The 144,179-nt window shown below is 44.1% G+C and overlaps 1 protein-coding gene across 2 annotated transcripts; it reads right to left on the bottom strand.

The window, feature by feature from the left end:
- Positions 1 to 26,370: 26,370 nt before the first annotated feature.
- Positions 26,371 to 140,248, bottom strand: AGPAT4 (1-acylglycerol-3-phosphate O-acyltransferase 4). Of its 2 annotated transcripts, XM_077486659.1 has the most exons (10): positions 140,123 to 140,248; positions 127,198 to 127,276; positions 101,657 to 101,895; positions 83,432 to 83,601; positions 70,231 to 70,392; positions 59,577 to 59,730; positions 41,996 to 42,098; positions 36,955 to 37,030; positions 33,029 to 33,227; positions 26,371 to 26,751 (listed from the first exon to the last, which is right to left on the bottom strand). In XM_077486659.1, the coding sequence occupies exons 3-10, from the start codon at positions 101,832 to 101,834 to the stop codon at positions 26,660 to 26,662; spliced, it is 1,134 nt and encodes a 377-aa protein (XP_077342785.1). In that variant the 5' UTR covers positions 101,835 to 101,895; positions 127,198 to 127,276; positions 140,123 to 140,248; the 3' UTR covers positions 26,371 to 26,659. The 2 variants fall into 2 exon arrangements, with proteins under 2 accessions (XP_077342785.1, XP_077342786.1); XM_077486660.1 differs by lacking the exon at positions 101,657 to 101,895.
- Between the last annotated feature and the right edge of the window lie 3,931 nt (positions 140,249 to 144,179).

Below are 144,179 nucleotides of genomic sequence, written 5' to 3'. Positions count from 1 at the left end.
GGCAAACAAGAGGGTGCAGGAGATACAGAGCACTGACAGCAGCACCGTAATACAGAGCACTGACATCAGCACCGTGACATACAGCGCTGACAGCAGCTCCGTGACATACAGCGCTGACAGCAGCTCCGTGACATACAGCGCTGACAGCAGCTCCGTGACATACAGCGCTGACAGCAGCTCCGTGACATACAGCGCTGACAGCAGCTCCGTGACATACAGCGCTGACAGCAGCACCGTGACATACAGCGCTGACAGCAGCTCCGTGACATACAGCGCTGACAGCAGCTCCGTGACATACAGCGCTGACAGCAGCTCCGTGACATACAGCACTGACAGCAGCTCCGTGACATACAGCGCTGACAGCAGCTCCGTGACATACAGCGCTGACAGCAGCACCGTGACATACAGCGCTGACAGCAGCTCCGTGACATACAGCGCTGACAGCAGCTCCGTGACATACAGCGCTGACAGCAGCTCCGTGACATACAGCACTGACAGCAGCTCCGTGACATACAGCGCTGACAGCAGCTCCGTGACATACAGCGCTGACAGCAGCACCGTGACATACAGCGCTGACAGCAGCTCCGTGACATACAGCGCTGACAGCAGCACCGTGACATACAGCGCTGACAGCAGCTCCGTGACATACAGCGCTGACAGCAGCTCCGTGACATACAGCGCTGACAGCAGCACCGTGACATACAGCGCTGACAGCAGCTCCGTGACATACAGCGCTGACAGCAGCTCCGTGACATACAGCGCTGACAGCAGCTCCGTGACATACAGCGCTGACAGCAGCTCCGTGACATACAGCGCTGACAGCAGCTCCGTGACATACAGCGCTGACAGCAGCACCGTGACATACAGCGCTGACAGCAGCTCCGTGACATACAGCGCTGACAGCAGCTCCGTGACATACAGCGCTGACAGCAGCTCCGTGACATACAGCGCTGACAGCAGCTCCGTGACATACAGCGCTGACAGCAGCTCCGTGACATACAGCGCTGACAGCAGCTCCGTGACATACAGCGCTGACAGCAGCTCCGTGACATACAGCGCTGACAGCAGCACCGTAAGCAGCCCCAGGAGGAAGTCAGCACAGCACAGGGATGGTGTGATCCCCTCATAATAAGAACCCCCAGGAGGAAGTCAGCACAGCACAGGGATGGTGTGATCCCCTCATAATAAGAACCCCCAGGAGGAAGTCAGCACAGCACAGGGATGGTGTGATCCCCTCATAATAAGAACCCCCAGGAGGAAGTCAGCACAGCACAGGGATGGTGGGAGCCCCTCATAATAAGAACACCCAGGAGGAAGTCAGCACAGCACAGGGATGGTGGGAACCCCTCATAATAAGCAGCCCCAGTAGAAATATGACACCGCTCAACCTCTTCAAAGAGGAGGGTAGGGGCATATAGTACGGTGTGCTTTTTTGGGTCAGGGAAGTGAGCCAAATGAATTAAGAAGGTCTGTGTGCTTGATTCCAAAAATTGTTTATAGACATATACATGGTCTACTGATCACATGTGTTGAATTCCTCCGAGATCCATGCCTCATTCATTTTTAGAAATGTGAGGTAGTTAACACTGTGGTGAGCTAGGCGAGTACGCTTATCGGTCACAATCCCCCCTGCTGCGCTGAACGTCCTTTCGGACAGGACACTGGATGAGGGGCAAGCCAACAGTTCGATTGCAAATTGGGCAAGCTCTGGCCAGAGGTCAAGCCTGCCCACCCAGTAGTCTAGGGGTTCATCACTCCTCAGAGCGTCCACATCGGCCGTTAACCCAATGTAGTCGGACACCTGACGGTCTAGGCGTTCCCTGATGCTGGATCCGGATGACACCTGTCGATGGGTCGGCTGAAAGAATGACCTCATATCCGAAGTCACCAACACATCTTCAAACCGGCCTCTTCTTGCAGGCGCTGTTGGATTGGTACCCGCAAATCCTTCTCTGGGAGTGGGAATTGCTCCTCTGCCAGCGCACGCAAAAGCAGAATGCAGCATTTCTCGAAGCAAGGCCTGGAAGTGCTGCATTCTGACAGCCCTCTGCGACGGCGGTAACATTTCCGCCATTTTGTGTTTGTACCGGGGGTCTAAGTACGTTGCCACCCAGTACTGGTCCTTGACCCTCATGCTTTTTATACGGGGGTCCCTATTAAAACACTGGAGCATGAAGGCCCCCATTTGCACTAAAGTGGAAGCGGTGTGGTGGCCTGGCTCCTGCTCATCATCCAGGATAATGTCGTCCTCTTCATTCTCCTCTCCCCATCCTCGCACAACAGGGATCCCAGAAAGGTTTAAAGCATGCTCTTCTTGCTCCTGCTCATCCGCCCCGGCACCATCCTCCTCTGACTCCTCATCAGACTCCTGTTGTTGACTTGTCTCAGATAGAGTAGCCCCCCCTGGGAATTCATCCAGCATTGCGACTTCCTCATCTTCCCGCTCCTGCTCCTCCACAGCCTGATCAATGACACGACGCAATGCACGCTCCAGAAAGAAGGCATAAGGTACCATGTCACTGATGGCGCCATGGCTGCGACTGACCAGTTTGGTGATCTCCTCAAATGGCCGCAGAAGTCTGCATGTGTCGCGCATGAGCAGCCACTGGCGCGGTGAAAAAAAACCCAGCTCCCCAGAACCGTTTCTTTCGCAGAGTTCATACAGGTAGACGTTAACTGCACGTTTCTGCTGGAGCAGCCTATCAAGCATATAGAAGGTTGAGTTCCATCGCGTCGGGCAATCGCAAATAAGACGTCTGACCGGCAGATGGTGTCGCCGCTGAATGTCAGCAAGGCGAGCCATGGCCGTGTAAGATCTTCTGAAATGGGCCGAGATTTTCCTTGCCTGCCGCAAGATGTCCTGGACCCCAGGGTATTTGACAAGGAATCGCTGCACGACCAAGTTTAAGACGTGTGCCATGCACGGCACGTGCGTGATTTTGCCCTGTTTCAATGCGCTAAGCAGATTGGCACCGTTGTCACACACCACTTTACCAACTGTCAAATTGAGCGGTGTTAGCCACTCATCTGCCTGTGAACGCAAAGCTGAAAGGAGTGCCGGGCCAGTGTGGCTCTTTGCTTCCAGGCACAACAGACGCAGCACGGCATGGCAACGTCTCACCTGGCATGTGGAATAGGTTCTGGGGAGCTTGGGCGGTGCAGTGGAAGAGACGCTAGCAGCGGAAAAGGAGGAGGCAGCTGAGGAGGAGAGGGAGGAGGATGGAGTAGGAGGAGGAGAAGAAGAGTCAGGCCTGCATGCAATCCGTGGCGGTAAAACCAAATCTACACGGGTGCCACGGGTTACATGCTTGACGGCCGTCAGAAGGTTCACCCAGTGGGCAGTAAAACTGATATACCTTCCCTGCCCGTGTTTGCTAGACCACGTGTCTGTGGTCAGATGTATCTTGGCACCGACACTGTGTGCCAGAGATACATTCACTTGCCGCTGAACATGGCCATATAGCTCTGGGATGCCCTTCTCTGAGAAATACTTCCTTCCTGGGACCTTCCATTGTGGTGTTCCAATGGCCACAAATTTGCGAAAGGCCTCCGAGTCCACCAGTTTATATGGCAGTAGTTGGCGGGCTATGAGTTCTGACAAGCCAGCCGCCAACCGTTGGGCAAGAGGGTTATCCGGCGTCATCATTTTTTTACGCTCAAACATTAGGCCCACGGAAGCCTGCCTTTTTGCAGAAAAATGTGAGCTTGGCGTGATGGAAGGTGGAGTGGAGGACAATTGTGAGGAGAGAGGAGAAGGAGAAGTAGAAGACGAGGCTGGACGGTGAGAGCCTGCAGTGTGGCTTTGTGTGTTCCGTTGCTCCCACTGGGCTCGGTGATGGCTGCTCATGTGCATTCTTAAGGCGGTCGTCCCTAGGTGAGTATTGGGCTTACCGCGACTAACGCGTTGACTGCAAAGATTGCAGATGGCAACGCTATTGTCAGCAGCGGACACGTTAAAAAAAGCCCACACTGCGGAGCCATGTGCCGGTGTCCTGGGAGCGCCAGATGTGACCGTACATGGTCGATGACTCGCTCCTGATACATTTGCAGTCTGCTTTGTCCCTGCTGTGCAATGTAAGTCATTGCTGCTTCTCCTCCCTATCTGCTGGTCCATATCTCCCTCTGAACTCCCCTCCTCTTCCTCTCTTGTGGGCACCCACGTGACATCACTAGACACGTCATCATCAACGTCACCTTCCCCACCGCTATAAGTAGAGTAGGCAGCAACACCGGGGACCAACCTCCTCCTTGGGCTGATCTGGGTACTGGCGTCAGACTGCTGAGTAGCGCTTGTTGCTACCTCCTCTTCCTGATCCAATACCAAGAGTGGCTGCGCATCAGAAATGTCCTCTTGATATGGATCGGAAAATAATTCCAGTGACTCAAGCGGAAGGTATGTGGTGGTGGTGGTGGTGGTCGTGTTGTTGGTGGTAGTGTCTTTGGGGGTGCACATAGCAGAGAGTGAAGAAGAGGGTGCAGATCGAGAGGATGAGGAGGGTGCAGAAGAATAAGGCTGAGTGAGCCACTCAACCAAGTCTGGTGCGTCCTTTAAAGTAATTGAACGCACCTTCTGCAACTTCCCACTTTGGCTCAAGGCTGTTGCTCCTGCCCTACCCCTACCACCCCTGCGGAAGGGCCTGCCTCTTCCTCTGCCTGTCATTTTTTAAATCACCCTGTGACAAAACTCTTAGTCCCTATACCGCTGAAGGACTGCTGCAGTATAGGGCAGCGGTCAGCAGTAGTGCACGTCAACCCTATGTATTGTGGACCGATAGCGGTCCTTACAGAACAGCAGACTGTACTGCACTCAGGCCTATGTACCGTAGCACCCTATACCAAGTTACCAGTCCTTATAAAAACTTTTGTGGACCAAGCAGGTTGTGTGTTAGTGATTAGCAGACTGTACGTCAGTCCCTATACCAATGAAGGACTGCTGCAGTATAGGGCAGCGGTCAGCAGTAGTGCACGGCAACCCTATGTATTGTGGACCGATAGCGGTCCTTACAGAACAGCAGACTGTACTGCACTCAGGCCTATGTACCGTAGCACCCTATACCAAGTTACCAGTCCTTATAAGAACTTTTGTGGACCAAGCAGGTTGTGTGTTAGTGTTTAGCAGACTGTGCGTCAGTCCCTATACCGCTGAAGGACTGCTGCAGTATAGGGCAGCGGTCAGCAGTAGTGCACGGCAACCCTATGTATTGTGGACCGATAGCGGTCCTTACAGAACAGCAGACTGTACTGCACTCAGGCCTATGTACCGTAGCACCCTATACCAAGTTACCAGTCCTTATAAGAACTTTTGTGGACCAAGCAGGTTGTGTGTTAGTGTTTAGCAGACTGTGCGTCAGTCCCTATACCGCTGAAGGACTGCTGCAGTATAGGGCAGCGGTCAGCAGTAGTGCACGTCAACCCTATGTATTGTGGACCGATAGCGGTCCTTACAGAACAGCAGACTGCACTGCACTCAGGCCTATGTACCGTAGCACCCTATACCAAGTTACCAGTCCTTATAAGAACTTTTGTGGACCAAGCAGGTTGTGTGTTAGTGATTAGCAGACTGTACGTCAGTCCCTATACCAATGAAGGACTGCTGCAGTATAGGGCAGCGGTCAGCAGTAGTGCACGGCAACCCTATGTATTGTGGACCGATAGCGGTCCTTACAGAACAGCAGACTGTACTGCACTCAGGCCTATGTACCGTAGCACCCTATACCAAGTTACCAGTCCTTATAAGAACTTTTGTGGACCAAGCAGGTTGTGTGTTAGTGTTTAGCAGACTGTGCGTCAGTCCCTATACCGCTGAAGGACTGCTGCAGTATAGGGCAGCGGTCAGCAGTAGTGCACGGCAACCCTATGTATTGTGGACCGATAGCGGTCCTTACAGAACAGCAGACTGTACTGCACTCAGGCCTATGTACCGTAGCACCCTATACCAAGTTACCAGTCCTTATAAGAACTTTTGTGGACCAAGCAGGTTGTGTGTTAGTGATTAGCAGACTGTACGTCAGTCCCTATACCAATGAAGGACTGCTGCAGTATAGGGCAGCGGTCAGCAGTAGTGCACGGCAACCCTATGTATTGTGGACCGATAGCGGTCCTTACAGAACAGCAGACTGTAACGCACTCAGGCCTATGTACCGTAGCACCCTATACCAAGTTACCAGTCCTTATAAGAACTTTTGTGGACCAAGCAGGTTGTGTGTTAGTGATTAGCAGACTGTACGTCAGTCCCTATACCAATGAAGGACTGCTGCAGTATAGGGCAGCGGTCAGCAGTAGTGCACGGCAACCCTATGTATTGTGGACCGATAGCGGTCCTTACAGAACAGCAGACTGTAACGCACTCAGGCCTATGTACCGTAGCACCCTATACCAAGTTACCAGTCCTTATAAGAACTTTTGTGGACCAAGCAGGTTGTGTGTTAGTGATTAGCAGACTGTACGTCAGTCCCTATACCAATGAAGGACTGCTGCAGTATAGGGCAGCGGTCAGCAGTAGTGCACGGCAACCCTATGTATTGTGGACCGATAGCGGTCCTTACAGAACAGCAGACTGTACTGCACTCAGGCCTATGTACCGTAGCACCCTATACCAAGTTACCAGTCCTTATAAGAACTTTTGTGGACCAAGCAGGTTGTGTGTTAGTGTTTAGCAGACTGTGCGTCAGTCCCTATACCGCTGAAGGACTGCTGCAGTATAGGGCAGCGGTCAGCAGTAGTGCACGTCAACCCTATGTATTGTGGACCGATAGCGGTCCTTACAGAACAGCAGACTGTACTGCACTCAGGCCTATGTACCGTAGCACCCTATACCAAGTTACCAGTCCTTATAAGAACTTTTGTGGACCAAGCAGGTTGTGTGTTAGTGATTAGCAGACTGTACGTCAGTCCCTATACCAATGAAGGACTGCTGCAGTATAGGGCAGCGGTCAGCAGTAGTGCACGGCAACCCTATGTATTGTGGACCGATAGCGGTCCTTACAGAACAGCAGACTGTAACGCACTCAGGCCTATGTACCGTAGCACCCTATACCAAGTTACCAGTCCTTATAAGAACTTTTGTGGACCAAGCAGGTTGTGTGTTAGTGATTAGCAGACTGTACGTCAGTCCCTATACCAATGAAGGACTGCTGCAGTATAGGGCAGCGGTCAGCAGTAGTGCACGGCAACCCTATGTATTGTGGACCGATAGCGGTCCTTACAGAACAGCAGACTGTACTGCACTCAGGCCTATGTACCGTAGCACCCTATACCAAGTTACCAGTCCTTATAAGAACTTTTGTGGACCAAGCAGGTTGTGTGTTAGTGTTTAGCAGACTGTGCGTCAGTCCCTATACCGCTGAAGGACTGCTGCAGTATAGGGCAGCGGTCAGCAGTAGTGCACGGCAACCCTATGTATTGTGGACCGATAGCGGTCCTTACAGAACAGCAGACTGTACTGCACTCAGGCCTATGTACCGTAGCACCCTATACCAAGTTACCAGTCCTTATAAGAACTTTTGTGGACCAAGCAGGTTGTGTGTTAGTGATTAGCAGACTGTACGTCAGTCCCTATACCAATGAAGGACTGCTGCAGTATAGGGCAGCGGTCAGCAGTAGTGCACGGCAACCCTATGTATTGTGGACCGATAGCGGTCCTTACAGAACAGCAGACTGTACTGCACTCAGGCCTATGTACCGTAGCACCCTATACCAAGTTACCAGTCCTTATAAGAACTTTTGTGGACCAAGCAGGTTGTGTGTTAGTGTTTAGCAGACTGTGCGTCAGTCCCTATACCGCTGAAGGACTGCTGCAGTATAGGGCAGCGGTCAGCAGTAGTGCACGGCAACCCTATGTATTGTGGACCGATAGCGGTCCTTACAGAACAGCAGACTGTACTGCACTCAGGCCTATGTACCGTAGCACCCTATACCAAGTTACCAGTCCTTATAAGAACTTTTGTGGACCAAGCAGGTTGTGTGTTAGTGTTTAGCAGACTGTGCGTCAGTCCCTATACCGCTGAAGGACTGCTGCAGTATAGGGCAGCGGTCAGCAGTAGTGCACGGCAACCCTATGTATTGTGGACCGATAGCGGTCCTTACAGAACAGCAGACTGTACTGCACTCAGGCCTATGTACCGTAGCACCCTATACCAAGTTACCAGTCCTTATAAGAACTTTTGTGGACCAAGCAGGTTGTGTGTTAGTGATTAGCAGACTGTACGTCAGTCCCTATACCAATGAAGGACTGCTGCAGTATAGGGCAGCGGTCAGCAGTAGTGCACGGCAACCCTATGTATTGTGGACCGATAGCGGTCCTTACAGAACAGCAGACTGTAACGCACTCAGGCCTATGTACCGTAGCACCCTATACCAAGTTACCAGTCCTTATAAGAACTTTTGTGGACCAAGCAGGTTGTGTGTTAGTGATTAGCAGACTGTACGTCAGTCCCTATACCAATGAAGGACTGCTGCAGTATAGGGCAGCGGTCAGCAGTAGTGCACGGCAACCCTATGTATTGTGGACCGATAGCGGTCCTTACAGAACAGCAGACTGTAACGCACTCAGGCCTATGTACCGTAGCACCCTATACCAAGTTACCAGTCCTTATAAGAACTTTTGTGGACCAAGCAGGTTGTGTGTTAGTGATTAGCAGACTGTACGTCAGTCCCTATACCAATGAAGGACTGCTGCAGTATAGGGCAGCGGTCAGCAGTAGTGCACGGCAACCCTATGTATTGTGGACCGATAGCGGTCCTTACAGAACAGCAGACTGTACTGCACTCAGGCCTATGTACCGTAGCACCCTATACCAAGTTACCAGTCCTTATAAGAACTTTTGTGGACCAAGCAGGTTGTGTGTTAGTGTTTAGCAGACTGTGCGTCAGTCCCTATACCGCTGAAGGACTGCTGCAGTATAGGGCAGCGGTCAGCAGTAGTGCACGGCAACCCTATGTATTGTGGACCGATAGCGGTCCTTACAGAACAGCAGACTGTACTGCACTCAGGCCTATGTACCGTAGCACCCTATACCAAGTTACCAGTCCTTATAAGAACTTTTGTGGACCAAGCAGGTTGTGTGTTAGTGATTAGCAGACTGTACGTCAGTCCCTATACCAATGAAGGACTGCTGCAGTATAGGGCAGCGGTCAGCAGTAGTGCACGGCAACCCTATGTATTGTGGACCGATAGCGGTCCTTACAGAACAGCAGACTGTAACGCACTCAGGCCTATGTACCGTAGCACCCTATACCAAGTTACCAGTCCTTATAAGAACTTTTGTGGACCAAGCAGGTTGTGTGTTAGTGATTAGCAGACTGTACGTCAGTCCCTATACCAATGAAGGACTGCTGCAGTATAGGGCAGCGGTCAGCAGTAGTGCACGGCAACCCTATGTATTGTGGACCGATAGCGGTCCTTACAGAACAGCAGACTGTACTGCACTCAGGCCTATGTACCGTAGCACCCTATACCAAGTTACCAGTCCTTATAAGAACTTTTGTGGACCAAGCAGGTTGTGTGTTAGTGTTTAGCAGACTGTGCGTCAGTCCCTATACCGCTGAAGGACTGCTGCAGTATAGGGCAGCGGTCAGCAGTAGTGCACGGCAACCCTATGTATTGTGGACCGATAGCGGTCCTTACAGAACAGCAGACTGTACTGCACTCAGGCCTATGTACCGTAGCACCCTATACCAAGTTACCAGTCCTTATAAGAACTTTTGTGGACCAAGCAGGTTGTGTGTTAGTGATTAGCAGACTGTACGTCAGTCCCTATACCAATGAAGGACTGCTGCAGTATAGGGCAGCGGTCAGCAGTAGTGCACGGCAACCCTATGTATTGTGGACCGATAGCGGTCCTTACAGAACAGCAGACTGTACTGCACTCAGGCCTATGTACCGTAGCACCCTATACCAAGTTACCAGTCCTTATAAGAACTTTTGTGGACCAAGCAGGTTGTGTGTTAGTGTTTAGCAGACTGTGCGTCAGTCCCTATACCGCTGAAGGACTGCTGCAGTATAGGGCAGCGGTCAGCAGTAGTGCACGGCAACCCTATGTATTGTGGACCGATAGCGGTCCTTACAGAACAGCAGACTGTACTGCACTCAGGCCTATGTACCGTAGCACCCTATACCAAGTTACCAGTCCTTATAAGAACTTTTGTGGACCAAGCAGGTTGTGTGTTAGTGTTTAGCAGACTGTGCGTCAGTCCCTATACCGCTGAAGGACTGCTGCAGTATAGGGCAGCGGTCAGCAGTAGTGCACGGCAACCCTATGTATTGTGGACCGATAGCGGTCCTTACAGAACAGCAGACTGTACTGCACTCAGGCCTATGTACCGTAGCACCCTATACCAAGTTACCAGTCCTTATAAGAACTTTTGTGGACCAAGCAGGTTGTGTGTTAGTGATTAGCAGACTGTACGTCAGTCCCTATACCAATGAAGGACTGCTGCAGTATAGGGCAGCGGTCAGCAGTAGTGCACGGCAACCCTATGTATTGTGGACCGATAGCGGTCCTTACAGAACAGCAGACTGTAACGCACTCAGGCCTATGTACCGTAGCACCCTATACCAAGTTACCAGTCCTTATAAGAACTTTTGTGGACCAAGCAGGTTGTGTGTTAGTGATTAGCAGACTGTACGTCAGTCCCTATACCAATGAAGGACTGCTGCAGTATAGGGCAGCGGTCAGCAGTAGTGCACGGCAACCCTATGTATTGTGGACCGATAGCGGTCCTTACAGAACAGCAGACTGTAACGCACTCAGGCCTATGTACCGTAGCACCCTATACCAAGTTACCAGTCCTTATAAGAACTTTTGTGGACCAAGCAGGTTGTGTGTTAGTGATTAGCAGACTGTACGTCAGTCCCTATACCAATGAAGGACTGCTGCAGTATAGGGCAGCGGTCAGCAGTAGTGCACGGCAACCCTATGTATTGTGGACCGATAGCGGTCCTTACAGAACAGCAGACTGTACTGCACTCAGGCCTATGTACCGTAGCACCCTATACCAAGTTACCAGTCCTTATAAGAACTTTTGTGGACCAAGCAGGTTGTGTGTTAGTGTTTAGCAGACTGTGCGTCAGTCCCTATACCGCTGAAGGACTGCTGCAGTATAGGGCAGCGGTCAGCAGTAGTGCACGTCAACCCTATGTATTGTGGACCGATAGCGGTCCTTACAGAACAGCAGACTGTACTGCACTCAGGCCTATGTACCGTAGCACCCTATACCAAGTTACCAGTCCTTATAAGAACTTTTGTGGACCAAGCAGGTTGTGTGTTAGTGTTTAGCAGACTGTGCGTCAGTCCCTATACCGCTGAAGGACTGCTGCAGTATAGGGCAGCGGTCAGCAGTAGTGCACGGCAACCCTATGTATTGTGGACCGATAGCGGTCCTTACAGAACAGCAGACTGTACTGCACTCAGGCCTATGTACCGTAGCACCCTATACCAAGTTACCAGTCCTTATAAGAACTTTTGTGGACCAAGCAGGTTGTGTGTTAGTGATTAGCAGACTGTACGTCAGTCCCTATACCAATGAAGGACTGCTGCAGTATAGGGCAGCGGTCAGCAGTAGTGCACGGCAACCCTATGTATTGTGGACCGATAGCGGTCCTTACAGAACAGCAGACTGTACCGCACCCAAGCCTATGTACCGTAGCACCCTAGACAGACCAAGTTACCAGTCCTGATAAAGAGCTTTGTGGAACAAGTGAGTTGTGAATGATTAGCAGACTGCAGCAGAAGGGCAGCAGTCAAGTATAATATTCTTTCTATATTTGGAAGAAAGAATATTATACGTGTACAAGCCTATTACCGTACCACTGATACCAGTCCTGAAAAGAACCTTTGTGGAACTAATAGTAACAGCAAGTCTTTAAAATTATCCTCACTGCCTGACAACACTGCTTCCTGCCTGTCCCTATACAAATTGGCAAAAAAGAGTAGGCTGGAACGATTAGCTGGAACAGCTCTTTTGTGGACCTGATAGTAACAGCTAATGATGATGATGATGATGATGATGAAGAAAGACTAATCTGGCTGAGCTGTCCCTAAAATAGCAGCATACAGCGCTCTGTCCCTTTATCTAAACTGACAAAAGAAACTCAGGCTGCTGACCTAACACCTATACCAGTCCTGAAAAGAACTTTTGTGTACCAAATAGCTAGCGTTTTCTCTGTCCCTACTCCACACAGGATCCTTTCCCTACAGTGACAGAAGAAAGAATGTAAAATGGCCACCGGATCGGGTGTATTTATAGGTTAGGGGGAATGTCCAAGTGTCCATGAGCTGTCATGTCTCAATTGGTTGTCCTGTAACACATGATAAACGTGTCACGAAAGGTTAAAGTTCTTGTATACATTAAACACGTAAGTCCGCCGGGGCGAACGACGGAAAAAGGCGTTCGAACCCGCGGACGGCGAAAGTCGGAAATTCGCCGCGAAACGACCGCCGGGCGAACCGTTCGGCCATCACTACCAGCTATGAAGCCCCTGATGCCGATATCACTGATTAAGTCTTTTTGGGATGTGGAATCTCTGCAGGACTTCGAGGCTGCCTAGTTTTTAGGGTGTTCAATCATTTCATCTGGAAGAATGTTTTTCAGCACCTGTTTGACAGGTGCATATCACTGCATTTTTTTTTACAGCAAGGCCAATTCTTGCTTTCATCAAGATTACCTCTGTAAGGTTATAGTGGGAAGGAGCCATCGACACCCAAAGATCAATTTTTAGACACCCGTTACTTCTATCCATAGTCAAAGTGACACAAGAATGTATACAAAAAATCTCTAATCTTGTTCCCAGTACACTACATTGTGGCCTCATCATAGACACTGTCTCCCCAGCTGTTGCTGAGCAAAATAAAGGCAGCTTTTTTTTTTGGCTTTTTTAAAATGCAGCTATTGCTGCAGCAGGTTCTAATCATGGTACAGATCAGCCACTTTACAGATAGACTAAGGGGACCCCCCCAGGCACTATATTGGAAGGATTTTTTAATTTTTATGCTTTTACTTTAAAAATAAAAAAAAATCACTGCTCATTTAAAAATTAAGTTTTTTACAAACTTTATTTTTATTGCTATATGTCCCCCAGGCCAGGACCCGTCCCTATAACCATTGTATTCCCAATTACTTGCATATAAGCCTTCAAAATGGACACTTTGGATTTTTGACATTTGGGTCCCATAGGTTTAATGGGGTTCGTTATTTGGGTCCGAACTTTTGCGGTGTTCCAAATTTCTGGTGTGAACCGAACAGGGGTCTGTTTGGCCCATCCCTACTGAGGAGGAGGATAAATTGGGATAAGATGGGTATCTTGGATGTATACATATTTCTAGTATTCCCTGTGTCTCAGCAATCACTGACCTTGTGGATTCCATTAAAAATTTAGGAATTTGAAGGTATTTGTTTAGGGTCTGAGATAGGATGAATAACCTCATTAGGTTTTGATACCCTAAACATGTTTGAATAGAAGCCTTTGAACCTGTCCTGTAGAGGTAATGGAACAACTACTTCCTGGGACAAGAAGGTTCAGGGCATACTGCATATCTGACTGTACTTGGGCAGATTTTGAATGGAAATCAGAGCCATTCTGGAGATTTGTGTCATAACCTGTTCATTGACACAAAACAGCAAATCAGAAGGTAATTGCTTTTGCAGTTATCTGTGGTTTTGCAAACCGAAACTGCAGTGATAACTGGTTGCAGAGCTGGACCTGTAAGGATAAAGGGAGCCTTTAAGAGCACCCCAAACTTTGTCAAGAAGTAAGATGTTCGATAGGTACAGTGAGACGTTTAAGACTGAGAGCAGGATCTACTAACAGAATAGACCATTTTTTTCTTTTTACACTGTTCTGAATTTGGCAGTGATTTTTAGATGTCTGAAAATCTTTTCCGGATTGACCCAATCGGCATAAATTACTAATGCTGTTTGTTCATGAACAGGGAAAGCTTTTTAGATTTAGCAGGTCTCCTTGTACTCCTTGTACCCAAAGGGGCATGGCAACATGGAGGAGGTTCAAGTGTGACAATGCAGACATTTCCATTTCGACAGGCATATTGCATGAATCTGTAACATGAGGTGTATAGTGGGTGAAAAATCCTCCACTGTCTCCTCTAACATCCCATTCTGGCCCTCTTCATTCCACATCAAGTGTGTGGATGTGGAGATGGTTCTTTTTTCATTCAACCTGCTGGTTGAACAAAAAATAAATAAAAATGATTAGTGTAAGGGCTGCCCTAGTCGGGTAGGCACATTTTTATGCGACTAAAACAGAGCCAGTATCAGATGACGTGATAGAATGGGGTCCTGCTCCAGTGCCAGTGAAGCATTGTCACAATGTAAATGAGTGTTTTTCTGGCCCTCAGCAGAGTAAATTTTTGGAGAACTAAATTATTTTCAGTTAATTTGCTCAGCATAATCATTATCTGAATCTGCAAGCAGGTTATGAGCTCCGGCAAAGTTTTTCAATTTAATCTACCCTGTTTACAAGTTCATGCATCATCAAATTAAACTGTGTTATCATAGATTACATGTCAATATGGAACATACCCCTCAATTACATAAAAGACTTCTATTAAAATGTTCTTAGAGGCAGTTCAGAAGTGGAAAACTCAGTAAAAGTATTAGTTTGGACCATGGCACTCAGGATTACAGGGATGTCGGTGTGAAAAGTGACTCATCCAGCGAGAGGTGAACATCAATGCCACTCCTCAGACCATGCCCCCTGACATGTTTCGCCATGTCCACTGGGGGGGGGGGAGGGGGGGGGGTGATGGCGTGGAACTGAACCATGTCAGGGGGGCGTGGTCTGAGGAGTGGCATTGGCTGAGGCTTTCACATGCACACATCCTTACTAGGATTAGCTGAGTTGTGTGGCGGTTTCCTGCTTTGAGAATTCGATTGGAGACACAGATGCTCTGTGATGTAATGCTGCTCTAATACCTCTTGGTATTGTGGTATTTGGTATTTAGTGGTGTAGTGGCTAGCACTTTCACCTAGCAGTAAAAATGGTCACTGGTTTGAATTCCAACCATGGCACTACCTTTTGAATTCCAACCATGCTTGGAGTTTGTATGTTCTCCCTGTACCTGCGTGAGTTTCCTCCCACACTCCAAAGACATACTGGTAGGTTAGTTGGCTTCTGTCCAAAAATTGGCCCTAGCATATGAATGGGGACCATGGATTGTGGGCTCCTTAAGGGTAGGGACTGATGTGGATGTGCACTGTACAGGAATAAGGACAATTGTAGGCACTCAGGATGGACTGGTGTCTTTATTCAACCTTACTAACTATTGTTAGTAAGTAGGTCTGTCGTTCTGTGCTCAACTGGAGTAAACAAAAGAGTACCTGCAGGTAGCTAAGTCACCTTTATGTTTCGTGTCCAAATGCCTCAAATTCAGGGCATCTCCTGCTATTAAAACACGAGGACTTGCTTCCTCGATTCAGATTCTCCCACTGCAACTCTTCCGCTGTCATGGGAGCATGTGAAAATGAAGACCCAACAGATGGGTGCTGAATGCCTTTCTGTATTCAGCACCAATCTAAACAAGCCATAAGCCAGTTGCTGAAAAATAGGATTTTTGTACTCACCGTAAAATCCCTTTCTCTGAAGTTTATTGATGGACACAGCTCCAGTAATCTTGACCGTACTGAGGACTAGGCAGAACACGTAATACATGTGAAAAACAACAGAACTTTACAGTTCCGCCCAGGGGGGCGGTCCCTCTGGTAATAACCCCTCAGCCTGCTTCCTGCAGCTCAGTACGTCAACAAGCAGTATAACTTAAACCAATAGGAGGGGAGGGTGCTGTGTCTGTCAATGAACTTCAGAGAAAAGGATTTTACGGTAAGCACAAAAATCCTATTTTCCCTTTCATTCATTGACAGACACAGCTCCAGTAATCTTGACCATAGGGGCGTCCCGAAGCAGTGTCATAATGAGAGGTAGAAACAGCAACATAACTTCACCCACAACCAGAGGTGCTCCCTCAGGGGAGTCACCATCTGAACCAACCGCATCAGAACTTGTGGTCAATGTGTGCATTAACATTTAAAAAAGGTAACTTGTCTTAACAGAAGAAAAAGTGTAAAATTGCAACATTACACAGCCGCCTGCAAAACTTTGCGGCTGAAGCAAGCATCACAAGATGCGCTTACATCCACTTTGTAAAAGTGTGAATGGATGACCAAGTCGCAGCCTTACAGACTTTAGCAACTGACGCTTGATGCCGGAAAGCCAAAGAGGTCCCAATTGCCCTGGTGGAATGGGTCGTGATAGGAAAGGGGGGCGCCTGTCCCTTCAAGGCATAAGCCTGGACCACAATCTGTCTGATCCACCTAGTAATGGTGGACGACGAGACCGTCAATCCTTTTTTCTGACCAGCTACGGAAAGGAACAGAGAGAGTCTGACTTCCGAAGGGAGCCGTGTCAGACAGATATACCCTTAGAGCCAGGACCACGTCCAGGGAATGGAGGGCCACCTCCTTTGGGTGTGTTGGTTTAGGACACAGAGATGGTAATACAATGTCTTCATTGAGGTGAAAAGCCGAAACCACCTTCGGTAGAAAAGAAGGTTGAGGACGCAACACCACCTTATCCCTGTGGATAACATAGGGCGACTTGCAGACAAGGCCTCCAGCTCCGAGACCCTCCTGGCCGATGTAATGGCCACTAGGAAGACCACTTTCTGAGAAAGAGTCAACAAGGGAATTTCCCTGATGTTCTCAAACGGCGGTTGAAGCATTGATAGCACCAGGTTCAGATCCCACAGAGACAAGGGTGAACTCACCGGAGGGACTACATGCTCACTAGAGAGTGAGAGGCCAGGGGTCGTTGGAAAAAGGACAGCCAAGGCTGATATCTGTCCCTTGATGGTGCTTAAGGTCAGTTTCTGGTCTACTCGTCGCTGTAGGAACAGTAGGATCCTGGAAATGGAATAAGTGTGTGGACGCCACCCCATCTCCTCACACAGATGCCACCCCTCTCCTCTTGCTCCCTGTTGGTGGTTTGCATGTGGATTTTGTGATCTCAAGTGGAATTTTGAACTAAAGTGGAGAGTTAATAACCAGGAGTTGTGCTTTTGACTGCTTCTGCTTGCAAGTGTTGTTTTTGGGGGTGTTTCTATCTATTTTTCCCCTCCTTTATTTGCTAGCAGTTTTTAAAAGACCTTTTTTCTGTCACTTTTTAAACAGCATTTTTTTTTTTTTTCTCTCTTTCTTCCTGCTAATTGAGGGGAGGGGTTAATTGTTCACAGGTGTATAAAGGTAGGTATACAAACTCCCCAAAGAGCTTGCTCCCTGTTGGTGGTTTGCATGTGGATTTTGTGATCTCAAGTGGAATTTTGAACTAAAGTGGAGAGTTAATAACCAGGAGTTGTGCTTTTGACTGCTTCTGCTTGCAAGTGTTGTTTTTGGGGGTGTTTCTATCTATTTTTCCCCTCCTTTATTTGCTAGCAGTTTTTAAAAGACCTTTTTTCTGTCACTTTTTAAACAGCATTTTTTTTTTTTTTTCTCTCTTTCTTCCTGCTAATTGAGGGGAGGGGTTAATTGTTCACAGGTGTATAAAGGTAGGTATACAAACTCCCCAAAGAGCTTGCTCCCTGTTGGTGGTTTGCATGTGGATTTTGTGATCTCAAGTGGAATTTTGAACTAAAGTGGAGAGTTAATAACCAGGAGTTGTGCTTTTGACTGCTTCTGCTTGCAAGTGTTGTTTTTGGGGGTGTTTCTATCTATTTTTCCCCTCCTTTATTTGCTAGCAGTTTTTAAAAGACCTTTTTTCTGTCACTTTTTAAACAGCATTTTTTTTTTCTCTCTTTCTTCCTGCTAATTGAGGGGAGGGGTTAATTGTTCACAGGTGTATAAAGGTAGTTATACAAACTCCTCAAGGAGCTTGCTCCCTGATGGTGGTTTTCATGTGGATTTTGTGAACACAAGTGGAATTTTGAACTAAAGTGGAGAGTTAATAACCAGGAGTTAAAAACAGGAGTTTAGACAGGAGTCTCTAACCTGTAAGTAACATCTTAAACTTCATTTAAGTAATTGTATTGTAACTGGGAAATGAGTGCTAGCAGGGTTGAAGGTTTTGCTCAGTGCACAGTGTGCCACATGTATGCAAAACTGGTGCAAGAGCTCCAGGATGCATACCGCTGTGACAGATGTGAGCAGGTTGCCCTTCTAGAAGCTCGCATTAGAGATCTGGAGGAGCAAGTTGCAACACTGGGTGGAAAGGACAACCTTGAAAGGGGTCCTCTGCTCGCTGAGCAGGTGGTCAGTAGGGTTGATGTGGAGGGTGGAGGGGCAAGTCAGGATTATCACGTAGGAAGATGGGTTAATGTAGTTAGAGGGAGTGGAAGGGGCTCGCAGAAAAGGAAGGCCAGTCCTGTGTTTGTGCATCAAAACAAATTTGCCGAGTTGGGTGAAAATGTGGAGGTGACAAACACAGAGGTGGCAGCCCTAGATGTCACTGCTCCCCCTAACAGCCGGGAGAGCAGCCCATCTAGTAGAGGAGGTGAGGGGAGTGCAGAAAGGCCTAGACAGTTGGTGGTTATAGGGGATTCTATAATCAGAAGGACTGATAGAATAATTTGTCGCCAGGATCGCCTCAACCGAATAGTTTGCTGTCTCCCTGGTGCTAGGGTTCGGCATGTGGTGGACCGGGTGGATAAATTACTGGGAGGGGCTGGGTATGACCCAGCAGTCTTGGTCCACGTTGGAACCAATGACCGTATACATGGAAGGTGGAGGCTCCTCAAGAATCAATTTAGAGAACTAGGCTGCAAGTTGAAGGGAAGGACCTCCAAGGTGATATTCTCTGAAATATTGCCTGTGCCATGCGCAACACAGGAAAGGCAGGGGGTGATTAGAGAGCTGAATGCATGGCTAAAGACCTGGTGTAGGGAGGAGGGATTTGTGTTTCTAGAGCACTGGGCTGACTTTTCATTGGGGTACAACCTATATGCTAATGATGGTTTGCACTTGAATGGAAGGGGGTCTGCTGTGCTGGGGAAGAGGTTTATGGGAAGGCTGGAGGAGTATTTAAACTGGGTTTGAGGGGGGAGGGTGAACCAGAAGTACATTGGGCAGACAGGTCAGTTAGGGGTCAGACATTAATGGAGGGTGGAATGGGGATAGATGGGGGGTGGGATATGGCAGGTGTCAAGAAATTTCCCATGTTGCAAACAGCCATTGAAAACTATAGTGCAATTTGTACTACTAAAAATAATATGAAAAACACCAGAGCAAAATGTAATAATGCATTAAAGTGTTTATTCACCAATGCCAGAAGTCTGCCAAGCAAAATAGGTGAGTTGGAAGCTGTGGTGCATCAGGAGAGCTATGATGTAATCGGTATTGCTGAAACTTGGCTTCAATCCTCACATGACTGGGCTATTAATATTCCTGGCTATGCACTCTTTCGGAGAGACAGGGTAAAAAGGAAAGGTGGAGGGGTCTGTCTCTATGTGAGAAGTGATCTCAAAGCAAGTGTGAAAGAGGACCTGGTGGATGGAGAGTGTGATGAGTCCGAAGCATTATGGGTGGAACTGCATTTAGATGGGTGTAGTTCAAAGTTAATCGTTGGAGTTTGTTATAGACCACCCAATGTGAATGAGGAGGTGGAGACTCAGCTCCTTGCACAGATGGAAAGGGCTGCAAGGGCTGGGACAGTGATAATAATGGGGGATTTTAACTACCCAGAAATTGACTGGAGTAATGGCACTGCTGGGACAGTTAAAGGGCAAAAAATGATAAACCTATTACAGGACAATTTTATGGTCCAGTTTATTGAGGCCCCAACTAGGAATGAAGCTCTGTTGGACCTGGTAATCTCAAACCATGCAGAGCTTATTACTAATGTCCAGATAAAGGAACACCTGGGTAGCAGTGATCATAACATGATTTCCTTTGATGTTAGCGCTAAACAAGAAATACATACGGGTAAGATAAAAACACTTAACTTCAAGAGAGCTAATTTTCCAAGGATGAGGGCTACCCTCCAGGACTTAGACTGGGAGAGAATATTCGCTTCAATGGGCACAGAACAGAAATGGGAATTCTTCAAAAAGACTGTTGGGGACCTCACTGCAAAGTATATTCCCATGGGCAATAAGTTTAAAAGGCTAAAAACAAAACCTATGTGGCTCACGGCCAAAGTTAAAAAAGCTATAAACTGTAAGAGAAGAGCTTTTAAAAAATATAAAAATGAAGGATCACTAGTGTCATTTAAATGTTACAAAGAAATTAACAGTATATGTAAAAAGGAAATCAAGGATGCAAAAATTCAAAACGAACGACAGATTGCAAAAGATGGTAGGACAAACCCCAAAAAATTCTTCAAATATATTAATAGTAAAAAGGTCAAGTCTGAGCATGTAGGCCCTTTACAAAACAATCTAGAGTTTGTGACTGGGGACAAAGAGAAGGCTAATTTATTAAACACTTTCTTCAGCTCTGTGTACACAAAAGAGCATGGGGGAGCTCATGTCCATAATGGGGGTGGTAGTGACACAGCCCCAAATGATCCACAATGGCTCAAAAGGGATATGGTCCAGAAATACTTAGACAGAATAAAGGTGGATAAAGCACCTGGACCTGATGGCATCCACCCACGGATCCTAAAAGAATTGAGCTCTGTAATTTCAGAGCCATTGTATCTAATTTTTAGGGACTCATTAATGACGGGAATAGTCCCACTGGATTGGCGCAGGGCGAACGTGGTGCCTATATTTAAAAAGGGATCAAAGTCTTTACCAAGTAACTATAGACCTGTTAGCTTAACTTCTATAGCTGGGAAGATACTGGAGCGTTTAATAAAAGACCACATCGACGAGTTCTTGCTGAACAATAACACTTTAAGCAACAGACAGCATGGATTCATGAAAGACAGAAGTTGTCAGACAAATCTGATTTCTTTTTATGAGGAGGTAAGTAAAACCTTGGACAGAGGGGTGGCGATGGACGTGGTATACTTGGATTTTGCAAAAGCATTCGATACTGTTCCGCACACACGGCTCATGTGTAAGGTAAAGTCTACAGGTTTGGAAATATCAGTTTGTAAATGGATAGAAAATTGGCTAGAAGACAGAATTCAAAGAGTCGTGGTTAATGACTCTTACTCTGAATGGTCTAAGGTTATCAGTGGTGTACCCCAAGGTTCAGTGTTGGGACCCTTACTTTTTAACATCTTTATAAATGATATTGGGTCTGGCATCAAAAGTAATATTTCTGTCTTTGCAGATGACACCAAGATATGCAGTGGAATAACGTCTTTACAGGATGTCTCCAATTTACAAGCCGACCTCAATACACTGTCTAATTGGGCGACTATGTGGCAGATGAGGTTTAATGTTGATAAATGTAAAGTTATGCACTTGGGGCCTAAGAATATGCATGCATCATACATGCTAGGGGGAGTACAACTGGGGGAATCCATAGTGGAGAAGGATCTGGGGGTTTTGGTAGACCATAAGCTCAATAACAACATGCAATGCCAAGCTGCTGTTTGCAAAGCGAGCAAAGTCCTTTCTTGTATTAAGAGAGGTATGGACTCCAGAGAAAGAGATATAATTTTGCCCCTGTTCAAATCATTAGTAAGACCTCACCTGGAATATGCCGTTCAGTTTTGGGCACCAGTTCTCAAAAAGGATATCGGGGAACTGGAGAAAGTGCAGAGAAGGGCAACCAAACTGATAAGAGGCATGGAGGAACTCAGCTATGAGGAGAGATTAGAGGAACTAAATTTATTCACTCTTGAGAAGAGGAGATTAAGGGGGGATATGATTAACATGTTCAAATATATTAGGGGTCCATATAGTGAACTTGGTGTTGAGTTGTTCTCTGTACGGTCAACCCAGAGGACACAGGGGCACTCTTTACGTCTAGAGGAAAAGAGATTTCAGCTTCAAGTACGGAAAGGTTTCTTCACAGTTAGAGCAGTGAAAATGTGGAATAGACTCCCACCAGAGGTGGTTCTGGCCAGTTCAGTAGATTGCTTTAAGAAAGGCTTGGATACTTTCCTGATGGTACATAATATAACTAGGTACTAACATAGGTAAAGTTGATCCAGGGAAAATCCGATCGCCTATTGGGGGATCAGGAAGGAATTTTTTTCCCCTGCTGTAGTAAATTGGAGCATGCTCTGCTGGGTTTTTTTTTCGCCTTCCTCTGGATCAATTGTGGGCATAAAATTGGGTATCTGGATTGTACGATTATTTTTTATTTTATTTATTTGTTTTTAAGGTTGAACTGGATGGACTTGTGTCTTTTTTCAACCTGACTAACTATGTAACTATGTAACATGGAGCTATAAGCCTTCCACGTACGATGGTATATCTTCCAAGAAGAAGATTTTCCTGCCCTCAACATAGTTAAACTCACCGGGTCAGACAGACCTTGGTTCCTTAGCACCTGGCTTTCAACAGCCATGCCATTAAAACCAGCGATGGTAAAGCAGGATGGAGAATCGGACCTTGAGACAGAAGGTCTTCTCGCATCGGTAACTGCCAGGGAGCATCCGCCACCAGGCGTACTAGGTCGGCGTACCAAGGACGCCAAAGCCAATCTGGGGCAATCAGTATCACTGGAATCCCCTCGGCCTCCACTCTGCGGAGCATACGTGGTAACAGTTTTAGCGGAGGAAAGGCATAGATCAGTCGGTACTGTTCCCACGGAGCCACCATCGCATCTGATGCGTCCGCCCAAGGATCTCTTGTACTGGATACAAACCTCTGCACCTTTCGATTGAGCCGAGAGGCCAGGAGATCCACATCTGGTGTGCCCCACCACAGGCAAAGAAGCCTGAATACCTCCAGATGCCACGACCACTCTCCTGGGTCCAGCATCTGGCAACTTAGTCCGCCTGCCAGTTTTGTACTCCCGGGATGTATATGGCCGACAGGGCCGGTACATGTTGCTCTGCCCACCGAAGGATGTGAGCGACCTCCCGTGCTGAAGCCAAGCTTCTTGTTCCTTCTTGATGGTTGACATATGCCACCGCCGTGACGTTGTCTGACTGATCCTGATCGGATGCCCTTGAAGTCTCATCGACCATGTGGAGAGGCATAGCCTGATCTCTCAAAGTTCGAGCACATTGATCGGCAACTTGGATTAGTCCCTTGACCAGAGGCCCTGGGTCAACTGTACTCCCAGCACAGCACTCCACCCCAGACGGTCAGGCTGGCGTCCGTTGTGATCACTGTCCAATGCAGAGTTAGGAATGACTTCCCGGACTGAAGGGCCAGAGATCTCAGCCACCAGAGAGGGGAATACCTGCCTAACTGGCTCACCTGAATATGTCGATCCAGGGATAATGGATATTTGTCCCATTTTGTCAATATCCCCTTCTGCAAGACTCTGGTGTGAAATTGGGCGTACGGTACCGTCTCGAAGGAGGCCACCATGAGGCCCAGGACTTGCATGCAGAAGCGCAGCAACAACCACCTGCGGTTTATCAAAAGCTTCATCGCAGCTCTGAGAGTCTGCAGTTTGTCTAAAGGGAGAAACACTCTCGCTTCCATCGAGTCCAGCAGTAAGCCTAAGTACTCCAGGCGCTGAGTCGGCACAAGAACCGACTTTTTGGTTCAACACCCACCCAAATTCCGGCAGGTTTTGCATGGTGATCGCCACATCCGCCGTTAATTCTGAGGTGGAAGTTGCTCTCAGAAGGAGATTGTCTAGGTAACCCACTATTGCGATCCCGTGTTGTTGTAACAATGCCAAATTGGAGCCAATACCTTGGTAAAGACTCAAGGTGCTGAAGCCAAGCCAAAGGGGAGAGACACAAACCGGTAGTGGTCTTCCCCTACTGTAAATCGCAAAAACCTCTGATGCCTGAGGCATATGGGTATGTGCAAGTACACGCCCTGGATGTCCAAAGAAGCCAGGTAGTCCCCCTGATGGAGTGCAGTGACTACGGAGCGAACTGATTCCATTCTGAACCTCTGTACTTTCACAAAGCAATTGAGGGCTTTCAGGTCCAAGATTGGACGTACCCCTTCCTTTTTGGGGACTACAAACAGATTGGAATAGAACCCCTGAAACCTTTCAGTTTCTGGAACAGGCACTATCACCCTACGGCTTAGCAGGTCCTTTACTGCCTCAGACAAGGCCTCCCGGCAAGCAGGGAATAAGGGTATGCTGGAGGGGAAAAATCGGTTTGGTGGCACTCTATCTTGTAGCCTGATGAAGTCAGTTTGCAGACTCATTGGTCGGACAGCCGAGAGGCCCACCGGGCTGCAAACTCCCGAAGGCGACCCCTCATCTGAGTGAAGGGCGGGGGCAAACCTATTTTGAGTGGAAAACGGAGGACCCTTGCCTGCAGAGTGGCTCCTTACTCTTCCTGGACTGTGGGAGCAAAGTTTTTTTTACCACCTTTGTGCCCGCACACCGCCTCCACCCTGGCAACGAATGTTTCAAAGACCGCTGACAAAGCGTCCAAAGGCACTGCACTGTTTGCAGACGAACCGGTTGCAATTGCAGAGATCTGGAGAAGAAACACCAGTTTCTGATTCCATTCTAACACAGTGTGCCACCCTTGGGAACTTAGGACAAGGTGCTCAATATCACCCTCCTAGCTGCTGCAGACTGAGGGGGCCCCACTGCAGGACTCACCACCCCGACCGAGTGCTGCACCATGCTGTTACAGGTGCCCGTTTTCAGTGTCAGCTCCCAGGTGTCCAGAGCAAAAAACGCGCTGTTCTGAGGTACAGGAACCAGCGTTGAGGAGAAAAAGCATGCTGAGGCTACAAAAAAATGGTCACCAGGCGCCCTGTATAAAGGGACAATCACAGGGAAAATGGCCACGGAACTTCAGGAAAATGGCCGCCGACCATGCTTTCCACAGAGACTCACAGAAAGTAACACAAGTAACTGTACACAGAGAATGAACACAGATAATAGCGGCAGACAGAGCTATGGCAGCAGCACATAAAGAGCCCATAGACAACAGCAGAGAGACCACAGACATCCCAGGGAGACAGACAGCCAGTGCAGCCCCCAATCCAGGATCAGAGCCCCCTGGAGGTCCCCTGGCTCAGGTACACACACCGCTCAGCCTCAGTCATGCAGCATCCCCCACGGGGGGGGGGTAAAGTAGGGACAGAAGAGAGGGACCCACTAATCGACTTCACAGGGAATGCCCAGTTGCTCAATCCCACCAAGGCAGGAAGAGCTTTACTTACCATCTGGACGAGCTGGGGACATCCCATCATAGACCCACACCCGAGCAATACCGGGTGGCTGCTGGCCCCGGCACACTGTGACAAAGACATCGGTAGTCCGGTCATATGTGTGCCCCGGAGCATTGTGCTCACCGGCCGCCCTTGGAGCATGGGGGCATGTCATGGCCAACCCAGCGCATAGCTAGGGTCTGCAAACGCTCGATGCCCAGCTGTTGATAGCAGATCACAGGATTTTAAAATCTTGCGCAAAAGGCAAAAATCCAGAAAAAATCCCCAGGACTGATGGTCCCGGCATGGAGCCTAGGTTCTACTCCTGCACTAGGCAGAAAAAAAACGGACCCAGCGCATAGCTAGGGTCTGAAAACGCTCGATGGCCAGGCTGGGGAGACTACAAGGATCTATATTATCCAGCCTGTCACCCAGCCGGCTGTTGATAGCAGATCACAGGATCTTAAAATCTTGCGCAAAAGGCGAAAATCCAGAAAAAATCCCCAGGACCGATGTTGCCGGTCCTTCGCCTTCACTCGGCAGAAAAAAAAACTGAGCTGCAGAAAGCAGGCTGAGGGGTTATTACCCCCCTGGGAGGAACTGTAAAGTTCTGTTGTTTTTCACATGTATTACATGTTCTGCCTAGCCCTCTCCTGAATGTGGCGTAATAACCCTACGGTCAAGATTACTGGAGCTGTGTCCATCAATGAACGTAAAGAGAAATTTCATTTAGGCTGGGTACACACATGTGCGGTGAAAATTGAAACTCCGTTTTCACAGGTAATTGGCAAAGTAGATGTTCAGCGTTTCATGTCAGTTTTTTATCAGGTCAGGTTTACATCAGGATCAGGTCAGGATTTTATCCTGTTCACAACGGAATGCATCTGCGAATCAGATGCGTTCCCTCAGAAGATAATGCGCTTGCAATTCGCACCGCAATGCCCAGAAAATGCACACGTTTTTTAGGCAATGCGGAGTGCGAATGTACATATGTGAACCAGCCTCATTCAAATGAACATATTTTAAAATGTGGTGCGGTTTAACCAGCATCCAAATCGCATAGATGTGTACCCAGCCTTATACTGATACTACAAGTTTCATTGATCTGGCAAAGCAAGCCTGATTCATACAAATTTTGCCTATGGGATGATAAATCTACAACATATTTTCATAGAAAAACTGCAAAAAGACATGTCAAAAAAAATAAAATTGAAACCAGACATTTTTCCATAGGAGTTTATTTTTATTTTTTTATCTAGGCAAGTGCCAAAGACTTGAGTATTTTTTCCAGTGTCTGAAATTGAAGATCCATCGGACGGAGCTATCACAGTCTGAAGATAAAAATACATTAGGTGGTTTCCCTGATCCTGTTCCACATGTAAAAGCATGATATGTCACCTATGCAGGTGCTAGAAGCACCAGCAAGGCAATGCAGACACTTTCCATTTCTAAAAACTCTGGACCACTGTTCAAAATTGTTCCCTTTATAGTCTAATTGATATTCAATACTGTCAAGTCTTTTTTTGTTTGTTTTCATTGTTGCCGTAAGTGGAACCTCTGTCTATTTCAGTGACTCCAATCATTCGCCGCACTCCGACAGAAACTGAGATTAATGGAGAAAAAACACAATAATAAAAAAACACAATTATAATGTTATAACAACAATGATCACATTCTAAATGGTTCTCGTCATCAGTATAGTCTTTGATTAGATAACCCCCTTGTTACAATATTCGTTTATTTTTTTTAGGCCTCAGTTCACACTAGATGAGGTGCGAATTCAGAGCAAAACTGCTGTGGATTCCGCACTGCATAAAACTTGCACAATGTTCATGCAAACCGATTGCAGAGTGTATGTTAATGACACCACAAAATTGGTTTGCAAAACGCAGTACGATTTTCAGAATCGGATCGAATGGGTGCTGTGCTTCTTGTGGGAATTACATGCAGTGTCCCGCACTGCATCAGTGTGAACCCAGGCTAAAAATCAATCAGCATTTTGAGTGAAACGAGATTAGGCTGAACCCCCAGTTGGGCCTTTCCTGTCTCAGAGGCAAGGGCTCTGACCCAACAGCCATGACATTTGTAGCTGTGAACAACAGAGGTTCCATGTTGTGAATACCCTTGATTAATGTCACAGGAGTGATCCCAACACTGAGGATCCCAAAAACTCAGTGTCAGGATTTCTTACCAGTCTATTAAATCGCTCCCCCACTAGCTGGGCCAGCAGGATGTTGCAGTTTTGCTGCCCCTTACTAGCTAGGAAGATTCAGCAGCCTTCAGAGCCAGTGAGGGAGCAATATTAAGTGGAAGGTTCTCCCATGTGACCCTGCCGCTGGTAATGTGTCAGCAGCCTGTGTGACATCAGCTTTAAAGTCGTTGCAAAGGATACATTTTTTTTTGTGTGTGCTGCTCCTCCTACAGCCCCCCTTATGCCCTGTACACACAGTCGGAAATTCCGACAGAAAAGGTCCAATCGGATTATACTGTCGGAAAATCCGATCGTGCGTGGGCTCTATCGGACTTTTTCCATTGGAATTTCCGACGGAAATTTTTTTAGAGCAGGACCTCAAATTTTCCGACGACAAAATCTGATCTGACTTTTTCCAATCGTTTGTAGAGAATTCCGATCGGACAAAGTGCCATGCATGCTTAGATTAAATTACGAGACCAAAGATATTGGCTACTAGCCGCAACTAAGTCCTATCGCAATGAATGAACGTCATCACGCTCTGAACAATTGGATTTTTGTTTCGGACAAAATCAGTCAGAAAAATCCAACGGATTTTGTTGTTGGAATGTCTCCTCTCGATCCAGCGATGTGCACGAGAGCCTCAACTGTCCTGGGACCCCTCTCCTCATTGTCCAAGACTGAAGCAGTAGCCATTGACTGCCATTCACAGCCAATGAGCCAATGAGGAGAGAGCTGGGGCAGGGTCGGGGCTGAGCCACAGCACTATGCGTCTTATGGATGCATAGAACAGGGCCCGGGAGCGAGCACGCACCAGTGCCCCCATAGCAAGTGGTTTGCTACGGGGGCACTGGTTATGGGGGAGGAGCCAGGAGGGCTGGGGGGGGCCCAGAAGAATATAATCACCTCCGGATTTCACACTGGAGTGAAAGGGGCCCGATTTTTTCAGGCACTATACAGGCGCTATTTTAGCGCTGTAGCGCCTGAAAAACGCCCCAGTGTGAAAGGGGTCTTACTGAAGCCCCCCCCCCATTCCCTTGTGAAGACTGAGGAGAAGAATAAATTCAATACCTTCTCCATCTCCCCATCCTTTCTAATCAGATGTCCTTCCTTATTCTTTATGGGGCCAATATGGTCTGTCCTCCCCTTTATTCTGTTTACATACTTAAAGAGGAAGTAAACCCTTCCAAACAACTTGGACCTATAGGTAAGCCTAGATTAAGGCTTACCTGTAGGTCCAAGCAATATCTCCTAAACCTATATGGTTTAGGAGATATTTGCCCGAAAATGGGCACCGCTGTCTACGGCGCATGCGCCGTAGACAGCGGCGCGCAGGCGCACTAAATGCGGCAAATCCAAGAATGGATTTGCCAAATTTGTCGACTCCTGTGCGCATGCGCGGGAGTGACGTCATCGCGGCTTCGCCGTATGGCAGCGGCGGAGCTGCGAGACGCGACTCCCGTGCGCATGCGCGGGAGTGACGTCATCGCGGTTGCGCCGCTGTGATTCGTCGGAGCTGCGAGACGCCACAAGCAACATGGATGCGGCGGACTACAGGGGACAGCGGCGACTTCGCTGGCTCCTGTGTCAGGTAATGAGCTACTATGCGATGCATAGTAGTCCATTATGCTTTACCTTTGCAGGGAAAAAAAGAGGAAGTAAACCCATCAGGGTTTACTTCCTCTTTAAATGATTTCTTGGGATTTTTTTTGCCCTCCTCCACTATGTGTCTTTCATGTTCTATCTTAGTCATCCTTATTGTACCCTTACATTTACATTTACATTGTTCCATTCATTTTAAAGTCTGAATGCTGATGGTAATCCCTCAACCTTGTATTTTTTGAAGCCCTTCTCCTTTGCTTTTATATGCATTTTTACATTGGAGTTAAGCCATCCAGGACTTTTGTTCACTCTTTTAAATTTATCACCCAATGGAATGCATTGGCTAATGCCCTTATTTAAAGGTAGGATCTCAGAGAAACATTTAGAAGGAGATGAAAATTTTTGTCATGCTGTGTTTCCTGGGCCTCAAGCAGATTTAATATCATTTGGGGACTCTGAACTGTTGCAAAGATACAGCATGCAGGACTTTTGATGCATTTTCAGAAAATGCACCCAAATGTGGGACATTATAGAAGTCTATGGGAAACCGCAGGTAACCTGCAAGAATAGTGCAGGTACACTATGCTGCACCTGCACTGTGGCCAAGTGTTAATGCTTCCTTACAGATTAAAGCGGGAGTCCACCGGGACTCCGCGTTTTTTTTTTTTTTTTTTAAAAGCCAGCAGCTACAAATACTGCAGCTGCTGACTTTTAAATAGTGACACTTACCTGTCCAGCGCGCCCGCGATGTCGGCACCCGAAGCCGATCGCTCGCTCGGCTGCCGGGTCCCGCCGCCATCTTGGGTATGGGAATCAGGAAATGGAGCCTTTCGGCTTCATTTCCCGGTTCCCTACTGCGCATGCGCGAGCCGCGCGGCGCAATCCGGACGGTCCCCGCTGCCTCTGGGAGCTGTGTGTTTCCCAGCAGGCAGCGGGGCACTTGCTGAAGGGGGCGGGGCATTGCGGAACGGGGGCGTAACCTACGCTCGTTCCGCAGACAGCTAGCCCGGAAGTGGGTGCAGTTACCTGGATTATCCAGGTAACTGCACCCCCCTCCCCCCTGAAAGGTGCCGATTGTGGCGCCGGAGGGGGGGAGGGATCAGATGAGCGGAGGTCCATTTTAGGGTGGACCTCCGCTTTAAACACAAGACTGACACAATTTACAATTCTTTGTAGAACTTTCACAATGGCTAATCTCCCTTACTACCTCAAAAGTAGCAGACAGCTGTATTTGTAAAACTGCTAAACACACAACTGATATATCTGTTCCAGACAATTTCTTGGTAGATTTGACAGCAATGGTATGCCTGGGGGATAATCAGACATCCCCAGTTAACTGATTTGGCGAGAAATAACACTACGATATGAGTAAAATCCTTGCCCCCTAGTTTCTGTGTTGTCTCCCAAAATAGAATTCTCAACACCAGGATATTGTTTTGGACAGAAAATGAGGCCTAATGAGGGACAAACCAAACCAACCCCATTGGTAACTTTGGTTGTGGGGGATCTTAACCTTTTTTGAATCTCAAACTTTTTTTTAATGTCTAATGTGTTTGTTAAAAAAAAAAATAAAAAAAAATCCTGCTCCTTTAAAGCATGTTATACAGCACAGTGCTTGTGCTCTGTAATTAGGCCCCCCCGTATCACCTGAAATACCTGGCCGATCTTGTCTGGCTATACCCTCCCTCCCTGTACACTGACCATGGTAGATCATGGCTGCTGAGCTCTGACACCATGGTCAGTTTACATGCCTCTATCATCCACAGCTCTCCTGTCCTCCTCTGTGTTCTCTCCCCGCCCCCTCCCCTCTTTCTGCTAAAATAACTTATTGTCCTCTATAATCCTCTCTGTGTCCTAATGACAAGTGGTCCTGTCTGTGATTTATAAAAAAATGCAGTGCTATTCGGCCGCTAGCAGGGCGGTTTTAACCCCAGCTAGCGGCCGAAAAGGCCAATATGCCGGTGGTTTAGCGGCACTGCCCCATTGTTTTCAATGGGAAGGGGCGCTTTAGAATACACCGCTCCTACAGCACTGCGAAGATGCAGCTTGCAGGGCTTTTTTGATCATCCTGCAAGCGCACCGCTCCAGTGTGAGACACAGGAGAGGCTCTTTACAGGCACTATTTTTAGCGCTGTAGCACTTGTAAAGTGCCTCAGTGTGAAAGTAGCTTCTGGGAATAGTGTCTGGGGGGAATGTAGGTTGCAAATGAACCCTTCCCTACGTTACCTAATAAAAAGCTTTGCTTTAGGGCATGCTAGATTATATCAGCCCTCAAAAAAACAGAAAAAGCTGCTGCAGGTGAGTGAGTCTCTGGTTAATACACACACACACACACACACACACACACACACACACACACACACACACACACACAAACTAGTCAGGTGCTAGCCCAGCTCGCATGCTGTGTAACATAAGGAAATTATTCCGGAGGGCTGCACTTCCAAAAATCCTTTTATTGAAGCTTCATATGACAAGTGGTTGACAGATGGAGCAGGGGACAAAGAAGCATCTTGCGCAAATGTTTGCACGTGGTCATTATGTCATAATGACTCAGCGCTAACATTTGGGCGACATGCATGGGTGCCATGGATGAACAAACCTGCATGACTGTTGAGCTGGTATCTTTTGGCATATTCTGTACATCTACTAAAAAAAAATGCACTGACAGATGCAAGTCCACTTGATCTCATCATGGCAACAGGAACTGATTTTAAGATGCAAATTTTTAGTCACAAACCACAGAAAAATTTATCAGAGTTTGCTTAGTCCAAATGTGTGTTCTTACACATAAGCATTAATGTGGCTCTAAAGCCAAAAAAGTTTTTTTACAAGCATAAGGCCGGGTTCACACTGGTAGGACATGACAGTTGTACTACTTTGGATCTGACTTTGCCCTGCGACTTGAAGTCCAACATGCATCCGACTTCAACAAACAGGGATCCGACTTTGATCCAGGGTTGTCAGGAAGAAGCCCTTGTCCTCAACAACATGTGGACAAGGTGCTTTGGGGTGGGAGGCGCAGGCCCCAAATCACCCGTACCCCCCCCACGTTGAGGGCATACGGCCTGGTACGGTTCAGGAGGGAGGGGGCCGATAGCTTGACCCCATCTTCTTTCCTGACCTGCCGGGCTGTGTGCATGCATAAGGGTCTGGTATGGATTTTGGGGGGAATCACATTTCCCTAAAATTCCATACCAGACCAAAGAACCTGGTATGCTCTTTGAGGGGGAACCAATGCTTTTTTTTTTTTTTTTTTTTTACATTTGGCGTGAAGTTCCCCTTCAAGATCATCAGGGCACAAGTCGCATGCCAAAGTTGGATCAGTGAAGACGGTAATCTGACTTTGATCTGACTTTAGTGATAGTCAATGGGCTGAAGAAGGATCAAAGTCGGACCAAAGTAGTGCAGGGAGCATTTTCAAAGTCAGACCGACTTGTGTTGGACCAGTTAAGACGATTCCCATAGGGATTCCCATACCATTCACACGTCATGCAATATGACCTCCCAATGTTTGTCGTACCAGTGTGAACCCAGCCTTAAGGTAAGAAAACCTTTCACTAACTGTTCCACTCACTCCCCTCCCTAAATACCAAGTCAAGTCCTGTATTAATCAAGTGCTCTGTCCATCTGCAGCAGTGCTGGTCTCACTCCCTGCTTTCACAAACAGAGGCAGCAGAGGGCAGGGCTGAGCAGTGCTGTGTGTGTCTTGGGAGCGCATCCACACGTGCAGCCCCAAAGCAAGTCGCTTGCTATGGGGGCACACGGAAAGAACAGCAGAGAGCCCCGGTAGGGGACTGCTCTGTGCAAGAACCTTGAATACAGCAGGCGAGTAACATTTTTTTTTATTTTAGAAAAAAAAAAAAAAAAAAGGAGAATTTAGTATCAATTTAAGAAAATTATCCTACAAGCTTCACTGGGCTGAAAAACAATGAGTCGTTGTCTTCACTGAACAGTGCAGGGGAACATGGTGCTACTACATTAAGAGGTTTATTTATACATGTTTCCTGTGCGAAAACATTTATAAAGAGAGCCCTAAGATAAAAAATAAATAAATAATTCGATTTCAGTTTTTTTTTAACCTTACCTACTACCATAAGTAGTGCAAACATAGCCAGTGTGGTGTATGATCTGCTGCTGATCATGTTAGCAAGCACTTTGCATAGAGGGTAGGACAGCAGAGATGCCCAGAACAGCCAGTTCACAAGAGTCCATGGTCTGCGTTTATGCACAATAGCAGTGCCAGGATATATTCCCGTCTTGTAGTAACCTTCCTGAAAGGCATCCTAAGAAAATGAAAAGATCAAAATCTCTTCATTGTCAGATAACTAATTTTTACCATTGTTAGAAATAATGAGTAAACATTAACATACGCAATCAACATGTCGTTTTTTTTTGTTTTGTTTTTTAGACAATGTCAGTTATATTGAATTCTACATATTGACAAGTTAGTAAATATATATACATACACACATATATATATATATATATATATTAGTGTGTGTATGTATATATATTTACTTACACAGTCAAGTTGAAAAAAGACACAAGTCCATCTAGTTCAACCAAAAAAAAAAAAAAAAATACAATACCATATACACAATCCTTCACCCACAGTTGATCCATAGGAACGCAAAAAACCCCAGCAGAGCATGCTCCAATTTGCTGATCCCCTGAGAGGCAATTGGATTTTCCCTGGATAAACTTTACCTATAAATATTAGTATCATCAAAGCAATCTAATGAGCTGGCCAGAACCACCTCTGGAGGGAGTATATTCCACATTTTCACAGCTCTTAGGCCGCGTACACACGGGCGGACTGTTCGCCCAACCTTGTCCGCTGAACAGTGTTTGGGCGGACAGTCCGCTCGTGTGTGGGCTTTCAGCGGACAGTTTCAGCGGACAGTTGGACGGACAAAGTCTTTCGGAAATTCCGAAAAACTGTCCGCTGAAACTGTGTTTGAGCGAACAGTCCGCCCGTGTGTGGGCTTGTCCGCTGTACTTTCGAAATGAGCGGACTGTTCCCGCTCGGAAAGTCCGCCCATTTCGAGCGCGTGTACAGGTAGGCGGGGCCCGCGAAGGAGACGTCGCGGGCTCCGCCGCCTGGAATGGGCTTAAAGGGGAACCCCAACGTCGAAAAAAATCGGCGTGGGGGTTCCCCCAAAGTCCACACCAGACCCTTGTCCGAGCACGCTACCCGGCCGGCCAGGAAAGGGGGGCGAGCGAGCGCGCCCCCCCTCCTGAGCCGTACCAGGCCGCGTGCCCTCAACATGGGGGGGTGCCTTGGGGAAGGGGGGGCCGCGCGGCCTCCCCACCCCAAAGCACCTTGTCCCCATGTTGATGAGGACAAGGGCCTCTTCCCGACAACCCTGGCCGTTGGTTGTCGGGGTCTGCGGGCGGGGGGCTTATCGGAATCCGGGAGCCCCCTTTAAGAAGGGGGCCCCCGGATACCGGCCCCCCACCCTATGTGAATGAGTATGGGGTACAATGTACCCCTACCCATTCACCTGTGAAATAAAGTACAAAAAAAAACACAACACAGGGAAAAAATATTTTATTGCACAGCTCCGGGGGTCTTCTCGCCGGACTCCTCCGCTATCTGTGTGTAGCTCTTTTACTAGCGGAGGAGTCCGGCTTTCTTCCTCCCCGCCGCCGGCCTCTTCTCCCGACTTCGGGGGTCTTGTCCCCCTCTTCGGTTCTTCTGCCGGGCCACCGCGCCTTCTTGTAGCTCTTTTACAGGCGGTGGCCCGGTCTTCTGTCGCCGCTGTCGTCGTCGCCGCCGCCGCCGCCGCCGCCTTCCGTTCTTGTTCTTCTTCTTGTTCTTCTTCTTCTTCTCCTGGAGATGTTGACTCGACGATCTCTCCGGCCGGAATGCCAGAGCCGCGCTGTGCAGTCACTTATATAGTGACAATGGGGCGGTGTCACATGGTATATGTCACATGGGTTGGTCACATGGTGACCCCGCCCCCTTACGATGTCATAGTCCCCATGTGACATCAACCCATGTGACCAACCCATGTGACATATACCATGTGACACCGCCCCATTGTCACTATATAAGTGACCGCACAGCGCGGCTCTGGCATTCCGGCCGGAGAGATCGTCGAGTCAACATCTCCAGGAGAAGAAGAAGAAGAACAAGAAGAAGAACAAGAACGGAAGGCGGCGGCGGCGGCGGCGGCGACGACAGCGGCGACAGAAGACCGGGCCACCGCCTGTAAAAGAGCTACAAGAAGGCGCGGTGGCCCGGCAGAAGAACCGAAGAGGGGGACAAGACCCCCGAAGTCGGGAGAAGAGGCCGGCGGCGGGGAGGAAGAAAGCCGGACTCCTCCGCTAGTAAAAGAGCTACACACAGATAGCGGAGGAGTCCGGCGAGAAGACCCCCGAAGACGGAAGACCCCCGGAGCTGTGCAATAAAATATTTTTTCCCTGTGTTGTGTTTTTTTTTGTACTTTATTTCACAGGTGAATGGGTAGGGGTACATTGTACCCCATACTCATTCACATAGGGTGGGGGGCCGGTATCCGGGGGCCCCCTTCTTAAAGGGGGCTCCCGGATTCCGATAAGCCCCCCGCCCGCAGACCCCGACAACCAACGGCCAGGGTTGTCGGGAAGAGGCCCTTGTCCTCATCAACATGGGGACAAGGTGCTTTGGGGTGGGGGGGCCGCGCGGCCCCCCCCTCCCCAAGGCACCCCCCCATGTTGAGGGCACGCGGCCTGGTACGGCTCAGGAGGGGGGGCGCGCTCGCTCGCCCCCTTTCCTGGCCGGCCGGGTAGCGTGCTCGGACAAGGGTCTGGTGTGGACTTTGGGGGAACCCCCACGCCGATTTTTTTCGGCGTTGGGGTTCCCCTTTAAGCCCATTCCAGGCGGCGGAGCCCGCGACGTCTCCTTCGCGGGCCCCGCCTACCTGTACACGCGCTCGAAATGGGCGGATTTGCCTCCTCCTTACGTGGGCGAGTCCGTTCATTTCAAAAGTTGAGCGAACTGTTTGCCCAACCTTGTTCGTCAAACAGTCCGCTCGTGTGTGGGCAAGTCCGCTCATGCAAATTTTGAGCGGACTGTTTGCCGAAACTGTTTGACGAACAAGGTTGGGCAAACAGTCCGCGCGTGTGTACGCGGCCTCACTGTGAAGAAACCCACACACTTCTTTTCTCTTAAAGTGATTTAAGGTTTTTTTTTTCCTTTAAATAACAAACATAGTTACATATAGTTACATAGTTAGTCAGGTTGAAAAAAGACACATGTCCATCAAGTTCAACCACAAAAAAAAAAAAAAAAATTATAATAATATCATACAATCCCATATACCCAATTCTATACCCACAGTTGATCCAGAGGAAGGCAAAAAACCCCAGCAGAGCATGCTCCAATTTGCTAAAGCAGGGGAAAAAATTCCTTCCTGATCCCCGAGAGGCAATCAGATTTTCCCCGGATCAACTTTACCTATAAATGTTAGTACCCAGTTATATTATGTACACTTAGGAAATAATCCAGGCCCTTCTTCGACTCATCAGCCGTGATGAGTAACTAACATATCATACTTATCTCCACCGTGTAGCTCATTTTGCACAGAGTGGCCCCGAACCTGCTCTTCTGGGGTCTCCCGGCGGTTCCTCCCCACATCAGATAACCCTCTAGGAAAGGCGCTCTCCCTGGGGGGTTACCTTGCGGGCGCACTCCCAAGTCCAGCATTCAGCGTCCACAGCCGCCGAATGTATGACTCAGCCCTACTCCCACGTCATTGGATTTCATTGACAGCAGCAGGAGCTAATGGCTGCACTGCTATCAATCTATCCAACCAAGAGCCCAAAACCCCGGGCAGAGAGACAGAGTGTCCCAACGGGTCAAGTTCCAGGGCTCGGGTAAGTAAAACGGGGGAGCCGGTCACTGCCAGGTGTTTTTTCACCTTAATGCATAGGATGCAATTAAGGTGAAAAAACACGAAGGTTTACAACCCCTTTAAGCAATGCTCAGATGATAGTGATGCAACTTTGGTCATACAAGGGACATACTTTTTCCTGGTATAGCTTGTGAAGCCAACTGGCACATTCCTGTTCATCTTCAGGGATTTCTTCTAAAGGAATCCGTCTGGGGGGATTAGAAAATGGAAATACAACATTTAACAAGAACAATAAAAAATCTGAAATATTTCATAACAGACTGCTAGGTGAACCTTATTTTTAGGTCATATTGGCAAATTTAAATAGAAAATGACTAAACAGAATAACCACTGTAGAAATAAAGTAAATCTCATGTGATTGGGGGTTAGAGGGTAGAATCCACCAAACTATCGCCATTTGCAGCTTGCTTGGTTCCCAATGACGTGCAAAAAGTATAAGATTCAAACACCAATAAAGTCAGTGTTAAGCCCTGTACACACGGCAGAATGGCGGGAGACGTTTGCTGGTTAAAAAAAGGCCAATATTCTACCTGTTTGTATGTTGGTCTGCCGGACGTGCATGCTGGAAAACCAGCAGCCAACCGACTCCTGATCAGCGCTCTCAGCCAATGGTAGAGAGTGATGATCGGAGTGTTCTGATAGGGGGGCCGTCCTCCTGTCAGAACACAACAGCTCAGTGAGGGAGATCGCTGTACTAACCCTGCATGGTTAGTACAGTGTCTCCGAAAGCAGCTCTCAGTTTTTTTTTTGTGCAAAAATGATGAGTCTGTAACCGGCTTAAATGATTCTCCACAGGAAAGAGGGACCTGGATGACCATCTTGCTAGAAAAAGGAACCGTAAGGCAGAACTAAACTCTCTAAATCAAAATTGACAATTTTTAATCCATCTGCTGCTAGCATTAGTAAATAGACAAGAAGGAATTTCTTTAGCTGCTTCATGGTTTATGGCCTAGGCCAAAATAATGTCATACATTCCAGAAGTCCTCATTGTCATTTTTTTCTTTCATCTGATGCAGGGGAGTGGAGCTAAGCACACACACATGCCTGAGCTGAGGGCAGATGGATTCTGGGAAGTAAATGCTACATGAATCATCTACACCTGCTCCAGATTGAAAAACACCCCTTAGCTGTGTCCAAGTGAGCTTTTACAATAGCAGGGAGACATAGATGAATGGGTGAGTTTGCTTTGAATATTAAAAATTAATTAAATAACAATTTCAGTTTATGGTGCTTAACCACTTGCTGACCGGCGCACATCGATATACATCGTCACAATGGCAGCGGTGGGAAAATGGGTGTACCTGTACGTCCCCTTTAAGAGCCAGGGATAGCAGGCTCATACAGCGTGACCGTGCCCACGGGACCGGCGGATTCGATGTCCGCCGGTCTCCCAGCAATCGTGTCACGGAGCCTCAGAGCGGGGAAGTGCCTATGTAAACAAGGCATTTCCCTGTTCTGGCATGTGTTATGCCAGAGATCACTGCTCCCTGTCATCGGGAGTGGTGATCGCTGTCATGTGACTTGAAGCCCACTCCCCTCAGTTAGAATCACTTCCTAGGACACACTTAACCCATTCATCGCCCCCTAGTGGTTAACCCCTTCACTGCCAGTGTCATTAACACGGTAAACAGTGCATTTTTTTAAAGCACAGATCGCTGTATAAATGACAACGGTCCCAAAAGAAAGCTCTATTTGTGTGAAAAAAAAGGATGTAAATTTTGTATGGGTGCAACGTCGCACAACTGTCAGTTAAAGCGACACAGTGCCGAATCAGAAAAAGTGCTCTAGTCAGGAAGGGGGTAAAATCTTCTGGGGCTGAATCGGTTAAATACAGTTAAGTTCAGAGTCAGAGTGGAATACTACCAAAGAATGGTGTATACTAATCCTCTAGTGGGTTCCTTACGGGAATAAAGCGGAGAATACTCTCCAGAGACAGGATTTGTCCCCAAAGACATTCTAACACAGCAAATTCTGCATTGTCTTTTATATCCTACATGTCTGGTGCTGCGCTGCCATCCTCTGATGTCTTTTCTGATGACCACAGGGAACCTGGACATGTGAACCAACGCTCCTTGCGGGCTTAGTGGATGCAACCCTACCTATTCATGTGAAGTATCAATGGGATAATTATGTCCAGCTTCAATGATTTGGTAGATACCTAGAGATTCTCTAGCCTTTTTATCCATTGATTATACAATTGTAGCCTGAATTGCCCTCAGTCCTTTATATCAAGTGGATGGATAGTATATTAACTGCTAGTGGGCCTACACAAGTTAGGAATCTGTTGCGGTTTATTCCCCTCTGTGCTCCAGCTCCTGCTCAGGGAACCATTGTGCTGGTGCTATTCTGTGCTGAGAGGAGTGCTGTGTGGTTTTCATGAACCCCGATGAAGCAATAGTTGTCAAAATGTGTCGGTACCTGAAGACCTTTCTGTATCAGCATTCATAGCTGATGCACATCTAACACAGTGAATTGCATCAGCACCATTACTGTTTTAATATATTGAGACATACATGTTTGTATGAACTCTTTATCTTTGTTATTAATAAATTGTATGATTTTATAAAAAATGTTGCCCCTTGTTTTAGCCTGTACAGTCCGATATTTCTCTGCCCATTCTCTATGTCTTTACTGATTTCTTGCAGCCAGCCCACTGTACTGGAGATTTCCCAGAACATGCACAGTGTGCTGGAGATTACCCAGAAGCCTCCTGGGACACCTTACTCAAGTATCTCAGGAAGCTTTCGGGAAGGGGGAGAGGGATAATCATCACTATGCATAATTAAGCTCACAACTTTTATGACAAACAATAAAAAGAAAGAAAACAAAAACACACAAAGGTGGAACTTCTTTTTAATACTTTCATAATGGCCAGACCTGCCTTTTAGGATGCCAGATTTTTATTCATTTATCTTTATAAAGCCAGCAGGTAAAAAAAAAAAAAAAAAAAAACAGCCAACAACAGCACTGCCAGTATATTTCTATACTTAGTATAAAGGATAGCATGGTCTGTAAAATGTTGTAAGGATAATGGTATATGTGGAGCGCTCGGTGCAGAGCTGTGGATCTTGATTGTAAAAAAGTGGAGTGCTGGGGAGAGAGAGGGTAAGAGGGGGTAAGTCCACAAAGTTCACCAATATTCCTGGGGAGAGGTAGTTTCCATATGCCGCTTTAGCCAGACCTAGTGATATATCTGGATAAGCATCATAAGGCAGCCAGCTGTCAGAGCAGAATATTGTTCTGTGTGCAGTGAGAGAGGGAGTAGCGACGCCACTGTGAGTGTAGCATAGAGTTAAAATCTGAACGTCTTTATTAAAATAAGTTCAACTCACATTTGAGTAGGTAAAAGCAGGCACATGAGGGGGTTGAGGTCATGGCAATCCCTTCTTCACAGATGGGCATGAGGCGGTCATCACTCCTGGTAGCTCCGGTGGTGTCCAATGCTCAGAGATAAGAGGAATCCGCTGGGGGCTCAGTCGGCACATCAGCCGTGATGAGCAAGGGGCGTGTCTTATCAGATTGTCACCTTCTAGTTGTAAGTATACCCTAATCGATCAGTCTTTGTCCAATATTGTATATATATATATATATATATATATCTCTTCTTTTTTTGTTCCACTTACTGGTATATATTTTTTACCAATATTGTTTACATGCCTTCCTCTAGCTAGAGTCTAGCTTTTTTTTGGCCTAATATTGTTTTTAAATCAAGGGTAATCTTCAGTGGTTCTCCTGATTCCTATTGTCCCGTGGACCGCCCCCTTCCCCTTCTCTATATAACCCTCACTAAAGATGGCCACGCTCCATGCCTGAAGAAGGAGCACGCATGCTCCGAATTTGAGCGCTGATACACGCCCCCTTGCTCATCACGGCTGATGCACCTACTGTGAGACTAAGCGCCCAGTGGATTCCTCTTATCTCGGAGCATCGGATGCCACCGAAGCTTCCGGGACTGATGACCGCCTCATGTCCAGCTGAGCAGAAGGGACTGCTGTGACCTCAACTCCCCCTATGTGCTTGCTTTTACCTACTCAAATGTGAATGGAACTTATTTTAATTAAGACGTTCAGATTTTAACTCAGTGCTACACTCACAGTGGTGCCGCTACTCATCCCTCTCGGTCTGTAAAATGTATAGATTGGACAAGCTGCCCATGTATTTCAAAAAGAAAGAAAAAAAAGATTTTTAAGTCAAACTTGACAATGAATAATGAATATGAAGCACTCCAAGAGTAAACCAGATTCCAGGTTACATTTACTACTAATCATTTTTTACCCCTTTTTTTTAAACTACCAGAAAAAAATTATAGCAATTGAGCTGTACGTTAAAGTATATGGGCAACTTAAAAGCCTTGCTCCATATTTTGTGGTACAGAATCCAGAGAAAAGCGACAAAACTAATAGGAGGGCTGGAGAATCTCAGTTATGAGGAACAATTACAAACATTAGGCTTGTTCTCCCTGGAGAAGAGATGCCCAAGAGGGGATATGATAGCGATAAACAAATATCTTAATGGTGATTCCAGCATTGGGAGGAAACTATTCAGTCTCTGGTCACTCAAGAAGACATCTTGACACTCAATGAAGTTGGACGAGAAGCAGTTTAACCTTAAACTGCGTATGGGTTTTTTTACTGTTAGAGCAGTAATCAAGTGGAACTTTCTTCCACAATTGGTGATTCAAGCAGGAAATATCACTAAATAAAAAAAAAGAAAAAAAAAAAAGAAGAAAAACTTTTATAGGGGCATCCTATTGAACACAATATACAGCAGGGGTAGGCAACCCAGGGCCCTTGTTGCAGAACTACAAGTCCCATCATGCCTCTGGGAGTAATTGTAACTACCAGCCTTGCAATGCCTCATGGGAAATGTAGTTCCACAATAGCTGGAGGACCCCAAGTTGCCTACCCCTGATATACAGGGATATGGGAAGTGGTAGCGACATAATACATACACACAGGTTGAACTGGATGGACTGTTGTCTTTATTCAACCTTATTAACTATGTAACTATAAGATTGTGCATTGCTAATGCATTGAAACTAGAACAAAAATCCCAAATTGTCATCTAAACAGAAATCACTACTTTTAGCAGTACAAACAGTATATCACCTTCCCTTTCTACACCCAAACTATTCTAGCTTGCAAAATTCTTACCTTACATAAAGGTCTGCATGATACTTCTTCCCATTTAAAATGCCAAGTAGGGTAGGATTTTCGCTATTTCTGAAGTTCAGTGTGGAATCATATACGGCAGAGGCTGTTTAAAAATACCATAGTTTTTCAGTGCTACAAACAGGCACATTTATTAAGGATAATGCAATAATGATGTGTTAAACCCAGAGCAGCAGTAAAGTATTTCTAATTGCTATGGGTTTTTGGTCTTTAAATTATAATGCATATATCTTATGGCTGCTGACAACCTACATTTCCCATACTGCAGTACAATTCAATGTTTTTATAGCTCATTAAACACCCTCAATTTATCCCCAACAAATAGCCCTGCAAAACCTGATCTGGTATTTTCTTTTTGGAGACTGGCACACTAATTAGATGTTGTTTGCATTATAAAATGTGGGATGGGGGGATTCTTTGCCTTGGCAGGTTAGCTTTAATTTTAGGGTAAAAAAAAAATATTAAGAAAGACATTTTGTAAATATAGGAAGAATATATGCTATAGGAATATATGCTAAGAAATTAAGCTTATTTTAAAAGCTCTAATAATGTAGCTGTATACAATCCTTACCAGGGATCTGTAATATACAAAGACAGCTTCTGAGGTTGTTGGCTCTAGTCTGCCACTCCCATCTCCTTTACCTTGATTGTTATGGTTGTCCTCACTAACCAATATTGAGACCCTAGGAAGGCAGTCAAGTTGGCGAGCCCAGGAACTAACCTCAATTTGCAAATCAAAGTGCCCGGTATTCAGGACACCTTATAAAGGATAAGTAGCAATGTGACAGTACCTGTGGATCTGCATTACTAAGGGGCAATTTAATATATTTTTTGGACCCACCATCATTTAAGTGATAAACAGATTCTGTAAATGCTAGTGGTTAGCCTTTATTCCAGACAGGGCAACAGACAGAATGCTAGCCAAACATTTGTTCTCAGAACATGCCATTGATGCGATTTGGCATGCAATTTGACATGTCAAATCGGCAGCAATTGCCGGCAATAGCAGCGTCTGAATAGTTTCTGTACTACTTTCGGCAATTACGTGGTGCGATTTCCATTGACATCTGTGCAGAAACCCGCACAGATGTCTCTGGAACCGCCCCCCAAAGTCTGGACTGACATGCGGGAATGAAGTTGTGCGCATTCAGCTGAACTCGCACAATTTTATTCCCGCAGTCAGTTTGAATCTATTGTATTGGTTTTGTGTGGAGGAACAGGGACTGGGATCACAACTGCAAGTGGTTCCTTGCTCCAAGGCCCAATTTGCAGCACCCATTAATGCTTTACTGTCCTACATTACTAGTACAACTTACTGGCCTTCAGGAGGTTAGAAGGAGAGGGGTCCAAGGTTCCTCCACAGCAGACAGGAGCTTTTAATAACTGCACACTTTTTGTAGCCACATTTTCTTTACACATACAGTACAATTGTATTAACATTACTAAGCTGTTAAGCACTTTTGGTAAGGAGCCAATTACAAGTACACAATATGGAGTGCTTTTCTTAAGAAAAGAAAAAAACACAACACACACAATGTCCTTCTTTCAAACCACTGGGATCACAGAGAAGACTTGAGGCAAATCTTCAGCCTGCACATAAACCTCTGAGTAGATATAAACTCAGACTTTACTCACAATCTGATGTTAGTACAGCGATCTCATGCCCCTTCATGCAGTACACGCGGGCCAAACATCAGCCAGTTTCTATTGAACCGGCTGATGTCGCCTGAAATTCGGAAAGTGTGTACTAGGCTTAACTCTAGGCTGTGGAGCTGTGCTCATTTACATAGAGGGGGATCTTCTTGGTGTCCAAGATTGTGTATGTTGTGAATAGGAATTTGTATTTTGAAGATAAAACAATAATGGACAGACCATCACTAAATACAACGCTCAGACATAACATTAGGACTATTGAAAGGTAAAGTGAATAACATTTCTGGTTACAATGGTAACTGAAAGTGGGAGGGATATATTAGGCAGCAAGTGAACATGTTGTCCCTGAAGTTGATGTGTTGAAAGATGGCCAAGTGTAAGAATTTTGCCAACTTTCACAAGAGTCAAACTGTAATAGCTAGACAACTGGGTCACAACAACTCCAAAACTGATGCTCTTGTGGGATGTTTCCTGTCTGCAGTAGTCAGGATGTACCAAAAGTGATCCAAGGAAGGAAAATGAGGAATCTGGCGACATCATGGGTACCTAAGGCTCACTGATGCACACAAGAAGCGAAGGCTGACCCGTGTCGTCTGATCCAATAAAAGATATACATGGAAGTATCTGTGCTCTAAAAAATAATCACAATCTAAAGCAGCCAGCATTAATTTGTTGATTACAAATAAAATTAACATAAAAGTCCATATGCAACGCTAAAAAGAAGTAAATATGCAGTCTATAATGTATGACAAAAGGAAGAGCTTCAATGTGCGATTACAGCTCACCACAGTGTTACTGCTAATCTCCTTAACAGAAGAAAAGTAAAACAGGCATATGACAAGGATCTATGTTACATCTCCAGCATCCAGCAATGGATGGACGGCTCCACAACGTGATACAACCAGTAGATTAGCTCGCATTAATTCAGAGATCAGTAAACAGGACTCCAAATAAGTTCACCCAGCAATCGCGCTCCACTTTGCTTGCTCCCCCCAATCACAAGGAATATTCCAATGTGATAAACAAAGAGGTGTGTTTAAAACAGTAAAGAGCTTTATCTAGGCTATACTTACAAACGTAGATAAAAAACGAGCATCAATATATAACATTCAAAAGGTGCCACGGCTCATAGCGTGCTTGTGTCCCCAAGGATCCATCTAACACATTTTGTCCAAAAGGGCATCGTCAGAGGCGCCATTCCACTGTGAAGCCATCCATCCATTGCTGAAAGCTAGAGATGTAACATAGATCCTTGTCATATGCCTGCTTTACTTTTAGCCCTTGTACATACTGTCGGAGATTCCGACAACCAAATCCGTCGGATTTTGTCCGAAACTGTTGCATACACAGTCGGACAAAGTTGTCGGAAAATCCGATTGTTCGGAACGTGATGACGTAATTTCGTTACGATGGGACAACGTTCAGGCTAGTAGCCAATAGCTTTGATGTAGGAATTTGATCTGAGCATGCGTGGCACTTTGTCCGATCGGAATTCTCTACACATGATCGGAGTATGTCCGATCGGAGCATTTTGTCGGAAAATATTTCCGGCAAGTTGGAAAATTTGGTCAGACGGATATTCCGACGGAAACAGTCCGATGCAGACCACACACAGTCGGAATATCCGACAAAACGCTCCGATCGGACACATTCCGTCGGAATCTCCGATCGTGTGTACAAGGGCTAACACTGTGGTGTGGTGAGCTGTAATCGCACACTGAAGCTGGTGCAGGGGTCTCATCTCTTCCTTTCATCATACGTTATGGACTGCATATATACTTGTTTTGAGCACTACATATGGACTTTTATGTTTATTTTTTGATCCAATAGATAAGCTACTGTAGCTTAAATTGCTGAAAAAGTTATGTTGGTTACGACAGCAAGGTGTCAGAACATACAATGCATCAGATTTTTTTGCGTATGGGACTGTGTAACTGCAGACTGGTCAGGGTGCCCATGCTAACCCATGTCCACAGCTAAAAGCACCTACAATGGGCACATGAGGATCAGAACTGGACCGCAGAGCAAAGGAAGAAGGCAGCCTAATCTGAGGAGTTCAGGAATGGTTTGAAAAACAGAATAAATTCAAGATGTTGACTTGGCCTCTAAATTCTCCAGATTCCAATCCAATCAGGCATCTTTGGGATATGCTGGAAAAACGAGTCCAATCCATGGAGGCCTCACCCAGCAAATTACAGGACTTAAAGGATCTGCTGTTGATGGTTTGGTACCAGATACCACAAACACCTTCAGAGGTCTAGTGGAGTCCATGCCTCGACGAGTTATAGTGGTTGTAGTCATAATATTATGGCTGATCGGTGTATACTTCGTATCAAAAGGCATTTGTCATTTTGCAGCCTGTCTTGAATTCATTAAAATATTTTCCAATATTGTTATGATCAGTCAATTTTTTTTTTTTTTTATTGCAATGATTATACATTTTTGTTTTTTTAACAGTATATTCTTATAGTGAAAGGAGTTCAATAAACCTACAATCTTATTTATTTGCTACTTACCATAAGCAGCTTATCACACTCTAAAATACATGAGCCCCTCAACACACTAACTGCAGGAAAATTAGTCCATTAGAATTAATGAAACACCCTTGTACCGTGATAATGAAATTAAAGACTATGTCATATTATTTGTGGCTGTACTGTGCATTACCAATAACACAGATTATCATCATTACCCATAAATGAGTAATAGTGAAACAGAAAAATTATATGTAAGCCTTGCATCTACCACCTCCATTATTTTCATTTTGCAAAGCACCAATGTGCAGCTGGAGTGATATGTAGGAGCTATGTGTACCTATATTAGTTCTCCATATCTTAGAGTGTTTTTTAACCCCTCAAAAACATACAGATCCTGGTCCCTTAAAGCAGCTTACACAGCACAGTGCTTGTGCTGTGTAATCTGCCCCCTCTAAACTGTAAAAAAAAAAAAAAAAAAAAAAAAAGTGAATCTGCCACTTCCTGTATGTTCTCTCTAGAGGGATCATGAAAATCAGGGCTGCTGAGCCCTGATTACCGTGGTCAAAGTACTTCCCTCCCTCATATGCTGCCCTGCTCTGCTCTCCTCCCCCCCTGCTCACCCCCTCCTTCCTGTCTGTCAGCTGTGTCACTGTTTCCACCCGCCACTACTATTAAAATAAAAGCCTACAATTTTCACCGCCAGCCCCCAGCGGTTGGCATAGCACACTATGTACTTAGTTTTAAAAAACGAGCATTCTAAATACCAAATTTCAAGTGTCTTCAGGCTGGTGGTCACATGACTCATGGCTGCTTTACAGTTATGAGACAGAGCTTCTGCGGAGGAGACGAGGGACAACAAGATCTCCCCGGATGGCGTCAGCCCCGGATATCACGGCTGCTCCCATAGACGATATCCATCGGAGCTGTAAAGCGGCTGCGAGTCATGTGACCAGCCTGAAGACAGCTGAAATTCGGGATGTAGACTGCTCGTTCTTTAAAACTAAGTACATAGTGTGCTATGCCAGCCTTTAAGAGGGGCTGGCAAAAACCCTTTAAAACACTATGGGGGTTATTTACTAAAGGAAAATCCACTTTGCACTACAAGTGCACTGCAAGTGCAAAAGTGCAGTCACTGTAGATCCAATGGGGGCATGCAAGGAAAATAAAAAACAGCATTTTAGCTTGTCAACTAGTTGCTGGGGTAATGCTAAGCAGTAGGGTGTTTTATGCACTTTTTTCTGGACTGTATTCTCCCTCCAGGACATCGCTGCAAAACATGCTGAATGAACTCTATAAGTAAGCTACTTAATAACAATATATACTTGAGTGTGGTCCTGTTTAGCTCTGTTAGGAGCTTTATTTATTACATGCTATGTGTGCCGACTTGAAATTACTCTTGGAACATAAGAGGTTTGAATGATAAAGTTAAAAGATCATTGTTAAATTTTTGCATTCTCATAAACCATTTATACTACTCTTACAACAGACCCACTTGCTGGGCAGCAAAATCCTAGCCCTCAAAAGAGCATGGGTCAAACAGGGCTTTCATGCCATTTAATCTTCATATGCTAGGGGGATAGCCATTTTATTAAACAAAGCACTTCCTTATTCAGTTGAACAGGATATTTCCAACCCTGGGGGGTAGATATATCATCTTTGTGATTGTGTATGCTCAGCGGTGGGTGCAGGTCAATGTGTACATCCCCCCCCCCCCCTTTGATTCCACCATACTGTATACTATTCTTACCAAACTTGCCCCTTTTCAACTCCACCACATTGTTCTGGGTGGGGACTTTAATGCCATTCTGGATAACACCCCGGACACGTCCAATTTGAGCTAGATACTTTTGGACTTCAAGAAATATGGTGGTGGAATTATCCGGGAGACAGGATGTACTCACATGTCTCAGCTACCCATAGGTCAGGCTCACGCACTGACCTGATGTGTGGAACTGCATCAGTTCTTTCCCACGTGGTTTGCTACCTCCCGGAAAGTCTCTCAGACCTTTCCCCTCTTGAGCTGTATGTGATCCTGGGCACCGCCCGTGAGCCAGGATGTTGGAGATAGATGCATTGGATAGACAACCCCAAGTTTCAAGAGATGGTGTCTCCTAAGTTGACTGAATATTGGGTGATCAATGAGGACTCTACCTCCCCTGACGTGGTATGTGAGGCATGTAAAGCCCGTACCTGGGAGGAATATGTCTCCTCTATTAAGGTGCTGCAGACTGAGTTTGCTTCATTAACCACCCAACTGGAACAGAGCGAGGATGAGGCAGCGGAGGCTTTTGCTGCAAGGCCAAGTCCTGAAACCTACTCTAATTTAGCCCAAGCCAGGAGGGTGTTGAAACTTCACTACACCTCTCTAGGCATCTAAATTATTTGAGGTAGGGGACAAGAATGGAAATCTATTAATCAATCTGTTTGTGGAACCTTCCTATCAAACTGTTATCCCCAAAATACAGTTCTCTACAGGGAGTCTCGTCACAGACCCAGAGGGTATTCTGAGAGAATGCTACCGGTTCTATAGCTCTTTATATGAGGATTCCCCCTCTGGTCCAGACTAGTCCCTGCTGGATGAGCTTGGGGGAATCTGTCTGCCCCTCCTCTCTGATGATGACAGGGAAGATATTGAAAAACCCTTGACATTCTTGAAGATAGAGGCTGCAATATACTCCTTTCCCATTCACAAGTGTCCGGGACTGGGTGGTCTACCGCGGGAATGGTATAAGAACTATGCTGCTCTGTTGGTTCCAAAATTACAACAGCTGTTTACCCATTGTTTAGAGACTGGGAGGTTTCCTGATAGTATGTATCAAGCAAATATTGTGCTGCCGCCTAAGCCAGGTAGGGATTTGACCTGTTGCTCATCCTATAGACCCACATCTTTATTGAATTACGATCTTAAAGGGGTTGTAAAGGTAAATGTTTTTTCACCTTAATGCATTCTATGCATTAAGGTGAAAAAACATCTGACAGTGCCTGCGCCCCCAGCCCCCCCGTTTTATTTACCTCACCCCTCGAAAGTCCCGCGCTCGTCCCCGACTTCCTCTTCACCACTCAGCCTGGCCGCTGATTTGCTGGAGTGGATGGATGGAAAGCAGCGCAGCCATTGGTTCGCGCTGCTGTCAATCACATCCACTGACACGGAGCGCCGGGGGGGCGGGGCCGTGTGATACAGCGAGTGGCTATAGCCGCCGGCTGTATCACGGGAGCGCGCCCGCAGATGCTTCCCACCATGCGACGGAGCTCCCATGAACGTGAGAAGCACCTGCGGGAGGAAGCCGAGACAGCCGCTGATGGACCCCAGAAGATCAGGTTCGGGGCCACTCTGTGCAAAATGAGCTGCACAGTGGAGGTAAGTATAACATGTTTGTTATTTTAAGAAAAAAATTATTTTAACTTTACAATCCCTTTAAGATCCTTACAAAGGTACTTGTAAACAGAATTATGAAGGTTTTGCTATCATTCATTAATGTTGATCAAAAGGGTTTCTTGCTTGTAAAATCCACAGATATTAATATTAGAAGGGTTTTCACACATCTCCAGCTTCCACCTGATGAGACGATGCCTCGAGAGTCCTTGACATAGAGAAGGCTTTCGATACAGTCCAGTGGAACTATATGATGAAGGTTCTGGAACTCTTTGGTTTTGGTCCTGTATTCAGGAAGTGGATTTATTTATTATACAGGACTCCTATGGCACATATCAAGCTAAATGGTAAACTCTCATCCCCCTTCCTGGTAAGGAGAGGAACGAGGCAGGGGTGTCCTCTTTCCCCTGTATTGTTCGCTCTGGTCATGGAACCACTGGCCCGAGGCATTGTGGAGGTCACCAGATGTAGTTGGAATCTGAGTGGGTTCAATAGTTGAAAAATTAGCACTCTATGCTGATGACCCAATTATTTTCCTCCGGGACCAAGGCTCCTCACTTTCAGAGGCGCTGCGGATCCTGGACCGTTTAACGGATATCTTGGGCCTGCATACTAACCGGAGTAAATCCCTTATCTTACCGTTTGATCCAGGGGCAAATGCATTGGGGAATCCTAATCCGCTGTTGCAATAGGCACACAATATTAGGTACCTGGGTGTTAATATTTCCTCTAATGTCCAAGATTACCACAAACTTAATTTGACACCAGTGTTACAGAGGTGTAAGATAAAGTTGAGGGCATGGTCTCACCTCCCGCTATTACTTATAGGGAAAATAAATCTAATTAAAATGAAAATGCTCCCAGTCTTGTTATATAGTCTAAGGCACTCCCCAGTTTGGATTCCAAAATCCTTCTTTAAACAGTTAGACTCATTTATCATTCCTGTGGTAATCAGGCCCAGCCAGATTTAGTAAAAGGATTTTACGCAGACCATGGACACAAGGAGGACTAGCCTGCCCAGACATCTATACATATTATTTGTCAGCTATGCTTGTTTATGCCCACAATTGGCTTATCTCTGATGATACCAATGCTTCTGCAGTTCTAGAAGCAGCCTGCTTGGGATCTTTTAAGACTCTTCATATTGCCTTAAATAGAGGGTAGTAGGTCTTGCACTTCCCATTTTTAACTCCAGCCATGAAAATGGTTATCAAACCCTGGTATATTACTGTAATTAAACCCAATCTCATGAAAGCCAGTCACTCCGCTATTGTTTAATCCAAATTTGCCAGAATTTCAATCACTACCAGGATACCGGTTTATGGGCAGCTAAAGGAATCAAATCAAATATTTTACTGATGTTCGTGACGGCAGTGCATTGTTCACATTTGATAGGCTTAAAAACAAATTTCAACTACCCAACTCCTTCAGGTTCCTGCAACTCTGGCATGCCCACGAATCGCAATTCAAGTCTCTTATGATTCGATTAGAACAAGATGATATGGAGGCTCTTATGTGAGATGCGGATCTTAGTAAACCCTTATCCACAATATATGAGACATTATTGCCTTCTATTCAGGTGGAAATGGAGGGATTGCGCGAAGAGTGGCAATTCAGAGGAACAGAAGCTGGATGGTGAAAACTGGGAGGATATGTGGGATTTTCCTTTCCAATTGTTGATTGCAACCAGAGACAAATTGTTTAAAATAGTACACAGAATTTACTATACACCACAATGGCTACACCGTATATACCCCAACTCAGTGGCGTGCTGTTGGAGATGTTCTTAAGACTTTGCGGGCTTTGCCCATATTTTTGGGGAGTGCCTGGGGATCCAAGATTGTCAGGAAGTGATTTAGTCTATTTCTGACTTGGCTACCAACACTGTACCTTTAACAGTTGGCATTTGCCTTCTTGGACTGGTTAACCAACTGGCTTTTGCTAGAGAAAACACATACTTTACTAGGTAACCTTCTGTTTTATGCTAGGCAGGCAATGGTACTCAAACAGAAATCAGACAGGCCTCCTACTCTATCCTTTTGGAAGAAACTTCTAAATTCAATAGTGCCCCTTTACAAGGCTACTTACCTATCTTGGGGTTGCCCTAAGAAATACAAGAAGGTTTGGCACCTTTGGAGAGACTCAGACTCCACAGTGGATGAATATGACTCTATAGGTTAAATAATTCAAATTCCAAGAGAAATGTACCTCCTCCCATGCCTAGTGGAAATTTGCCTTTGGAGTGATGTGCAGCATCATGGATAATGGTCCTATTTAGGCAGTGGCTGCAAATTAGTGTCCTTGGGATGACAGGTCCTGGTGTATAGAAAGGGAGTGGATGCTTCTTTAGACACATTATTACTTACATTACTCCTGAGGGATATTAAATTGGGCAATGTGAGTTTACTGTTAGACTAAGTATGCATGTTAGGCATATTTCATGTTAGGTACATGGTACACGTCAGCTGAGGTATGCCCCAAGGCTATGTTTTTGTATTATCTACATACATTTTCCAATAAAGAGAATTTATTTGAAAAAAAAAAGAGGTTTCTTTTTCATACATCACAGGACACAGACTAGGCTTAATAAACATGACTACTTGGGTATTGCGCCAACTATAGGTGACTGGACACTGTCAAACAAAGACCGGAAGTCCTATATATCCCACCTCCCAAAGAGAGCATCAGTTTTGCCAGCGTCAGAAGGCAAGACTAGGAAATTCCATCCCCACAGGTGTTATAGGTCGAATTTTGTCTTTCATCCAGTCTGGAAAGAAAAGCTGGCCCTGAGTATTATTAAGGGGCAGATTTCTGCCTTCGAAATATTGTTCCAGAGGCCAATTGCTTCCTATTCTCTGGTACGAGCATTTTTACAAGTAACCACGCATATGGTTCCTCCAATTAGGCCTCCTTTAGCCTCTGTGTGATATCAGTTTGATATTGTCAATGTTACGGAGACCACCATTTGAGCCAACATGTCTGTGTTGCCAGGGAACAGGGCCCTTCACACAGTAAATGTGGTGCAGGCTATAAAAGTGTATTTTAAATTAACTGCTGCAGTTAGGCAGTCGGACTTGCTATTTGTCCTTCCAGAAGGACCAATGAAAGGTTAGCCGGCTACTAAACCTACCATTTCATGTTTGATTTGGCAGCTAACTTCTCAAGCCTGTGGTTTAAAGGGAAGGAATCCACAGTTTTATGTAACAGCTTACTATACCAAGAGTGTGGGGGGCCTTTTGGGCTAGCTGTCAGGTCTCAGTGGAACAGGTATGTAAGGCTGCAACCTGGTCTTCAATTATAGCCAGGGCTGCAAATTGTAAATGAACTATCGCATGTCCCTAGGTTGGGAAGGTGCCCCTAGATAGTAATATAAATGGTAACCTTATTAGGTATTATCTTGACAAGCATACCAAAGGGGTCAACAAGAGCCAACTCCAGGTAGTTTAGTTCTATTAGGTAAGAATTCAATCTGTGCTCGACTAGTTTTGCACTGAATTTCGCTTCTTCTGGAGCTAGACACATAAGCAACAGGTAACAATTTTTTGTCAGTGACAATAGAGCACCACAACCACATGTCGGCACCAGTGAGTAAGGTAGGCCAGGGGTGGCAGATATGGGGGTGCACTCAAACAAGGGCAGGCACCAGGATCTCAAGTTGTAGAGGGAGACAAAATTGTCATCCTCTGATCACTGGAGTTCTCCAGGCAGTGGTATCACTGGAGATAGACACTCATTTTAACCAAGCTGAAGGGACAGCCAGTCATAATAAACACGCAGTATACTTCAAATCAATCTAAGTAATCAGATCCAAAAGATGTACTGTAGATTACCAATAGTAGAGCAGGCTTTAACAGGGCAAGTTGCTAAGCTCAAGGATATAAGGTGTGGTGTGTGGGGATAATACCAGCCTCCTGTTGACCAAATGTCAGTTTAAACCCCCTTATTCTATCTATATGTATTTTACATTTGTCTTTGTTACTATTTTTTGTATTAACAAAATTGTTTTTAATCATGCCTATAAAGTCCATTCATTCTTCCTCTCAATACTAGTGATTCACTAAGTAAATAGGAAGTGGCATCTTGTACCTCCTCGCTGTCCACAATTCCACCCTGTGGGGACAGTCTATTAGTATCTATCTAGGAAAGAGAAAGTCCTCATGCGGATCGCTGTAATCCTTGTCTGTCTGGGAGAGAGAGAGAGAGAGAGATAAAGAGAGACATCCTGCAGCTGTCAAAGTCCCTGGTGACATGGATTGGCAAGAAGATGATCGAGTTTCGGAGCATGCACAGCTCCTTCATTGGACGAAGGCAATATGCATGCTCACCATCTTCTCCTGATGTCACATTGGCTGCGTGCGTTCCAGAACCTGAGCCGCCTCATCACATCTTCACCTTCTCGCCAATCCACGTCACCAGGGAACTCTGACAGCTGCAGGACAGCTCTCTCTCTCCGCCAGACAGACCAGGATTACAGCGATCCATGAGGACAAAATTATATGCCTATGACCTCTTACCATCTTATAAGTGTTTTTAATCCCATTGTACCGGTAATAAATCTTTTAACCACTGCACTTAGAGGCGCCTTTCTCTTTCCTTTATGACCCTCCATAGCTGCTTCTTCTATACAAAGTGCTGCCTTCAGTGCCATCTCTCCACTGCTACTAAGGACAGGATACCCTGCCTCACAAGAGTGCCCTCATCTCTCCCTCCTTTACTAGTATCTATCTGGCCTTCAATTCACACCTTTTTTTGTAGGTGGATGTAACTGCCACTGAAGATGCAGCATTTGGTTGCAGCGTCTTGCGGTCTGCTGTATAGCTCTTTGGGCCTGGCAGTGGTGACTGTGTCTCCCTCCTCTCCTGAACAGTGCTTTGGGATATCCCAAGTAGTCATGTTTATTAAGCCTGCTCTGTGTCCCGTGATGTTTGAAAAGGAAAACTGGATTTTTGTACTTGTCTGTAAAATCCATTTCTTGGAGTACATGACAGGATACGGAGGTCCCTTCCCCATTTTATTGGGGTATTTTGCTTGCTACAAACTGATGCTCTCCTTGGGAGGCTGGGTTACAAAGGGAAGGACTTGCTTTATTTTTTGCCAGTGTCCATTCACATATAGGTGGTGCATATCACAGATAGTTATGTGCATTAAGCCTGCTTTGTGTTCCATGATGTACCACAGGACATTGATTTTACCTAGTTTTTGTACATTGTTATTTATTGGTCTTTTGCTTTGTAATAAGGTGTGGTAACTTACCTTGATAAAGATACCAAGTAGAAGCAGCAAAAGAACTGTATAGGCTGGGCGGGAAGTGGTTAAGCATTCAGACGGCTGGGAAGTGGTTCAGTTATCCTAACTGGATAACTGCAGCAGGATAAGCCATGATCGCGCACCCTAGGATCACGCTGACACACCGCAACACCGATCTCGGTAAAGAGCCTCTGACGGAGGCTCCAATCATGGTTGATCATAATGTAAACAGGAAGAGCCATTTACCGACTTTTCCTCACTCATGCCTGACAGATGTGAGTAGAGGAGAGACGATCTGTGCTCTATTTGCTTATCAGCGCAGCCCCCTTACGGACGCCTACCCAGGACCTCCAGGGATGCTGCCAGGACCATCAGGGATCCCACAAAGGACGACCACCAGGTATGCCACCCTGGACCACCAGGGATATGCCAATCATTGCCCAGACAGATGCCAATTAGTGTCCATGCAGATGCCAATCAGTGCCCATCAGCAATGGCTGCTAGTGCCATAAGTGATGCCTATCAGTGCCACCCATCAGTGCTGCCTGTCAATGGCACTCATAAGTACCCATCAGTGCAGCTTTTCAGTGCCCATCAGTGCCACCTATGAGTGCCCATCAGTCCCGCCTATCAAGGCCCATCAATTCTGCATATCAGTGCCCCCTCATCGGTGCCACCTTATCAGTGCAGCCTCATCAGTGCCCATGAGTGAAGGAGAAAACGTATTTATAAAATTTTATAACAAAGAAAAACTTTTTTTTTTTTTTTTTTTGGTCATTTTTTGTTTACCAAAAAATAAAAAAAACACAGGAGGTGATCAAATACCACCAAAGAAAGCTCAATTTGTGGGAACAAAATGATAACAATTTTGTTTGGGTACAGTGTAGTATGACCACGCAATTCTCATTTAAAAAGTGACAGTGCTGAAAGATGAAAATTGGCTTGGGCAGGAAGGGGGGAAAGTTCCCAGTATTGAAGTGGTTAAAGTGTATTTTCAACTTTGCAGTCCTGTTTTAAAAATGCCACTGATAGATCTTTGGCATGTTTTCCAATTCTCAAATACCCAAAATGAAATCTTAGAGATATATTGCATGTCTTTTCTGCTCTGCCAGTAAAACGCAATTTACTAGCATTTTGTGTATACTACCTGTTTATTTTAGGTGCTCACAATGTCTCAGGTGAGGCACCTGGACACAATCTTGCAAAGGGTGTAGCCTCAAGAGATCTCACAGCACTTGCTGCTATAATCTTATCTAGAACCCAGTGTTTGTCATGCCAGAAGGCTTAGTACTTCACACATTAGAAGATAAATAATGTATGGCCGTCCTTTTTTTCTACAATCTAACTCACACTTTCTCAAAGCATTCCTAAATTGAAACGCAGGCTTATTTTTCAAAATCCCAAAGCAACAATATCTGTTTCAGCATATTGTTTTAAAGAATTCAAAATAACTTGTCTTTATTTTCATATTATTTCTATATTTTATATTTAATTGTACCCCATGCCTACAGCTACGAATGCTGTTACATTGTTGATACATTCTGAAATCAGCATTTGTAAAAAAAAAATTCTGCAAGACAGGAGGGTCTTGTTTTTTGAACCCGTGTGTTTTAACTCCTCCAGCGGGTCTTCCCTCACCTTCTGCTTTAAATTCACCTGAAAGTCAAAGCTAAACAAAACAGAGTGAAAAGTTCTAACCGCAAGCGATTCGTACTCTCCATCTCTAGACCATTCTTGCAATAGGGTGTAGCCTCAAAAAGATCTTTCTGTTCTCCTGCTATCACCTTATCTAGATGATAAGGTTCAGTTCACACTGGTACAATGCTGGAAACCCGCATCGCAACTGAATCCACTGACATCTGCGAACCGCTACGGGTGTCAATGTAAAGTTAATGACACCCGCAAATCGGTTCACAGATGCAATGCGAACGGTGAAATGGTACAGAAATCAGATCACACTCATGCAGTTCGATTCCAGAGCGGACCAAAAAAAGAAAAGGGTCCTGCACCATTTTGGAGCGAATGTGATTTCAGCTATACAGTTTGTATGGCTGTATTTGCATTGAACAGACATTGCATGTGATGTGCACAGCAATGCGGTGAAAATCAAATGCGATGCCTGGTATCACTTTAGTGTGAACCCAGCCTAAAGTCACATTCCAATGCTTAATAATTCACACGATAGGAGATAAATTACATAAAGCACTCAATGGCTTCCTTTCTTCTCTTTATTGCAATCCAAATGACAAGGCTGCATGATAATAATCTGGCCAGCGACCATTTTTCAAGGGATCCAAATGCTTTCTTGAGGCATGACAATAAACTACCATATTTATCGATGTATAACACGCACCCCAAGTTGAAGAGGGAATTTTAAGGGAAAAAACTTTTAGCAGGGAAGGGGAAAAAAAGCTTACATTTAAATGCCCATTGTCCTGTGTATCTCAGCTCCGCATTGTCCTGTGTATCTCAGCTCTGCTTGCAGTCCCGCCGAGCCCCACCCCTTGGCCATTGGACATAACAGAGGTCCAATGGCGGGACTGCGAGCGGAGCAGAGTACACAGTACACTCAGCTATGTTGTATCTTGGCGGCGCTCGCTCCTCTCACCCTCAGTCAGCGGGGATCAGCGTATAACACGCACCCACGATTTCCCCCTGATTTTAAGGGGAAAAAAGTGTGTATTATACGCTGATAAATACGGTACATCAATTTAAATGAAATTAGAAAAAAAAAAAAAAAGTGTGTGCATGCATCTTTATACCTAAACACATATGAATTACACATGCTCTGAGGCCAATTTAACGCAGAGAAGGCACCGAGTTTAATTACCTTCTTAATCAGCCACAGAGGATGTGTAATTAATATGTATCCCGTTTTAAAGGGGTGAGGTGGCACCCCTACTCTACATTGATGTACAATAAAACAGAGCTAGCAGTGGATGGCCTAGTTGTGGAAATCTAACACATCATTGCACATGGAATGTGACTCCCGTATTAAATTTAAACCTGGCAACAGACAGTCAAATAATTGGCAATTGTTTGGATTGCGCAACAACTGACAGCTTGTTGGGAAGTTCCAATTTGGCCAATTTGCCATTGTCTCCATGAACAATTGGGTGATGGAGTTGCAAGTCACTCTATTGCTGGGTACACACTGTCCAAAAATTGTCCGATTCCTGCTGAAAATTTCAGTCAGTGTGTACAGCAACCTGGTCTAAACACCGGCTTTTGTTGAAGGGATTTGCTGGAAATTCAGTATCTGATCATCACCAATGGCTTCGAACACTGATCAGTGTATTCTGGTAGTGGAGAATCCCCCTGTCAGAATACAATATTACAGTGGGGCAGATCGCCACACCAACATCGCTTGTGTTGGGACGGCAACCTGTCAGGTTTTGCTGGTTTCACCCAGCGGGGCTATAGACAGTTGGCCTTGTTATATCCAAATGCCCAGTTTTATTGGGCATTTAACTGATAAATACGGTATGCAACATCCCCTTTGGTTAAGGATTTAGGGTCTGATCCAGCCAGACATCGATCTACCACTAATTCTCCCATCTCTGTTCAGCACTGGATTAGACTGTGTGGCTACTTTGTGATTTGGCACAGTCAGCCTCGCATAATCCCAGCATGCTTCATCTCGTCTTCTAATAGGATTGTCCAGGATTTTATCATCAACTATTCCTTTATTCAATTATTTTCATTATCTAAATGATTACATTCAACTGCTAATTCAATGTATTCGATTAAAGGCCAATCCATCTGAGTGTTAATTATCCAAAACATGTGATCTTTGCAGCTGGTCGTGCTGCTATTTGGAAACACATTAATACTGCTAAACTCATTTCCAAATAAACAGTTTATAAAACATTCAGACACATGAATTCCAACCTGCAAATAGGTCATACAGCAGATTCATGTTATGCAATATAAATACACTATAAAGTATATTGGCGGCTTTATTTAAATTGCACAAATACAGTGATTATGAAATATACGCTTTTCAACTCCAGAACACTAGGGATGAGCTCAGGTGTATTTGAATCCTTGTCCGAACCTGCCTGAGCTATCCTGCCAGAAAGTGGTCACTGTGCTCTACTAATCAAATATGGCCAATGCATTCCTCGCCCTGCAGCCACACAATGACAAGGGAAATAGAATTGTGCTGCTGTGGGGTAGCGAATGTCTCAGCGCCTTTTGATTGGCAGTGCACAGCGACAGCTTTTTGGAGGGATATCACAGGAAAGTTTAGATACGGTTCTGAACACACCTGAATTAATCACTATTAAACACAAATTTTGCTAGTTTGAGTCTGTTCACCACTTTGAAATAAAAAGAAACGAGTCAGTCTGTAAGAATCTGAAACTTCACTCTAAGCGTGTTACAAAAGTCCAGCCTTTCCTTTCAGCAATAGTTGGATGTGCTATTATTTATCTGTACCCCCACCCACAGAGGCTGGTCTATACCCTGCCTGAGCTCAAGGCAGTGCCTTTGTCACTTTCTGTGAAAATATTCAGCATCTAAAATTTATAGTAGTGGGGAAGTCATGAAAGAGCCAAACCGTTTTTTTGTTGTTACAGATCATGGAACAAAATAATTTCAGTATTAAACACATTTAAAGTACATACCAAGTACAAAATGCATTAGCCCTGAGCAACCAATTAGAATTAGTTTTACTGTAGTCGGACCAGAACAATGGGCTGTGCTTAGTTACTATGGGTACTGCATCATCAATCATGAATCCATCTTCCACTTATAATAAAACTAGGCAGCATTCATTTTACAGATACAAATAATTTGTTACTTTCCTTACCTACATTTCTTAAACTTTGCACAGTGACAGCAAATCCTTTTGTTCTGGGTAGAAGGTGATATTTCAACTTAGGAAGGCCTTTGGCTTCTGCGACTTGCATGCTGATTTCATGTTTCTTCTCTGTGAAGCGTGTGCCCTCACAGTGAATTAGAAACTAGAATGAAATGACACAATTAGTACGGTTTTGTACTGCTAACACTAGACCCCTATCGCCTGCTTGTCCCTGACAAAATTTCCGATTACGATAATATGTGAAACGCCTTTACCAACAGCAATCCTGGAACTGTTGAGCCATGCTTATGTTAATACCAAAAATAAAAGTTTATTACCTTCGTTAAATAAAAATTCTTCTTGTTAAAAAAATAATAATGTTTATTAACACAGAATCATTCTACTTGCTGTCAACAGTACAGGCTGCCACAGGGTGGTGTTGGTGGGAGGGACAAACATTGCAGCTGTGCAGGGCATCCACTCTCTTGTGGAGCCCCAGTATACCACAAGTCTTAGACCCCTTTCACATTGCCGCGCCCATAGCATTGGCTAAAAATAGCGGCGTTTTACCGTCGGATTTGCAGCGCATTTTGGCCGCTAGCGGGACGCTTTTACCCCGCTAGCGGCCCTCAGGCTTTCACACTGGAATGAATGGAGCAGCAGGTTGAGGGCGGATTGCAGGCGCTATTTCTAATGCTATAGCGCCTGCAAAACGCTCTCGGTGTGAAAGGGGTCTTAAGCAGCACAGCATAGCGTGTTTGTGTGTGTACCCAAAAACAATTCATTTTTCATTTTTTTTTCACCTGGTCATCACGTCAATAAAATTTCCTGTCCTATGGTAACAACGCTCACTGACTACTATATGTATGGAGGAACAGCATTGTTATCTTAGGACAGGGAATGTGTTAATACTACACACCACCCCCTTTGTTCTCATCTCCATAAGATAGAGGGATATATTTGTAGCTCACAGAAGTAGTTCAGATAAAGATTAAATGAGACCAAATATTGGGAAATGTGTATGTAATGGAGAAATGTAACGCATACACTTTATACATGCACACATACAGTGCTCAGCACAAATGACTACACCTCTTTTGAAAAGTAAGATTTTAATCAATATCTCAATGAACACAAGAACAGTTTCCAAAATGTTGACAAAACTGAGTTTCCTAAAAATTTTGTTTAGCTCGTTACATTAAAGTAAGGTTAATAATATAACTAAGATAAATGCAAATGAGAAACTGCAGAAAAGCATGTAGTGCATTTTTACTGTGTTTTTGCCGTGATTTGCGTTTTTAAATCTGCCCAACAACAAATCCCCCTCCCCCCCAAAAAAGCATAAAAAAAAAAAAAATACTAATTGTGGCAAAATTGCAGTTAAAAAACCCCACAGAAAACACAGCAAAAAGCACTGCAGAAACTCTCAAAAGCGACATGCATAGATGTGAATCTACCGTATGTCACCGTCAAGAACACGGTGACCTACAACGAGCCAAAAAAAATGAAGTTCAATAGTCAGTGCAAATGCGGCTGTTCTGCTTGATTCCGAGGATGTGTGGCACTTTGTGCATCGGAATTGTGTACACACGATCAGAATTTCAAACGGATTTTGTTGTTGGAAAATTTGAGAATTTTGTGCGACGGAAATTCCGATGAAGCCTACACAGAGTCGGAATTTCTGACAAAAACCTCCCATCGAACATTTTCCATAAAAAAATTTGACTGTGTGTGTACGGGGCATTAGGCTGCATTCACACTTCAGCATTTTGAATCGTGGGTAGATTTGCCACAATTCTGCCCACGATTTGAAAGTGCTGATGTGTGAATGACAAATCGCGGGACTCGCATTTGAGATGCCATTCATTTGAAAGACACCTCAAATCGCGGTGCGGGTCTGCTGCTATAAATCGTGCTGCAATCATGGCAATCTGCATCGCAGGAAACATGTCACCCCCAAAAAGTTCGGGAGCTACTTTTGGGCATCATGCTTCGCGCAATGCGGCTAACCACAGCAGACACGCACTGCGATTTGAGGAGTCATTCAAATGAATGGCATCTCAAATGCGAGTCCCGTGATCTGTCATTCACACATCTGCACTTTCAAATCGCGGGAAGAATCGCAGCAAATCTGCCCGTGATTCAAAACACTGAAGTGTGAAAGCAGCCTTATAGTGCGGTATGGTGTGCTGAGCATATTATTGGTTCATGGTGTGGGCTGCAGAGGGAAAACAAACGCATGCTGCAGGATGCTGAATGTAACAGGGTGTGTGATGTACCGAGTGCATATTTTAGCATACCGAGTGCATTTAAGACAGGGGTGCCCAATCTTTTGAAGAGTGAGGGCCACTCTAACAATGAGCGGAGCGGGCGGATGACAGATCTGTGTCCACTCTGCATATGCAGAGCAGACACGGACACAGCTCGCTCTACTCTATGGACCCTTCAATCCTATCCACCAAGACAGAGGGGGACGAATCCCCTTCTGTTTTTTTAAGCAGATCGGATTGGAGATACAAGTCCGTTTACATCTGCTGCTCTATAGAGGTGAATGGAGAGTCCATTTGGGTCTGCATGAAAAACAGACAGATGGACCCGATCGGACCAATCATGTGAAAGGGGCCTAAGGCTGTATTCACACTGATGCACTGCGGTACATGCACCTCAACTGACCTCAATCTTCACTTCTTCCTCTGGATTCCTGCAGGTATCGCTGGTACCCAGGCAGGTATGGTTGGTGGCTGCTGCTACCTGTCCTCCAGCACTGGTAGTGTTGGCGGGTACTGCTGGAGAGTACTCAGTGGCAGCAGGGGAAGTTTTAGCATGGGGTAGCGGCAGACCCCACCCTTACTTTTTAACCCCTCCCACTTATGAGCCCATCCCTTAAAAAAATCCACTCCCCTAGATGGGATGCTGGATTAACAGGCAATCTGATGTTGTGATTATTATTGTACTATGCATCCTCCTGTGCTCTTTATTGGAAATGCTTTGTTCTCTTTTTTATTCTTTTTCCCCATCTTTTTGTTGATCCCCTCTTGTTTCTGTTCCCCTCTCGTTTTTCTTTTTTGCAATTAATAAAATTGTCAGTTTTCAAAAAAAATAAAAAATCCACTCACTCTGTCCCCTGTAATCCACTAGCTTCCACCCATAGTGTCAGAAGTATTCAGCTCAGCATCACAGGAAGGAGAATACAGCCTCAGAATCGCGGAACAGGAGTATACAGCCCTCTAATCACAGATCAGGAGTCTACAGCCCCAGAATCGCAGAACAGGAGTATACAGCTCCAGTATCACAGGACAGGAGTATACAGCCCCAGCATCACAGAACAGAAGTATAAAGCCCCAGAACCGCAGAAAAGGAGTATACAGCCCCAGAATTGCAGGACAGAGTATACTGCTCAGCATCACAGGGCATAGTATACTGCTCAGCATCACAGGGCATAGTATACAGCCCCAGAATCACAGGACAGAGTATACAGCCCCAGAATCACAGGACAGAGTATACAGCCCCAGAATCGCAGCACTGGAGTATACAGCCCCAGAATCGCAGAACTGGAGTATACAGCCCCAGAATCGCAGAACTGGAGTATACAGCCCCAGAATCGCAGAACAGGAGTATACAGCCCCAGAATCACAGAACAGGAGTATACAGCCCCAGAATCACAGAACAGGGGTAAACAGCCCCAGAATTGCAGGACAGAGTATACAGCCCCAGAATCACAGGACAGAGTATACAGCCCCAGAATCACAGGACAGAGTATACAGCTCCAGAATCACAGGACAGAGTATACAGCTCCAGAATTGAAGATCACTGTATACGGCTGACAGATCAGTGTAAGCTGGACATACATTGAATGAAGCAGGGACTGGCAGAATTTCAATCAATTGCTCCTTACATGGGAGAAGGAGAAGTCCAAGATAAATACACAGTGCGCTCTCCGAGTCCTCCACTAATAACGTCTAATATGTGGCCAGCACCAGGGGGCATGGTGGGGTGTGCTCAGTCTATCACATGCTAAGGCAAATAAAGTCCATGTTTTATGAACACTGTTTTCGCTCAATAGAGTATTCTATATCCATTATATCACTGCTGATTAGGAAGGTTTCATACTGTCTCTTGGGGTAGGTTGTTATTCTGCTTTCATGGAAATGTTAAAAGGTTTAAAAGGTTAAAAGGTTTATCACTATTTTATTGCACTCCTTAAATACGCAATCCTCAACTGACACTGAATATATGCAAGTTTGACCTCACTTTTTAAAATAGCTTTGGGCCCTTCATTCTGTTGAGTCATCTCTGCCATCTAAAACAGACTTCAGCATATGGGACACCACTTTATGTTCCATATTATCTAAAATCGACCCTGAACTGTTGTAGATACAAACAGAGGAACCTGTGAATAATGTGGTAATATACAATTAATTCTTCCATAAAACAGGCAAAAGATCTGATAACCCTTAATCAATTATGCTCAACTAGAATTCACCATAATCTCTCTCCATAGCCCAGCTATTATGATGTTTATTATTATTATTCTGTGTGTGGTGATGTCAGTCCATTTTACCAACATGCAAAAATATCTCTACATGCAGCAAGAAATTTTGCAGTTAGTTTTTGGAAGGGTTTCATACTGTACTGTAGTTAAAGGCCAAGAATATGTAACATGTTCCAAAGACGAACTTATGCCGTGTACACATTGCCGGACTTTGACAAACTAGGTCCGACGGTCTTCCCGACGGACTTTCAGCAAACTTTCCGAACGAACGGACTTGGCCAGACACAATCACATCAAAGTCCTACGGATTCGACCGTGATGACGTAGAAACCGGACTAGAATAAGGCAGTTCATAGCCAGTAGCCAATAGCTGCCCTAGCGTCGGATTTCGTCCACCAGACTAGTATACAGACGAATGGATTTTTCAACTGGACTCGAGTCTGTCGGAAAGATTTGAAACATGTTCTAAATCTAAAGTCCGTCTGATTTTCCGACAGCAAAAGGTCTGATGAACCGCACATGCAGTCGAATTGTCCGACGGATTCATTCCGTCGCCTTTTAAAGTGTAAGGGGGTGCATGATGCCACCATCTGGCAGAGAACGACTGACCGCCAATTAGGTCTGTCAGGGAGACCAGTGCTGACATACCAGCATTTCTAAGAAGCCAGCATTTGTTTCAAATTGCCAGAAACCAAGCAAATTTATCAAATATTTTTGGGGTAACGTTTATTTAATTTAGCTAATTTTAGCTTTTTAATTTTTTTATTTTGCATTGTACATGAAAAAATAACAGTGGGGAAAATAATTTGATCCCCTGCAAATTTTGTAAGTTTGCCCACTTACACAGAAATTAAGGGTCTATCATTTTTTATCATAGATTTATTTTAAATGATAGAGAGAATATCAATCAAACATCCAGAAAAAACACATAATACAAATTGAGTTGCAGTTCAGTGAGTAAAATAAGTATTTAATCCCCGCCTAACCAACAAGAAATTCTGGCTCCCACAGACCGGCTACAGTTTGTGCTCATGTGGTACACAGATTAGTCCTGACAATTTAAGAAGGTGTTCCTAATGACAACTCGTTATGTGAATAAGACACGTGTTCACAAAATCTATTTCTTCAATTAAAACCCACCATTGTGGGCAAGGCCAAAGAGCTGTCAAAAGAAAACAGGGACAAGATTGTAGGCCTGCACAAGGCTGGAATTGGCTACATGATCATCAGCAAGAAGCTTGGTGAGAAGGAGACAACTGTTGGGGCGAACAAACGCAAATGGAAGAAATGCAAAACAACCATCAATCGCCCTAAGCCTGAAGTTCCATGCAAGGTTTTGCCACATGAGGTAAGGATGATCATGAGAAAAGTGAGGGATCAGGCCAGAACTACACAGGAGCTTGTGAATGATCTCAAGGCAGTTGGGACCACAGTCACCAAACAAATAATTGGTAACACAATACACTGCCATGGATTGAAATCCTGCTGCGCCCCCGCAATGTCCACCTCCTCAAAAGGGCACATGTACAGGCCAGTCTGAAGTCTGCAATGAACATCTAAATGATTCAGAGAAGGGTTGGGAGAAAGTGCCGTGGTCAGATGAGACCAAAACTGAACTCTTGGGCATTAACTTGACTAGCTGCGTTTGGAGGAAGAAAAATGCTGACTATGACCCAAAGAATAAAATCTCTACAGTCAAGCAGGGAGGTGGAAACATCATGCTTTGGAGCTGTTTCTCTGCTAAAGGTACAGGCCTACTTTGCCACATTGAGAGGCAAATGGACATGGTCGTGTATTGTAAAATCTTGGTTGAGAACCTTCTTCCCTCAGCCAGAACACTTAAGATGGGTCGTGGAGGAGTCTTCCAGCATGACAATGACCCAAAATATACTGCCATGGCAACAGATGAGTGGTTTAAGAAGATGCACATTAAGGTCATGGAGTGGCCTAGCCAGTCTCCAGACCTTAATCCTATAGAAAATTTATGGAGGGAGCTGAGACATGGAGTTGCCAAGCGACAGTCAAGAAACCATAAAGCAGAGCTCCACTCATTTTTGTGTTTATTAAAAGTCAGCGGCTACAAAAAGTGTAGCTGCTGACTTTTAATAAACACACACTCACTTGTCCCACAATCCAGCTATGAGGCCAGCCATAGCCTTGCTTCTCTTCCTCGCCTCTCTGTGGCTTCACAGTCGGGTAGCATGTCGCGCAGCATGTCCCTATTGGTCGGGCAAGCTTCTGGGACCTGTGATGTGTCCTAGAAGATTGCAAGGAGGGAGGGGGAGAGGAGAACTTTTGCTTGAGCCGCCTAGAAGTAGGAGCAGGTACCTGTCAAAATTAGGTTCCCCCCTCCCAATAATGACACGCCAAAAGTGGCATATTAGGGGGGAAGTGCTTAAAGTGGAACTTCCCCTTTAAGTATTTAGAGACAATCTGTAAAGAAAAGTAGACCAAAATCCCTCCTGAGATGTGTGCAAACCTGGTAACTAACTACAAGAAACGTTGTACCTCTGTGCTTGCCAACAAGGGTATCTCCAAGTACTAAGTCATGTTTTGCTTGGGGATAAAAATACTTATTTCACTCACTGAACTGCAACTCAATTTAGATCTGTATTTTTTCTGGATTTTTGGTCGATTCTGTCTCTATCATTTAAAGTACATCTATGATAACAATTATAGACTATTCATTACTTTGAAAGTTGGTAAACTTACAAAATCTGCAGGGGGTCAAATTGTGATTTTTTTCCACACTATAAAATGGCAGACATGTGCCCAAACTCCTTACACATGAAAACTTTACATTCATGGTTGTAGTTAAGGATTTAATATTCTGCATTCTGTAGAAGTCATTAAACGCACATCACATAGATCGCATGTACCGATGTATGGATGTTGGCGTCATTCATGATTATCTTCCGTGATGGATGATCACCTGCTAGGGCACGCCAGAATATTAGGACAGTTTTGGTGTGAGGTGACATTTTTTCATAATGTGTTAAGGCAGCGGTCCCCAACCTTTTTGGCACCAGGGACCGGTTTCATGGCATCCAATGTTCCCAGGGACCATGGTTGGCGGATAGATTGGGAGAATCAGGTATTCATGGAGTCGGTCCTCAGCCCCCTTCATATAACAGCACAGTCCCCAGTTTATATCAGTGCCCACAGTACCTTTTACATCACAGTTCCCAATTTAAAGTAGTCCCACAGTGTCTTCAGTTCCCCTTCAAAATCACAGGTCCCCTTTTACATTACAGTGCCCCTTTACACTAATATAATGGGGACTGCTCTGTAAAGGGGGCACTGTAATGTAAATGGGGGCTGGGGCTGTGATTACATTACAGTAGCCTTATCAATATCAGCCTCCTTATCAGTGCCCCTGCAATCTGCCCACCCCCTTTCCTCTCTAACATGACACTTCCCCATTTCAATCTCTGCCTTTCCTGCTCAGGCAGGGCAGTGACTGTCCTCTGCCGGCTTCTCGCCCAACAATGTCATCCTATCAGCAGGGCAGGGGGTGGGAAGAGCTTTCCAGTCCAATCTGCAGCTGCTGATAGGATGACATTGTTGGCCGGGCAAGCCTGGAGAGTACACACAGGCATGGCCACACATCAGGGTGTGAACGGCGACTGTGGTCTGATGGCCCTGTGTGGGGGGCGGTTGCCGCTCACATTCATCTGTGCGGTCTGGTCATCAACAGGCCATGGACCGGGGGTTGGGGACCCCTGTGTTAGAGGGATAGGCATTGAGAGAATGGGGAAGGGGAAGGCTGTTTTTACAAGTAGTCAGGGTGAGGGTGGATGGGAAGGCTGGGTGGTTGAAAAGTAAATAGAGAAAAAAAAGGGGGAAGTGGGTGTCAAAGACAAAATCATGCATTGGACTTTTAGGGTTCTAAAACAGCAGGTTTTTACCATCTCTGGGTACCTCCTAACAATAGGGGACAAACAGATGTTGCATATTTTATGTTGTATTGGCAGTGGACGAAGGAGTTAACATAGTGTTATATAATGTAGAGCATGTAAAGTCTGTCCATGGAAGCCACGTATCATGGAGCTGCTCTTCTCTGAATCTTCCAATCTTTTGATTTAATTGATTTTAGTTTGACTAAATACCGCAAAGCAATTTCTAAATTCTTACACTACATCAAATTACCAGTATTTGGTGTATAACCCTAAGTAACATAAGTAAAACAACTCAAATCATTCTTTTCCAAGCTCTAGCAATAGTCAGCTGAAATCATTCCATCAGTATCTGACAGTTTTAATTAGGGAAGGTTATTGTACAATTTGCATTGAACACAGTGCTTCCAAATAGTTTAAAGTTTAGCTTCAGGCAGATATAAAAACATAATTTAATGCAGTCATTCATTCTTCCAAAAAAATAACTAAAATGTATCTGCAGGCACAACTTGAGATTGGATGAAACAGCACAAGGAGTTCTTTACTTTTGCAGCAGTGAAAATATGGAATTCCCTTCCTAAGTCAGTGGTACAGTGTATAGGTTGAAAGTGTAGAAAAGTTCAAAAACTGTCATTTTCCTTCGTGAACACAATATACAGGGGAATGGGAATTCTAAGCAACTCCCACAGGTTGAGCTATATACAGTATGTATTTTATATACAACTAGTATAGGTACCTCAACCTGTTTATCAACCTCTGTAAAGCTGGCTACACACTGTTAATATAGCCCTTCAGCCACACAAATAAGGTAGATGGTAATATCCCCCTTTCTCCCCTGCCAGGACATTTTATTCTGACAGTGGCACCTATCACTGTCAGAATACACTGATCAGCAACTAAAGATTGGAGAAAAATTTCAAGGACAACACTTCAAACAACTTCTGTTAAGCGGGAGCAGCCACACACTGATCGAAAATGTATCTGGTCCCTAAACCGGCTGATGTTTGATCAGTGCATGGCCAGCTTTAGACTGTTAGAGGGAGGAGCATCACTAGCTAGTTAGCTGTATACAAAACGTGTGTACTGTAAGACAAAGAATGGTGGCTAAATCAAGGACATCAGCTTTATTCTCCAGTCCGGTAAGATTCTAATTCAGTGTTTCTCAACCTTTTTATCCTGGAAAAAGTTTGAGATATCGGGGAACCCCTATAAAAAAAAAATTCAGATCTACAGCTTGTGGAACGTTGGATCTGATCAGCAAGCTGTAGACATAACAACAATTATTGTAGCAATAGCATTAAATAACAGAATAAATATTAGAACTCACTCAGCACCAACATTGTGATGTAAACAGGGCACATAAAAAACAATTGTTTGCTTTAAGTCCTTGCAAACACCTACGTTAGAACAAGCCCAAAATATTCTATGCCGGTCAAATCTGCACATCAGTTTTTTTGCACATATGCTTTGAATGAGGCTGGCTGAACTTGACCAAATATTGTGATTCATAAATAAAGCAGCAAAACAGTTGGGTCTTGTTCACAACATATATGCATAAGAATTGATGGAAAATGGTGCAGATTGGATAAATACTTTGGTCTTGTTCACATCATGCGCAGACATGCATTTTCCCAACGTAGGTCTCTGCAAGGACATAGTCTGAATTTAGAGCTCCCTCTCTCTGCATTCCTCCCGGTCCTCTGAGCCGGAACTACAGAGAAGGCATTGGGTATCAATGCATGCTGATAGTACTCACTGTCAGCATGCATTGGAAACAACATTGGGTGGATATACATCTGCCACAATGTTGAATCGCAGCGGAAAACATGGGGACTTCTCATGGAACCCCCGATTGAGAAACAATGCTCTAGCTGAAATGTATTTAAACACAAAGTGGAGAAAAGTCATGCGATTGTAATAATATGTGCTGCTCACATACAAAGTACTGTATATAAAAAACCTAATAACAAAAATATAATATATTACAGTTAGCAATTTTTTTCTGGTTTCTGATGAATTGGCTGAAATTTGCTTAGCTGGTGGCCCTGCCGCCATTCTCCTGCCTGACATTCTTCAATTAAAAAAATCAAAGCAGCTGGAGGTAAAATTGTCAAACTGAAGGCAGCTAGTGCCAACTGTCAAAATACAACAGCAGAGGACCCGTCCATCCACGCTGTATAGCCGTTAGATTGTTTTGTTCAGCCCGCAGGCTAACACAGCCTTGGAGGTAGTTGCTGAAACGTGCTACTTTTTTTATTTTTCATGCTTTGCTTACCCAAAAATGTTCAGGGTAGTCTTTAAGGTTCGTTAATCCTTGCATAACTGTTTTCCGATCTTCTTCCCATTTTCGCTTACAGAACACTATTTCTAAGAAGTACCACATCCAGCCGATTACTGGCACATAGGACAGCTCTTTCTTGGCTAGCACTTTTGAGCTCTACCAAACAGTAAAAGGAAAAGCAGTTAGGAGAAATGTACATTTCTATTCACGGTTTACACAACAAAAAAAAACAATAACTTATGCTGGTCCAGGCACAACTTCAATGACTGAATCCCATCAGCACACTTGACCATGTGTAATGTGGCACTACCTCAAAGTAGAAAAATATCATATTCCCTCAATAAGTACACCAGTATAAAATATACCTATTAATGTGGAACCATGGACAAAATAAAAACAGATACCGTATTTATCGGCGTATAACACGCGCCGGCGTATAACACGCCCCCCAAGTTTAGGAGGGAATTTTAAGGAAAAAAAACTTTTAGGAGGGAAGTTTAAGGGAAAAAAAACAAAAACTTACATTTATATGCCCATCAGTGTCATCTGCAGCCTTGTCCACCATTGCAGCCTTATGCAGCCTTGTCCACCATTGAAGCCTTGTCCCCCATTGCAGCCTTATCCACCAGTGCAGTCTTGTCCCCCATTGTAGTCTTATGCAGTCTTGTCCCCCATTGCAGTCTTGTCCCCCATTGCAGCCGTGTCTATTTTATTTTTTAAAAATGCTGCTGCCGAGATACAGAGCCGGATGTGTATCTCGGCGGCGTGCGGTAGTTCTCGGCGGGCCTCCGGCCGCCTTCGGCTCTTCTCGGGCAGCTTTCAGCCGCCTTCGGCCGTTCTCGGAAGCTTTCGGCCGCCGAGAAGAGCCGAAGGCGGCCGAAAGCTTCCGAGAACGGCCGAAGGTGGCCAAAAGCTTCCGAGAACGGCCGAAGGCAGCCGAAAGCTGCCAAGAAGAGCCGAAGGCGGCCGAAAGTCGCCTTGAAGAGCCGAAGGCGGCTGAAAGCCGCCCAGAGGCTCAGAATTTCTGGGGATCGGTGTATAACACGCACCCACGATTTTCCCCTGCTTTTAAGGGGAAAAAAGTGCGTGTTATACGCCGATAAATACGGTATATATCCCACAGTATGTCATTGGTAATAACACAGCCTTTTTGTGAGACCCCATAACATACTATAGTTTTATTATTGGTTTATTATGCCAGTAGATGTGTTATTTTTCTGTAACAGCTTTATAACACACTTCATACTGCAGTGAAATTACTGCAGGATTGTAAACATTATACAGTCACGTAGTTTTAGATGGCCTAGTAAGCAAAAAACAAATTAGGGGGAGCATCGATGCTTGTAAGTCAGTAGAGTTGCCGTTAGTGTTCAGAAATGGTAAATTTGCCCTGGTGACCAAAAAAGACTTGGTTCTGAAAAGCTACAAAACGAACATTTGATGTTCAAACAAACTTAATTCAGATGAGGTCATTAACCAAATTTGGTCAATGCCGCCACCTACAATTCCCAGTGATATTTTCAGAGAAATCCCTGGGTTACCTTTTATGGTCAATTATGTCAAGTGACGGTGCAAATTTATTTAAAAATAACATGGAGGTGCCCCTTAAAGTATTAGTAAACGCAAAACTTAGTTTTGGACAGTGGATTTGGACTAGAATACCTGTAAGTTTTTATTGCAGTCTGTGCTCCCGTTAAGGAGAGTCACCTTCTATATTTGTTCTGATGACCTTTATCATTGAAAAGGGAAAGTAAAGGAAAATCACACATTTTGGGATGTCCCCAGAAAAGTAATTGGAGGGGAAATTTGCCAGTGGGGACACTAGTTCTGGTGACCTGGGATCCCTCTGAGGGATTCTCTTAATTTACAGGGATTTCCTCTCACTTCCTGTTTGTCTATGGGACAGGAAGTGAAGGTAAATCTCTACAATGGCACACAGATGGGCAAAAAAAAAAAAAAAATCTGACAAGAGGTTGTAATCCTCCCTTACTCTATCCAAAAAGAAAAAAAAAAGTTTTGCCCATAGTTCTGCTTTAACCAACCCTTATTGAGGCATGCAGCCTGTGTGGGCAGATAAGGAAGGACAGCCACCCCTTCCTGTACCATGCTAAGCCACAAGCCTTTCAAAGATATGGGACAAGGGGGGACTGTACCTTGCAAGGAAAGGTGTCAAAATTTATTTCCACCACTTACAAAGCACTCTTGTCCCAATATTGAGAGTCATAGATAAAGATGGCCTCTTACAAAAAGCAGATCGGAGTAATATAGTGGAGTCTTGAAGCTTGCTTAATAAGAGGGTGACTCCTTTATAATAAGAGGGATACCCCCCCCCCCCCCCGCTTCTCAGGGGAATGCAAACAGGGTTATATTTATTTATATTAGTACATGTTACCTATTGCTACAAAGGGTTATAAAAAAAAAAAAAACACCATGAAAAAGTTCTTTAATAAAGTAAAAAACACAAAACACACTTACCATCTTTAAAAAAAAAGAATTTTCGTCGTACAGTACATGGCACAATAGCTGCATATAATCCATAACCCGGACCAGTGTTTCTCAACCCTTAAGTCAAGGCACCCTTTAGAATTCTGCACAATTTTGGGGCATACCAGGGGATGCGTCAGAACATGCGCTTTTTTGTGTGTTCCCACACGTTGTATTTTTTAATGGGCTTTTTTTTTTTTGAATTGCACCGCACCAAAATGCATTGGTACATGTGCTAGGTCTGTGGGGTAGCATTATGAACTCATGGCACCCACGCACATCTACAAAAGACAGGGCATTTTGTGTGGCGTTGGATATGCATGGTTTCACACATGTTCCTGCATCACACAAGCCCTAAAATGTAGTTTGTGATGCAGAGTTCAGCGGACAGTAGGTTGTAACACAGAATTGCCTTGTACTTATAGAAATCAGGGAGCAGTAGGTACTGGCAGGATAGGGTATTATGCAGAGGTAGGGCAGTCAGTGAGCAGTTTGGTAGCAGTAGTCAAAGAGCAGAAGCATGGAATTCCTGCTGGATAAGCTACTTACCACACCACTGGAGATAAAAGACTTGTAGGGCTGCCATATCTGCTCCTCTATCTTCAGCTGCTATAGCAGCCATAGCAGCCAACTGTGAGAGGAGGGAAGGAGATGGCTATCAGCTGCAGAGGCTACCCTATCAACTGCGGAGGCAGGTGAACCCTGCGCAGGCTGCTGATGTGCTTCTTAGCAACCGATGACCTTATTGGTTGGTAGGATGCAGGCAAGTGGCTTGCTCAAAGAGTCTCAGAGGAGGTTTCATGCAAGTTTAAACACACAAAAAAAAAAAAACACAACATAAGCCTACCTTAGTTGTGGCAGTTTTCTTTTTGCTGCAGCCCCCCTGAGAACTGGTCTAAACTCTGATTCTTTCAGGTGACTGAACTCTTGTAAACAGAACTGCAAGGACAGCCCCAAAATAATTCATCCCACTCCCAGCGAGGCTACGTTTTCCTAGTATATTTAGGGGAAGCATACCAGTTTTTTACCTATTTATTTCTTCCCCCCATCATGAGACTTCTAGCAAGAATCTAGCTAAAACATAGAGTGATGGTTAAAAAAAAAAAGACAAAGTGGTCCATTGAATCTGCCCCATTTCCACTTATATCATTTTTGTTTGTTAACCTTCTCCATTTTTGTTGACCGTATCTGGACTCGTACTATCTTATCAATATCTTTTGTAAGTGAGGTCTCAAGAACTGCACACAGTATTCTAAAGCTTGTAATAAATGGATTGAAATTTGGCTGGTTCAGCAGGGAACGGCTGAATTTCGATCCATGCATGAGCACCCTGGTTGTACAGGAGTCGATCTATCAATAAAACTTCTGTACAACCACCCAGTCAGATAAATGCCACTCAATTAGCAGCACTGATCCGTGTATTCTGACAACAGGGAAATCTCGCCGCCGTCAGAACACAATGGCTCAGTCTGAGTTATTCTCCCATCCACTCTAAATTTGTGAATAGGGGAAGTCAGGTCCGTTTTTTTTCTGTTCAACCCACTGGTTGATTGAAAATATGTACCCATCTATGGCCAGCTGAAATGAGGTCTCACTAATGATCTATATAGGGGAATCAGGAATGACACTTCCACCCATAGCTCTCAAAGGAACATTTAAGAGTGGAATTCCAGCTTGCTAACTAGCCAAACAACTGTCCCCTCCCCCTCCTAACTAGCCTGTGTATGAAAGATGTATATACTTACCTATTTTTAGGCCGTTCCAGTCTGGTCACGTGAGCTGGCTCCTGTGCAAGCATAGCTGCATGGCTAATCTGTAGAAATTTGCCATCCTAGATCATCCATTTGTTAAGAGGTTGCTATGTTTCCCCAACTTATAAGCCTTTGCTTTCCTCACTACACTGCATATTCCAAGAGACTTCATTTGTGTTTGGGTGCTGGTTCTGTTGGATAGTGGGTCTTTTGCTTAACCCTCTTCACGCCACCTACACGCAAATATGCCGCCCTACTGGACTGGGCTTTTTTCCATGGGGCTGCATATTTGCATATCTCCCTTTGTGATGGGAGCACGCTGCACATTGCACTCCCAGCACAGAGACCGGGGTCTCACGGAGAGCCCCGGGCCCCGTACTAAACAATCGGGACCCGGAATTCCCAATTATGAGTCACATGATTGCTGGGATAGTGTAGCCCGCCTTTTTCCCCCCTCTGTGAATGTAGGAGAGCCTTGCAGAAAAAAAAGCATGTAAAAAAAAAAATCAAATAAATAGTAATAATAAAAAAATACCTAGGTCAGTGCCAGGGTTAGTGTTTGGGCCAGTGTTTTTTTTTTTTTTTAGTACCAGTGTCAGTGTGTTTTAGGTAGGATAAAATGAAAAAAAGAAAAGAAAACGAGCACGAGTACAAACAACCAACCTACACATATGTGGTATCGCTGCGATTGTCAGGAGCAGGAGAATCTTAATTTAGGTTGTTCTTTGGTGGAAAGGTACAGTAGTAGAAAGAAATATATATTTAAAAAAATAAATAAATAAATAACTATTGTAGGCAAGTTTCCTTTGATATTAAAAATAAATAAATAAATCAGGAGATCCATTACCATTTATCACCAAAAGACAACCCAATTTGTCCTGAAAAAAAACAAGGTATAATTCACTTGGATGCACAAAGTAGTTGTGAATGATATGTACACTTTTACTAACATGTCAAAGTTTCTAAATTGTGCTCGGGCATTTAGATTTGTTTTACCCTTAGGCATGAAGGGGTTAAGGTGCATCTGCTGTCTGTGTGGATATAAATGCTGAGGTATTTTCCTGACACTCATTAAAACTGAAGTGGCTTGGATTAGCTACAAACTATCTTCAGCAGTTCATAACAAATCCAACTGAATGTGACAAAATATTACAACATATACCATACCCTGGATTAGGGATGAGCTTCGAGTTCGAGTCGAACATGAGTTGCCTGTTCGCCTTTTCAGCAAACAGTGAACAATTTGGGCTGTTCGCAGCAAATTCGAAAAGCCGGAACACCCTATACAAGTCTATGGGAGAAATCTAAAGTGCTCATTTTAAAGGGTAATATGCAGGTTACTGTCCTAAAAAGTGTTTGGGGACAAAATTTCGTAGCTGGGGGGTATCTATAGTATGCCTGTGAAGGGGCGCATGTTTCTGGTGCTTAGAACTGTCCCTGCACAAAGTGTCATTTGTGCAGGAAAAAAAGTCTTTTAAAATCACTTGCGGCTAAATTGTCGGCTCCCGGTAATACAGAGAACACTCAATGAGTGTTCTCTGTATTAGTCGATAATTCATTCATTCACTGATTAAAAAAAAAAAAAAAAAAAAAAGCGTGGGGGTTCCCCTAAATTCAATTACCAGACCCTTCAGGTCTGACATGGATATTAAGGGGAACCCCGTGTCAAATAAAAAAAAATGACGTGGGGGTCCCCCTAAATATCCATACCAGACCCTTCAGGTCTGATATGGATATTAAGGGGAACCCCGCATCAAATTTAAAAAAAATTGACGTGGGGGTCCCCCTAAAAATCCATACCAGACCCTTTATCCAAGCACGCAACCTGGCAGGCCGCAGGAAAAGAGGGGGGGACAAGAGAGCGGCCCCCTCCCTCCTGAACCGTACCAGGCCACATACCCTCAACATTGGGAGGATGCTTTGGGGGTCTGTGACCCCTCAAAGCACCTTGTCCCCATGTTGATGAGGACAAGGGCCTCATCCTCACAACCCTGGCCGGTGGTTGTGAGGGTCTGCGGGCGGGGGGCTTATCAGAATCTGGAAGCCCCCTTTAACAAGGGGACCCCCAGATCCCAGCCCCCCTGTTTGAAATGGTAAGGGGGTACAAAAGCGGAGATCCCCCATCGCTGGATATGATCATCCATCGCTGGACCCTGGAGATCCGTCGCTGGATAGCAAGAGTGGATTAGCACCGCTGGAATCTTTTTTTTATTTTTTTTATTTTTAATAAAGGAATTTTTCAAAAGTGTGTTTGTCTTATTTAACCATTTTGACACTTTCTTTGTGAAATGGTAGGGGTACTTTTGTACCCCCTTACCATTTCAAACAGGGGGGGGCCGGGATCTGGGGGTCCCCTTGTTAAAGGGGGCTTCCAGATTCTGATAAGCCCCCCGCCCGCAGACCCTCACAACCACCAGCCAGGGTTGTGAGGATGAGGCCCTTGTCCTCATCAACATGGGGACAAGGTGCTTTGAGGGGTCACAGACCCCCAAAGCATCCTCCCAATGTTGAGGGTATGTGGCCTGGTACGGTTCAGGAGGGGGGGCGCTCTCTCGTCCCCCCCTCTTTTCCTGCGGCCTGCCAGGTTGCGTGCTCGGATAAAGGGTCTGGTATGGATTTTTAGGGGGACCCCCACGTCAATTTTTTTTTAAATTTAATGCGGGGTTCCCCTTAATATCCATATCAGACCTGAAGGGTCTGGTATGGATATTTAGGGGGACCCCCACGTCAATTTTTTTTTAAATTTGACACGGGGTTCCCCTTAATATCCATGTCAGACCTGAAGGGCCTGGTAATTGAATTTAGGGGAACCCCCACGCTTTTTTTTTTTATCAATGAATGAATGAATTGTCGGCTAATACAGAGAACACTCATTGAGTGTTCTCTGTATTACGGGAGCCGACAATTTAGCCGCAAGTGATTTTAAAATACTTTTTTTCCTGCACAAATGACACTTTGTGCAGGGACAGTTCTAAGCACCAGAAACATGCGGCCCTTCACAGGCATACTATAGATACCCCCCAGCTACGAAATTTAAAGGAACATTACACTTTTATTGTTTCACTTTAATCATTATTAAAATCACTGCTCCTGAAAAAAACTGCAGTTTTTAAAACTTTTTTTTGCATTGATCCATGTCCCCTGGGGCAGGACCCAGGTCCCCAAACACTTTTTAGGACAGTAACTTGCATATTACCCTTTAAAATGAGCACTTTAGATTGTGAACGTTCGAGTCCCATAGACTTTAATAGGGTTCTAAAGTTCACACGAAGTTTAGGTCTGTACGCAGGTTCTGGTGCGAACCGAACAGGGGGGTGTTCGGCTCATCCCTACCCTGGATAAATGTGAACCTTCACAGACAATCCAGCCTTTACATTTGTATTATATAAGGAAAATTGCTAGGTATTCATTTTATTAACGTGTAGCTTTTGTTTTGGGTTGCAAGTGGAAGGATTGGACCCTCTGTCAAGTTTGTAATGCTGTCCGTCCCCATTAATTAGAGATTCATCTCTGTTTGTCCTGAAGACCGAGACAAAGTGAGGGAAATCAGAAATTTTAGAGCTTTCCCCAGAACAAAAAGGTACGGTGAAATCTCCCAAAGGGGACACCATTTTGGGGCTGACAACTGTCTAAAATAGGAAATCACCTCAAGGAAATTTCCTCTAATTTCCTGTTGTGTCTCTGGTACAGGAAATGTAATTTCCCCAATGGTACAGGGGAGAAGGGGTGGGCTCAAGTGCACAGAGCCAAACTGTGAGGTTTAATAACAATGCTACCTGATAAACGGAAGCAAAGTGCAAAGACCGTACTAGATTTCTAGAAGGATGAATTAGTATTTCATGTACTTCTCAAACAGATATACTGTAACAAAATTCTTTGGAATGTATATTTAACAGACCAAAAGAGAACAAATAAATGAAATTCATTGTTAGAGTTTACATACTAGATTAAAGAGTAAATGCTACAAAAGCAAATGTGCTGTAAAGACTAAAAGAAATGCATTAGACAAAAACCTCATGGACGCATTTCAATATTATAACATTAAGAGGGACATTAGTTCATTAGTTTGATGCCAATAAATGAAAACGTATACTTCTTGTAGTATCTACACATGAACTTTTGTAAAATGTGTGCTTGGCATTCACCCATGGAAGATAATGTAGTTTAATCGTTCAGGACGGAAATTACTTTCCAAAACATTAATGCACCAATTTCCAAATACATATCTAATTTTTTTTGAGAAAATGTCACAATAAAAACAACAGTACTGAACACATTCAAAGTGGTTGTAAAGTCAGGAGTTTTTTTCCTAATTAAAGCTTGCACCTTGTAGAGTATAGGATTTCATGTCATCTGTGTTCAGTCTTGCCAACAAGAGTTAATCCAGCTCTGAGCAGTCCTCTCATCTTTTTTCAGTGAGATAAAAATTGATACACAGAGAAATAGAAGTCAGTTCTTCCCCCTTGCTGTGACAGGTGATTTACATATCTTATGCATGAGCCTGAGAGAGGCATGCTGCGTACTTCAGATCCCCTTCTTATTTCCTCTCCAGCTCTCCCAGGATTGGCTGCTCCACACCTCAGCATGATTGGGCATGCTGAAGTCATGTGTTGACCTTTCTGGGTTTTGCCTGGATGTTGGTGATCATAGCAGAAGTTCAGTGTAAGAAATACACTGGAGAAAATGCATCTTGACAAGGGGAGAGGGGAGCGGGGAGTCTGACATAACAACTCCACCCACAAAGCATTTTACAGGTAAGAATACATGCAGGAGGCATGTATAGCCTTATAGATAACCCCTATGGCAGTAGTTTGGAAAGGATGAGAGTGGGTTTACATTCTCTTTAACACATTCTATGCATTAAGATAAAAAAAACCTTCAGTGTGCAGCAGCCCCTGTCTGAATGCACACACACAGCTGCGACTTGGTTCCGGTGCCCCCATAGCAAGCTGCTTTGTGCGGGGGCATTACGTGTAACAGCACGCACGTCACATATATCAATAAATGCCCGTGCCATTTACAGTATTGTAGGCAGAACCTCCAGGCCTTTCCGTGTGAGGATCGGGGAACATATAAATAATATAAGGAAAGGCTTCCCTAAACACAACCTCTCTAGACATTTTAACCAGTAGAGATCCGCGCTGTAGCCATCATTTGGTCGTCCTTTGCCGTGACTACGTCTATTGACGTCGTCCCGTGCACGAGCGGCCTGCGCGCCCCCTGAGGGGTGCGCGCGGCGCGCTCTGTGTTCGGCGAGTCTATGAGACTCGCCTGATCACGGATCCGAGCAAGGGGTCGATCCCGACCCCTTACCATGTGATCAGCTGTCAGCCAATGACAGCTGATCATGTGATACAACGGAGCCGGTAATCGGCTATTATTCCTCCTCGCGCTGACAGCGCGAGGAGATAAAAAAGAGCCGATCACCGGCGGCCATGATCGGGACATCAGTCCCGATCACGGCCAGCCCTGCCAGTGCCCACCTGCCCCCTGCCAGTGCCACCTCATTAATAAATAAGTGCCCCCGTCAGTGCCACCCACCAGTGCCCATAGTGCCACCCAGCAGTGCCCACAGTGCCACCCATCAGTGCCCACAGTGCCACCCATCAGTGCCCACAATCTGCCTCAACGGTGCTGCACCCCAGTGCCACATATCCGTGCCCATCAGTGTCATCTACCAGTGCCCATCAGTGCCCAGCAGTGCCACCTATCAGTGCCCATCAGTCCCATCTATCAGTGGTACCCATCAGTGCCCCTTAGTGCCACCCATCCGTGCCATCTTATCTGTGCCCATCTTTGCCCATCAGTGCCGCCTTATCTGTGCACATCAGTACCGCCTTATCTGTGCCTATCGGTGCCACCTTATCTGTGCCTATTAGTGCCGCCTTAATTATACCTATCAGTGCCCACCAGTGCAGCCTATCAGTGCCCACCAATGCAGCCTATCAGTGCCCACCAGTGCAGCCTATCAGTGCCGCCTCATCAGCGAACTTCAATGAAGGAGAAAAATGACCTGTTTGCAAAATTTTATAACAAACTATTAAACATGATTTTTTATTTTATTTTTATTTTGCATCTTTTTTTGTTTGTTTAGCAAAAAATAAAACTCCAAGCTGTAATTAAATACCACCAAAAGAAAGCTCTATTTGTCGGAAAAAAATTATAAAAATTTCATTTGGGTACAGTGTTGTATGCCCGCGCAATTGTCATTCAAAGTGCATCAGCGCTGAAAGCTGAAAATTGGTCTGGGCACGAGGTGGGTTTAAGTGCCCAGTAAGCAAGTGGTTACAGAGGTACACCAGAAAGACCCCATAGGACTTTTATTTTATTGGATAGATCAGATCAAACATCATTGGAGAGGTGACAATAAAAAGGTGTCACAAAATAAGACACAATGGATTTATAGGCTGGCGTCCTTATATCCTGGAGGCCTTGATCTTGACCTCAACCGTTTCACATAAATTTTTAATTGTGATCATGTTTAGGGGCCTTGATCTTTTGTTCTCTTTTGTTTATGAAGTTTCTGTCACTTTTTGTTATCTTACACCCTTTATAGGATCTACTTGTTAAGTCTATACCATCAAATATTTATGATTAGGTCCTCACCACCATACAAGAATATTATATATATATAAAAATATATAAAATCATAAATATGTCATGGTATATTAAATACTTTTTTTTACAGTTTATGATTACTTACATTGTTTTTCTTTTTAGTCATTCTTATTGTTGTTATCTACATGGAACGGCCATTCATAATATGTAATCAATTCCCTTGTATCTACAAATTTAATGTGTGTTTAAGTTTTGCAAGATATCTGAATTGAGATATAGTAGGCAAATGCTCCTGCAAATTCTCCAATTTGACCACCAGGGGCGCAGACGCTCATAAATCCCTTTATTTCTCTGTGGATTATATGATCTGAGCTGAATAATTGGCTGAGAAATAGTGATGCCCTTTCATGTAAGAATTCAAGTTGCACCTACAACAATTTTTTTTTACCCAATCCGGGTTATCCTTGATCATAATTTTAATCAGAGGGGGGCTGGCTCGGCAATCCCGCATACTATTTAAGACATGAGGTGTACCAAGATGGCACAGCTTCTAACGACGTCTGAAGACGAAACATGTTACTTACAGTTTCTATAACTCGATCTGTGGAACGCACGCTGTCCCAGACCTACGGATTTTATTTGTAATTGTTCCTGGCACAATTGAGTGCCTATTTTAACCCAATAAAATCCCCTTTTTTGGGGGGGGGGGGCATTAACCTCTTTAATTAGTCAAAGTCAGAGGTTGACTGGATACTTAAAGTAGCTTACTTACTAAACAATTATTTCCCTACTACCCCTTTTAGGTGCCAGAGGCTTCAGAAACTCCTCAAATAACACAGGCTATGCACACTCCTCTTCCCCCTTGTATTACAACACATGGGTCTGGCTACAGCCTGCTCAAGTACCGAACAATATGTTTTGAGAGGTACAAGAAAATGCCATATTTCCCCCACATACACGGAAGTGCTGGCAGATGTAGGCGAAAACATAATGTTAAAAATGTATTTTCTTATTTTTGAAAAATAGCCAAATGGCTCCACAAGACTCAAATGTTTGATAAATATGTGTTCATGTCATGTACAGCCCTGTAGTATCACCTACCTTTTTGTAAAGACTGTCCAGTAAAAGCACTTCAAAGACAATGGCAGCGAAAAAATTTACCTCCCAAGACAAGTAGTATGTAAATTACATTTCGACTCCAAGAACCCCATTCTCAAGTAAAATATACAACTTACCAGTATTTAACAAGACTGTAATAATCCCATGTACATAGGTTCATACATTTGTATCAAGCAACATTCAAAATGGCCACCCTGTATTGTTTTTTTGCACCTATATTAGATACCCCTCTGACATGTTTCTGCATGAACACATGCAATCATTTAGATTACAAAGCTGATTATTTTGAGTTTAATTCTCATATGCAAAGTGTGAATGTTAGAGGTGAAGGTTCATGCACAATGGCAAACCAAGCACTTGCTGCATGCATCGCAGTGTGCCTAAAATATTTACACTCACCAAGGACTTGAACATCAGAGGCTCAAATGATAATGCAACTAAGCATCCACTTAGCAGAAGGAGATACAAAGAACAGCACAACTTGAAACTTGATAAAATAAATGTACACACAATATACTCTGTCCCACACCACTCCATTTCAATCTTGGGTAGCATTTCAGATATTAAAATGTTATGTGTGGAAATGATAAATGTGGAAACAGTCTAAAAGCATTTCATGAGCCTTTTAAATCCACACAGAACCACAAAAAAATATTAAAGCCATCAGGACAGATTTGATGACAGAATTGGCATGCTGTGGGAGATTGACAATTTTAAAGTCGAGCCTTTTAATCATAATTTTAGGTTTTATGGCTAGTTTACACTTACTTGAATAAAGTCCTCTGAAAACTAGTCAAAGCTCCTGCCACTAAAGTTAACTTACAGTCATGTTTACACCTGCTTTTGCTTGGTGCTTCAATGAGGCTTCGGTGGAACTTCAATGAGGCTTCGGAGAGGCTTTGTGGGGCTTCAAACAAGCTTTGCCATAGACTTCTAGGGAGGCTTTGAAGCACCACTGAAGCCACATGATGTATAGTTTTTGAAGCAAAGCAAAAGCAGTACTATAAGCTAACCATTTTATTTAGTGACAGGAGTTTTGACTAGCACTCAGAGAGCCTGTCCGGAGTCTTGTTGAAGCCGAAGCAAGTGTAAATGAGCCCTTACTAGTAGATTTTTTTGTCTTCTGACGTTTTCTTTGAAAGAAGAAAGAATATGGGTTGTATATTTAAGGGAATATAAGTTTGGATGGAAACTGAAAATATATACACTGTGATGTTGACGTTCACACTGTGCAGGTACATTTAAATAAAAAAAAAAGACTTCATTCGTTAGTAGATACTCACCCCTAGAACACCGAATCTTTCACAAAAATTCCAGCCACATAAAAAGTCAATTTCAAAGTTGTGATTAAGAACTACTATTGCATTTTCTTTGCCATATTTGGGGTAGTTTTCCATGTCGGTATACAGAGTGCAATCAGTGGCTGACCACCACTCCAATAACATCACTAATTCTAAAAACAAAAAAGCAGAACATATTGAAAATAATCTGCCATTGTATAGCTTTTTGCTAGAATATATATTTAAAACAGCAAATATACACGTTTATTGCCCTTTTTGCCAACTGTGCATAACACATCTACACATTTGCACATATTGTGCATGTCCAAATGACATATCTATAAAACAGTTAAAGCTGAACTCACGGCAGATAAGACACAAATAAATACAGATCTACATTTATGAACATTTTTTAAATGTAAACAGTGATGTCCCTGAGTTTACAGTCCCTGTTCAGAAGAGCTCAGACTGGGGGGGGGGGGGGGGGGGGGTGCAGCAATGCAGCTCACACTGCAGTTACAGCAACAATTTTTCCTTTTGGGATAAAGATTTTACATAAAAGCCAACAATTGGCAAATGGTTTGTCTCAAACCCGCTAACTGCTACATAGCTTGTTCTTTTGAATTTTGCAATACAACAGACATACTAGCTAGATCCCCAGATGATGTGAAGTCTAAAAAGGAAAACTAACACAGCCACTACATCGAAGAATTGGTAAGCTGCAATATAATAAAGTTTCCTTTGGGGTTTAATTGAGCCTAATCCCAGTATAAATGGCCTGGGCAATAGAATGTGATATCCATTCAGACTGCAGATCTATTCAGCTTCTACCACTTATGTGTCATTAAATGTTGCAATTGTGAAAGGTTACCCTCTAAACAGTATGCTTCTCATAGTTTTAGTTTCAGAATTTTACACATACTGTATGTGAAACTGGATGCAAGACAAGGAGGCAAAATATTTAACTTTCTTGAACATTTAGATTCGTAAATTACAGCATTTACTTTTTTCCCCTTAAAATCAGGGGAAAATCGTGTGTGCATGTTATACGCCGATGCCCGCTGATTGTGAAGAAAGGAGCGAGCGGAGCCAAGATACAGAAAGTCGAGTGAACTTTGGCTAGACTCTGCTCCTCTCACAGTCCTGCCCCTGACTGTGAGCAGAGCTGAGTCTAGCTGAAGTACACTCGGCTTTCTGTATGTTGTTGGAGCTCGCTCCTCTCACAATCAGTGGAGGTGGGCGGGACTGCGAGAGGAGCCGAGTCTAGCTGAAGTACACTCAGCTTTCTGTATCTCGGCTCTGCTTGCTCCTCTCCGCTCAGTAGGCGCCAATTTTAAATCAGGGCAATGCTGCAACTAGACTAGCAATTTTGCAAAGGCACTGGGCAAGGCTGCAGATGGACACTGGACAAGGCTGCAATGATGGACAAGGCTGCAGATGGACACTGATAAGGCTGCATTGATGGGCATTTAAATGTAAATTTTTTTTTCCTTAAACTTCCCTCCTAAAAGTTTTTTTCCTTAATATTCCCTCCTAAACTTGGGGTGTGTGTTATACGCCGATAAATATGGTACATGAGACTGTCAGTACAAAAAACAATTAGTTGGAGGCGTGATAGGCTTCCCTGAAGAGATGAGTTTTCAGCCGGGGGCAGAGTTCTGAATGGCTTTGTATGATGTTGTTAGTATTTTGAATTTAATTTGCTGGGCGATCAGAAGCCAGTGTAGGGATTGGTGGAGGGGGGTGGCAGACACTGAGTGGTTAGTAAGGTAGACGAGTCTGGCAGAAAAATTCATGATAGACTGAGGAGGGGATAGCCTGTGGAGAGGTAGGCCAATGAGAAGGGAGTTGCAATAGTCAAGGCGAGAGATATCAAGGGAGTGAATGAGGAGCTTGGTGGTTTTATTAGTTAAAAAGTGGCAAATTTTAGAGATGTTATGTAGGTGAAGTGTAAACGTTTTTGACAAAGATTGGAAAACCATGTGTTATGGGTTCAATACCCAACCAATCTTGCTTGGCAATGCTCCAGCACTCCAAAGTGCTGAAGCTTGCCAGCCCATTCTTACCTTTGCACATTCATATTGCTAGTGTGTGAGAAAGCTCATCACTAAGAAATGTGTGGAGACCAGAAGTAGCGACAAGTTCCAAGATTAACCAAAGTGTTAGCGCTTTGCCTGTCAAAATGACCCAGGATCTGGTGGCAACGACACTTTGCTACAGTAGACAGAAAAATGATAATGTGTTTATATGAACTACTCGCAGGACATATGCAAGAACCTTAAAAAGGATTTTCAAACATTATGTGCCAGTATTGTTATCAAAGTATGAAATCCCTCCTACATATATGAATCAAAAGGGTTATGCCAAAACCGTAATGCAGCCCAGAACAGGCATACTTTAATGATTCCTCAGGAACACATGCACTTCTTTCCTGGGAGCCTTCTGTAAGCTTGCAATTACTCTAGTCTCCCTCATTTGATCCCCAGTATTACATTTAAATAATTGGCCAGGGAACATGTAGATATTACATGAATAAAGCTGGGGAGTGGAGGAAAAATGCATATATTACATTTAGAGTCCAGTCACACTTGTGGGACTTACAAATCGTCCATTGCGACTCTACTGTGCAACTTGATGAGACTTTGGCTTTGACTAATGTAATTGTGTAATTATGTAATAAATTTGTTTGTGCACCACAAAGTCGCTAGACATGTGCAGAATGGAAAAAAAAATATTTTTTCCTAATGAATTCCTAATTTTCATTTTCGAATTGGTTGAAAATGTATCGATTGTGTGTAAAGAATACCTAGTTCTTAAGGAGCAGGCCAGGAAGCCAGCCACCGCATCCTTAACAACCATCGACGAATCGGCTGTCAGTGGGTTTCCCCACTGACAGCTGAATGTAGTAAAAAAAAAAAAAAAAAAAGAAGGAATGTCGGCAATGAATTTTTTTAAATGGGGTCCCTCCCCAGTTCATACCAGGTCCAGCTCAGCCAAGCAGCCAGCTTCTGCTGGACAGATCGACATACACATGAGCAGAATGTCAGCACAAATTTTTTGTACCGGCAAATGTCTCCTGACTTTCTGCCCATGTGTACGGGGCATAAGAGTCTGTGCCAGCTGTTGTCAGGCAATCTGAGTGAATCCCAACATTGTTGGGATCCTTCCAGAGCCTGGAATGGGCTCTGTGATGTCAGCCTGCAGTGGCTTTAGCCCTAGTTGGCTAATTCTGGGTCACAAGAGTGTAAAAGTAAATGGCCACCCTTAAAGTGGTTGTAAACCCTTACAAACCACTTTGACCTACAGGTAAGCCTAGATTAAGGCTTACCTGTAGGTCCAAGAAATATCTCCTAAACCTACGAGATATAAGAGATATTTGCCAAAACACAGGCACCGCTGTCTACGGCGCATGCGCCGTAGACAGCAGCGTGCAGGCGCACTGAGCGCGGCGCTGTCAACAGCGATATGCCGCGAGTGGCGTCATCGTGGCTTCGTCGAATGACAGCGGCGGAGCAGCGAGACCCACCGAGAAGATGGCTGCTCCCGACTACAGGGGACAGCGGTGACTTCGCTGGCTCCTGTGTCAGGTAAGTGACACATAATGGACTACTATGCAATGCATAGTAGTCCATTATGCTTTACCTTTACAGGGAATCAAAGAGGCAGTAAACTCATCAGGGTTTACTTCCTCTTTAACGTGTGGGATACACCTGCAATTTTTGACTCGCAAAAGTGTGAATTCAATGTTAATTTTGCACTCTACATTCAAGCAGGAAAATAGTTTTTCCCTAGCAATTCAAAAAGGTACAGAAGAGATTTCTGAGCATTTTCTATGAAATGCTTAGCACACTTGAACATGTAATTATATGCTCCACATGTCCCCAGTGAGATGACAACTAGTTACAACAGCTCATTTTCCCCACGGGCCATATAAACCTTTGGTTCTTAAGCAGCCAACAGGGAAGGTCAGACAATATTCCTGTCAGTAAGAACAAATGCTGCACAGAAAAGGTGCACTAATATAATATACAAAATTCTCACACTAGCTGCCTTAAAATTAAGTAGTGGCAACTTATGAGCTAGCTAGTCCATCTCAATCTTGGGGTTAAAACGACCTAGGCAGACACGACATGATTATTGCCCATTATGTTGGATTCAGTTTTTATTTGTTCACAAAATGGAAACATTGGGAAAACAATGATATCGCGTAAGACACTGAAGAAGTCCCTGACTGGACGTAACAGGTAAGGGCAGTATCCATTTCAGACATTATCATGCCTGCTTTATGGGCTGACAACTGTTCTTTGGAGTAGAGCGAGATCCTCTCTCATTATTGGGCTTCACAGTGATACTATACTATCTCTTCTGAGTATGAGCTTATATTTAATAAATTACAGTACACAGAACACAGAGTGTTCCCCTCTTTTCTCTTTAAGTTTTGGCTATCTATAAGGATGACGTTTATGTAACCCCTGCAATGCCATCATGGTAGAAGCACAGACCCAGTGGAGAAAACTGTTAACTATTAAGCTTTGACCGCCTGTATTTAGGGGGTCCTGGCAGTATTGCATGCCCTTTGTGGTGAAGGTTTTATACAGTTTTCAGTATCGTAAAGAGTACGTGTTTGCACAGTTACAGGATTGGCATTTAAAGGATCAGGTTTACATCTATGTGGCCATGCGGGCTGCAGTTCGCACTGGAACAACAGCCAATTCATTTGAATGGGATGACATGCCCCCTAAAATGCAGGAAGGTCACCCCTGCACTACTTTGGAAATTGCAGCCCACATGGGAACCACGAGTATAGCGCGGTTCTCAATGCAGGTGCGATTTCCAGTGCAGACAGCGCGCCATTAGGATTAATGGCACCAGCCCACATTTTAATGTGGGGGTGGTTGCAGCTGCACCAACCGCACAGACGTGAACCTAGCCTGAGTGATTTTCAGAGGTCTGTAGAGTGTTTATGTAAGTTCAGAGTGAGCACCATGATGCATTTATCCCTCTTCTGAGCTACTCTGGATATACAAGATAAAGTAGATATAAAAAGTCTACACAAAAATGTCAGGTTTCTGTGATGTACAATTTGTTAAAAACATTTTTTACAAAAATTGTACAACTCTGAACTGAACTGAAATATTTTAGGTGGAGGGAAGTAAAAATGAAAAATATGGTTGCATAAGTGTGCACACCCTTAACCACTTGCTTACTGGGCACTTAAACCCCCAATCCTGCCCAGACCAATTTTCAGCTTTCAGCGCTGATGCACTTTGAATGACAATTGCGCGGCCATTGAAATTTTAATCATTTTCAATGAAATTTTTATCATTTTTTTCCACAAATAGAGCTTTCTTTTGGTGGTATTTAATTACAGCTGGGAGTTTTATTTTTTGCTAAACAAACAAAAAAAGATGCAAAATAAAAAATAAATAAAAAAATCATGTTTCATAGTTTGTTATAAAATTTTGCAAACAGGTCATTTTTCTTCTTCATTGAAATGCGCTGATGAGGCGGCACTCATAGGCACAGTTAAGGCAGCACTAATAGGCACAGATAAGGTGGCACCGATAGGCACAGATAAGGCAGTACTGATGGGCACAGATAAGGCAGTACTGATGGGCATAGATAAGGCGGCACTGATGGGTGGCACTAAGGGGCACTGATAGATGGGACTGATGGTCACTGATAGGTGGCACTGCTGGGCACGGATATGTGGCACTGGGGTGCAGCACTGTTGAGGCAGATTGTGGGCACTGATGGGTGGCACTGATGGGGGGCACTTTTTTAATACTTAGGTGGCACTGGCAGGTGGGCACTGATGAGCTGGCCGTGATCGAGACTGAAGTCCCTCTCACGGCCGCCGGTGATCCGCTTTTTTTTTCTCCTCGTGCTGTCAGCGCGAGGAGGAAAAATAGCTGATTACCGGATCTGTTGTGTCACATGATCAGCTGTCATTAGCTGACAGCGGATCACGTGGTAAGGGGTCGGGATCGACCCCTTGCTCCGATCCGTGATCAGGCGAGTCTCATAGACCGCAGGCCGCTCGTGCACGGGACGACGTCAACAGACGTCGTCCCGGCAAAGCATAGCGCGGATCTCTAGTGGTTAAACGAATACTTTGTTGAAGCACCTTTTTATTTTATTACAGTACTCTGGGTATGAGTATCAAAATGGCACATATTTGCCCACACTTCTTCGCAAAAACACTCAAATTCTGACAGATAGCGAGGGCATCTCCTGTGCACAGCCCTCTTCAAATCATCCCACACCTTCTGGTGAAGCCATTCCTTTGCTGATTTGGATGTATGCTTTGGGTCATTGTCATGCTGAAAGATGAAGTTCCTGTGCATGTTCAGCTTTCTAGCAGAAGCCTAAAGGTTTTGTGCCAATATTGACTGGTATTCAGAACTGTTCATAAAATCTACCTTGACTAAGGCCCCTTTTCCAGCTGAAGAAAAACAGCCTCAAACCATAATTCTGCCATAACCATGCTTCACAGTGGGTATGGTGTACTTTTGGTGATGTGCAGTGTTTTTGCAAGAAATTCCACCTTGGTTTCATGAAGCCATAACACATTTTTCCACATGCTTTTAGGAGACTTCAGATGCGTTTTTGCAAAATTTAGCCAGGCTTGGGTGTTTTTCTTCATAAAAAAAGGCGTCTCGCCAGTCTACCCCATAGCCCAGACGAATGAAAAATATGGGAGATTGTTCTCACAGCCAGTTCTTGCCAGATATTCATGCAGCTCGTTTGATGTTGCTGTAGGCCTCTTGGCAGCCTCCCTCACAAGTTTTCTTCTCGCCTTTTTATCAATTTGTAGGGTTGTCCAGTTCTTGTTCACTGTTGTGCCATATTTTCTCCATTTAATGATGACTGTCTTCAGGGTGTTCCATGATATATATAATGCCTTGGAAAAAAAAAATTTAACATTCCCCTGACTGATACCTTGTAACAATGCGATCCTTCTGATGCCCTGGAAGCTCTCTGCTGACCATGACTTTTGCTGTAGGATGCAACTAAGAAAATGTCAGGAAAGACCTACTAGAACAGCTGAACTTCATTTGGGGTTAATCAGAGGCACTTTAAATTATGTCAGGTGTGTACCGACTCCTATTTAACATGAGTTTGAATGTGATAGCTTAATTCTGAACACAGCTACATCCACCGTTATAAGAGGGTGTACCTACTTATTTGTTTGTTTTTCAATGGAGTTGTACAGTTTATAGGTCATTAAAGGTGGCAAAAGTTCTAAAATGATTTAGCTTTGTCTCATTTTTGTACATCACAGCGGTGTGTAGACTTTTTATATCCACTATTATACACACACACATGCACACACACACACACAGTGTATATGTATAAACTGTAATTACATTTATGACATTTGTATTGTGTACTTTCGAGATTTTTGGTTGACATTCTGTCTCTACAATTTAAAATACACTATGATAAAAAAAAAAAAAAAAAAATGATAGACCCTCCATTTCTTTATAAGTGGGCATGCTTACAAAATCTGCAGGGTCTCGCATAATGAATTTCCCCACTGTATATTTATATATATATATATATATATATATATATATATATATATATATATATATATATATACACACACACACACACACACACACACACACACACACACACACACACACACACACACACACACACACACAGCACGCCCTGACCCTTGCTTCCACAACTTCATGGCAATTAAGTAATCTATTTTTCATAGAATCATTCCCTGTGTTTCTATACCTCCTTGTAATGTTGCCTGATCTCCCCAACCTCTCCTTTTACCACTCACCTCCATTTGCTTAAAATGATAAGTCCATGTTAGTTACGGTAAGGTGCACTGCTGTAAGCGCACTACAAATCCCATACTCCCATCTTGGCAGCGAACAAGAGGGTGGGTACATTCCTACAAATAGTGGGACTATGGAGAACAAACCTAACCACCTTACAAACAAGAAGTTGGATCACAGCAGCTACAAAAAAACAAATAAGATTTGAAAAAAGCTGAGAGCAATAGAATGTACTTTTTTGGGTTAAGAATACATACTTAAATAGAATTTTTATTTATTTTTTTAAACCAGAGTTTAACCACTTAACCGCTTCAGCCCCGGAAGATTTCACCTCCTTCCTGACCAGAGCACTTTTTGCAATTCGGCACTGCGTCGCTTTAACGGACAATTGTGTGGTCGTGCGACGTGGCTCCCAAACAAAATTGAAGTCCTTTTTTTTCCCACAAATAGAGTTTTCTTTTGGTGGTATTTGATCAACCCTGCGTTTTTAATTTTTTGCGCTATAAACAAAAAAAAGCGACAATTTTGAAAAAAAAAAAAAAAGATTATTTTTTACATTTTGCTATAATAAATATCCCCCAAAAATCTATAAAAAAAAATTATGTCCTCAGTTTAGGCCAATACGTATTCTTATACATATTTTTGGTAAAAAAAAAAAAAAAAGTCGCAATAAGCATTTATTGATTGGTTTGCGCAAAAAAAAAAGCGTTTACAAAATAGGGGATAGTTTTATGGCATTTTTATTAATATATTTTTTTAAATTAGTAATGGTGGCGTTCTGCGATTTTTATTTTGACTGCGACATTATGGCGGACACTTTGGACATTTTTGACACATTTTTGGGACCATTATCATTTATACAGCAATCGGTGCTATAGAAATACACTGATTCCTGTGTAAATGACACTGCCAGGGAAGGGGTTAACCACTAGGGGGCAGGGTAAGGGTTAAGTGTGTCCTGGGGCAGGGTTCTTACTGTGTGGGGGGGGCGTGGCTACATGTGACATGTCATGTCTCTGCTCCCAATCACAGGGAGCAGAGATCAGCGACAATGTCACTAGGCAGAACGGGGAGATGCTCGTTTACATTAGCATCTCCCCGTTCTTCCTCCCCGTAAGACGATCACGGGTATCCCCGCATCGATCGAGTCGGCGGGACCCATGACCCGACTCACGGAGGTCCCAGACGATGTGTGCCGCCATGCACACAATGGCACGGCGGCAAATTTAAAGGGATGTACCTGTACGCCCATTTGCCTGTCCATGCCATTCTGCCAACGTACATCAGCGTGCAAGCCTCTTTTTGAGATGTATTTACAAGTTAAAAACATTAATACATTTTTTTTCTAACACCTTAGAGAATAAAATGGCGGTCGTTGTAATAATTTCTGTCACACCGTATTTGCGCAACGGTCTTACAAGCACACTTTTTTTTGGAAAAAATACACTTTTTTGAATTAAAAAAAATAAGACAACAACAAGTTAGCCCAATTTTTTTTAGATTGTGAAAGATAATGTTACGCTGAGTAAATTGATACCCAACATGTCATGCTTCAAAATTGCGCCCACTCGTGGAATGTCGACAAACTTTTACCCTTAAAATTCTCCATAGGCGATGGTTAAAGAAATTCTACCGGTTGCATGTTTTAGGTTACAGAGGAGTTCTAGGGCTAGAATTATTGCTCTCGCTCTCAAAGCATCTTGGAAGAGACTGTCTTTTTTTTACATAGATAGTGCATCACAAATGATAAGTGAACAAATATGAGACCAAAAATGAATGGATTGCATTTAAAAGCAAAAGTAAAAGACTGTGGCAATGACCAAAATAAAAAGTCAACGAGCTAAACTAATGATGGTAAGTAAATGACAGTCTCTTCCAAGATGCTTCCTGAAGGGGAGTGAATGTTGAGGACACCCAGTCTTCTATAATCAAAAGGGATGTGAATCCACCACTAAATAAATTGAAGGCTTACCAGCTGGACAAGCTGTCAAAGCTTGTGGCTCATACCCAGCCAGGGCCTTTAAACCTCCAGACACCTCCAGTGGCTGACGGGCCAAGCGCCAAGCGAGTTGTAGTTGATATCAGCAGTCGCCACGAACGACCATCAACATGTCTGATTAAAATTGAGTGTTGACTTCCAAGACCAACTGCTGTCACGTTTTCACAACTGTTTTGTCCTTCAAATGAAGTGGCGGACTGCAGGTCATCTAGGAGGAGGAAGACACACCGTCCCCGCCGATCTCTCTCTTGACTCGCTCTGTCTTCTCTCCAGCAGGAAAGGAGAAGAGAATGAGGCAGGGCTGATGTGAATGGATGCAAAACAGCTCCTCCTAAGCCTGCTGTGTGTGAGAATGGTCTCTCCTTCCCATTTTAATGCACCATGTTATTCACATTGCATTGGTAGTTTCTCATTTTTCAATTAAGCTGGTCACGCCATCAGATTGGATCCAACTTTGTTCCTTAGATTTCATTCTTGGTTTATTTTTTGGTGACCATTTTTATGCTTGTTTAATTCATTTGCCACTTGTCTATAGATCACATTCACTAACTTATTAGTGTTAGCGTAGCTTCTTTTGTGTTGTTTTTCTGTATGGTGTGTATTTCACTCAGTTGCAGCTTGGTATATTTTTTGTCATTCATTATTCACCAGCGCAGTTTTTCTTTGAACATCTTATTTAGTTTACCTTTTATTTTTACACTTTAAAAAAAAAAAAAAGTTGTGTCACTTTTATTCCTATTACAGGGAATATAAACATCCCTTGTAATAGAAAAAAAAAGCATGACAGAACCTCTTAAATATGAGCTCTGGGGTCAAAAAGACTAAATTGCATAAAAAAAAAAAAAATCGTCATTTGGAAGTGATGTTTTGACATCGCTTCCACCCTGCATTGTTATGTAGATGGCTGGGGGCCATCTTCCCCTCAATCATCTCCATGCCCAGCCCAGCCTGGGTGAAGATCCGATTACCAGATCTGTTGGCAGCTGTGAAGGCAAGCGGTGGAGGGCACCAGAGTGTGGCGGGAGTGAGCGCCCCTCTCATAAAAATGATCTTGTGGTAAAACCTCCTCAGAGACCACTCTTATCAGAAATCGGACCACCGGCCGAACACGAGGATACCGGCATTATGGCAGCTAGCTGCTGCCATAACGAAGATATCCCCCCATCAGTTAAGATGTATATCAGCGTACGGCAGTCGGGAAGTGGTTAAGGCAACAAAGCCAGACAACTAGAATTTTCAGAAAGAGGCCAGCAACAGCAATACCTTTCTAATGACATTTGTACTAAGTGCCAATGCTTTAATTGTTAAAATGATCCTAATCATTTAATGTAGGAGCAGCATTTTTTTTTTTACTTCTATTCTTCATTTGACCATACGATATTCCTGTGTATGTAGTACAACTAAAACATTTCGTACTTAAAAACTGGACAGTGAATTTATATGTCTTTGGGTTCCATAATTTTCCTGAAGCCCACCATGGTGTTGTGAATGAAAAGAAATGCATCTCCCTTATGAAGGTCATATTTAGCTTCCTGCAGAGCAACAAGACTGATCTCTAGAAAATCAAAGCAGTGCAGTAGTATGAATCTCACACCCACATGGGCAGCTCATCAGCCAGCTCTCTGAATTACCCAAAAAAACACACAAGACACACTAGAAAATATAACTGGAGTATATCTTAACAGGGTTGAATTGATAACCATTTTCTTTCTCAAATTTATTTCCATTAGAAAGTAGCAAGGCTGCAAAATATGTTTAATGCGTTTTTTTTCTAGGTGGCAAGTCCCCTAGCAGTAAGATGTTCTAAGTAAGGTGAAGGGAGCCGCTTGCAATGATCCAAGGGAAACTATGCAGGGTCCCTTGTGATTAGCTGCAGGTAGGAAGTCCCACTGAAAGCAAAAAAGGGAGCCCAACAGTCCTGCAGCTATTCGTGTCAATATGCATGTAATCGCTCATGCAGACAGTCTTGAGTTTAGGGCCGACCATCTGCAGGTAATCGCTACAAAGAAGTTTTCAATCGTTTAGACAAGCAAACCAGTAAAGGCTTTAAACTCTCTTTACGGGGCTATTAGGCAGGCTAAAGGCGTTTTAGTTCAACCAGCAAGTTGAATGAAACAATATTTCCCCAACAGAGGGGAGCTATTCCCCTCTGTAAGAATACAATGATTAGTGTTGCTAGCTATAGATAGTACTGATTGGCCAAAAAAAAAAAAAAAAAACCCACACAGGCTGGTTGCACAGAAGTTCATTGAGAGATCAACTTCTGTCCAGATGGATCGAATTCAGCTGATCCCTACTGAACTGGCCGAATTTCAATCCACCCATAGTCAGCTTTACAAGACTAATTAAATAAAGTGGCTTTAGTGCAGATCTGAGGTTTTCAGCACTTGAAAACCATGGATCTCCACATGGGCACACAGAAAGCAAATTGTTTTCTATGTGCCCTCTTCACATTTGAATGCAGCCCTCAGGTGAGCTGCAGTGCGGTATGGAAAGCGATATTTCTCTCTGCATTTCTACGAGCAGCAGCTAGGCCATGCAAGATCTAGTCATTGCACAACAGAGTAATTTGTATTTTTATTGTTCATGGATGCTCTTGAAATAAAACAAGGTGTGAATGCAGTATTCCGTTGCCTTTTAAAAAGCATAATGCTTTAAATGCTGCTCAAGTAACACTAATATGCTAAACACTGTAAGCTAATTAGCAGTTTATATACTGAATATTGCAGGATTAAAAAAACAAAAAGAAAAAAAAACAACAGTTGGATTTTGCAAAAAGCAGGTCAGAGATGTTGAGTAGGAATCCAAGAGTAATGCCACGTACACACGACTGGACTTTCCGGCAGGAAAGGTCAGATGGACTTCCAGACTGACTTTCGATGGACTTCCAAACTAATGGACTTGCCCACACACAAATGGACTAAAGTCCATTCGAAAGTCTGTTCGTTTTGAACGTGATGACGTATGACGGGACTAGAAAAGGAAGTTCAGTAGCCAACAGCTGCCCTTGTGTCGTATTTGGTCCATCGGACCAGCATTCAGACGAATGGTTTTCCCGATAGGAATTGAGTCCGTTGGACAGATTTGAAACATGTTCTATTTCTAGGTCCGTTGGAATTTTTAAAAGAAAAATGATCGGATTATCCCACACACGATTGGACTATCCTATTCCTATATCCTATTCTGCCGGAAAGTCCAATCGTGTGTACGCAGCATTAGAAATACTGCTGCATACTGTATGTTAAAGAGGAGGTCCAGCCCCCCAAGAAAAATTTAATCAGCAGCTACAAATACTGAAGTTGCTGATTTTTAATATATGGATAATTACCTATTCCAGGGTGCCCGCGATGTCGGCACCCCAGCTGATCCTCGGATCGGCTTTCAGGTGCAGCCGCTGCCATTCCTGGAAGGAGAACCAGCAGTCAAGCCTTTTGGCCTTTTGACTTCACAGCCGATTCCCTAAAAGCTTATGGGTTGATCCGCGCAGTGGAACTGCTACGATATGAGAACTGGTAAACCAAATCAACCAGAAACTGCCGCCCCTACTTGCCCCCACCCTAAGGTGGGGTGCATAGTAAGACAAAAGTATGGTAAGTAGGTTTTGGTGCTGTTCCTTAGGTTGATAAACAATGTATGTATATATTATATTCCTTATGAATGACAGTTTTTGCAAGGAGAAAAAAAAACGTCATAAACAATGACTTATCCCAAGGTGCCCCATACCCTTATCTTACTTCAAATAAAAAGGAAGAAAAAAAAAAAAGGGGGGGAACATTTTTTTTTTGTATGTGTGTTAGAACCTGCGCTTTCTAATTGATCAGGAGGGAGAGGAAGGAGGGATCGTAGCCACGTCTCCCGGCGGTGGGAACGGTACCTGTCAAAAACAGATACCCATTCCCCCAAATGTGGCATGGGGGGGGGGGGTTGGATCTGGGGCGACGGAGAAAAAGAAGTTCCACATGCTAAAAAAACAGCATTCAATCAGTGCTTGCAGCCATTAGCTGTTGTCAAAAAGAGCAGCAGGGGAGATAGCAGCACCAACAACGCTTGTGTTGGTACAGCAAACGTTTTTTTTTTTTCTATTCAACTCGCTGGTTGAACAAAAACAAAAAGGGGAAAAAAAACTGTCAGTATGTACCCAGCTTAAGGCTGTTTGATGTAAGCTATATGTTGCAGCAAATGTGAGTGTGGCAGGTTGTGCAGATATAGGTGGCAGATAGCAAAGCAAGTGTGAATATAACAAATTAAGAAATTTTCACAAAAAATCACAAGTAGTATGAGGAGTTAACAATTCACCTGCACTTGATCTAAATATACACACTGTGTGGATAGGCAGGTAAAGATAAAAATCACTGCTTGCTTCCTTCTGAAAATGCTAGATTGGCTGGTAAACCAACTACTGGCTTTAAAATGTTTACAGATCCAGAACTAGTGTGAAACAGACAGATAATGTCCTAATCCACATAGCTCTTTCAGATCAGTGACTCAAAAATATTTAAGCAAGGGAGTTAGCATGACAGACGAGTAATTGATATTTTGACAGCTCAGCACATTTTTTTTTTTTTTAATGCAAGGTAGGGATTTGAAGATCGCTGTTGATCAGGGCAATCAAACAGGGTGGAACTCTGGAACGAAAATTAGGTGACACAACCAATCATAAGGTCTTTGCAGTGTTTATGAATCATGGTGAGGCGGTTTCTAACACAGCAAAACTAGAAGAGGCAATTCCTTAGAAGAAAGCCAGGCACAAAAGGGCTGCATCCAGTTGCAGATCATAGTGACAATCAGTTAACAGTGGTTAGAAAACCCAAAGTACAATCCATATAACCTAAAAGGGGGTCTAGGAAAACAAATTTGCGCCCATTTAATATGTCCCCTCATGAGATATTTCACATTAACACCTGGGCGGCACAGTGGTGTAGTGGATAGCACTCTCACCTAGCAGTAAAAAAGGTTGCTGGTTTGAATCCCAACCACGACACTACCTGCCTGAAGTTTGCATGTTCTCCCTGTGCCTGTGTGGGTTTCCTCCAGGTACTCTGGTTTCCTCCCACACTCCAAAGACATGCAGGTAGGTTAATTGGCTTCTGTCCAAAATTGGCCCTAGTATATGCATGGGGACCTTGGATTGTGGGCTCCTTGAGGGTAGGGACCGATGTGAGTGTGCGATGTACAGGAATGGGGACAATTGTAGACACTCACTCAGGTTGAACTGGATGGACCGGTGTCTTTATTCAACCTTACTATGCAACTACAGCTCTAAGCTGGGAGCGGCCTGCAAATCCTAAAAAAGGTCAGCTGTTTACAATTGTCTGTCAGTGAGGAATCCCCCGTTGACAACAGGGATGAGTCATGATTGTTAGTAAGCTGGCGGGTGCAAACTCCTGACAACCACTGCAAAAACAGATGGAGAAAAAATGGACCTGAACAGACACAGATCTGTTTTCCGGTAGAAATGCTCTCTGATGTTCATCAGATGGATGATAAATGGACAGGCAGAATACCCGTGTGAACGGGGTCTAAGTTTTTATTTTTCTGCATGCAATTAAAAATTCATTATCTCAGATCCAGATGCAGGTACTCTCACGGCAGTTTCTTTCCCCTGGCTAGTCCCCTTTTTCCTTACTACCTGGTCGTATTTTGCCAGTTGGTTGTCTGTTTTTGACAGCAGCTGCATAACTTTTTTTTGTTTTCTTTAGTGATTTTTAGCTTAGTTCTCTTTTTCCTCTGCTTCTGCTGTGCGCCGCCTATTAAAGGATTGTGGTTGCTATACTATTACAGATACGAGTATGCGTTTTCTGTACTTTCTCCGTGGGTATATTTGAGCTTTTCATTGTTTTCCATACCTGTATTTTTTTTTTACCTAGAATTTAGCTGGATGATATTGCAATGCTCTACAGGATTCAATGATATGGAATGTTACTTGATTTATTGTACAATTCTGAATCTCTTTTCCTAAATAAACAGTTATTTGACCAAAAATCCATTATTTCTAGCGGGGTAAAAAGAAAAAGTATTAAATGTATATACCTAATATATACTGTAGGTGTACTTCACCGGAATGTCTTTGAAGAGCACACATACTAAATCCAAAGCCTTTTAGGCATCAAGAGAAACAATATTAGTAATAAAAGTCCAGTTTTTAAAGTTGAAAATTCATAATGATGGTTAAAAACATACAGTACCTGCCTGAATTATGTATATAGTTCATTCGTTTGACATCTGTTTTTAGCATAAGTTAAGGCCCGTACACACGATCCGACTTTTGCCAACAAACATGCAAATTAGCTGTTTTGGGGCAACATCCGACCGTGTGTACGCTCCATCAAACAAACTTTTTTGGTTTTCATCGAACTTTTGTTGGCTGTGCGAACGGGCAAACTTTTTGACAACATAAGTCTGATGGAGCAAAGTCCGATCGTGTGTACCCAAAACCATCAGACTTTTGTACAAAGTACACACGCATGCTCAAAACCAATGCAAAATATCAGACAACAATACAGAAGTTGACCAAAGGTGGTGCTGGAGTAATTGAACGTCTTCTTTTGAAGTGTCGTCAGTACGCTGAAACGTCACTACGTTCGTGTTTGTTGCCTAAAAAGTCTGATCGTGTGTATGCAATACAAACTTACGGCCAACGCCCTTTGTACAAAAGTCCACAGGAAAGTTTGTACAAAGTCCGATCGTGTGTATGGGGCTTATGGCACAACTTTGTCCATGGCTGAAGTTGAACCTTATATACTGTAGAAGTGGAGGGCTACATTTAGGAAGTATAAAATGTGCAGAGATCAGATCTTACTACAGCATCAATAGCAAAAATGTTATGAAAAGCACATACCGTATATACTCGAGTATAAGCCGAGATTTTCAGCCTCTTTTTTGAGGCTGAAAGTGCCCCCCTCGGCTTATACTCGAGTCATCGCTGTCTGCCTGCTCGATCAGCGTGTCGAGCAGACAGACAGCGGACATTCTACCCTTCAAACGCCGCGCCTCCGCCTTCGCCTGTGATAGGCGGAACACTGAATTTCCCAGCAGCCTGTGTTCCGCCTATCACGGACATCGTCTCATCCTCGTACTACGGACGAGGATGAGACGATGTCCGTGATAGGCGGAACACAGGCTGCTGGGAAATTCAGTGTTCCGCCTATCACAGGCGAAGGCGGAGGCGCGGCTTTTGAATTTTAGAATGGCCGCCGAGGCGCCGACGAAGAGCGGCGATCCTGGCAAGGCACGGAGGCAAGGCAAGGCACGGCACGGGACGGGACGGAGGCAAGGCACGACACGGGACGGAGGCAAGGCACGGCACGGGACGGAGGCAAGGAGGCAAGGCACGGCACGGGACGGAGGCAAGGCACGGGACGGAGGCTCGGGACACAGGCTCGGGACACAGGTAGGCTGGACACACACACACACACACACACACACACACACACACACATGGACACACACACACAGGGATGGATGGATGGAGACACACACACACAGGGATGGATGGATACACACACACACAGGGATGGATGGATGGATGGAGACACACACACACAGGGATGGATGGATGGAGACACACACACACAGGGATGGATGGATGGATGGAGACACACACACACAGGGATGGATGGATGGATGGACACACACACACACAGGGATGGATGGATGGATGGACACACACACACACACAGGGATGGATGGATGGATGGACACACACACACACAGGGATGGATGGACGGACACACAGGGATGGACGGACACACAGGGATGGACGGACACACAGGGATGGACGGACACACACACAGGGATGGACAGGCATGTCTCACCCTCGGCTTATACACGAGTCAATAAGTTTGCCAGTTTTTTTGGGGGTAAATTGGGGGCCTCGGCTTATATTCGGGTCGGCCTATACTCGAGTATATACGGTACTTGGAATTTCCTATTTAAAAGTTACAGCATGTGTATCATCTTAAGTCAGAAATAACTTCTATATTTTTCAATTACCTGTAATGCGCTCTAGAGAATACCAGATCAGGGGCAAGTCAAGCAATTAATTGTCAGAGGTAACCTCTAGAATTTATTTTTACAAACAGTGTTTGGTGCTGGTGTAGAAAACCTAGCTGTTGCAGATAACTGCAAGAAAAAGTCACATGTGCTGAAATTAGGAGCCCGTGGTTTTCTATTAACCACTTTGGCTCTCTGGGCATACTACATACCATCCAGGGAGCGAAGGCCGTAACTCTTTCGCTGTCAGACATTTTTTGCACACATTTAAAATCATGCCAAATGGTCCAATGGACTTGAACAAACTTGAAGATGGTCTGCTTACTCTCTCCCATCCCCTAGGCAGGATGCATCCATGTTTGGCATCTGAAATGTAACCCTTTCAAATAGAAATACATATATTTCATCATCACTACAAATAAAAAAGAAACTTACGGCTTGATATGCAATATGCCAATCTGCAGTTAATTTTCCGGTACAGTTGTTTGTTAAAAGGCCATAAAGGAAGAGTAAAAAGTTGAATGCAATTAATTATAAGTCCAGTTCCAATAAACACATAGCTGATGAAAAGATGACAAAGGAACTGAGATTTTAGAAAGCCAGCGATGTTCATTTTTCACCCGGAGCCGATGACCAATATTTTACCAAGACCATTCATACAGTTAGCAAAAGACCTATGGAAAATATAAAAAGAGATGTAATGACCACAAAGTTTATATGATGTCAAAATGTAACAAATAGAATTAGTTAAACATCAGTGAACATTCAGGGTAAACTACAGCGATGAGATTTACTCACCCAAGCATTTGGACTGAAGTAGTGTGCAATAAATTGTACATCAACTTATATAGCCACCCTTACCAGTTGCAATTAACTGGAAAATTGCCATTATAGTCCTTGTTTTTTAGTGAGCAATCACAAGTTGTGGCAAAATGCAATTGCTAGTGATAAATATAGATGGCAAGGAGATTTGTATGATGGATTGTGGCAAGCCAGAATCACAACATACAATTTTCCACTATGTCTAAATCATAAAATCATATGTGTAGTTTGATCAGTCCATGTGAAACTGATATTTTGGATGCAGCTTTTTTTTTGTATTGCGCACCGGATTCCTATGTCCCTTTAAAATGTAAAGATTAGATTCTCTTGAATACTCTTTCGAGGCCTACCAGATCTTCTATCCACCACTGAATCGTACTGTTCCAAAATAATTCTTCATAATGTAAAACAAATATGAAAAATCAAGCAGGGAAACATGGTCGTCATCTGTTGACATTCTCCTTAACCCCAGCAGCACTAAGCTACCACTTCTTTTTCTTCTATTACATGTAAATTAGAGGCCAGGAAGAAACCTACTTTTGCTACATGACCAAAGCTTTGCAGAACATTTGTTCTGGAGTATGAAGTTCACTTTTAGTACTTTTTCCAAATGAAAATGCTCAGCTCTACAGTACAAATGGATCCATTGTCTCGTCCAAAGGAATTATAACAAGCCTCACTGCACAAGATTTTCATAGCCTGAAATAATGTGAATTTATGGTTGAACAAGCCTGATCTGTAATAGCATTGTGTCCTTGTGTTTCTGATATATTCTGTATTTGAAAGTAGCTTACATATAAAGACAAATTGAGCCATTTGACCTCTAATATCTGATGCTAAAACTTTAGAGCAGCATTTTTAGAAAAGCAAGTTTTTGGGGGGTTTTTTTCACATAGATAGCTGTAATTTAATTTCTGCAAAGTAAAGTAAATGCCAGTCTAATCTTTGCTGATGTGTTTATAGATTTTTAAATACTAACTGAATTTTATCATAACCCTGAGATAGAGATAGAGAGAGAGAGAGAGAGAGAGAGAGAGAGAGAGAGAGAGAGATCGGCTGCCATGTGACAGTGGCACTAGTTTGCAACACTGATAGTTGGTACTGATTAGGCGTAGACTGTAATTTTTTTATTCTTTACCATTTTTTATTTTATTTTTCAATGCTTTCTTTTTTTTTTGGGGGGGGGGGGGGGAGTGGATGGTGTCAGTGTTTTTTTTTTATTATTATTTTTAAAATTTTACTTTTAATTATTTATTACAATTTTTCCACTTTTTTTTATCAACACTGTTTGGGGGGTTTTGGTGTGATATCAGGGGGTTTAAACAGACTCCTGACCTCTCCTCTGAGTCAGGAAACGGGGCCAAGGACACAGATTCCCCAGTCCCTTTTGCAGCAGCCTCAGCTGCACTGAAGATGAATGGACAGGAGACAGATGCTACAGAATATAAACAGAAGCAGAGGAAACATAGTTTACGATGCTCAGTTATGAATGGACAGAGTCAGGGATCACAGACTCTGTGCATTCGGAAAAGGAAGGAGCTGGTAAATGACATATATCCTATCCTGACAGATCCAGGACGAGAAGGAATGGGCAGGACACAGGGAACAATCAGGGAGGATCGCTGCAGCAGTGGGGGCAGTTACAAGCACCCCTGATGAAGTCACATGACGATACGCGTGGGAAGGAAGTGCTTGTGGATACAGGAAGCCACGTCTGAGAGACGAAAAGGAACATTTTAAACTGCTATCTAGCGTTTTTAAACTGATTTGTTTGTGAGTACCTTTCCATTTGTTTGAGTTTTGTAATAAAAGTGTTTACATACTTCACCATTTGGAGCCCTCCTGTTTCCTTCTCTGTGAGATCCTGCCTTAATGTGGGGAGAAGTCCTCCTATCTTGGAACTAAGGGTACACCGCTGTCACCATCTGAGACCTTGGTCTCTTTATGCTGTTTGCCTTACAGCAGTAAGGTAAGGGGCCACCCTATATGCCACCCTATATGTTAACTGCGGGACACTGAAGAGACACCAGAGTGTGCACAGTTTACGTTGTATTGCACCTGCTACTACGAGAAGCACTTTACGGATTTTTTTGCCACTTTTTTATTTTTGTTTGCAGTTTGAGAGACTTCTATATTTGTTTGCACTGAATGTTTCACTATTTAATTTTGCTTTATACACACTTTGTGTGATACTTTATTTGCATTTATCACTTTATGGGTATATGCGATTTCTTTTCTATTTATGCGATTTTATGTGTTTCTATTTACACCGAGTAAGAAAATCTATTTATTGGTATTCATCACTATCACTGTGTGATTTTATGCGATTTTTACTTTGGTCTATGCCAGGGCTTGACAAATTTGCTTGGAATCTAGGAGCCAGCTAAAAAAGTTAGGAGCCAGGTCGGTAACGGCAATCCAGACCTGTCCCTGGCCTGACATGGAGACGAGTGAGGGGAGGATAGCGCGGCCCCCCCACCTGTCTCCATGTCATTGCCCATAGCTCTTAGAGGGACATTTTTTTTTTTATTTTTTTTTTTTCAAATGACAATTTTTTTTTTTTTTATTGCATTTTAGTGTAAATTTGAGATCTGAGGTCTCTCTGACCCCAGATCTCATATATTTAAGAGGACCTGTCCTGTTTTTTTCAATTACAAGGGATTTTTACATTCCTTGTAATAGGAATAAAAGTGACAATTTTTTTTTTTTTAAAAGCACCGTGAAAAAATAAAAAGTTAAAATAAGAAAAAAAAAATGTTTTAAATGCGCCCTGTCCTGCCAAGCTTGCGTGCAGAAGCGAACGCATACGTGAGTAGCGCCCGCATAGGAAAGCGGTGTTCAAACCACACATGAGGTATCGCTGCGTTCGGTAGAGCGAGAGCAATAATTCTAGCACTAGACCTCCTCTGTAACCCAAAACGTGCAACCTGTAGAATTTTTTAAACGTCGCCTATGGAGATTTTAAAGGCTAAAAGTTTGTCGCCATTCCATGAGCGGACGCAATTTTGAAGCGTGACATGTTGGGTATCAATTTATTCGGTGTAACATTATTTTTCACAATATAAAAAAATTGGGCCAACTTTACTGTTATATTTAATTAAAAAAATAAGACTTTTTCCCCGAAAATGCGCTTGTAAGTCCGCTGCACAAATACGGTGTGACAGACAGTATTGCAACGACCACCATTTTATTCTCTAGGTTGTTAGAACTCCTAAACACACATATATATATATATATATATATATATATATATATATATATATACACACACACACACACACATTTTTTTTTTTTTATTATTCTAAGTAAAGGTGAGATGGGTGGGCAGTGAAAGCTTCATTAGCATCGCTGGCTGTCATACCAACAGCCACCACTAGATGGCGCCAGATTACAGAACTAAACATAGGACCACAGAAGGCCTCAAAGCCGCGGCCTCAATTACCGGCCGGCGGCGGCGCGGCCCGACACGATCACGCCAGGGGGGGGGTGGAAGGAGACAGGATACCCCCGCTGTGCTGCCCCAGGCGCCAGATCACAAATTCTAGTCGCCAATGCGATCTGGCGCCCGGGGTTTGTCGAGCCCTGGTCTATGCGATTTTATATATGTGGTTTCTATTTCTTTACATATATATATATATATATATATTCGTTTGGAATGCTTTGTTGCACTAGTCACTTTGATCACTGATCACGATTTATCACGGGAATCAGAATTTATGCACAGATAATTTATGTTTTTTGGTTAGCATTTTATGGATTAATACCGTATTTTTTAGTTTAAGGGAGTGCAACACCATTTATTTGATTTGTTGCTATATGTTTCAGTGGTAGGGCTTATACCTCTGTCGGTGTTTGGCTGCAACCCTAATTGAGGCTTAATAGATTTTTGATAGCGCAGGGATACTTTTGTCTATTACAGTTACAAGCACCGATCTCCCTGACAGCCGTAGGAGGGAGAGGAGGAGAAGCGTCTGTCAGAAATGCTATACAAAGATCAAGGTTTGCAACTGCCCCCACCACTGCACCTTTGAGGCTGCCCAGGCCCCCCACTTCTACACAAGGACGCCCGATGTACTGGCCTCCTCCCAGGTATCAGGTCAAGCATCGGAGCATTTGCACGTGTACTTGTGCAAATGCTCAGGAGGGGCTCCGACATCGATACTAGTATCGGTATTGGTGCAACGCTAATATATACAGTATCTCACAAAAGTGAGTATACCCCCTCAAATTTTTGTAAATATTTTATTATATCTTTTCATGCGACAAAACTGAACAAATTACACTTTGCTACAATGTAAAGAAGTGAGTGTACAGCTTGTAAAACAGTGCAAATTTTCTGTCCCCTCAAAATAACTCAACACACAGCCATTAACGTATAAACCGCTGGCAACAAAAGTGAGTACACCCCTAAATGAAAAGTCCAAATTGGGCCCAATTAGCCATTTTCCCTCCCCGGTGTCATGTGACTCGTTAATGTTACAAGGTCTCAGGTGTGAATGGGGGAGGAGCAGGTGTGTTAAATTTGGTGTTACCGCTCTCACTTTCAAGAACTCTAAAGGATCTGAAAAAAAGAATTGTTGCTCTACATAAGGATGGCCTAGGCTAAAATATTTCCAAGACCCTGAAACTGAGCTGCAGCATGGTGGCCAAGACCATACAGCAGTTTAACAGGACAGGTTCCACTCAGATCAGGCCTCGCCACGGTCGACCAAAGAAGTTGCGTGCACATGCTCAGCGTCATATCCAGAGGTTGTCTTCGAGAAATAGACGTATGAGTGCTGCCAGCAATGCTGCAGGTTGAAAGGGTGGGGGGGTCAGCCTGTCAGTGCTCAGACCATTCGTCACACACTGCATCAAATTGGTCTGCATGGCTGTCATCCCAGAAGGAAGCCTCTTCTAAAGATGAAGACAAGTGGACTAAGGACATGGATTACTGGAACCATGTCATGTGGTCTGATGAGACCACGAAACTTATCTAAACTATCTTTGAACTATTCCATGGTGGTCAGGTAGCTCTCCACCTCTCAAAAGGTTTTAAACCCTTATAATCCACTTTTTACTACAGGTAAGCCTATAATAAGGCTTACCTGTAGCTACCCTGGATATCTCCTAAAACTGCATGGTTTAGGAGGTATCCCTTGTATCAGCAGGTGCCAACATCATTGGCACATGTGCACTGAAGCAGTGGCTCGTTCGTGCCGTTGCTTCAGCTGATGTGACGTTACCGGCGGCTCCCACGCACATGTACAATGTCATCGCAGCTCCGGCCAATCACAGTGCCGGAGCCCCCGATACCCAGAAATAACTCTGCATACTAACAATCTAATAATAACTATGCATACTAGCTAATTTATGGCTTTGTTTTGCAGGTTTTTAATTTTTTACTTGCCGACTGCCTGCTGCAGTTGTACTGCGTCAAGGTGGCACGTCTGCGCAAATCAACGTACCTGGTTTTGTACACTAGCTCATGTGGGAGCCAATCAGTGGGTCCGTCTTACGCAATGTCCTCCAGCCACCCATGTTTGTTCCCCACAGGGCAAAACAGGGATCTGCCCATGTAAACAAGGCAGATCACCGTTCTGAGTGGAGGACACAGAGATCTGGTCTTCCTGCTAGGCAGGAAGACCAATCTGTGTGCTGTCCCAGTCAGTCCATCCCCTACACAGTCAGAAAACCCTTCCAGGGAACACACTTAACCCTTTGATCACCCCCTGGTGTTAACCCCTTCCCTGCCAGTGCCATTAGTACAGTAACAGTGCATATTTTTAGCACTGATCACTGTAATAATGTCACGGGTCCCCAAAAAAGTGCCAAAAGATTTGTTTGCAGAAATGTTGCAGTCCCAAAAAAAAAAAAAAAAAAAATTCCATAAAAATAGCCCATAGTTTGTAGACACTATAACTTTTGCGCAAACCAATCAATATCGGGATTGAGTTGTTATTACCAAAAATATGTAGCAGACTATATATTGGCCTAAACTGATGAAGAAATTTGATCTTTTACATTTTTATTGGAAATGTTTTATAGCAGAAAGTTAAAAATATTGTTATTTTTTTTTCCAAATCTTCGTTCCGATTTTGTTTATAGCGCAAAAACTAAAAACCGCAAAGATGATCAAATACCAACAAAAGAAAGCTCTATTTGTGGGGAAAAAAAGGACATAAATTTTATTTTATTTTAAGGACAGTGTCGCAAGACCCTGCAATTGTTAAGGTAACAAAAAATGGCTTAGTCAGCAAGGGGGGTAAACCCTTCCGGTCCTTAAGTGGTTAAAGATGTAATTGAGCAATATATCAGTATGGTTCAGAATAACAAAGTAATACGTTTAAATTCTGTCATAATATCCACAGAATGCACCGCTCTGTGGCTGCCTGAGACAAAGGCTGATCATTCAGGCACACTTTATCCTCAGTCTGCATATAAAGTCTGAATTGATGAATTCTGGCCAACATAATTTATTAAAGCCAAGAACAAAAGATAAAGAAACCCATCAAAGAAGAATTGGTATTAATGAAGTAGAGAATAGTTGCTTGTGACAGAACTAAGGGACGCATGTTCTTAACAATTGTTCCACGCACAGCACAGAGGAGACGCATGCTACTAGGTTACCTGGCTCCGGAAAGCAATTAAAGCCAAATATGCCCTCTAAAGATACCTGCGTTTAGAACATCCGCATACAAATGAAAGTGTCAAGTAAAGCATCCCCTTTATTATTCAGATAGTTGCAGAAGATAAACTACAAAATCTATTGTGCAGCTACAGCTGTTTACACCAAACTAATAAAACCCAAAATCAAATTGACTTTCTTAGGCACAAGAAAGAATACGTATTTATCGTCGTATAACACGCACCCCATGTTTAGGAAGGAATTTTAAGGAAAAAAACTTTTAGGAGGGAAATTTAAGGAAAAAAAAAAACTTACATTTAAATGCCCATCAATGCAGCCTTATCAGTGTCCATCTGAAGCCTTGTCAGTGTCATTTGCAGCCTTGTCATGCAGCCTGTCCGTCATTGCAGCCTGTTCTTCATTGCAGCCTTGTGCATGGTTGTCCCCTCATTGATGTCAGCTTTTATTTTTAAAAACGGCGCCGCCGAGATGTCCTGTGTATCTCGGCGGCGCCTGGAAGTTCTCGGCGGCTTTCAGCCATACTCGTCGGCTTTCGGCCGTACTCGGCGGCTGAAAGCCACTCAGAGCCCAGAAATTGCGGAGGATCGGCGTATGACACGCACCCGCGATTTTCCTCTGATTTTAAAGGGGGAAAAAGTGCGTGTTATACGCCGATAAATACGGTAAAAAAATAAATAAAAATATCACACAAATATAATGGTACAAAAAAGCAATGAATATGCATTTCAGAAGGATATGAGGTGGATCTGAGTAGCAGTTTCTATGGGGTTGTGGCACCTAAATAAAATAGTAGCAATCTTCCATACCAATTGCCATCATAACTACTAAAATTATCCAGTGATATCAGTGCATCTCCACTTTTTGACAAATAGACCAACCCTGAGTCATGCCTACTGAATGTTTTGCCAGTGTCACGTGATTGCGCCACGTTACCAATCTGAGCCCTTTGCAGCAATTTCTCCTTCTAGGTGGCATCTTTATAAAGAGGAAGCAAGACTGAAAGATCAGGTAACCTGATTTTAGAAGATACATTTTTTTATCTTTCAATCTTTGAATTTATTTTTAGAAGTGTAGGTTTTGAATGCATATACTGGTTTCTCTACTGCATGTCTTTATTCTTAATCTCTTAACAGATTCTCCGTAATCCTATTCTCAACCTAGTATATACTGTAAAATGGAAGCACAAGAAATCCTTGCTGAAAATCTGAATATAACAAAAATGATTTGCTGGAAGATAGAATAAAAGTAAATCAATTAAATTGAGTGCAACACTAAAATATATCCTACAAATAATGGTGCATTCAGCCATGTGCATCATCAAGGGGCATAAACGTATTTTTCTTTATTTACTTTATTTTAGGTTAAAATGTTGATTATGACCACAGACATCATTCAGGATAGCTATAAGCCAACCAACAAATTATGTTTCGACCGGTCAACATTGACATCATTAGTCCATCTGTCCAAGGCAGAGTTCACACTGCTCCGATGTGGAAATCAAAAAAAAAAAAAAACACTGCGTGGGCCCCCCTCCCCCCCAAATCAATCCCAGGCCCTTATTCGAGCATGCAGCCTGGTAGGTCAGGAACGGGCCTCTTCCCAACAACCCTGGGCGGTGGCTGCGGTGGTCTGACGGCGGGGGGCTGATCGGAACCTGGAAGACTCCCAGATGCCGCCCCCCCCATGTAAATGAGTACAGGGTACCCCTACTCATTCACCCCCCAAAAAAGTGTCAAAAATAAATACAATACACAGGTTTTTGACAAATGTTGAGGGCATGTGGTTTGGCATGGTCCGGGAGGACGCTCGTCCCCCCCTTTCCTCACCTGCCGGGCTACATGCTTGCATAAGGGTCTGCTATGGTCTCAGGAGGGGATCCCACGCTGTTTCTATTTTTTGTTTACTTTTGGCGTGGGGTTCCCCTACAAGATACTCAGAGCACAAGTTGTATGCACAAGTCAGATAAGTTAAGATAATGATCCGACTTCAATGATATTGAATAGGCTGAAAACGGACCAAAGTAATGCAGGAACCTTTTTCAGTGTCAGACCAGGAAAGACAGCTCTCACAGGGAACCATTGATTTATGCATGTAATGTGACATGTGCTCCCGAATTCTGAGCGTATGTCGCACCAGTGTGAACCGGGCCTAAATCTTTTCACCAGCTGGGAATAAATAACACTTTTAGGATATTTATACCTGCTACAATTTGAAGAATCATAACATTCACACACCCCTAAATCACACTCCAACATGACAAATACGTCACTTAGGAATGAATGCGAAAGAAAGCTAAAAACAGCTTATCTAAAGTAGCTCCACCCTTTTTTCCCCCTCCAAGTATAAATGTCTTATCTGGCTCTCTGACATTTGTGTTACTCCAGTTTGCAGGTGTAGTCATAACAAGAAAGAAGAAGAAAAAAAAATGAAAAAGAATATTTGCGCAGCATGCAAATTTACAGAACAGAAGTAATATGAATGCACAGCTACGGTAAAGTATAAATAAATCCAACGTTAATTTTTGGATACAACAGAGGTACTTCTAATTTTGGAGTCACATTTAAGAAACCCCACTAAAAAGGTTTGTGGGCCCCTATCACACAGCATGGCAAAAAAACAAACAAAAAAACGTATAATATAAAACATAAATATATTTTTTCCCCCATCTTTTAGAGGTTTCTCAGGGAAAGGTGTCTGACTGCAAAGTTTTTAGAACAGTGTTAAGCCAGGCAAACACGGGGCGAATGTGTAAACAGCCTATGTGTATGTCGGTCTGCTGGACGTGCATGCTGGAAAACCAGCAGCCAACCAACTCCCAATCAGTGCTTTCAGCCAATGGTAGATCGCTGATCGGCGTGTTCTGGTGGGGGGGGGGGTTATATTTCAATTCACTTTCCTTCCCAGAGACAGAAGGGAAGGGGTGGGAAAGCTCTCCAGAAAAAAGAGAAAAAAATAAATCTGCTTTTTCCATATAAAAAACAAAAGTTATGGCTGGAGGTGAGTTTTGGTAAATAAGGTGCTGTATTTGTGAAAAAGCAGCAGCTTACTGCTTTGCCCAAATGCGTACAGTATGTGTAATGGCAACAAGTTAAAAAAGGATTGTCTATTCAGATAGAGCGACATCTCTATTGCGGAGATTTGCTGCTATTAGGATCACACACAAATCCCCTCACTTCCTGGTTCCACTGGGTAACTTGCTCCATTTTTTCTCCCGCTCATTCCACCTGTACAGGTCTCTTATTGGCACTGCCCATACATTTTAAAAGGATAATCTACCTGCAGCAGCAGGGAAAAACAAACTGACAGAGGAACTTCCTGAAAAGTATTTAGTACTTCATAAAAGTATGTAGTAACTATACCTTCACAGACTAACTGCCCTATTCACCCACAACCCGGAATCAGCAGGGGTGTCCAACCTGTTGCCCCAGATGGCTATGAATGCAGCCCAACACAAATTGTAAACTTAATGTTGATTTTTGGGGATTTTTTTATATAAATGTGTTAACACTTAACGAACGATTTGACAGTGTCTCTTTACTGGACTTTTGTAAGTTTTATCTTCCAAAAAAAAAAAAATCTTTCAGTCTTCACAATCACACCTTATTCGTGTCATCAGTTTTTGGTATCACTTATGTTTGTCAGCAACCATTTTCAAGGATGAAGCACAGGAAGTGCAGGAAGCGCAAAATTAGAACCAAAAGATCTGATGAGCACCTTGAAAATTCATTGACAATTGCTACTATGTCCATCAAACCAGATACTGATGCTTTAATTTATCAAAACCATTGTCAAATATCACACTAGTTTTATGTTGCCCTCTAACAATAAAAACATTCAAAAAAAGATTGAAGTTGTAATACTTAAATAGGTACATTATCTATATCAGAGATCATTAACTTGTGACCGATCATGTGAAAGGGGCTAAGGCTGCTTTCACATTGATGCACAGCAGTTTACCCGCTCCTCAACTGACCTCAATCTTCACTTCTTCCTCAGGATTCCTGCAGCTGGCTGGTACTGCTGGCTGGTACTGCTAGTGGGTACTGGTACTGCTGGCTGGTACTGGTGGGTGGTACGGATGGTGGGTACTGGTACTGCTGGAGAGTACCTTTGGCTGGTACTGCTGGTTTATACTGCTGGCACGTACTGATGGTGGGTACTTGTACTACTGGCGGGTACTGATACTGATGACTGGTACTGCTGGCTGGTACTGTTGGTTGGTACTGATACTGGTAGCTGCTGTCCAAGATCAAAGGTTCCTGTGTCCCGACCCGCCATCCCCAAGCATAACTGTGACAGAAGCAAGCAGCTACAGTAGAGAGCAGAGCCAATGCTTCCTGTTGATACCAAATGTACTCCGTCTGTGAAGGAGTCGGCGCTATACAGGAAGCATCAGCTCTGCTTCCTCTAGTGGTGGCTCCGTTCTTCGCACTAATGCTCGGAGATGGCGGGTCGGGAACCCGTGATCTGGGCTTGCCAACCCCCCATCTCAGAGCAAGACACGGCGGGCCACATCGGAGAGAGCCGCGGGCTATATGTGGCCCAGCGGTTGGGCACCCCTACACAAAGGCAAGAGAATTCTTGTTGGGCAGTGCATTTCACATGTTCACTTCATCAAATCTGGCCCTCTTTAAAAAAAAGTTTGGACACCCCTGCTCTAAAGTCTACCTCTAAATTGATGTCTTCCTAGAAATATGTTCTTTACACTGCCTTTTAAATACGGTTAGTACGGTTTCTATGTCAGGCATCCTGAAAATCTGTGTTTGAACATGTGCCTTTTGATTTGCAAATGCATTGAGATCATGCATACTTTTACCTTGCATAGTTACATAGTAGGTGAGGTTGAAAAAAAGACACAAGTCCATCAAGTCTAACCTATGTGTGTGATTTTATGTCAGTATTACATTGGATAGCCCTGTATGTTTTGGTCATTCAGGTGCTTATTCTAATAGTTTTTTAAACTATCGATGCTCCCCGCTGAAGCCACCACATGTGGAAGGGAATTCCACATCCTTGCCGCTCTTACAGGAAAGAACCCTCTACGTGGTTTAAGATTAAACCTCTTTTCTTCTAATTTTAATGAGTAGCCACATGTCTTGTTAAACTCCCTTCCACGAAAAAGTTTTGTTCCTATTATGGGGTCACCAGTATGGTATTTGTAAATTGAAATCATATCCCCTCTCAATCGTCTCTTCGCCAGAGAGAATAAGTTCAGTGCTCGTGACCTTTCCTCATAACTAATGTCCTCCAATCCCTTTATTAGTTTTACTGGCCTTCTTTGTACTCGCTTCTTTTCCAGCACATCCTTCCTAAGGACTGGTGCCCAGAAGTGGCCGACATACTCCAGTCTTGTAGAGCAGGAGAATTGTCGCTTTATCTCTTAAATCAATCCCCTTTTTAATGCATGCCAAAATTATGTTTGCTTTGTTAGCAGAAGCTTGGCATTGCATGCCATTGCTGAGCCTACTAGGACCCCCAGGTCCTTTTCCATCTTAGATTCCCCCAGAGGTTCTCCCCCCAGTGAGTAGATTGCATTCATATTTTTGCCACCCAAATGCATTATTTTACATGTTCCCACATTAAACTTCATTTGGCATGTAGTTGCCCACCCCATTAATTTGTTCAGAACTACTTGTAAGGTTTCCACATCCTGCGGAGAAGTTATTGCCCTGCTTAGTTTAGTATCGTCCTCATCCTCTAGGTCGTTTATGAACAAATTAAATAGGATTGGTCCCAGGACAGAACCCTGGGGGACCCCCACTTTCCACCCCTGACTATTCAGAGTATTCCCCATTTATGACTACTGTCTTAACTCGCCCGTATAGCCATTTTCAATCCATGTACTCACCCTACAGTCCATGCCAATAGACCTTATTTTGTACACTACTCATTTATGGGGACGGTGTCAAATGCTTTTGCATAATCCAGATAGAGCACAGGCCTGTCTTTATCTAGATGGCAGCTCATCTCCTCATAGAAGGTTAATAGATTTATTTGGCAAGATCGATTCTTTATGAATCCATGCTGATTACTGCTAATGATACAGTTTTCATTACTAAAATTATATAATCCCTTATCATCCCCTCTAAGAGCTTGCATACTATTGATGTTATGCCGTGTACACGCGTAGCAGACTATCCGCCGGACTTAGTCTGGCGGACTTTCCGAATGAGCTACCTGCCCACACACGGTACTTTTGCGGCGGACTACTTATGCCGTACTTTTGAAATGAACGGACTCGCCCACACACGGAGGAAAGTCCGCTCATTTTGAGCGCGGCTCCAGGTAGCCGGGGCCAGCGAAGGAGGCGTCGCTGGCCCCGTCACCTGGTATGGACTTAAAGGGGAATCCCTACACTGAAAAATCGGCGTGGGGGTCCCCCCCCCCAGGTCCATATCAGACCCTTATCCGAGCACGCTACCCGGCCGGCCAGGAAAGGGGGTGGGGACGAGCGAGCGTCCCCACCTCCTGAGCCGTACCAAGCCCCCCACCCAAAAGCACCTTGTCCCCATGTTGACAAGGACAAGGGCCTCTTCCCGACAACCCTGGTCATTGGTTGTCGGGGTCTGCGGGCGGGGAGCTTATCGGAATCCGTGAGCATCCTCTGGGATTGTGACATCATGATGGGTGGGGACATCATCCGGTGATGTCCCTATATAAGTCGTTGCATGACGCGTGTCCTGTCATAGTGACTGGAGACAGCGACGAGGCAACATCTCCAGAAGAGAAGAAGAGGGTGACGGCGGCAGAAGACTGGGCCACCGCTTGTAAAAGAGCTAGAAGAAGTCGCGGTGGCCCGGCAAGAAGAACCGAAGAGGCGGACAAGACCCCCGAAGTCGGAAGAAGAGGGCGGCGGGGTAGCAGAACGCTAGTAAAAGAGCTAGCAAAAGAGCAGAAGATAGCGGAGGAGTGCAGCGAGAAGACCCCCGAAGACGGAAGAAGACCCCCGGAGCTGTGCAATAAACTATTTTAACCCTTGTGTGTTGTGTTTTTTTTTTACATTTTTATTCACAGGTGAATGGGTAGTGGTACATTGTACCCCATACTCATTCACATAGGGTGGGGGACCGCCTCGGCTCCTTCTGTTTCACTCACAGCGGGAGCTGGGCTGGAGATACAAGAGAGGCCGACCTTGTCATTTCAGTCTCCCTTCAGGTACGTGACAGTACCAGTCAGCCAGTGATGGAGTCTGAAAGGGAGGTCTCTCTGCTGCCAACCATCTGTCGAACTGTTACCGCACTCTCCCATGTAGTGCAAAGGTTGGTGCATGGAGGTCACTTGTACATTATTCTTGATACACAGGCATACCCCTCCCCCTTTTTACCCTCTTTATCCCTGCGATAAAGGGAATACCCTTGAATGGTTTCCAGACAATCAGGAGAGATGTTAAGCCAAGTCTCTGAAATTCCCACAAAATCGAAATCCTCCACGTACAAAAGCCTTAAGCTTGTCCTTTTGAACCAATTGAAAATAAAGATAAATAGAATAAAGTATACTGTAAAGCAGAACCGTGGCAAGGCTATGCCCAGATATTTATTCAGAATAGGCAAAAAAAAATAGTTTTTAACAACTTCAGCCCCGGAAGATTTTCCCCCCTTAATGACCAGGCCATTTTTTGCGACATGGTACTGCATCACTTTAACTGACAATTGCGTTGTTATGCAACGCTGTACCCAAACCAAATTGACGTCCTTTTTCCCCCACAAATAGAGCTTTATTTTGATGGTAGTAAATTACTTCTGTGTTTATTTTTTATGCTATAAACAAATAAAGACAGACAATTTTGAGAAAAAAAATAAAAATAAAAATGTAAAAAAAAAAAAAAACGCATTTCTTCATCAATTTAGGACAATATGTATGCTTCTACATATTTTTGGCAAAAAAATAAAAATAAAATCAAAATAAGCATATATTGATTGGTTTGTGCAAAAGTTAGAGTCTACAAAATAGGGGATATATTTATGGCATTTTTATTATATATATATATTTTTTTTTTAAATAGTAATGGGGGTGATCAACCATTTTTAGCGGGACTGCGACATTGCGGCAGACTAGTCGGACACTTTTTTGTGACCAATGACGTTTATACAGTGATCAGTGCTAAAAAAATTAACACTGGCAGGGAAGAGGTTACCACTAGGGGGCGATCAAGGGATTAAGTGTATTCCCCGGGAGGTGTTTCTAACTGTGGGGGGATGGGACTGACTGGGGTGTACAGAGATCGCTGCTCCCAATCACTAGGAACAGACATTCACTCTATACTTCCCTGTCAAAATGGGGATCTGTTTGTTTACATTGACTGTTCTGGCTTTCTGTGGAGCGATCACAGGAGGTCGGCGGACATCACAGCCACCGGCCACGTGCATCAGCTTCCACGCCGTGCATCGGGCGCGAGCCAACTATAGCTCTTAAACGAGCCAACCTGCCGCACTATAATGATGGTGGCTGGTCAGCAAGCGGTTAATGCAACATTCTAGGATAAGCCTAACTAATCTTAAAAATGCTCCCTCCCCCCTACTACTACCTTTTTTGACTAACCTGTGTAAGAAAGATGTATATACTTACTAAGTTTCAGGTCACTCCAGTTCAGCTACGTGATATCCCTTGTGCCAGAAGTTCCCGCTGCAGGGGAGAGGAGAGTGCACGTCACACATAGGCTTCCTATGGTTCATCTGTTGTGGCACTCTTCCTGTACCCTGTAAATGCCGCTATCTGACAGAACCAGAGCACTCTGAAAATAGGCACATATATACATCTTTCTTACACAAGTTAGCCAGCATCGGTGTTATGATAGGGGTGAGAGTAAGCTTTAGCCTTGAATTCTACTTTAGGCTGGGTTCCCACTATTGTGAATGGGATGCAGGTTCACCACATCCAATTCGCCAAAGCAAGAGATTTTGATCGGCTCTCTATGGAGCCAGCACACATATCTCCACTGCAAATTTGTACAAGAGCCCTGTGTGTCTTTTGATCCATTTCAGGTCCAAATTCAGCCAAAAAGTTGGGCTGAAATTAAACCTGTGAGCCGCATGCGAAGATAATGTGAACCCAGCCTTAAAGCTTAACATCAGGCAATAAGCTAAATAAAACACAGGGGGAGGCGCCCCTGCCAGAAGAACACTGTGATTCTTGCCGTTGGTAATCGCATACTAGAAAATCAACATGCAGGTTGTACAAGGTAATCGATTGATTGACTTGGGTACAATCAGCCTGCCTATACATTGATTGAATCCCCACTGAGCCAGCCGAGATATGAACCATCTATGGCCAGCTTAGTTACCCACTATTTTGTTAATATAAGATCAAACTACTCAATGAGGTCTCATCTGCTCAAAAGAAGCAAAGACAGGCTCACCTTTGTATACTTTAAGCCTATTTACAGATATTCCCCAGTGTCAGGAAGAATCTCAGAGGAACCTGTTAAGCTTTCTTCACAGAACAGCCTTTAACAGAAAGTATACTATGCAATCAGAACTAATTCACAGACATAATCAAATCCTGATCAGTTTAGCGGGCAAAAATTGTGAGGTCCAAGTGCTTCAAAACTATACTTGGGAAGAAGGAGAAGTAGGGGAAAGAAGGGGAAAGAAGGGGAAAGATGGTGAAATATCAAAGATGTATAGGAGTGTTTGAACTGTAGGGTAGAGCAAAGGAATACCCGTAAGGAACTGCCCAAGGTAATGCTAGTTTCCAAAAGAATTGTGTCTTATGCCGTACACACGACCGGACTTAGGTCCGACAGACTTTCGACGGAGTTCTGACAGAGTTTCGACCAGACTTTTCAACATCAAAAGTCAGACGGAATGATTCCGGCAGACCATTCGATCCTGTGGGGGCTGCAGCGGACTTTTGATTTGCAAAAGTCTGACAGACTTTAGAAATGGAACATGTTTCAAATTTTTCCGACAGAACTCCGCTGGACCCAGTTCCTATTGAGAAATCCGCTCGTGTGTGTGCTAGTCCGACGGACAAAAACCAACGCGAGGGCAGCTATTGGCTACTGGCTATGAACTTCCTTATTCTAGTCCAGTCGTACGTCATCACGTTTGAATCCGTCGGACTTTGGTGTGATTGTGTGTGGCCAAGTCCGTTCATTCGGAAAGTCCGTCAGAACTCTGTCGAAAGTCTGTCAGACCTAAGCCTGGTCGTGTGTACGCGGCATTAGATGCAGGTGGAAGTCATAGGCACACTGTCCAGAACTGTTGCTGGCAGCCTTTGGAGGTATGAGAGGGCTGACAGCTGCTGTGGTTTGACGATGCACAAAGCGGTAATAACTTTTAGAGCGAACAGGGACAAATGTCAGAAATGTAGATTGCTTACACACTGGACATGTGTCCCTGTGGATATACTGCCCTAAACATTAGTCCAGCCGCAGATGTCAGCCGCTCAAACTTTTAAAAGGCAGGCAGTCTGGAAGTGTGCCTGTGCCTTCCACCTACACACCAGAGTCCCATGTACTGGGGCTAAAACGACAAGTGTGCACAAGGCCTTAAATTAGAACATATCAGAAGCTAATGCAACTTGTAAAAGCTGTATCTTTTTCTGTGAAAATGCCCTTGATTTAAACTGAGCTGTGTTCTTTATCAGCATAACAGGTATAGAAATGGCCATGTCAGCCTCACCTGTATGGAAATGCTTCAAGGGTTCCCCCTACGAGCAGAGGTCACGCTGTGTTCTATTGAGATCCTTTGCACGGCACTCTGCAAAACGGATATACACATCCCAACTCAGATGAGGCTCATGAAGCCTCTTAAGAGTTTGTTTATATCCACCCTGATGCTAAGGAATGGGTGAGGGCAATGACACATAATGAGGATTACTATAAAATCTGAAAAAAAAAATAATAATAACAACAACACACAAACACACACCTTGCACCGTATATATGTCCAAAACCTTTAATTTTGGACAAATGCTAAGTGTTCAAATAAAACCCCTGGAAGTGTTGTGGGCCGTTTCCCGTTGAGAAGATTCCCTTTAAACCCTTTGCTGCCAGGCCCTGCGCTCCACTCAGGTGGCCAGACCATTTTTGAAAAATTTTTGCTTTGCTTTTTTACATTTTTCACTTATAGCTTTCAGAATCTGTGAGAGACCCCCAAAAACATATTTTCTGAAAGCATATGACTTCTAGAATAAAAAGAAAGTGCTACAAATTTTTTTTTAGACCTGACTGTATTTGCGCAAATGTTTATTAACCAATATATTCACAAAAAATACACTAAAACCCTTATTAGCAGATAAAAACACACCTAATTTTACAAAATTCCTCCTAAATCCCTACTAAATATAAAAGCTTAATTTGTATGGAATTAATAAAATAACAAAATGTTAACATTTTTACAAAATTGTGAAAATCAAACGTATGCAAAAATGTAAATGTACAAATTTCTCAAAAAATCTGAAGGTTTTTATTTTTCCCTTAGCTTTCAGTTTGTGAAAGACCCCCAAAAAACATATTTTTCGGAAAGCATGTGACCTCTAGACTAAAAAGGAGGCACTACTGATTTTTTAGACCAACAGTATTTGTGCAAATGTTTATTAAACCAATATATTTTGCAAAAAATACACTAAAAGCATTATTAGCAGATAAAAACACAGCTAATTTAAAAACAAACCTGCTAAATCCCTACTAAATATAAAAGCTGAACCTGTATGGAGGTAATAAATAACAAATATTTATAATTTTAAATTGCGCCTTTTTGCAAAATGGTGAAGATCAAACATACCCAAAAACTTCTTTAAAAAATCTGGAGGTTTTCAATTTTCACTTACAGCTTTCAGAATTTGAAAAGACCCCTCAAACTAGACATTTTCTAAAAGCACATGACCAGTAGAAGAAAAAAAAATTTCTACAGATTTTTTGGGCCATGCAATAATTGCGCAAATCATCATATTGCTATTTTCACAAAAAATACACTAAAATCATTAATATTGCAGATAAATACAACGTAACTTACAAAACTCCTGCTAAATTAGTACTAAAGCCTTGTTCACATGTGGCATACTAAAGTGTATGCCCATGGGGGACCATGTTTACCCGCACAAGGATGCACAGGTTTTCCGTGCATCCCCATACAGGCAGTTCCATTTATGGAATGCAACGGCTGCACAGGCATAGCTGCTGTTCCCAATCTGACATCCGTGTGAGTATGGGTACATGACCTGAACGCATGCAGTGTGAGCTCAGGGACATGCATGCGGAGCTACATGGATGTAAAATTGGGAGCAACGGCACTGTTTGTGCAGGTACTACATCCCAAATGACATCAATGGGACTGCCTGCACAGAGATATATGGAACACCCATGCATCCCTGTAAAGGTATGCTGTGTATGCCCTGTGTGAGCAAGGCCTTAGGCCCCTTTCACACAAGCACACCGATCAGATCTGCCTGTCCATTTTTCACGTGGGTCCAATCAGACCACCCATTGTTCTCTATGGAGAGACTGATGTAAATGGACATGTGTCTGTTTACACTCGCCTGCATCCAATCCAGTCTGCTAAAAAGAGATGGATGGGGATTCCACTCCCCATCCATCTAGCAGATTGGATTGGATGGTATCCGATGGAACTGAACAGGCAGTCTGTTTCCATCTGACCATCCTATAGAGAATAACGAGCTGTGTCTGTATCCGCTCTGCATCAGTGGAGCGGACACGGACCTGTCATCCGCCTGCTCAGCAGACAGTTCCCCCGATGAGCAGGCAGGTCTGCTTGACAGAGACCGCTCCATGTGAAAGGGTTCTTACCAGGAGGGGCCGGTTCATTAGGGGCGCTGGATTTATAAATTTGTATGAGTTTTATTTCAAGCCACACGATTAGAGCCTGAGGCTCTAATTGGCTTGAAAAGGGTTGGGCTCGGGGCACAGAGCATTGCACCCTGAAACCACCCACTTGTGACAATAGCAAATTAATGTTCGATATCATCTCCTGCCCAATCAGGATGGATCGGGTTGGCTGGGAGGAGACGGTAAGGTAGGGCACCATCACTGTGGAGGGGCGAGTGCGGGGGGGGGGGGGGCTTTGGGGAACCGTCAGAGTGTAAGGGTAATTAGTGCTGGAGTCTGAACAATTATGATATAAGCTCATGGTCATTGAAGTGACCATACGCTTATAGGAGAGGAAGAAAGGAGGTCTGTACACCGTACTGACTTGGCCACATGCAGGCACTGCTGTAGGTCCATACGGACTTGGCAGTGAAAGGGTTAATCCTACTTTATACCCATTGTAAAATTTCCACATTTTGTCATGTTACATTTCATGATACAAGTGTGGCGTACCTTTGTGTTCAGGTCCCTGGGTCAATACTTTTTAGAACCACCTTTTGCTGCAATTACAGCTGCAAATCTTTTTTGGATATGTCTCTACCAGCTTTGCACTTCTAGAGAGTGAAATGTTTGTCCATTCTTCTGTGCAAAATAACTCCAGCTTTGTCAGATTGGATGGAGAGCATCAGAACAGCAATTTTCAAGTCTTGCCACAGATTCTCAATTGGATTTAGGTCTGAACTTTGACTGGGCTATTCTAACAAACGAATATGCTTTGAGCTAAACCATTCCATTGTGGCTCTGGCTGTATGTTTAGGGTTGCTGCCTTGCTTGAAGGTGAACCTCCACCCCAGCCTCAAGTCTTTTGCAGACTCAAACAGGTTTTCTTCTAAGATTGCTCTGTATTTGGCTCCATCCAGCTTCCCTTCAACTCTGACCAGCATCTCTGTCCCTGCTGAAGAAAAGCATCCCCACAACATGATGCTGCCACCACTATCTTTGATGGTGGGGATGGTGTGTTCATGGTGATTTGCAGTGTTGGTTTTCCGCCACACATAGCAAATTAAGTTAAGTTAAATTTCTCATCTGTCCCATCTGACCAAAGCACCTTTTTGCACATGTTTGCTGTGTCCCCCACATTGCTTCTCGCAAACTGGACTTCTTATGGCCTTCTTCAACAATGACTTTCTTCTGGTCACTCTTCCATAAAAGGTCAAATTTGTGGAGTGCACAACTAATAGTTGTCCTGTGAACAGATTCTCCCACCTGAGCTGTGGATCCCCACAGCTCCTCCAGAGTTACCATGGGCCTATTAGCTGCTTCTCTGAGTAATGCTCTCCTTGCCCAGCCTGTCATTTTAGGTGGACAACCATGTTTGGTATGTTTGCAGTTGTGCCATACTCTTTCCATTTTTGGATGATGGATTGAACAGTGCTCTGTGAGATTTCCAAATCATGGGATTTTTTTTTAAGCTAACCTACTTTAAACTTCTCCACAACTTTATCACCGACTTGTCTGGTGTGTTCCTTGTCCTTCATGATGCGGTTTGTTAACCAAGGTTTTCTAACAAATCTCTGAGGGCTTCACAGAACAGCTGTGTTTATACTGAGATTAAATTACACACCAGGTAGGCTATTTACTAATTAAGTGACTTATGAAGGCAACTGGTTCCACTAGATTTTACTTAGGAGTATCAGAGTAAAGGGGGATGAATTCAAATGCACGCCAAACTTTTTATTTTATAAATTTATTTGTAAAAAATGTTGAAAACCATTTATCATTTTCCTTCCACTTCACAATTATGTTGTGTTGGTCTATCACATAAAATCCCAATAAAATACATTTATCTTTTGGTTATAACATGATCAAATTTGAAAAATTTCAAGGAATATGAATTAAATAATGAATTTAAAAGGTGCAGTATTATGGCAAAAAAAAAAGGAAATCAACAAAGGAGCAAGTGTGTTGATTGATTTACCCTCTCCTTATGTTCCAGTAAAATTTTGGATTTCTATTCACTTTCTGTCTTAGTGACAATGGGCACCAGAACATACACAAATTTGAGTACACCCCTCACATTTTTGGAAAATATTTTATTATATCTTTTCATGTGACAACACTAAAGAAATTACACTTTACTACAAAGTAGTGAGTGTACAGCTTGTATAACAATGTAAATGTGCTGTCCCCTCAAAATAACTCAACACACAGCCATTAAAAACAAAAGTGAGTATACCCCCAAGTGAAAATTTCCAAATTGGGCCCAATTAGCCATTTTCCCTCCCTGATGTCACATGACTCGTTAGTGTTACAAGGTCTCAGGTGTGGTAAATTTGGTGTTATTGCTCTCACGCTCTCATACTGGTCATTGGAAGTTGAACATGACACATCATGGCAAAGTACTCTCTGAAGATCTGAAAAAAAAAAATATTGGTCTACAGAAAGATGGCATAGGCCCGGGGTGCCCAACCAGTGGCCCGGGTGCCACATGTGGCCTGCGGAGCCTTCTGATGTGGCCCTCGACCTCCTGCTCTCTGATGGCGGGTTGGCAAGCCCAGATTGTGGGTTGCTGACCCGCCATCCCAGAGCATCAGTATTGTTAATGAAGCCGGCAGTAGAGAAAGCAAGTGGCTACAGAGCTGCATAAACCGATGCTTCCTGTATAGCACCGCCTCCTGTTACAGGCGGAGTGATACCAAATGCACTCTGCCTGGGACATCAACAGCCGGCAATACCTGAATGGAAGACTGTTATTAAAGGTAAGTTTATTACTAAAATCACAGTGTATATATGGGCATATCTCTTCTGCAGTGGTCACTGGGCTGCTTTCAAACTGATCCGCAGGTGCAGCGCAGAACACCTGTGGGTTACCTGCACTGAGCTATAGACTGCTGTTATTACCTGCAGGTGTGGTGAGCTTTCAGAAAGTGCATCACATCTGCAGGATATAATAGAAGTCTAAGGCAAAGTGCAGCTAAACCACAGAAAAGCCAAAGGTGTACTGCACTGCACTTGCAGTACAGGTAAACCACAGAACGTCAGTGTGAAAGCAGCACCTTTGGCATGATCGGTCCGACCCAATCGGGCCCTCCATTCACCTCTATTGAGCCACAGATGTAAACGGACTTGTGGCCGTATACACCCACCTACCTCCAATCCGGTCCACTAAAAAAGAAAAAAAAAAAAAAAAACAGAAGAGGGGGATCCGTCCCATTCCATCATGGCAGATCAGATCAGACGGACCAAAGAGTAGAGCGAGCCATGTCCATGTCTGCTCTGCATGTGCAGGGTGGACATGGACCTGTCATCTGCTCGCTCCACTTATTGTGGCCCGTGGCTGGTTACTAAGTCGCTTAAGTGGCCCTCGCTCTTTAAAAGGTTGGGCACCCCTGGCCTCGGCTATAAGAGGATTGCCAAGACCCTGAAACTGAGCTGCAACATGGTGACCAAGAACATACAGCGGTTTAACAGGACAGGTTCCACTCAGAACAGGCCTTGCTATGGTCAACCAAAGAAGTTGAGTGCATGTGCTCAGCGTCATACCCAAAAGTGCCTTTGGGAAATAGACACATGAGTGCTGCAGAGGTTGAAGGGGTGGAGGGGGGGTGTCAGCCTGTCAGTGCTTAGACCATACACCATCACAATGCATCAAATTGGTCTGCATGGCTGTCGTCCCAGAAGGAAGCCTCTTCTAAAGATGATGCACAAGAAAGCCTGCAAAGTTTGCTGAAGACAAGCAGACTAAGGATATGGATTACTGAACCATGTCCTGTGGTCTGATGAGACCAAGATGAACTTATTTGGCTCAGATGGTGTCAAGTGTGTGTGGTAGCAATCAAGTGAGGAGTACAAAGACCGGTTTGTCTTGCCTACAGTCAAGCATGATGGTGGGAGCGTCATGGTTTGGGGCTACAGGAGTGCTGCCAGCACTCGGGAGCTACAGTATATTGAGGAACCATGAATGCCAACATGTACTGTGACATATTGAAACAGAGCATGATGTCCTCCATTTAGAGACTGGGCCGCAGGGCAGTATGCCAACATAACAACCCCAAATATACCTCCAAGAAGACCACTGCCTTGCTAAAGAAGTTGAGGGTAAAGGTGACGGACTGGCCAACCATCTCTTCAGACCAAACCCTATTGAGCATCTGTGGGGCATCCTCAAACGGAAGGTGAAGGAGTGCAAGGTCTTTAACATCCACCACCTCTGTGAAGTCATCATGAAGGAGTGGAAGGGGACTCCAGTGGAAACCTGTGAAGCTCTGGTAAACTCCATGCCCAAGAGGGTTAAGGTAGTGCTGGAAAATAATAGTGGCCACCCAAAATATTGACACTTCGGGCCCAATTTGGACATTTTCATTTAGAAGTGTACTATGTTGAGTTATTTTTGAGGGGACAGCAAATTTACACCATTATACAAGCTGTAGACTCACTACTTTACATTGTAGCAAAGTGTCATTTCTTTAGTGTTGTCACATGAAAAGATAGAATAAAATATTTACAAAAATGTGAGGGGTGTACTCACTTTTGTGAGATACTGTATAGTAAAAACAAAAAATAAAAAAATAAAAGAGTGAATCTAAGTGGGGAGGTCTGACAGCAATAAAACTTGACCAGGGTCGCTTCCATACTCTGTCAAAAGCAGGATGCCGTTTTTAAATAAGTAGCCAAAACTTTTTCTAGTTTAAGGCTGGAGCCATGATATAAATTGTATGAAAACCCCAACAATGATCTTATCTGGTTTATTCCCTTTTGGTCTCATACACACATTAATGAAAACATTTTGTTATTATCAGTTTGATAAGTACATACATTTAGAGCTGACCTGTGTCTTCTACACACTTTCTATGTTCTCTCAAAGAGCCTGATAAGCCCTCTTCTTAGCTTGAAACTACAGATTAATTAGCCCTAATGTTGTAGAATAGACAAGGAAGTGCATCTGAGTAGTTCAGCAGAAAACAACTGGGCGGCCTGACAACTGTCCGCCCACAGAAATTGCATTGCTGGGACATCAAACTGTCTGTACAGGGATAAGCATGAGCAAATGTGCATGTATTGCAGATATGTACTGACATACACTGTATCAAGAATGGACTCAGAGGGCTAAAGTAATTGAGCCCAAACAGCATGGACATGTGGCCGCCCCCCATACAACTGTCTAATGTTAAAAAAAAAAAAGTCATGGTCAGGTTAAGAAAAACGCTTTGACTGTCAGGTGAGAAAATCTGGGTCATGCGACATTGGAGAATATTGGGTGACCGCAGTGGAATGTTCCAGAGGGTCACATGACCATTGGAAACATTCTGGAAGGAGGGCTTATCTAAAAAAAGTTGCCCCCCCACGGCAAATACCTCCCAGTTGGTCAGAGTCAGCAACAAGCTCCCCAACAACCCCCTCCCCTGAATGGATTTAAGTTATTTAAATTTTACACCAATAAACGTGCCGCCGCCAATTATACACCAAGTTACGTCGCTGAGTGTCTTTATTTATTAGAATGCAAAATTTGGGTATTCAGGGAGGAAGAGGTGCAGCCTACATTTCCATGACTTCACAAACCACTCACCGTGTGTATTCACAGCATGTATGGACAGTTACATTTTCCGTAATATCCACTGACCAACTGCTTTTAAAGTTATAACCTTGAATCTCAATTTACAGTATATCTCTTATTTTCTAATGTTCCTTCATTAGGTTTTCTAAAATGTGCTTACATTTTTTTGAGTGTTAGATAAAGTTCTATTTCTTTGCAAAACTTACCTTTCTGACTGAAACCCTTCCCTTGAAAGGGATCACCGTGTCTTGCTTGTTTGAGATCGCGATGACATCATAATTACTTCTGCAAATATTAAACAATTTAGCTGGGCAGTTACACTCAGACAAATAACAAAAAACATTTTAATGATATTATTAGGCTCTATTGAATGCACATACATTAATGCCAGCCCGCATACTGTTACCAGGTCACGTGAATGGCACAAGATTACACAGTTTGGCACACTGATGCTCTTGCAAAAAAACTGATTCTGCTGAACCTTGGTCATCAAAATGGTCTATGTTGCCCAAAACCACATATAGCTATTGTACACACAAAATAGCTGAAGTTAAACCCCTGAAACAATGTACTGTGGGCGGAGTTATCCCAAGGGGAGAGGGGTGGGAGCATGTGATAGGCAAGTGATCAACAAAAGGGTTAACACATTTACTGCCATGACTGCCAGTGCAGGGGGGGGGCGGGGGGGGGTGTCAACACTTTCACTACCATGATCACCAATACAAGGGGAAGGAATTGGGATTACATTTTACTGCCATTACCACCAATACAGGGGGGGTGGGAAAGTTACTTGCACTGCCATGACAGTGTGTGTGTGTGTGTGTGTGTGTGTGTGTTACATTTCCCTGCCACAGACTGTCAATGCAAGGGTGGGTTGGGTTAAATTTCACTGCCACTAATGCAGGGGAGTTATCTATCACTGCCACTGACTACCAATAGTACTGAGACCAATGCTTGGTGTCAATGAGGACATGCCAAACGTGGCAGGGGGAGGGGTACTTAAAGCCAAACTTCCCCTTTTTGGGTTTAACAGTACAGCATAAAGCTCATTGAAATCCATATCCAACTGATATTTCAGACCCAGGGGACCCCTAATATTATCATTTTTAAAGGTTTTGAGGAGGGTGATTTTTTTAACAATGCTTAACAAGCAGCCTTGATTTTTTTTTTATCATTGATCTGCCTTTAAAATGTTAAGGCCTTGCGCACACTGGACGTTTTTAACGTGGCTGTAAGGCCCCTTTCATAGGGTACTGCATTCTGATCAATAGGGATTGGCTGACAGATCCCCTGCTGATCGGAGCAGATGGAGTGGATGACAGGTCCGTGTCCGCTCAGTTTATATAGAGTGATCACAGACAGAGGCTGTTCTGTTCTATGGGTGGCCAGGTGTAAAGGGACACTCAACTACCTCTGATCTGATTACACGGAGGAGAACGGATCGCCTTCTGTTTGTTTTTCTAGCAGTCGGCGGGTGTAAATGGACATCATTTAGAGCAGCGCTTTGGCAGAAAAAATGCTGGACGCGTGTAAATACATGTAAATGCATTTAAACGCACAGTAACGCAGGCCACTTTAGTGCTTGAGAATTCATTAATTAATACTTTGGTCAATGAAGAGAATTCATGCCTAAACCCTTGTTGCGCCTAAAGCGCGTTACACTAGTTTACAAGCGTTAGGTGTTTTTTCTGCCAAAACTCTGCTGCCCGTTCTGTACAATGGAACCGTTCTGAGAGGAGCGACTCGAGTCGCTCCGACTCAGAAAAAAGGTTCCTGTACTACTTCTGGGCGACCTCGGGGCGACTTGCATTGACTTCTATACAGAAGTCATCTGCAAGTTGCCGCTGAGGTTGCGGCGAGGCAAGTCGGTGTCGCCTCGCATCGCCTGCAGTGTGAACCGGCCCTTACTGTGAAGCTTCTCCTAATTATTGCACGTATTTTCCTGGTTTCTTATCGTTCGTTATAGCCTTCATGTTAAAACAACAGGTTCTAATAAGATTAGAAGCTGTTTCTACATGTAAATGCCGTGGCGGTAAGCTTTCCTCTTAAATAAATAGAGACTTTTTGTCACTCTTGTTCAGAGTCTGTACTACTACATAGTCCCTTCAGCGAGATTAAATGAGTAGTGGTCAGTGGAAGAGCAAATCCTGTATTACATATGTGTGCGGGAATGTGTGTTCTATCAACACTGCATTGTACTTCTATGGTTGCCAACTGATTTGGAGAAACAATCTGCCTTATTTTATTGTGTCTACAGCGAGTTGTGCAAATACCAAAGTGTCCTGTACCATCGGAATGTAGACTACTATTCCCAGATCTGCATGCTGTGTGCCCTTCTGCTTGAAGCCGTCTTGATAGCAGCCATTCATTAATGTTCTTGTCTAAATGCAGAGCTTACCCCAGTACAATGGACTGTATTTGGTTTACCACAGTGAATCGAGACTACGGAGGCCATTGAGCTCTACAGTTTCACAATAAATCAGGCATCTGGATGCTGGAATATAAAGGATCACGGAAAGGGCAAGGGATCGCCGCCACACCAGCACCATTGTCATCAGAGCCAGCCCAGCCATTAACAGTGTCCCTGATCACCGCCATACCAGTGCGTTGTTGCCTCTGCCTGCTGCCTGTACTGTTAATTGACCACGATTCTCCCTGCCACCTGAACTGACCCATCTGCACATTCCAATGATACCAAGTCTCAGCTATCCACTGTGGACAACTGCACTACTGAAACCACAGAATTTATTTTTTGTTCTTCCTTTTTCAAGCCTCCTGTACCTCCTGGCCTGTGAACATTCCCCTGCCAGTATGCTGCGCTTGATTGGCTTATAAGAAAGGGGACTGCTATTGGTGACGCTACACAAAGCTATATTCCCTGACCACCACAGGAGACCATTACAGCACATTGGTTTTGATGCGATTGTTGACTTTTGTGATACACAAAATGCAATGTTCAGTACATATTCAGTGCAAACATTAACTTTCTTTTGTGTTTTAAAATAACAAACATGTCATACTTACATGCTCTGTGCAATGGTTTTGCACACATTGGCCCTAATCCTCCTCTTCTCCCTTGATGGCGCTCCTGGCTCTTACCCCCTGATGAGTGCCCCCATAGCAAGGGGCTTGCTATAGGGGCAATTGTGCATGCCCGCTCCCGAGAGCTGCTCTGTTTGTCCATTAAATACAAAGAACAGGTCTTGGTGCAGCTCCCGCTCACTGGTTCCGATTGACAGCCAATGGCTCCTGCTGCTGTATCTGAGCGAGAGACCCTCGGGTCTTGTGCATATTTAGGGAGGAGTGCAATAGAATGCAGAAAAGTAAAAAAAAAACTTTTGCCTTTAGAAAAAAAAGAGTCTCACATGTGGTATTCCCATACTCAGAAGAACTAGCAGATAGTGTTTTGGGGTGCAAATCACATGGGCATACAAAAGTATGCCCATGTGATATGTAAAAAGTTATAAAACTGACAACTTTGTGTAATGAAAAAAATAATCATTTTGTTTCACGTGGCAAAAAGACTTCAAAAGACTTACCATGCCTCTTAAATACCTTGGAGTTCTTTTTTCTTAAATGTGGTAATTTAGTGAATGCTTCTACTATCCTGGCTCTCCAGGGCCTCCAAAAACGTGAAATGTAGTCAGGAAACCAGATGCGGAATTTCCGCCCCTAGAAAGCCTTACAGTTCTGCATGGATTTTGGGCCCCTCTATGCGGTTAGGTTGTGAAAAAGTCTCACATATGTAGTAACTCCATACTTGGGAGGATTAGCAGAATGTGTTTTTGGTTGTAAATCGAAGTATGCTTGTGCTATGTGTTAGAAATATCTTAACTGACAACTGTAAAAAAAAATGTATTTTCATTTTGCAAAAACCTGCAGCAAAAAACAAATCTCAAAAGATTCATTATGCCTCTTAGAAAGTACCTGGAGTTGTTTTCTTTCCAAAATATGGTAATTTTATGGGGGTTTCCACCATCCCGGCGCTCCAGGGCCCCTCTAACTGTGGAGGGAATTTACAAAAACTGGAGCACACAGAATCTGGAGCACCTGTGATTAGCACTTAGCAGCCAATCAGCTTCCACGTTCCAAATTGTTCAATTAGCCATCATGTACACTGCTGCTGGTAAACGGCGTTTAGGAGCAGTTGGGCGTTTTTTTCAGCTGCCCCTGAACTCTCCTCTGTTATCTTATCAGTACAAGTACACCGGGTCGTTTATAGTCGTTTCTAGGCAGTTAAGTTTAGATACATTTTTTGGAAGCAAAAAAATAAATAAATATATATATATATATATATATATATATATATATATATATATATAATTTATTTTATTTTTTTATATTATAATGTGTTCAGGATGGATGTTCAGAAGCATTTGGAATGCCAAATGCCTGTAACAGCTTTCAAGCATGGTAACTCGCATTTACAGCGAGTAAAAAAATAAATAAAAAAAGCAGCCAAACTTTATCACAATATTGCTCAGCGCTGAGATAAGAAGGAGACATTGGGGGTCATTTACTATAGCGATGCGGCACCAATTACCTAAAATTAGCGCTAAAACTGTATTCACTATAGTGCTGCTAAAAAAAAATACTCCTCTAAATCGAATTTACTATAGCTCCCTGAAAACAAATAGCGCCCAAACCCTTACTCTGCTAAAACCTGGAGTAGTGCACATGGAAATAATGTTTAGAGCATGATATAATTGCCTAAATGGTACTGAAATATGCGGTGTGTTTTTTAAAGATAATCTGCTTTTAATCTGTGTGAAAAATGATTTCTACGGTGAAATATCTTTAAAAGTCTGAGAAGAGATAAATTACCTGTCTCTGTACAATTAGGTACCAGCACAACTGAGCATGCTCAGACCTGCAAACTACTCATTTTAACTGCCATGGCTTTTTTTCCAGGGCGCTATAGTAAATACCAAAATTAGCGCTGGGCTAAAATGCCTTTTTGAGAGTGAAAATCAGCGCTATATAGTCTAATGCAAGTTTCAGCCATTAATTCTAATGGTACAATTTGCAACTTCCCCAAATATATACTTTTAGTGCCGGTTCACACAGCGACTTGGGATCTGACTTGTCAGACCTCAAGTTGCCCCAAGTCGCTGGTCATAAGAAATTCCATTGAAGTGAATGAGAGCCTTCTTAATGTACACTACTGAAGTTGCTCTGAATTCAGAAAAGGTTCCTGTACTACTTCAAGGCGACTTCTAGGCAACTTGTACCCATTGATTTCAATGGAAGTTGCCTCCAAGTCGGATCTCCATCTATATTGAAGCTGAAAATTCATTAAAAAAAAAAATAAAAAAATTGGAAAAATAAATAAATATTTTACTCACCTCTAAATGCCTGTTGCTAGGGGGTCCCTCGTAGTCTGTCTTCTTCCTTGCCCGGGCTGGTGACATCACTTCCCCTCGTGCCGCACAGTCATCTGGGACCTGTCACGTGTCCCAGATGACTGTGCGGCGTATCACGGTGCCACTCGCGCATGCGCAGTGGATGCCCGGCTGTGAAGCCACGGCTGGGTGCCCACAGTAAGAATGCCGGCGTTGCGAGCGGAGAACGAGGGGGGGGGGGGCTTCGTTCCCCCGCATTGCTGGACCCTGGGACAGGTAAGTGTCCGATTATTAAAAGTCAGCAGCTGCAGTATTTGTACCTGCTGACTTTTAATTTTTTTAGGGGGGCACCCGACTTTAAGTCCCATTGTAAGTTGTGCAAAGTCTCGCTGAAGTTGCCTCCAAATCACCTTGCAAAGTTGCGCTGTAAGTTGGGTTGCCCCTGTGTAAACCGAGCCTTAATGTTGAGATGAAATATATCTTTCTTAGAAATACATTTTTCTTGTAACAATGTTGCTTCTACTTCATCTATTTTGTTTTTAAGAATGCTAGAATGTGGAATGTTTTGATAAAATAAAATTTTCACTTTCACTTGTTAGGCTTCATTCCCACGAGGCAGATCCACAGCCTCAGAGTCCGTTGATCTCTGCTGAGCCGGTGGATGACAGGTCCCTTTCTGCTCACTGAATGGGGAGGGGTTTGTCGAGCGCTGCTGGTTTCTATAGAGCGATCGAATGAAAAATGGACAGCATGCCCGTTTTCATCCGATAGCGACGGATCCGGACGTAGGGCCATCCGCCTGCTTTTTGCGGATCGGACCAGGTCAGACGTCAGCAGACATGTCACCACTGACATCCGTCGCTCCATAGACCAGCATAGAGCGCCCGTTTAGGTCCGCCGTCAAAACAGATAGGCGGACCTGAATGGTCGGACAGTGTAAAAGGGGCCTTACTCTCATAAAAATCTTTACCCAAACTCACACAGGTGTCTTTACAAACCACAAACAATACCATTGCTGATGCACATTTAAAATGGGTCACAATTTTGTGTGTTTTTTATTATTTCCAAATAATCATAATTTGAGCCCAAAAAATTTGATATGTTTACCAACATCAGAAATCAAAATATAATTCCCAAAAATCAGAGGGTAACATTCTACTCACCCACCAAGAACCACCAAAAAATCAAGAATAACTCTTGAGTAATGTAATTCCACCACCTATACATCCAAAGAAGTGCAGTATGTGTGCATTTATGTATAGGAGGTTTCCACATGTAGCAGCTCTGTGGCTTAGAGGTTAGAACTTCTGCTTAGCATCTCTGAGGGCCTGGGTTTGAATCTCAAGCATACCACATAATGTAAAGACGTTATCTCATCTCCCTATGTTGTTAAACATAACTCCTGACTCCTATGACTATGTCTAAATGTAGTTATGTGTAGGAGGGTTCCACCGCCATTGTAAATCTTTCCAGATACACTATCTACCCAAAAGTATTGGGACACCTGCCTTTACACACATGAACTTTAATGGCAGCCTAGTCTTATTCCGTAAGGGGTAAAATTGGATTTGGCAAACCCTTTGCAGCTATAACAGCTTCTGGGAAGGCTGTCCACAAGGTTTAGTCCATCTATGGGAATGTTTGACTATTCTTCCAGAAGTGCATTTGTGAGTACAGGCACTGATGTTCGATGAGAAGGCCTGGCTCAGTCTCTGCTCTAATTCAGCAAAAAAGGTGTTCTATCGGGTTGAGGTCAGGACTCTGTGCAGACCAGTCAAGTTCCTCCACCCCAAACTCCCTCATCCATGTATTTATGGACCTTGCTTTGTGCAATGGTGTGTAGTCATGTAGGAACAGGAAGGGACCATCCCCAAACTGTTCCCACAAAGTTGGGAGGATGAAATTGTCCAAAATGTCTTGGTATGCTGATGCCTTAAGAGTTTCCTTCACTGGAACCAAGAGGCCAAGCCCAACCCCTGACAGACAACCCCACATCATAACCCCCCCTCTATCAAATGATTTGGACCAGTGCACAAAGCAAGGTCCATAAAGACATGGATGAGTGAGTTTGGGGTGGAGGAACTTGACTGCCCTGTAGTTGGAGATTTGATTCACTTAGACCCCATACACACTATTAGATTTTCAGCTTCAGATTTACCACAAACATGTAGTGCAAGGGCCCGCCTGATTGCATACAAATTGAGACTCTTAAGGTTTAACCTCATATTATATGGTTTTGGTAAATCTGAAAACAAAAATCTGTGGAAAAATCTAACAGTGTGTATGGGGCTATAGCCAAGGGCTAACACAGTTGCAAATAGTATTATGTGTTCCTGCTCATCAGGTACAATCACTTTAGACATACACAAAGAGACAGAAGAAGACATTCTTAATAAAGGAATTGTCAAAAACCGGCTATTGTCTTTTGTCACATTTCACTGCTTTTTTTGGTGAATGAGTAGGGGCACAATGTACCTGATACCCACTCACCTAGTGGGGGGGTGAGGGTCGGGACATAGGGTCCCCCTTGTTAGCCCCCTGCCTACAAACCCCCACAACCACCGGGCAAGTGTTATGGGGAAGAAGCCCTCGTCCCCATCAACATGGGGACAAGGTGCTTTGGGGGGACCCCAAAGAACCCTCCCCATGTTGAGGGCAAGAGGCCTGGTATGATTCGTGGGGGGGGGTGCTCGCCCATCCCCCCTTTCCTGGCCTGCTATGGCTGCTTGCTCAGATAAGGGTCTGGTATGGATTTTGGGGGGGGGGGGACATCACACCATTTTTTTTTTTTTTTAATTGCCGTGGAGTTCCCCTTAGTGTCCATACCAGACTCAAAGGGCAGTTTTTTCGGGAGCAGTGATTTTTTTTTTAATGCTTAAAGTGAAACAATAAAAATTAAATATTCCTTTAAATATCGTGCCTGGGGGGTGTCTATCGTATGCCTGTAAAGTGGCGCATTTGTCCCATGTTTAGAACAGTACCGCAGCAAAATGACATTTCTAAAATAAAAATTTGTCATTTAAAACTGATTGCGGCTGTAACGAATTGTCAGGTCTTGGCCATATAGAAATTAAGGGGAACCCTGCGCCAATTTTTTTTTTTAAATGGCGTAGGGACCCCCCCTCAAGGGTCTGGTATGGATTTTAAGCGGAACCCTGCACCAAAATGTAAAAAAAAAAATCCCCCCCCCCCAAAATCCATACTAGGCCATTATCCGAGCACGCAACCTGGCAAGCCGCAGGAAAAGAGGGGGGATGAGAGCGCCCCCCCCCTGAACCGTACTAGGCCACATGCCCTAAACATAGGGAAGGTGCTTTGGGGTCTGACCCCAAAGCAGCTTGTCCCCATGTTGATGGGGACAAGTGCCTCATCCCCACAACCTTTGCCCGATGATTGTGTGGGGGGTATGCGGGCGGGGGGCTTATCGGAATCTGGAAGCCCCCCTTTAACAAGTGGACCACCACATCCTGGGCCCCTGATGTGAATTGTACTCCTACCATTTCACAAAAAAAAAAGTGTCAAAAATGGTAAAAAATTAAAAAACCACGACAAGAGACAGCTTGGGACAAGTATTTTATTAAAAAATAAAAATAAAGAAAAATGTCCGCCCGGCGGACCGAAAAAGAACACACGGGTCGCAGCAGTTCCGCTTCCATGGGAGGCTCCCGCCAAGTGACGCTTCTTCTTGGTGACAGCTGTTTTATAGCTGAGGGCGGGGGCCACCCGTTGATATAAGCGGGTGACCCCACCACCTCTGAAGCCACGGGAAAGCCCCCGTGGCACCAGAGGGGGGTGGGGTCATCCGTTAACGGTGTGTCATTTTGTTACGGTACTGTTCTAAACATGAGAACAATTTGCCACTTTACAGGCATACTATAGGCACCCCCCAGGCATGATATTGAAAAGGAATATTTCATTTATTTAAAAAAAATAAACAAACACAAACACACACTTTTTATGGCAATAACTTGCATGTAAGCCTTTAAAATGAGCAATTTTGATTTTTCATGTTCGTGTCCCATAGACTTTAATGGTGTTCATGTATTCGTCCGAGTTTTTGGCCTGTTCACATGTTCTGGTGCAAACCAAACCGGGGGTGTTCGGCACATCCTTCGAGATAATATTATACACGGTCACTGTACTAATGACACTGACTGGGAAGGGGTTAACATCGGGTAATCACTGGGTTAAATGTGTGCCTAACAAGTGTTCTTTGGTGTAATGTGTGCTGCTTTTTACTAAAAGATTAGTTTCTCATCCCTGAGAAGATCATTCCCTCTGTACAGAGCCCTGTGTTGATTGTCAACACAGGGCTATGGGCTGTGGTTAGACACAGCTGATCAGCAGGTCTCGGCCATGAATCATTGGCCAGGACCTGCTGACAAACCTCATTGACCATTTTAATACTGGACACTTTCACCCCCAGGCCAATTTTCAGCGGTCACATTTTGAATGACAATTGCACAGTTATGCAACACTGTACCCAAATTAAATTGTTATTTTTTTTTTTTACACATATAAAGTCTTTTTTGATGGTTAATCACCATTAGGTTTTTCATTTTTTTGCTAAATAAAAACGAAAAAAAAAAAAAAAAGACTGAAATTTTTGAAAAAAAAGTTATTTCTAGTTTCTGTTATAAAACTTTTGCAAATAAATAATCTCTTTATAAATTTAGGGTAAAAAGTATTCTGCTACATTGAGGCCCCTTTCACAGTTGTGTGACTTGGGATTGCAAAGTCGTACCATGATTTTCAATGAGTACCATTCATATCTGTGCGACTTCAAAATAGTCCCTGAGATACTTTGGCCCGACTTTGGGGCGACTTGAGGTCCCTAGACCTCAACATTACACAGGCATTTGCTTTAAGTGGCCTCAAAAATCGCACGACTTTGATAGTTTGAAAGGGGCCTTAGACTGTAGGAAAGTTAAATTCCATAAACTATATGGTATATATCTGCAAATCATCAATACTTATGTACTGATGACCCATCTCATTTCTTGAGGCCAAAAAATGACAGAACACTACAAATATCCCCCAAATAACCCCTTTTTGGAATGTAGGCAGGCCAGAAGCATGGATTTTTTTTTTTTATTTACATTTTTTGGCACAAATTTTTGGAAAACGAAGAAGTTTAAAAAATAAATAAAATATTTTCAAAATTTTTGAATATCACGGCTAAATGCACAGTGATTGGCCCTGTCTGTATCATGTGACCACTGTGACACAGAGATCAACACTATGAATGGAAGCCATTGTGTACAACTACCATGTGAATGGCTTCGATTGGTCACAGCAATCACATTGTACTGGCAGCGGCCTGGTACACTGATCTGTTATCTGCTGTGTTCGGTGAGCTGCAGCACGGCCCATGGCATGCCATCTTGGGAGGACGCCATATGACGACCACGCAGGATAACAGCACTCCCACTCGGTTGTCATATTACTATAGGCCGGACAGGAAGCTGTTAAAGTACCATTCAGCTCCGGTTTGTAAATATTATACACAGATCACAATGGCAGTGTTGATTGCCACTTAAACTACCTGCCGACTGATCACAGTAAATATATACTGCGAGAGGGTGGCAGGTAAAGGCACAATCATGAATATGTGTATGTGTGTACGTGATGGCCATCTCTCTGACGACCTATGCTGTGATTAGACACAGCATGAATTTGGGCTGCATCTTTCAGCCGATTGTCTGTGTCCAATCACATGTAGTGAATTTCACTGGTATAAGAAACTATTTTACTGAATAAAAACGGACTCATTCAGTGTGTATGGTTGTGATTGGCCCAGTCTGTACCATATAACATCTAGCAATACAATTGTACACAATGCTTTGCATGAATAAAAGCTATTCATTGTTTACAATTGTCATGTGATCTGCTGCAATTGGTCACAGCAATCACATGGTAACGGCAGCGTGCTGGTACACTGATCAGTCATTGGCTGCGTCTGGTGGACACAGCTGTAAAAAGATCACGGCCCATTCCAGGATGACATCATAGGACGTCCACCAGGAACAACGAATGGCCCGCCCATTCTGAAAATAGACTGGGCAGGAAGTGGTTAAAAACTTCAAAGTTTGCCAAAAGCTCTGCAAATGCTTTATCAAAACTTGCTGTTCACACTGCTCTTATACAAGCTGAAGCCCGTGTGAAACAGTTCTACCTCATGAACCCCTCCTATGATTGGTTCTAGTTCTTGTTTTACCTCAAGTCTATACCTCCCATGATTGGTTTTAGTTGTACCTCACGTCTATACCTCCCATGATTGGTTTTAGTTGTACCTCACGTCTATACCTCCCATGATTGGTTTTAGTTGTACCTCACGTCTATACCTCCCATGATTGGTTTTAGTTGTACCTCCCTTTTCCCTATTATTATTATTATTATTATAATACAGGATTTATATAGCGCCAACAGTTTGCGCAGTGCTTTACAAAATGGAGGGATGCAGTATATTTACAATACAATTCAGTACATGAGGAACCAAAGGGCCCTGGTTCAAGCTTACAATGTAAAAGTTAAATTTTTACCTCACATCCCCTCCCATGAAAAGCTTCAGTGACTTCTCACACCCATGCTACCTTTCCATGCCATATTCTGTATAGACATAGTATTCCTCCAGCCGCGTAACTGTTTACAGTGAGTGGAAATCAATGCTCTCGTGTCTAGCCTACAAGTTGCTGCTATTGAACAGGGAAGAGATCTGGCTGCGCTCAGCACTCCCCGCCGATGTCCCTCCAGGCCATGCTGCTTACACTCGGCGTGTTCCACAGATAGCCCCCCTCAAGTGTGTATGTGTGTAGCCCCCTTCCAGCTCCTTCAAGAGTGTATGTGTGCATATATATATATGTGTGTGTGTGTGTGTGTGTATAGCCCCCTCCCAGGTGCCCCAAGTGTATACAGTATATATATATATATATATATATATATATATATATATCTCCCCCTCAAGTGTATACACAGTATATGTATGTATATCTCCCTCTCAGCTCCTCCAAGTGTGTGTGTGTATATATATCCCCCCTCAAGTGTATATACAGTATGTATATCCCCATCCCAGCTCCTTCAAGTGTGTATACAGTATATATATACACACACACAACCCCCTCCCAGCTCCTCCAAGTGTATGTATATATAAATACATACATACACCCCTCCAAGTGTATATATTTCCATCCCCCTCCCTGCCCCTTCAAGTGTATATATATCCCTTTCCCAGCTCCTCCACAGAAGAATAGACGAGTCCAGACAGACAGAGCGCACTGTCTCCCCATTGCCCTAGGACTGGCACTGCCCGCACATCACCCATGCAATCCCTGTTTGCCCTCTCCTCTAGATTTAGGGAGTGATGAAATCCCAGGCACACAATAACAAGGCAGCTCCCATCAGTCCTGAGCAATCCTCCAGATGAAAGCAACAGTGTGGCGCCCCAGCCCCTCTCCTCCATGTTGTCCTCCCAGCTCCCTATTCCATGCCATTGTAGGGCTCCCTAAGCCTGACATTTTCCCCGGTAACCATGGAGATTGTGAGAAGGAGAACACGATGTTGGCTGTCACAAAGGCGGCCTCCCTTGTAGGATCGGATGGCATAGAGAGGTAGGAGGATGAGGATGATGGCAGGGGGCACACCAGGGATGGACTCATAACACATGGAAAGTAATATGACCTCCCCCTGGATAGAAAGGCGATCCCGATCGGCCTGTCAGTGCTCAACACATGGACAGCATCAGTCTAAGCACCCTCATCCATCCATCCATCCCAGATCATATGAGACCTACCTCGTGCTTCCCACAGCTTGCCGTGCGCTTGTAGGTAGGCAGAGGGAAGGAAGGACTTGGTACAACTACTTTCCAATGCTGTGTGCTGGAGAAGGAAAGAAAGCCAGGCCCCGCCCATGGGGTGTGGTCAGAGACATAGACAAGAATGGTCCTGATCTCACGTCTCCTCCTCCTGTCACTTCCTTTACGTGAACAACCAGTGTTCTCTACTATGTGACTTCCCCCCCCAGACCCTTCGATTCATTCATCGTGTTTAATGGTGGCCATACACACTTCGATTCTATGATCCGATCCAAGTATAAATCAATCAGAACAATCGAGTCAGGAAACAATCAAGCAGCCATAACTTCCCCACTGATCATTTTACACTGACTTTAGACCAGATTTGATCAAACCCAGTGGAAATGTGGATTGTTTTCCATTGATCGATGGCACAGATATGCTTTGTTTGTGAATTTGTCTGTGTTTTCATCGGTTATATACAGAGATCACATGGTAAAAACGGAGAGGAGTTGGATCATTTATGTTTGTATCTTCTAACTATTGATCGAAATCCCTGTGTCAAATCGATCCGATTAGTTGTCAGATATAGATCGAGTATTCCTGATCAGAAAACAAATTCATCTTTTTATGAGAACTTATATGGCCACTTTCACATCCATTTGTTTTTTTTTGTAAAAAAAAAAACAAATGGAAGAAAAATGCATCCCTTTAGTTCACGCCATAGAAGCGCAGACTGGATGCGTTTCAGATGCTTTTCTGCATGTGCTTTTTTGGTGCATTCCGATGCATTTTCCCTTTTTTTTTTCTTTACCTTAAAATTGTACTAAAGTCTTGTTTAAAAAAAAATAATAATAACAAACATGTTATGCCCTGTACACGCGGTCAGACATTCCGACGACAAAAAAACGTCTGATTTTTTCCGACAGATTTTGTCCCAAACTTGTCTACCATACACACGGTCGCAAAGTTGTCGTAAAATCTGATCGTTCAGAACGAGGTGATGTAGACCATGTACAACAGGACTATAAACGAGAAAGAGGGGAAAATACTGCGCTAATATAAAAAACAAAATCTAATCTAAATACCTAAATACCTAAAAGCAGCGATTAGTCTGGTGTGATACACACCCATAAAACATATAAAACAAAATTTCCTGACAGACTCCATGGCAGCAACGTGTGGGTTAAGTCCCGCCTCCACTACCCTATAGGACACTACTCCCATAAATCTTTGCTCCCTGCCCATGGCCGTGTTCTTTTTTTGTCCTCCTCCGTAGGACCAGACGTATGGTCTTTCTACCTGAAGATTGCTCCCACACGGTTCCGTCGTTGGTTTGGCCGAAAGCGACTGTGGATGAAGTTGTCGCATATCTCCGTTAAGCCCTAGCTACTAGCGGGGTATGGAGTGGGCAGTTGGATATAAGCGCTGGAGGAAAGCCAGGAGCCTAGCCACTGGCGGGCAGGCTGCGCATTTGGTCGGATAGCCCAGCTAAATAGCAGGTGACCTATTGTGCCCTAAGAAGTCCGGTATGTATTGTGCTTACCTTCGGCCTGGAGACGTTCGTGTGGGAGCGGTAAGATTGTTCCTCTTTTTTCATGGCAGCAGTTTGTGTTTGTTCTTTGCCTTCTTCCCTTCTTTCTGTTCGTTTTTTCCTGTGTATAGGTATATGGGTTTAGACATTGCGGTCGGATTAGCCTGCGTTCCAGCCGTCGCTCACTTCCTGGTTTTCGTTAATACGTTCGTTCTGCGCATGCGCGAGTACGACTCAGGATCGAGGCTTGGTTTGCGCATGCGCGATAGCGGCAAAGTGACGCTATTCGCGCATGCGCGGTAGCGGCGCACGGGACGCGGTGATGACGTCATTAAGGCGCCTTATTTAAACATGGGATAGCCCCCAAGCCTTGGGAATGCTTGCAGGTTATTTCGTGACTTCCCCTTGTCCAGGTTCTCTGCTGTGGAGGTAGGTGGCTTTCTGGGAAGATGGGGGTGGGCATGTGTGTGTGTTTATAGCATCCTCAGCCTTACTTATATGTCTTTGCAGCAGTTATGGAGACCCTTAGAGATACGGATTCACCTCCGCCTGTATGTGGCCAGCCCTCTCATAATAGGTACTGTCTGGGGGGGAAGTAAGGGGGGGGGGAGGGGTCCGGTATTAGTCAGTCTGTTATCTTTCCTTATCTGTTTGTCTCCTCTATCTCTGTCTTAGCCCATCTAGATCAGAACAGCAACGCAGCTCAACGCACAGAGGAAGCGATTCTTCTAAATCTTACCACCGGCACTCATATTCCAAGTCTAAGCATCACGGCTCACCCCCTAGATCTGGGCGCCGTAGCGAGGATCGATCTCGCTCCTCCAGGGCTCATTCCAGCCACTCAGTTATCAACTCTTGCTGGGGATGCAGATCACAAGTTCCCATTGGAAAATCCCTGTGTGACCTCTGCTTTTCCAAAGCCTCTAGTGAGAGAGGGGGTACGGACCAGCAACTAAGATCCCTTGTGGAAAAAGTGGTGAAGGAGTCCCTCAAGGGGATCGGGGCCAATCAGACCCCTGTGCCTCAATCAGAGTCACCTCAGTCTCCAGTCAGGGAGTCGCATGCTCAAGAGCTCTGGGAATCCTCTTTAACCAGCCATCATTCAGCTGCTGCTTCAGACAGTGAATCTGAGGAAGATAGTCCCTGTGTGGGTTTTGATTTTGCTTTACTTTCCCCCTTGGTGAAGGCCATCAGAGAGGCTTTGAACTGGGAAGATGAGGTGGCTAATCCTTCCAAGCAAAGGAAGTATTTTAAGCAACTTAAAAGGGAGCGTCTTAACTTCCCATTTCTGCCTGAACTTGGTGAGGTCATCACGGATGAATGGAGTAAAGTGGAGAAAAAGAATAGTATGCTCTCAAAAGTCCTAAGATTATATCCCTTTAAGGAGGATGAGGTCAAGCATCTGGAATCGGCTCCTCTTGTGGATGCAGCGGTGATGAGACTAGTAAAACATGTGACCCTTCCTTTGGAGGATACAGTTTCATTTAAGGATGCTTTAGATAGACGGATTGATTCCGATTTAAAGAGAGTCTACCTCACTGCCGGTATGGCATGCAAGCCAGCATTGGCTTTAGCGGCAATGTCCAAAGCTATGGAAGTCTGGACGGACGGTGTGGATGATACCCTCAGAAACATTTCGGAGGAAGTCGCTAAAAGTTCTCCTATTCAGGAGTTACGGCTTGCTTCGGCTTTTCTGGGGGAGGCTTCGATTGACATCATCCGCCTAGTGTCCCGGGTTATGCTTTCGGCTGTAACCGCAAAGCGGGCCCTATGGCTCCGTCCCTGGCTGGCTGATCCAGCTTCAAAACAGGTGTGGTGCCGTATCCCTTTCGAAGGTTCTTCCCTTTTTGGGAATAAATTGGATAGCGCCATATCCCGGGCCACTGGTGGTAAATCGGGGTTTCTCCCTCAGGACAGACGTCTAAAAAGCCAGAAGAGATTTTTTCCTAAAAAACAGTATCAGGAGCAAGCCAGGGAGGCCCGTAGCTACAGACCGGGTCGGGAATATTCTAGATCATGGAAATCAAGGCAGTCATCCTTCAAGAAATCTGCCAAGAGCAGTGCGACAGGAGAGAGGGAACCAACCAAATCTTTTTGAGATTGGGCCCGCTCAGATAGGCCAGGTGGGGGCTCGTCTTCTACATTTTCGGCATGTCTGGGCGGCCTCAATCAAGGACTTCTGGACCGTCAGAACGGTCTCTTCAGGCCATTCTTGGACCTTCAGCAGGTCCCCAAGACTAAAGTTTGTTCCCACCTCCCTTCCAGCCTCAGAAGAAAAAAGGCAGATCTTGTTGGCCTACGTGAAATCTTTATTGGCTCAAGGCGCTGCCGTACCCGTGCCAGACGATCAACGAGGGAGAGGAATTTATTCTCCTCTTTTTATGGTCCAAAAGAAAAACGGTTCTTGGAGACCAGTCATAGACCTTACACATCTGAATCATTTTATCAGAAAGGAAAGGTTCAAGATGGAAACCTTGTCGACAATACAACAGTCAGTCCAGTCAGGCGACTGGATGATTTCAA

Source organism: Lithobates pipiens, unplaced genomic scaffold (assembly GCF_037356315.1).
Source record: "Lithobates pipiens isolate NorthernLeopardFrog02 unplaced genomic scaffold, aLitPip1_a1.2 Scaffold_18, whole genome shotgun sequence".
Lineage (NCBI taxonomy): Eukaryota > Metazoa > Chordata > Amphibia > Anura > Ranidae > Lithobates > Lithobates pipiens.
The sequence above is the reverse complement of the archived record's forward strand: the minus strand, read 5'-3'. Positions and strand labels throughout refer to the sequence as shown.

Bases quoted from the DNA above. Each gene is read 5' to 3' on its own strand.
- AGPAT4 (XM_077486659.1), bottom strand. From the start codon at position 101,834: ATGAACATCGCTGGCTTTCTAAAATCTCAGTTCCTTTGTCATCTTTTC. The intron at 83,602-101,656 runs GTAAGTTTCTTT...TTTTGTTTTTAG, and splicing joins GGCATATTGCATATCAAGCC to AATTAGTGATGTTATTGGAG. The intron at 33,228-36,954 runs GTATGTCCCTTG...TCATTTTCTTAG, and splicing joins ACAAGCTATACCAGGAAAAA to GATGCCTTTCAGGAAGGTTA.